We start from the raw sequence: 121896 nt of genomic DNA on the forward strand, positions 1-121896 counted from the left end.
TTCTTAGCCAGAGCTTGGTAGTTTGTGATTGTAATCCTAGCAATCGGAAACTTGCAGCAAAATGGTTGCTGTTGAATCAGAGGTTGGTCTGAGCCCCACGATTAAAAGTCTCTCAAAAGCAAAATTGCAATATCAAGATTGCAACTTAGAAATGTAGCATGTGTTAAAGAAGACACCCTGTGCTGGATCCCAGCACTGGAAAAACAGGTCTGGATAACTGAATGTCTTCTACAGTGCCATTCAGTGCAGCTAGAGGATTACATAAGACATGGTACCTGCAATGGGAGTGATGGCTGGGGTAAAGCAGCAAAAGTAAAAGATGGGGGGTCACGGGGGAGAGCTTGAACCTCAACCCTCTACTCCTTTGGCTCAAGGATCTGCTTGAAGATGAAATGTGACTTGATTCTCATTAAAGTAAAAGTATGCTTTCCCAGATGGCTTCTGTTTTGTCTGTTTTTGTTTTTGCTTGTGTCACACCAAGCTTTTGTGGGCAGTCTTCCCATACGGAGTTGGAAAGTGTCTCACCATTAGATCACATAAAAAGTAGGTCATGACTTAGGGGATTCCATTGCCCTAAACTGGAGACACTGAACATCCTCACCCCTGGAAATGGTTTGCTGTAGCAGAATGATGGGTGTAGTTGCAGCATTCATTTGTATCCACGACACGGAGTGGAGTTGGCACTATTAATGGCATCACCTATGCCCTTACCCTAATCCAGACCTTTTCAATTGGATTCCCTCCTGTGATAAGCACTGCAACTTATCTTGCTCAGACAGTTCAAATGAAATGTAGATAGTATCAAAGCTCTCAATGCAGTTGAAATATAATAGGCTCAGGCCGGGTACTCTGTTCTTGAGGGAACAGGTTATCCCAAGCCTCCTGAACTCCAATTTCAGGGGATACTTCGTCACCAGGCATATGCACAAATAAAACATACCCACATAACATCCTAAGTGGCTGCAAAGGGTCATGCATGGCCTTAAGCTTTTATGGTCGGGCAAGCCCCCCCCCCATGGTTTCCCCAATACCTGAAGGACTGCTGGTATTTGGATGGGTGCTTGGGGAGAGGGTGTTAAGAGGACAGTAGCTGATGGCAGTCCTGCCATGAGGGTTCTAAGGATTGGATTCTCATCAGGTGGTGTGCAGAGCCGTCTCACTAATGCCAACATCTTCAAGTCACTTTCCTGTTCCCTTTTACTGCAAGACTACTAATACCGCCTAAATGGCCTCCATTTCATGTAAGCAATCAACAGCCCCTGCATGTCAAGGCCTAGCAAAATACGTATACTTAGAATTCATTTCAATCTCAGCATGCACGGGGAACAATTTACAGTAATTTACACGCTTCCCTGTTAGTGAAACTTAGTTGTACTTGGTTGTGCTTATTCACTCATTTTGTAAGCTGATAAGTATTTTGAAATTATTTTTGTCATATCCACGTGAAGTTTCAGCAGGTCTGTGTGACAATAGTCTTGAAGTAAGCCACGTTTTACTTTTGTTGTACTATCAAACTATCATTCGAAAAGTAATACTTTAGATCTCTTTTAATTCGTAAAAATGTCTCTGGTGACATCTTTTAGACATTTCACCATGAACTTGATTTTACTTAGAATTCAATCGTAACCACTACTACCAAGGAAGGCCCATATGCTCTGCTACGAGCTTTGTATCACATTCTCAACTTGGGGGCACACCTATTTGCTCATAGCCATTCTATGAAGTATAGCTGTTCAACTTCATAAAGAACCAGGACTGTTCGTTTTGGTAATAAAGCCCAATACATAACAATATTCAATGGGTTAGGGAATCTACCTTACCTGAGTGTGCGCGCTTGCTTGTATGTTATGCAAGGAGACAGACTACTACATTAGCCAAGGCTGGCCTAGAACTCATGCTGCCTCTGCCTCCTAAGTGCTGAGCTTACTGGTACGTGTCACCTCGCCCAGCTCTTGGGAAAATTTTCATGAACCCTCTACTACCAAAGTAGTGCTAGGTTAGAATTAGTCGCCGTTTTCATTCCGATCCTGCCGGTCTGCTCTTCGCTAACCTCAATCAATTGGCAATTCGGACCTCACACGCAGGATGTGAGGACTAGACCGCTGCAATAGCTCACGGTCACCGGATAGGACTGGAGAACCGGGGCGCCCCCTCCCCTCGCCCGCCCCGTGCCCCACGGCGTGCTTTACCTTCTTCTCCGGCTCCTGGGGCTCCCGCGCGGCAGCCATGGGTGCCAGCCGTCAGCCCCGCCCCGCCCAGGCCCGCGACGCAGCAGCAGGCCCCGCCCACCCGCCCGCGCGGCGGCCGCCATCTTAGGGAGCCTTGCTGTGGCTGCGCCGAAGCCCTCCGCGGCCCCCTCCTTTGTTCCTGGGGCCGTCCACGGTCTTTCCAGCCCCGTAACCGGCCGTCAGGCATGAGACGACAGAGGCGGCACCCTAGAGGCGCGCCACCGGCTCCCGCCTCGCAGGCGGGGTAGCCCGAGACGCCGAGAGCCGCCAAACTTGGCTCCCCCCAGCCCCGCCTCCGCCTCAACCGCCATTTCCAACCGTTGTGCGCGTCTCCGTGCCGGGCGCCGGGCGCGCGCCGAGGGCGGGGCCGGGGCCGCGCGTGCGGCGCCGCTTTGTCCTCCGAGGGGGCGGGAGTCCGGGGTTGACGGCCCGCGCGCTGCCGGAAGTCGCCGAGCCCTGTTTCCGCAGGCCTCGTCCCCTACGTGTCCTTTGTCCTGGCTTCGGTGACCTTGGCGGCCGCCGCGTCCCCAGCCTCGGGCCCTCGCGGCGGCCGCCCCGCGCCGCAGCCCCGCGCCCCTCCCAGGCCGGCCCGCCCGCCCGCCCGTCTGTCCGTCCGCCCTCAGATCGAGGAGGTTAAAAATAGCAGCGCGCGCGCGCTCGCGTCGAGGAGACCCAGGACAAAATGGAGGCGGCGGCCGCCGGCTAAGGGACGTCCGCGCGTCGGGCTGCGCGCGTTCCCGCCGGGAGGGAGCCCGGGACTGTGTGGCCCGTCCAGCCGGCCGTAGCGACGCCGCTTTCGGCCTGAAGCCTCGGGCCCAGCCGGTGGCCGCTTGCTTTGTTTCCCTCCGCCGTCCCCGGGAACGGCCGAGCCTGTCACTGCAGAGGCAATGCCGCCCGGCAGCGTCAGCCCGGGCGATGGCGCCCTGACTCCCGTGACGGCTGCTTGCTGTCCCTCCGTGCTCGTTTACAGTTCTGAAGCTCTTTTTGTAGGAGACAACCGTTAGGACGAGTAGAAGGCTCTCGGGAACGTAAGGGAGCTGCCGTAGTGACCGTTGCGGTGCTCTGCTGAAACTCCGGGCTAGCCAGGGTTTGACTTCCTGTCTGGAAGGTAATAGTTAAGGTAGTACTATTCCATCAAGGAGAGAGGCGTCCTTGTGAATGCCTGCGTGCGCTAAAGAGGACATAGCTGGAAAAGTACCGAGGAAGTGACTTGGCCGTTTTAGTTACGACTGGGAAGCTGCTAGAGTAGACTGGCTCAGAGTCCATGTCACTTAGGTTGAATGTTCTCATGGATTCGCTGTATTACAGGGTCTTAATTTGACAAAATTGCTTACAGTTCAGTTTGTTAACAATTGAGAGTGGAAAGTAACACACTCAGCTGCCACCTCTTCCTCTCCCTGAAAGTGTAGATGAAGAAAACCAATTTCACCCCAAAGGGAATAGAGTTTCTCCTGGAGCCAACTAAGAGTGACCATGGCCCAAGAACATGGATTCAGACTGTCCCCAAACCACACTCAACAATAGTTTTCTGAGGTCTATATGGTAGCAAATGGAAACATCAGGTAGGCCTTTTATGGGCTATCTCTGGCCGTCGGCTCTCGATTTTATATGATGACATTCTTAGTCTTTGGAACTGGTGGAAACTAGTGTTCTGTTTGTACATTCCGAAAGGACAGTCACAAGGATGTGTGGCTAAACATAGAAGTGGGCGATGAATGGCTATTAAGGAGGCTAAGGATAGCCTAAGATACTTTGGCTCCAGGCCCGCAGCATTCCAGGTCTCTACTATCACAGTTAAATCAATCGGCCTTGTAGAATTTTTAACTCAGGAGGGAGGGGAATGTGGGTGTGTGGCTTTTTTCCCTTGGGAACTACAGTTCACAAAGGGAAAGAGCAGTTTGTTGTGTTTTTCCAAACTTTTCCTTTTCTTAGTTAAAAGTTACTGTACGAATACATAAATTTTCAGTCCTTTAAAATAACGTGCAGGTATGTTGGATGTGGGTATGTTGGCTCCCACCTGTATCCCATCACTCAGGTTGAGAGAATAGTGATTTCTGATTGATGTGATTTCAAAGCCAGCTACAGAGGGGGACTCTGTCTCAAGAAACAAATTGATAAATAACTCACTGGAGGGTTTTGGCAGTGTAGCTCGGTGGGAGAGTATTTGCCGACCCGAGCCTTGTTTGGAGGTTGATAGCCAGGACTGTTAATACACATACACAAATGTGAAAACCCACCATACCCTGCCAGAATACATGGGTAAAAAGTACCGCCTCCAGCCTGTTGTGAACACGGTTTACACTCGTGTCTGAATGATCGAGTGGGCCTGCCCTGTCGGTCGGCTGCACTCCACTTTCCTCCTTTGGCCATTCTTGAAGTTGTTTCCTGAAATGATGAAGTTGTGATATAGCAGAAAGCCCTTGTTTACAGAAGCAGAGTAACAGTTCAATCGGCAGGAGTTAGCCTTTAGCTCAGGGTCATAGTGTTTAGGAATTTGGGGCTGGTCCAGAGACCACTTTACCTTAGGAATTTATATGTCTGGTCCAGACACCACCAGTTTTCCAAGATAGTTTTAGTATTCTTAGGACTTAGGATTTTTTTTTTTTTTTTTTTTTTTTTTTTTTTTTTTTTTTTGGTTTTTCGAGATAGGGTTTCTCTGTGTAGCTTTGTGCCTTTCCTGGATCTTGCTCTGTAGACCAGGCTAGCCTCGAACTCACAAAGATCTGCCTGGCTCTGCCTCCCGAGTGCTGGGATTAAAGGCATGTGCCGCCGCCGCCACCAACACCACCACCACCACCACCACGACCACCACTGCCTGGTTAGGAATTTTTTGATGAGATGGCATAACTGTAGTTCAGTAGCCTACTACACTTGTGTCATGTGGGTAGTAGGAATCGAACTCAGGTCTTCAGGCTAGGCAACAAGCTGCTGCCCTGTCTCACCAATCCCCTTACTTACTCCCTTTATAAGAATCAAGTTTTCATAGCTTTTGTGCACTTACATAGAATTGGCTGTAGCTCCATGGAAGAACATGTGCTTAACATGAGTGAAGTCTTCAATGGGTCAATAGTTGTGATGGTGTTCTTAATTCACAGCTGCTCTATCCAAACTCTGTATGGCTATCTAGTTCAGTTGCTTTGCTAATCTTGTTTATGGAATTTTTCAGTTTTCAAATATTTAACTTTTCATGGGTCACATCTGCCAACGTATTCTCTCATAGTTCTTTTTAAAAACTATTTATTTACTTGCAGGTATGTGCACTTTGTGTATGTTAGTGCATGTCCCATGGTGTGCATGATGTCAGGCTTGGCAGCAAGCTCCTTTACCAGCTGAGCCATTGCATCCCCCCCCCCCCCCATATAGTTTTTTAAAAGATAGTGTTGCTAGATAGAGCACTGTGGGTTAGCAGTTATTTATTTAGAGGGCTTGAAATACATCTTCTGCTTTCTTGGATTTGAGAGTCCCTAATAAGAGATTTTTTAAAAGAGATTTATTTATTTATTATGTATACAACATTCTGCCTCCATGTAACCTTGCACACCAGAAGAGGGAACCAGATCTCATTATAGATGGTTGTGAGCCACCATGTGGTTGCCGGGAATTGAACTCAGGACCTCTGGAAGAACAGTCAAGTGCTCTTAACCTCTGAGCCATCTCTCCAGCTCCCTAATCAGAGATTTGACGGTGTGTGTTTCTGCCTTTTTAGCTGAGTCAACATGTCCCCTCCTCCTGCCCAGGTCCTCATATTGTTTCTTTGCATTGTATATTGATTGACATCTTGATGATGTGTTGTGGAGAGGTTCTTCTCTGCTCATGTTTATTTTGAGTCCTGAGTGTTCTTGTGTGTGAATGTCTATTTCTAGAGAAATAACAGACATTCACACACGAGAAATTTTGTTGGGAAATTTGTTAAAATTTTCTTGAGTAAATTCTCCATGCCTTTAGTGTATATGTGTGAGCTCCTAGCTGCAGATTCTTAGATTTGAGCCGTGTGTGTGTGTGTGTGTGTGTGTGTGTGTGTGTGTGTGAGAGAGAGAGAGAGAGAGAGAGAGAGAGAGAGAGAGCGCTCCTAGCTGTAATCTCTCTCTCCACTCTCTCTTTTGTATGTTTTTCTTGACAGCGTTTCTCTGTGTAGCCCTGGCTGTCCTGGAACTGGCTCTGTAGACCAGGCTCTCCTGGAACTGGCTCTGTAGAACAGGCTCTCCTGGAACTGGCTCTGTAGACCAGGCTCGCCTACAGAGATCTGAACTCAGAGATCTCAGTGCTGGGATTAAAGGTGTGCTCCACCACTGCTTGGCTTTTAGATTTGATGTCTTGATCATAGCCTAGAATGCTTGAACCATGTGTTCATACTCATTACCTATTTTTCCTTGTTGCTGTTGAATGCAGTATTTAATCAGCTTTGTTCTTCACCCCTGATATTCTTTCTGCTTGGTCGAGTCTATGGATTATGCCTTCCACTGTGTTTACTGTCTGTTCAGATCAACTGCCTTTTGTTTTTTGGAGACAGGGTCTCACTATGTAGTTTTGGTAGACCAGACTGACCTTGAGCTCATAGAGATTGGTGGGTTTAAAGGTGTGAGCCACCACAGACAGCTCTTCCATTCTAGTGCCCCAGTACCTTCTGTTGAAGAGGCTCTTATCTCCAGTGTGAAAAAGAGGTCGCTGAGGCTAGAGAGACGACTCAGCAGTGGAGAGCACTTGCTGATCTCAGGATCTAACACCCTCCTCTGGCCTCCACTAACACCAAAATACACATAAAGGTAATCTTAAAAAGTCAGATGACTGTAGCTGTGTGAGTTTGTTTATATGTAAGCATATGTTTGTGTAGCCAAGACAGGGTTGGCTATTCCTATAATACCAATACTCAGGAGATTGAGGCAGGAGGATTATTGAGATTGAGGCAAGCCTGGGCTACAGAGTGAGGTTTAGGCCAACCTAGGCTGTACAGGGAGTCTGTCTTCAAAAGAAGAAGAAAAAGAAAATGAAAAGAAAAGGCTTTAATGTAGATTTAAATGCAGAAGTTAAGAGGGGAATGTTTATTAGGAAAAGGATAGTTACACACACATAAGAAAAATAGGTTTGAGCAGAAAGAAGGGCATGGGCACTCAACATGGAAGTAACTGAACAAGAGCTGTGTATGATTTGGGTGACTTTTGAAGTTATATTGTCCATATCACTTAAACGATTTGAGTGAAATGTTTTGGTATGCTTATATTTATCTCAGAAACTTCTTTAGTACATGAGACCATAAAGTAGTTTATGAAGTGCACTGTAGAGATTTACAGACTGGCAAGATCAAAACATATGTCACAGAAAGTCAAAGGAATCCTGCTGTGCCCAGGTCACAAGGAGGCCAAGGCACATCATTTGCTGGAAGCAAGGTTCGTAATTCTGCTTGTGAGATTCTCAGAAAAGCACTCACAGGTGAGAAAGGCATAAGGTCATACTCTACACCTTAAGCATTGTTCATAATATTCTTACTTGAAATCTCTCTCAGAAAGGAATGCTGAGAAAATGTACATGCAGTCATCTTCATAGCAATTTTTATTAGCTATGTAGAAATCCATGGCTTTCTGCAGGCACATCTTAAACTAAATTCTGGGGTGAGGGGCTGTTTTCCTTTCCCGTGCCTCTTAATGCCATGGTGAGGTCCACATGTGGCGCCCTGAGATAGCCAGGTAAGCCAGTATCTCAATACACAAAGTATGGTGCCTGTTCTTAACTGTTGGGCCTACAGAGTGCCAGCTGTGAGGTGTGCTAGCTGTAATGGACAACAAAAGCAGTGTTATTTCAGATCTGAGCACAAGTCAGGCATGGTGGCTTATGCCTGCAATCCCAGCACTTGGGAGCCTGTAGGAAGGTCACCATACATTTGAGGCCAGCCTGGGCTACATAGCAAGATCTTGTCAGAAACAAACAAAAATCTGGATATAATAATGGGTATTTTATTTGCAAATCATTTAAAAATAATTTGCTAATCCAAGACCTATGCAAAATTACAATAATATAGTCTGTTAAAATGAAACAAGATTATTCTAAAATTAGAAACAGGAACTGTGGGGGGGGGAGTAAAACTTGAGGTAGAGAGCAGGAAGTAACATGGGTAATGCCCTGGATTGGATTCCAGAACCTAAATAAGCAGACTGATAAAGGAAAATTAGAAATTAATTTTAAAAGATAGCCTCCATTTCCAATAGCTGAAATGAATGCTATTTTAATGTGGATTAATTCTGGATACTTTTATTTCAGAAAATTCATGTAAGCTCCAAGTTGATGGAATAACTTAATGCTATACCCTCCATCTAGCTTCAGCCATCAACCTTGGGCCTATTTTATTTCATCTATCTCTGCCTTTAATTTTTTTCTTTCTCTCATGTGTATGTGAAAAAGATGTGTGTGTGTGTGTGTGTGTGTGTGTGTGTGTGGGGGGGGTTGTTTGTGATCACCTAAGTAGCCAGTGTTGGTTCAAACTTTGAGACTCTGACCCCAAGTAGTTTAGGTGTATTAAGCACAGCACAATTTGGTGAAAGGTTTACTGGTGATAATTAATCCAATCCTGTGCACACGATAAAGCCCAGAGTAAGCTAAGTAAAGATTGGATGTGATGACATTGAAACTCTGTGTAAAGCACACATGACCCCTTTTATAAAGATGGGTTCTTGAGATTGAGAAAAACAGGCTTACAATAAGGGTCTGGGGAAGCTGGTCAGTGGTGGTGCGAGCCTTTAGACTCAGCACTCAAGAAGCAGAGGGACGGATCTCTGAGAGTTCGAGGCCAGCCTGGTCTACAGAGCAAGTTCCAGGATAGCCTGGGCCACACAGAGAAACCCTGTCTCAAAAACAATAACAACCAGAGAGAGAGAGAGAGAGAGAGAGAGAGAGAGAGAGAGAGAGAGAGAGAGGGAAAGAGAGAAGAAGAAAAGAAGAAGAAGAGAAGAAGAAGAAAATAAATAGAAATTGGAAAAAAAAAAAAAAAACAAGGAAAACCAGTAAAGGCTGGGAAAGGATCCAGTGTGTCTTTGCCACACAGATAGCACAAAGGTCACCAGGGCATTAACCACATCCACTCCCAGCCTTCTGGCCAGATAACAGGTTATGCATCCCCTTCCCTTGAAGGAACACCCTGTTAACATTCCAGGTTTCCCCTAGTGCTTTTCTGTGAGCACAGAGACCTTGATGCCTCCTACATGAGTGCATGCACATGTGGAGGTCTGAGGTTTGAATGGGGAGTCTTCATGGATTGCTCCCCACCTTATTCATTGAGCAGTTGGGTAGCAATTTTCTCTGCATTGAAACATTCCATTCCGGAAGGACCAGCCTTAAGACTTGGGAAATAACCGACTCAGAAGTGTCTGGAAGTCCCCTAAGCTAACCTGATTCACAAGGCTCCTCCCTTCCCAAGGTTACGTAAGGAGCCACCTGTCAATCTGCCTGTGCATCATGCAGAACTCCAGGAGTTGTCAGCCAGCTTTCCATGATGCAGCCGTCCCTATTCCCGTAACAACCCAGAAAACTCAACGGTGATATCATTTCTCTAATGAACTTGGTGATGTCACTACTTTGGTCTACCATCAGTTCCCTATCTGGGGTGGATGGACAGGTGGTTCACACCTCTCCAGGATGGTGTCACACAGCACAGGTTCCCTCGATTGAATCTACAGCTTACTGATAGGGCCAGTTTGTCCAGCCAACTTGCTCTGGGAATCTCATCTCTACCTTCTGAGTGCTGGAATTCCAGGTGGATCAGCCACTTGTCCACCTGACATTTATGTGGGTTATGTGTGTTTTGGGTCCTGAACTGTGTCTGTGCAACAAGTGATTTAACTGCTGGAGCATCTTTCCAGTTCCCCATTTAATTTTTTGCTAAAGTATTTTTATTTTCCTTTTTCTTGTTACTGAGGGTCTCACTCAGTAGGTTATGCTGGCTTGGCACTCATTAGGGAGCCCAGACTGACCTCAGACTTGCAGCTATCCTCCTGCCTCAGCCTTCTAAGTCCTAGGGTTATAGATGTGGGCCACCATGCTCAGCTCTTGCTAGACGGTAGAAGCATTACAAATAAATAACTTCAATGGATTATCCCAACTAATACATTGCCGATACTATCAGCTAGACCAGTTTACATTTATACTTACTTGACATCTGAACAAACAATTATTTGTTAAAATCATAGCCCAGAATGTCAGGATATTTTTTTTTGATCTATGTCCTTTTTAAAAAAAGTTTTAAAAATATATTTATTAAAATTTTTTGGCTGGGCGGTGGTGGCACATGCCTGTAATCCCAGCACTCGGGAGGCAGAGGCAGGTGGATCTCTGAGTTTGAGGCCAGCCTGGTCTACAAAGGGAGTTCCAGGACAGCCTCCAAAGCTACAGAGAAACCCTGTCTTGAAAAAACAAAACAAAATTTTTTTTTTCATTTTACACATCAACCTCAGTTCCCTCTCCCTCCCCTTCTTCCGCCTCCTCAACTCCCTCCCTCTACCTCCATCCACTCCTCAGAGTGGGTAAGGCCTTCCATGGTAGTCAACAAAGTCTGATACCAAGTTGAAGGAGAGCCTAGCCCCTCCCGATTGTATCAAGGCTGAGCAAGGTATCCCACCACAGGAAATGGGCTCCAAAAAGCCAGTTCATGCACCTGGGATAAGTCCTGGTCCTGCTGCCAGTGACCCCTCAAACAGATCAAGCCACACAACTGTCATTCAGTGGGCCTAGTTTGGTCCCATGCAGGTTCCCAAGCTGTCAGTCCAGAGTCAGTGAGCTCTAACTACCACCGGTCAGCTGTCTCTGTGGGTTTCCCCATCATGATCTTGACCCCCCTTCTTACAATGGGAGAACCCAGAAGGCAGAAGTTTGCTTCTGATTTTTTTTTTTTTTTTTGAGCTGAGGATTGAACCCCAGCCCTGCACTTGCTAGGCAAGCGCTCTACCACTGAGCTAAATCCCCAACCCCGCTTCTGATGTTTTACAATCTTGCATCTAAGCTGTTAACGCCCAATATGCTGGATACACAGACAAGGATCTTCCCTTCAGGAGGGTGGAATCTCTCGGGGAATTAGCATAGGGAGGATATCAAGGTCAAGGTCAGCAAGCAATGCAGCAGTTACCCAAAATGGGAGCCAGGGCCCTATAGGTCCCCCACTTTTACTAAAAAATGAGCTTCTGTCTTAGGTTGCGTGGGACCTGTCAGGATATTTTTGTCATGCCCGTTGCCTGCCATTTCCCACTGGCCATTTATTGGAAGAAGGAAGCAGGTGATTTTCCCATATCATTTCCACTCTGGTGGGGCTGGCTGACTGGTTTTAAGTCGCTCCTTCATCTCCCTTATTCCTGTGAAGCCACAGTGCTGCACCGGAGGTGTCTCTGAATTCAAGTTTAACTGTTGGGGAGACTCAGGTGCCATGGGCTCCTTGTCCCTCCCTTTCAAAATGGGGGGTGGGCTGTAGCCTTTGAAGATCCCTAGGGCCAGCCTGACCCTCTCAGTATCTATATTCCTAACTGTTGATAACCAGCTTAAACAGTGACTTCATTTGTAGCTACCTCCATTCCTCCCAGGTTGTTTTGTTTTGTTTTGAGACAGGGTTTCCCTGTGTAGCTTTGGAGCCTTTCCTGGATCTCACTCTGTAGACCAGGCTGGCCTCGAACTCACAGAGATCCACCTGGCTCTGCCTCCCAGTGCTGGGATTAAAGGTGCCCCACCACCACCGACCGGCTTCCTCCCAGATTTCTAACTGGGGTTACTATGAAACTAGCAACTTCCAGGAACAAGCAGTGAGGCTTTGAGGTGTTGGGTGCAGGGATATATCACCATGAATGTATAAGCATGCTGTGCAAGAGCTGTTCCCTCAGCCCTTAGTTTTTGTTTGTTTTTGGTTTTTCAAGACAGGGTTTCTCTGTGTAGCTTTGGAGCCTGTCCTGGAACTCACTCTGTAGACCAGGCTGGCCTAGAACTCACAGAGATCCACCTGGCTCTGCCTCCCGAGTGCTGGGATTAAGGGTGTGTGCCACCACTGCCCAGCTAATAAAAGTAATTTTTAAGAAAAGAAAAACTGGGGCTGGAGAGATGGTTCAGAGGTTAAGAGCACCAACTGTTCTTCCAGAGGTCCTGAGTTCAATTCCCAGTCAACCACATGGTAGCTCACAACCATCTGTAATGAGACCTGGCACCCTCTTCTGTATACATAATAAATAAATCTTTAAAAAGCCAACATCTCTGATATTACATTTGATTAAAAAAAAAGAAAAGAAAAAGAAAAAAACTGCTGGGCGGTGGTGGCTCACACCTTTAATCCCAGCACTCAGGAGGCAGAGGCAGGTGGATCTCTGTGAGTTCGAGGCCAACCTGGTCTACAGAGCGAGATCCAGGACAGGCACCAAAACTGCACAGAGAAGCCCTGTCTTGAACCTCCCCCACCCCCCAAAAAATTACTTTTAATTTCCTAAGCCTTTTTCCTTACAGCCTCCATTTGTTCAATCCTGAGGTTTTGTTATGAAAGCTTATGAGATTTTGTTGTAATAATTTATTAAATAATCTATAACCCAGGCTCAGTTGGTAGAGTGCTTACGTAGCATGCAAGAGGCCATGGGTCCATCTCTAGCACCAATAAGCAGAGAATGATGGTGCCTGTCCGAAATCCCAGCACTTGAGAGTGGAGTCAAGAGATTCAGAAATCCAAGGTCATCCTCCTAGACTGCATAGTGATTTGAGGCCAGCCTGGACTACATGACACCCTTTCTTAAAAACAAACAACAGTCTATTTTGTCTTATGTCTGTCCCGTGGAGGATCAAGCCGAGGGCTGATCACATGCACTATCAACTGTAACCACAGACCCCCCCAAGTTTAAAGGAGGAGAAAGCTACAGAATTTCATTCCTTTGCTGTGTTTACATATTGGGTCCCACCTTTCAGATGAGATTTGCCAGCATCTGCACTGACTTCGGTAGATTATTATCAAAGGGTCATACATAATCTCGCCCTTTTTTGATACGCAGGAGGGATGTCAACCATTGAAAATCCCTGGTACCAGCATGAGCACAGCCGCAATGGGCAACAAATTGCGCACCCTAGTGGCCAATGTTTTTATTACCTTGTTAATTGGGAAAGAAAAACAAAACCAGTTCCAAAAACTCCACCGAGTATTTGTGTTACGAAAAGATTCTACAATTAAATGTTTTAGTGTGTGTGTGTGTGTGTGTGTGTGTGTGTGTGTGTGTGTGAGAGAGAGAGAGAGAGAGAGAGAGAGAGAGAGAGAGAGAGAGAGAGAGATAGTATTCGAGTGCCAGGGTGCTAAGGTGGAGGTCAGAGTAGATTGGACAGTTCTCTCCTTCCTCATGGTGGATCCCAAGGATAGACCTCAAGTTGTCAGGCTTGGCAGCCAGTTTGTTTACCCACTTAGGTATCCCACTGGCCCCAAACTGCAAATTTTTGTCAAGTATGTTTTTAAGTTGTGTTGTTGTTTTAAAATAAGACACAGGTACAGGTGCAGATAATTGCACAAAACCAAATGTATAGCTTAAGGGATCCTCTTAAGGAAAGCACCATTGTAATTACCACCTGGGCCAAGAAATGCGGTTTGCCAGCCTCAGTCTAAGAGGACATGTGCCCCATCCAACAAGAGGCAGGCAGCTATGCCATTGATGAATGTTCTTGAAGCTTCCAGACACTCAGAACAAGATGGCACCAGCGGCTTTGTGACCTAAGATTTTTGACTTCTGAACTGTCAGGCACGGGAGCTGGGGGTTGGGGTGTGGAGGAGGAGGAGGGCAGAGAGAACATCCCTTAAGAACCGTTGCCAAACCTCAGGCAACTCCAGAAACACCCAAGGAAATGAATGGCTAACAAGCCAGGGGGATGACAGACTTGGTGATCTCCCGCAGGTCTAAACTCCCTAGAGAGAACTTGTGAATAATGTCTGGGACTCTGGGGAGAGCTGTTCCTCGGGGCATTTATCCTGCCTGTTCTTTCCCAGGCTTCTGAGAGTCTGGGAGGTTTGGAAGAAATGAGGCTGCCTTGAGTTTGGCGAGTCTCTCTGGCAGACCTTAGACCTCACCCAGACAAGACTGCTTGCCTTGGCTAAACATTTCAGCTCTTTCCATGCGTGGAAAGAACTGGCATGATTATAAATGTGCCAACCCTTCACGATTGTCTTAGTTTTCCAAGTAGCAGAAGCAGCTGAGCCTGGGGGACCTGTGGCCTTCGGATACCATTGTTAGTTATCCGGTGTAAACTGACTATAAATCGTGCTACTGCATCTGAGTGTTCCGGATTTGCCTGGAAGACCTCGCTGAGCAGCCGCGCAGACTGGACGGGCTGAACCTCACCCGATAATATGGCCCAGTTGCAGAGCGCCTCCAAGTGGGTATGTATCTCCCAGCTGGATCTCAGTGGCCACTGAAGGCACAGCCAGAATTCAGAAGCCTCGGCGGCCTTACTTAGATGTCCCAACTTCGTCCACCTCAACTTAAATGATAAGGTCACACTAAAGATTCTGACTGTGTGGTGGTTTGCATGAGACACCTATAAGCACTTGGTCCCTGGTCGGTGGCAACGTTTAGGGAGGTGGTGTGGTCTTGCTGGAGGAAGTACATCATTGGCGGCAGGCTTTGAAAGTTCTTGGCCTTGTTCCACTTCCAGTTCACTCTCTCTGCTTCCTGCTTGAGGTTGAAGATGTGATCTCTCAGCTGCCTGAGCCAGATGCCTGCTGCCGTGCTGTCCCCACCATTGTGGATATAACCACCCCGGAGCCACCGTACAGCAAAATAAACTTTTCTGTAAGTTGCCTTGGTCATAGTGTTATCATAGCAACGGAATGGTAACTAATACCGACTGCTTTCCGGAATCCCCCAAACCCAACGACCTGCAACACCCAGCATTCAGAAAATGCTGTAACACAATGCCCAAACTCCACTTGAACTTGGAGAAATTTGCACACCACAAGTTTGGGGTTCATACTAGATGCTCCACTGCTCCTGTTAAGTCATCATGCCCAGGCCAGCTTCGGCTCCGAGAAGAATGAGGAGCTTTGAGGTATCAAGTGCAGATTCTGCAAGAGCCTATTGTCCAAGAAGTCCTTATGCAGGGTGTGGCTTCCTCTTCCTTAGGAGCAAAAGTCGGAAGGGTTACAGCTGAGGAAGCACTTGGCTACTTTTATTACTGGCTTTCCCTCAGCCTTCATCTTGCAGGTTATTAGGGAACCATCTGAGGGGAGAACTCTGTGTGTGTGTGTGTGTGTGTGTGTGTGTGTGTGTGTGTGTGTGTGTACCACAGTCTGACTCTGGGTGTTTTTCGTAATTCCTTTCTGTCTTGGTTTTTGCGATAGAGCTTCTCACTGAACCTGGAGCTCACCAGGTTGGCTAGTCTGACCCGCTACGCTAGCAAGCTCCCAGAACCTTCCTATCTCTACACCCCCAGCACTGGATAACGGGCTTGGTGCTGTTGCCTCATGTGAGGGTGGAACCCAGGTCTTCATGCTGTGTGGCAAGCACCCTACTGCCTGAGCCATCTTCTCAGCCCCTGACGTATTGGTTTCTTTAAAAAAAAAATCATAACCATTCCCGTCAGTGCTGTGCCTTAAGAGCTAAATGTCGCTAGCTCAGAGGTCCAGCCTGTAAGTTGCACCAGGATATGAAAAAAAAAAAAAAAACCACGAATGCAGTGAGGGCTAGACTTTTCTATCTGAGGGGTAAATAAGGAAACACACACGCTTTCTGATGGTAGCTTTCTCTTTTACTTCATCTTAAATAATCCTTTCTGAAAACTTCTCTTGCTCTCTCTTCTGCCTAGGTACTCATCCTCAGCTGCCTCTGCTCACACCCACACGCACACCCACACCCACACACACCCACACACACTCACACACCCACACGCACACCCACACACACTCACACACACACACACACACACACACACACACACACACTCACACCCTTTTAACAGCTAGACTCTGGGAAATTATATGTTACATTTTCAGGGTTCCACCCAGTCTTTTTTTTTTTTTGGAGCTGAGGATCGAACCCAGGGCCTTGCGCTTGCTATGCAAGCGCTCTACCACTGAGCTAAATCCGCAACCCCATTCTTATAACACATGATAAGTCACACAGTTTTTCTGAGGTTAGGGAGGTCACATTGACTGGCCAATGAGTAACACTTGGCCAAGCATGTAGACTGAATGGTTAGGGTTCCCTGACAGAGAATGACATTGAAATTCAGGACTTAACAATAACAGTTAGTTGGCTGAACCTTGAGTGGTTGGGGTACGTGCAGAAAGAGAATTACTGCAGAGGGTTATGTCTACCAAAGTTGCTTCCTTCGTGTCTGATCTGGATTCAGCAATAAACACTTGGAACTTTTGTTTGTGTATTCTCTGCAGGGGCAGCTAGTCTGTTTTGAACTTGTTCTGAAATCTAAAATTTGCCATCTTTGTGACTGAGAATACTGTTACTTTCCTGTTTCGTTATGAAATATATTCTAGTTTTTTGTTTGTTTTTTGACACAGGGTTTCTCTGGGTAGTTTTGGTGCCTGTCCTGGAACTCACTCTGTAGACCAGGCTGGCCTCGAACTCACAGAGATCCACCCTAGTGCTGGGATTAAAGGGGTGCACTTTAATTTTTATTTTTATTAATTTTTATTTTTATTAGTTTTACTCATCACAATTATACAGCTTTAACAGAAATCATCGTCCTGACCATCCACAACTATAAGTGTGCCCAATGATGGAATATTTTCATGAAATAAACACACAAGCACTGGGGAGAATACACATAATTGTTTTTAGGGAAGAAATGCGGAGGCCCATGAGAAAAATTACAGACAGGAATGTAGTTGGTGATCTTCTCTCCAGGTGTAACCAAGCCCCCACGGTCCCACAACCCACATATAAAGTAATTACTCAGATGCTTATATTATTTATAAACTGTATGGCCGTGGCAGGATTCTTGTTATCTATTTCTTTTATTTTAAATTAACCCATTTCTATTAATCTATAAGTTGCCACGTGGCTTGTGGCTTACCAGAACCTTACATCTTCCTTGTCATGGCGGTGGTTGGCAGTGTCTCTGCCACCCAGCCTTCCACTTCCCACCATTCTCCTCCTCCTTGTCCCGCCTGCCCTATCCTTCCTGCCTAGCTACTGGCCAATCAGCACTTTATTTATTTTAACCAATCAGAGCAACACATTTGACATACAGACCATTCCACAGCACTTTCTCTTTTCTTTTTTTCAAAAAGCGAGGTTTTAACTTTTATATAGTAAAATTTCAGATAACAAAACAAATTATCAAGCAAGAATTACAGTTACAGTATTAAAGAAGATATCCTATCTTTTTTATATTTGTGAGTCTAAGGTTTTATATCTAACTTATCTTTTATCATAACTGAGGAAATTATAACTATCTAGTCTTCAACCACATCAAAGACCTCAGAAGGATATAATATTATCTGAGAACCGGGAGAAGGATGCAAGCAACTTTCAGGAGTCTTGTAGGGTAGACAGAGACAGCTGGCAGCCTGGACAGTCACCTAATGTTCTTTTGTAAAGTTGGGGCATTTGTCTTCAGCCCACAGGGCTAGAGTCTCTCGGTCAGTTCTCACGGTGTCCTGTAGAATGTCTGGCAGTTTCCTCTGTGAAGCAGGAACCTGAAGGACCATTTTGTCAAGCAAAGTTTAGTGGTCACCTTTCTATGGGTCCTGCATGTCCAGTCGATCAAGAAGTCCAGGTAAGAACAGTTTCTTGCCCAAATGGCTATTTTTGCCAAGGTGAAGATAAACTCCATATAGAGTGTCTTCAATGCTCATCCTCCTCTCTGAAGTAAATTGGTGCTGCCAGGAGCAGACATGTCTCATTGTCCAGAAAGCCTAAATTTTAAAAAATATTTTAAATGCCATATTCTGTAGGTCTTTGAAGTATTTGAAGATTACCTATCTATCTGAAATATATCTATGTATACCTAGAAGACTTAACTAACATGGCTACAAGTATGATTATCATAGATGACTAATTACTAATCTATTTTTAATTATCCATTACAATTTTAAATGAGCTGTACAAACATAACACCTTAAACAAGAGTAGAAATATATACACAGTATAACAAAATTAACTTTAAGTTTGTATCAATAGACTAAAATCTATACCAGTGTAAGACATTTTAAACAAGTTGTTGCTCTTTAAAAGTAAGTTCATTAATCTCCCCTTTTAACCTATTATATCTATATCATATCCCCTTTTTATCTTTAGAAAGAGATCGCATTTATAATCAACCTGATTTAAATAAAAATATTGGCTTTTCTCTGTCCCACATCAGAGGGCTCTTCTGATTTGGGACACAAGAATCTCTTAACCTTTTCTTTTAGCAATATGTCTGGGTTTAGAGAAGGAGTGAGCCAATTCCATTTCCAAAGCCAGCTTGATAATTTTGGGAAATTGGGCGTGGTCTCTCTTACTACTTCCTGCTGGAGGGGGGCACTGTATCTTATGGGGACACAAAGAAAATTTTAGGATTATGGAGTAGTCCATGAGGGTGAACCTCTGAGCCAGTTGCTTTGAAACTGTTCTGGATGTTGGATCATTTGGGCCATTGTGTCATCGGAGACCTTTCAGGTGGTCTTGGCTGATCAAACCTGATGTATCTTATTCTGGAACAAATCCACAGCCTCTGGCTTTCTGTGGAAACAAAAGCAGAGACTCTTTTCCAAAGCAACATATTCTTATATCCAAATTTTGAAGTTAAGGTACCTTTAAAATTTACGTATTTGTTTAACTCAACAGCTTTTTCTGTAGTTAAAAATCCCAAAGACAACATAAACCAGATTCTCTGTGTAATATCCATCTTTGTAAGATTGAAACACCACTGTGGCTGCTGGCTCTGCCCACCTCAGCTTCCCAACATGGTGGCGGTACAGTTTACCGCCAGCTCTGGGTCTGGAGCCATGTGTACCATCAACTATCAGAAGCAGTTCTATCAAAGCAGCGCATAGCCCAGAAACCTTTTTTTTTTCTTTTTTTTAACTAGCAAAGGCTAAATCCACCATGCAGCAGAGTAAAGTGTCACTTGTAGACTCCTCATTCCCGCCGCACTGCAGGTCAGACGCACATGCCAGGAACCCGCCATAGTAGCTCAAACCGGCAGGCCGCCGCTAACTTGAGAGAGACAACTAGAAAGCTGTTTTTTTGTCAGGTTTTAGGTGGAAACTCTTGCCAACACGTTGGGTGCCATTTGTAGTTGGTGATCTTCTCTCCAGGTGTAACCAAGCCCCCACGGTCCCACAACCCACATATAAAATAACCACTTAGACGCTTATATTATTTATAAACTGTATGGCCGTGGCAGGATTCTTGTTATCTATTTCTTTTATTTTAAATTAACCCATTTCTATTAATCTATAAGTTGCCACGTGGCTTGTGGCTTACCAGAACCTTACATCTTCCTTGTCATGGCGGTGGCTGGCAGTGTCTCTGCCACCCAGCCTTCCACTTCCCACAATTCTCCTCCTCCTTGTCCCGCCTACCCTATCCTTCCTGTCTGGCTACTGGCCAATCAGCACTTTATTTATTTTAACCAATCAGAGCAACACATTTGACATACAGAACATCCCACAGCACAGGAACAACCAGTCATTTACAATCTTGACCCCACAGCCATGCCAGGTGAGGCTCTCCATCAGGGGGTCTGGTGGGTCGACCTGTTAAATACTAGTTGTCACCTGCTATATACTCCCTTGGCCCTTGGCAGCCCAAGGTTTAGATCTTCGGAAATTTTAGGTGAGCCTATAATTTCAAAATTATATTTAAGCTGGGGTGCTGGGACATGCCTTTAATGGGGGGGGGAGGAAGAAGGAGGAGAGAGAGAGAGAGAGAGAGAGAGAGAGAGAGAGAGAACCAGAGGTAGAGAATTGGTATAGGATTTGAAGATTCAAGATGTTGTTTTCTATACCAGGTCAATCTGAAGTTGCCTTTTAAGCTCTAGGTCCCAGAATGCTGCGTGAGGTGAGGAAGTCTAGTAGTGCTTTTCTGACTTGGTGCTCATCTGTGGCCCCACACACTGGTGCCTCAATGAGCTTTCCTAGTGACTGGCTTTGCCTTTGGAAGTTGGCGCTTTGCTGATCGGGATCCGTTCTTGGGAAGCTGGAAGGATTTAAGCTGACACTGTCCCTTTGACACTGTGATGTAGTTTATGCTACTCTAGTGTCAAGTGTTTGACATTCTCTTTAAAGTGGTTCTTCACAGCGACCCTGACAGGCCAGGAGGTTGCCAGACCCATAATGCCCTAGGAAGAGCAGCTCATCCTGCAAGCCAGCCACACACACACACTGCTTTAGAAATTTTGAAGACTCGGGTGTTGCACCTCTCTAATAATACAGTATATGTGTCTGGGTTGCTGGTAAAATAGGCTCCTTCCGCCCGGCGGTGGTGACGCACGCCTTTAATCCCAGCACTGGCGAGGCAGAGGCAGGTGGATCTCTGTGAGTTCGAGGCCAGCCTGGTCTGCCAAGCGAGCTCCAGGAAAGGCGCAAAGCTACACAGAGAAACGCTGTCTCGAAAAACCAAAAAAAAAAAGCTCTTCCAGTTTTGAAATAGCAGCAAGAAATCAGGGAAGCTGTGGCCGGGGTAAATGAAAAGCACACTGGACTAAAGCGGCTGCTGTACTAATAAATAATCAAACACACAAGAGACTTACTTTGGGGCCAGCAAGTTGGCTCAGTAGGTAGAGGCCCTTGTCACTAAGTCTGATGACCTGAGTTCAACCAACTCCTGTAAATTAGTCTCTGACCTCCACATGTGCAGCATAGCACAGATATCCACCCCCAGCCCCAGCCCGAAACACACACACACACACACACACACACACACACACACACACACACACACACACACTTCCAGGAGTTGGCTCTCTCCCATCACCTTCACACAGGTTCTAGGGACTGAACTCAGGATGTCGGGTTTGCTTGCAAACACCTTTATCTGCTGAGCCGTGTCACTGGACCCAGAACCTTTTATTTTATGCCTGTGGAGGTTGGAGGACGGCTTTCGGGGGCCAGTTCTCTTCCACCTTGTGGGTCCTGTGGTTCAAATTCAGATCACGGGGTTTGGCAGCAACCCCTCTTACCCCGTGAGCCATTTCAGCAGCCAGTCAGGACTTTCTTTCATTTGTTTATTATTCACTTTTAAGTACGTCTCTCTCACACACGCACACGTGTGCGCGCACTTCCCACAGAGGCCAGATCCTCCGGAATTAGTTATAGATGGTTGTGAGCTGCCATGTGGGTGTTGGGAATCAAACCTGGGTCCTCTGCAAAAGCAGCCGGTTGTCTTAACTGCTGAGCCATCTCTCTAGACCCCCTAGACATTTCTTTTGGTAGCATGAGTTACTTTAAAAACAAAACAAAACCACTAAAAAAAAAGTACATAAAAACGATCAGATTATTTTTCTTAAAAATTGCACATACGAGGCTGGAGAGATGGCATGGGTTGCTCTTCAAGAGGACCCAGGTTCAATTCCTAACAAGGCAGCTCACACCTGTCTATACATCCAGTTCTGGAGGATCTGGCTCCTTCACACAGACATGCATGCAGGCAAAAACAGCAGCAGCAGCAGCAGCAGCAGCAGCAGCAAAAAAAAAAAAAAAAAAAAAAAAAACCCTGCCCACGCGCTAAGCTGAAGTCGATGACTTCCTATTAAAAATCAATTTAAAAAGTGCAAGCCCGTCATTTCTATTGCTGTGGTTTAAGTGGGAATGTCTGCCACGGGCTCGGTGGAATTTGAACGCTTGCTCTCCAGTTGGTGCTGTGTGGGGAGGCTTTGGTTCGGGCCACCTTTCTGGAGTGTGTCCTGGCGGTGGCCTCTCCCTGCGCATCATTTGCTCACCCTTTGCTTGAGGTTCAATGTGCGCCAGCACATTGGCTTCCTGCTCCCTCGAACCATGCCGGTGAGGGACTCTTGTCCTTCTGGAACCTTCAGGCCAAATAAACCCTTCCAGGAGGTAAGCTGCCCTGGTTGTGGCAACAGAAAAGTACCTGAATCATCTGTTAACCCTTTTTTTTTTTTTTTAATTAAAATTTTCATGTCGGCTGGTGAGATGGCTCAGCAGGTAAAGGCCCTCCTTGCCAAGCCTGATGACCTGAGTTCAATCCCCAGGCCCCACACAGTGGAAAAAGAGACCCCAGCAAGCTGTCCTCTGATCTCCACACGTGTGTTATTTAATATTTTAATCACATAGCTCTTATTTATTCTTTGATAATTTCATACATGCAAAAGATGCATTTTGATTACGCACACCTCCAACTCCCTCCTCCCAGCCCTGCCGGGGACCCTCAGCTCATCCATGTCTCCCAAGTACCCCCAATGGGTCTCTCTCTTCTTGTCCTCTCCTTTTTAATTTTTTTAATAGTAGCCCACCGAGTCCAGTCGGGCTTGGAATGTTGACTGGTCCTTTCACCGAGTCTTGTGTGGGTCGCAGCTACAATACGTTTATAAGCACATCATCTATCTACACTATGACTGAAGAGAGCACCCCATACCACTCCAACCTGTTCTCCAGCTCTTTCACGCTTCCTGTCCCCTCGTCTGGGAGGTTTCCAAGCCTGGGGGTGCGGAGGGCGTGGGTTTGATATAGATGTCCCATTTAGGGTGAGCGCTCAATAGACTTTTTCTGAGGGGTTGGGGATTTAGCTCAGTGGTAGAGCACTCGCCTAGCAAGCACAAGGCCCTGGGTTCGATCCTCAGCTCAAAAAAAAAAAAAAAATAGACTTTTCCTGGACACTTTGACCAGTTATGAGTCTTACAGTAACTGCTGACCACTGCAGAGAGAAAGCGTCACTGGCCAAAGTTGAGGATAGCCCTAGTCTGTTATCAGGCAATTTGACAACATGGTGTTTAGTAAACAATAGCAGTAGGTTCCTTCCTAGGGCCTGGGACCTCTCTAGTCATGGGATTAAAAAAAAAAAAAAGATTTATTTTGCTTTTAATTATGTGAATGCATGCGTGTCTGACTGAATTTATGTACATGTGTGCAGGTCCAAGGAAGCAGAAGATGGGATAGGGATGCCCTGGAGCTGAATTACGGGTAGTTGTGAGCCCCTGACATGGGTGCTGAGAACTGAACCCAGGTCCTCTGCAAGTGTGCCTCTTAGCTGCTGAGCCGTCTCTCCAGCCCGGAGCCATGGGCTTTGACTGGGTTTACAACACCAGGTCTGAAGTCCTTCTGCAGAACAGTCTTCAAGTCCAAACGTCACTAGTTACCCCCATAACCTTTGCGCCACTATTGCTTGGTGGGTCACCATTGATGTCTTATCCCCCTCTGCCCCCAGTGGTCTTCGCAGAACCTTCTGGTATCATAAAAGCTAATCAGCAGGGAGGATGTTTTCAGGTCAGTCTCGGCTTGATTTCTCTAAGTCCTGCAACCCAAATCTGTTGTGTCTTCAGCCGTGGGGTCTTACCATCCAGCTCTGGTGGGTAACAGGAACAGCACCTGTGCTGCATTAGAGACCTCTGAGGTCTCACTGGCCAGTAACTCACAGGGAGGTATCCCACGCCTGAACTCAGACTTCCTTTAATAATCCATATCTTATTCTGGGGTGGGGTAGGGCATCGGGGGTGTCATTGTCTACACATGCAGGGTATTTATTTTCAAACTCTTTTTTTTTTTTCTTTAAGACAAGGTCTCTCTATGTAGCCCTGGCTATCCAGGAACTTCCTATGTAGACTAGGCTGGCCTTGAACTCACTGAGATCTTCTTGCCTCTGCCTCCAGAATGCTGGGACTAAAGGTGTACGCCACCACCTGCACCAAACTCCTATTTTTTTTTTAATTAATTTTTTTTTTTTTCAGAGCTGAGGACCGAACCCAGGGCCTTGCGCTTGCTAGGCAGGCACTCTACCACTGAGCTAAATCCCCAACCCCTCCTTCTATTTTTTTTTTTTTTTTTTTTTTGGTTTTTCGAGACAGGGTTTCTCTGTGTAGCTTTGCACCTGTCTTGGATCTCCTCGCTCTGTAGACCAGGTTGACCTTGAACTCACAGAGATTCTTCTGGCTCTGCCTCCCGAGTGCTGGGATTAAAGACGTGTGCTACCACCGCCCGGCTCTCCTATTTTTTAAGTTATATTTTAAAATTATTTTACAAAGCCGGGTGGTGGTGTCGCACGCCTTTAATCCCAGCACTCCGGGAGGCAGAGGCAGGCGGATCTCTGTGAGTTCGAGGCCAGCCTGGGCTACAGAGTGAGTTCCAGGAAAGGTGCAAAGCTACACAGAGAAACCCTGTCTCGAAAAACCAAAAAAAAAAAAAAAAATTTTTTTTTTACAAAGAAAGTCCTGGGACTCCACAGGGCTTTCACTTGGAGTTTGTTGTCTTGTTTTATTTTGTTTTGACATCGGGTCTCGCTATGTAACCCTGGCTGGCCTCAAACTCCGAGAAATCTGCCTGCCTCTACATCCCAGGGGTATAAGGACTTTTCATCCATCCTTAGCTTTTATTTGCTCACCCCACTCCTTCCTCTACTCTTTATATTATTTAACTTTATTCCAGGAAAAAAAAAAGTCTGTAAGTCACTTCTATTACAGGTGGCTCCTCGGGCTTGTCTGTTTTTGCCACCAGGTGTCGCCACAGCACACTTACCCGTGCTCCTCCCGTTGGCAAATTCCTAAAATACTAATTGTGGCAAAAAAGTTAAAAAAAAAAAAAGTTCAGTTACTCAAAAGCAAACAAATAAAAAACTTGCATTTAGTTGTATCGTGCAACCCAAAATAGCCCAAGACTACAATGAAGATTAAGAGGAAAATAAATAAAAACATTAACAGGTGAAGAGGGAGATAAAAGAAAACCAATAAAATAGGAAGCCCAGGGAGGGGTTCTCCCGGCTGCCTATTCGGTATGCCAGGAAAACGTGTAGTTTTCTTTACCACAATCCTTCTGCCAGAGGCACCATCCTGATTTTCAAATGTTATTGCTTTGAAATGTTAAGGCCAAGTGTAGTGGCAGGAGCCTTTAATCCCAACACTAAAGAGGAAGAGGCAGGAGGATCACTGTGAATTCAATCAAGGTCAGCCTGATCTACTCCATACAGAGTTCCAAGCCAGCCAGGACTACACAGTGAGATGTCATCTCAAAACAAACAAACAAACAAAGATCTCTTAGACAATGCCTGTGGATTACTAAAATGTGTTTGTTTAATTCTGAAGAGTCCTAATATAGAGGGTACAGGCAGGTTGTGTGGAGATTAAGAGAAAAAAAAATGCTTGTGTGGACAGGTCAAGGGCGGGCCGAATGAGTTTCAGGTGAGTGCAGTGCTCCAGGCTCTGGGATGGATGCTGACCTGCAGGGACTTATGGAACATCCTTGGGATCCCCGGCTATGGAAGCCATGCTGGGGCACAGGCCAGTGACAGCCTCGGCAGAGCCCGGAAGGCTGATTTGAGCCCTTCATTTGCACGGGGCCTCCAGTGAGCATCATGATAGTTGGATTCAGGCCCGGCCGCTTTGCTGTGGAGTGGTCCACAGGAGCATGGAGGACATTCAGCAAAGACCATAGTGGGGAAAGGAAAAGGTTTTTTTACTGTGAGCACGTGACTTGTGGTTTTTTTTAGCTGCTTGTCTGTGTCTCCCACTGTGTGAGCAGCATCAGGAACAGGTGAATGACTTGAGAGGGTGGATGATCTATCTACTCCAGGACGGGTCCACTGTGGGACTACTGCACCTTGATGCAAGTGTGCAAGCTTGAATCCACAACTGTGCTGGCAGCAGGACTGCAGGAGGACTCTGCCAGGTGGCTGGACTTGGCCATTTGGTTTCCTGGGAATTTGTTTAGTACTGCACCATGCAGAGGAGAGAGGCAGGTAATTTGCTCGAAGGTAAGCAGGAGAGGTAGGAGGATGCATGTGCGTGTGCGTGTGCATGTGTGTGTGTGTGTGCATGTTATGAGGCGGCAGGGATGATAACAAAAACCCCACCTCATCATCTGAGAATGGTGTCTATGTCCACTGCAATCCTTAATTTGCTCTCCAAGGCTGTCCTTCCCTAGAGATCTGCTCAGCTCACACAGCTAGCTCTCAACTGCCTGGGTGTTAGCTGAGCTGTCCCCCTGCATGATGCAAGTAGTGTTTTGCAAGTTTCTGTGTTCTTCTCGATAAACGGAGCCCTCTGTCTGTTACCAGTCTCCATCTGTTGTCTCATGTTCTCAGGGTGACACCCCTGCAGGCTGGTGCCCAACAAGCCAGTGTGGGACTTGCTGTCCTTGACTTGTGTAAGCTTGATTATCACCCTGACAGGATTTAGTTACCACAGAAACCTACCTCTGGGCATGCCTGTGAGCACACTTCCAGCAGGGTTTAGCTGAGGAGGAAGACCCACTCCGCAGCGTGGGCAGTATCAGCCGGGCAGCGGTGGTGCACGCCTTTGATCCCAGCACTTGGGAGGCAGAGGCAGGCAGATCTCTGAGTTTGAGGCCAGCCTGGTCTACAGAGTGAGATCCAGGACAGCCAGGGCTACACAGAGAAACCCTGTCTCAAAAAGTCCTCCCACCCTATCCCACTCCCCCCGCCCCCCCAAAAAAAAGAGAAAAAAGAAAGAAAAGAGTGGGCAGTATCATCCCTCGGCCTGGTATGAATAAATGAAGGAGATAAATAAAAAGAAGGCAGGTCGGCTGAGCACCAGCATTCATCTCTGCTTCCTGACTGTAGATGGAGTGTGCCCACCTACAGCAGGGCCATGGTGGACTGTGCCCTTAAACTGCCCCCAAAGCCAACCCTTCCTTCCTAAGTTCTTTTCTTCAAGTGTTTCGTCTCAGTGAGGAAAAGAGTAACCTACTTGGTATAAAGACATGTTAGCTCCTGGGAGGTTACCTAACCTCTCTTGGGTTTAGGTTCACTGGTCTGTAGAAAGAAGGATTATTTCTATCAAATTACCAAAACGTTCGAATGAGGTATTTATGAGGGGGCTTTGTAAAGTGTACAGCTCTAAAGTCTGGCATTGCTTTAACAGTGGACAGACCACAGCGGCGCAATCCCGACTGGAAGGCTCTAAATAATACATACCAGGATTCAAGCAGGCAGCCTTCCTAGCCCAGACTCCCAGAAAAACTGAGCTGGGAAGAAAGAGATAAAGAAACGACGACGTCCAAGTGCACTGCTGGCAAACCATGTGTTTTGTATTGTGCGTGTGCGGGGTGAGTGGTGGGGTGCCCATGGGCTCACACAGGCAAGAAAAGGACCGTAACTCAGCTTCCCCCGTCCGATCCTTCTGATGTGTTGGTTTGATTCACGAGCTGTGACGCACATGTTACAACCCTGACCAGCGCCTTGCTAATAATAATTCTTTTGAAAGGCGACAAAGTGAGGCTGAGAAGTTACACCGTTCTCCTCTTCAGTTTGGACTGCGGGGAGCGGGGAACACGGTCTTGCTGTGTTGCCCTGGCTGGCCTTGACCTCACCGACTTGTTTTTCCTCTCAGCATCCGGAGCGGCTCCACAGCAACTGAGTGAGGGCGGGATTCCAAAGCTTGAGAATGAGTACAGGATGGACATCAGTTCTGATAGGGAATTTACAAACCTCTAACCAAACCCGAACATCTTCCCACTGTAAAGCCAGGCAACACACCACTGTGGCAAGCTCAGGCCCTGTAATTTTGTCGCCAAGAGGTGCCAGTCAACTCTCCGCACATGTGCAAGGGTGTGGGTAGCCACTTTTTTCCCCCTCTGAGACAGGGTCTTTCGGCGAGCTCAGAGCTCAGCAAGTAGGCTACCTGGCAGGCCAGAGAGCCCCAAAGGTCACTTTTCTCTGTCTCCTCAGCTCTGTGATTACAAACACACAGCACCGTGGCTGGCCTTTAAAAACACGGGTCCTGAACACTGGTCCTCGTGCTTGCACAGAGGCTCACTGTGCTATCCCACCAGCCCCACCCCAGCTGCTTCTGTATCACACGGCAGTTGTTCAGTGGTCCCACACTCAGTACTCCTTTATGCTATTGAGAGTTAAATTATTCTACTTACTGTTTAGTACTGCTATTGAATGGGAATTAGTCACATATCTAAAAATATTTGAGGGCTAGATAGATGATTTGGTGGCGAAGAGCACATTTTGCCTTTGCAAAGGACCTGAGTTCATGTCCCAGCACACATATCAGGTGAGTCACAACAGCCTGTAATTACACTTCCAGGGGATCCGATGCCTTCTGCTAGCCTCCAAGAACAATTGCATTTATGCGCATTTACCCCACACAAACAGATATGCAGATGCACAATTTAAAAAACATGGCCCAGAGAGATGGCTTTGAGGTTAATATAGCTGGTACTGCTCTTGCAGAGGACCAGAGCTTGGTTCTCCCCACACCCAGTCCAGTGGCTCACAACCCCTTGTAACTCCAGCTTCATCAGGGCTTCTGATGCCTCTGTCTTCCACCTGCACACACATGTACACACAGAGATACATACATATACACATAATTTAAAGTCTTTGTTTTGTTTTGTTTTCAAGACACGATCTTACTATGTAGCTTTGGCTGTCCTGGAACTTGCTCTGTAGACCAGGCTAGCCTTTTGCTTCCTGAGTGCTAGGATTGAAGGCATGGGCCATTATGCCCAGCTTACAACAAATCTTCAAAAATAATAAAATAGAACAAAATATTCACAATATTTGAAGTGACTTGTCTCCTTTATGATTCTAAGTATTTTTCCCCAATGCTGGGACTGAACTAGAGTTAGTTTCCTGTGGCCTACCACTGAGCAGCTTATAGACTCCTGTGTTTATTTTTTAAATGCATATCAGAGCATTGTTCTGGCCTAGAGAGATGGCTCAGCCCTTCAAAGATTAGGCTCACAACCAAAAGTATCAAAGCATTGTTCTTAGCGGAGGTCCAGAGCTGGTATGGTGATGCACAGTTGTAGTTCCAGCTGTTCAGGAGGCTGGAGCAGGAGGGTGACTTGAGCCCAGGAGCATGGCATTATGAGGCCATCCTGTCTGAAGGCAAATAGATCCATAGACATCACCAGACTGCCAAGGAAAGCTAAGCAAGGCATCGAGATACCATCAATTTGTTCCAGTTCGTTCCAAAGCTGTGTTTCTTTGCAGGAAGTTTTTGCAACACACTGTTAATATGACTCACACATCAAAGCATTGTCAAAACACTGGAAACTCAATGGGGTGCCGTTGCTGAGAGACTAAAGCCCCATGAAATGGTTACTTCTTCTAAAACAAGGAAAGGAAGCAGAGAATGCGCATAGAAGGTTAAGATGACTTACTTGCTCTCATCAACACTTTAAAAACATTTAGGGCTAGAGACACGGCTCAGCAGCTAAGACCAGAAGCTGTTCTTGCAGAGGGCCAGAGTTCAGTTCCCAGTGAGTCACAGACTCCTGGGACTCCATCTCCAGGGAATCTGGCGCCCTCTTTTGGACTCCATGGGTACCTGAAATCACCTGCACCACCACCACCCACCACCACCACCACCACCACCAACAACAACAACAACCACCACCACCACCTCCTCCACCACCACCATCATATACATGTAATTAGAAATATAAAGTTCTTGCAATGCTGAGGATCAAACCTAGGGCTTTGTGCATTTGAGGTAAGCCTCTGTCACCTAGCTATGTCCCCTGCCCTCTCCCCACAGAAACTAGAGGGAGGGAGGGAAGCAACGCCTTCTGGAATGATCATACTCACCTCCCGATCCTCAAATGCTCGCTTGCTAAGTACTTTCTGCATGCTGACCCTCTGCTGGACATTAATGTCACACAGAGTCTTAGTCAGGGTCACTACTGCTGCGATGAAAACCCATGGCCAAACAGCTTGGGGAGGAAAGGGTTTATTTGGCTTATCCCCAAATGATTGTTCATCATCCAGGAAGTCAGGGCAGGAACGTGGAGGCAGGAGCTGATGCAGAGGCCATGGAGGGGTGCTGCTTACTGGCTTGCACCTCATGGTTTACTCAGCTTGCTTTCTTGTAGAACCCTGGACCACTGGCCCAGGGATGGCACCACCCACAATGGACTGGGCCCTCCCCATCAAGCACTGATTAAGAAAATGGCCCACAGCTTGCCTGCAACCAGATCTCATGGAGGGGTTTTCTCAGTTGAGGCTCCCCCCTCTTTGATGACTCCAGCTCGTCAAGCTAACATAAAACACCAGCCAGCACATTCAGGGTTCCTCACAAATTCACTGGCATCTCACTTTCCACGGCACCTACCAAGTTCCTTCATACTTCCCATTTAATCTCTGTGCCTTTGAAGCTGGTATTACAATAATCCCAGTTTTATGGCTGAAGAGACCAAAGGCTCAGAAAGGGAGGACTCTTGCCCTTGGCTATGGTTCTCAGAAGTCTGTGACTCACAGTCACAAAGGCTTGAAAATGCTCCCTATGAGGCCATTTCTGTGGCTTGTGTGGTGCTCTGGAGAAGGGAGGACCCCTTCCACCTGCTGCTGGGACTCCTCTAATCTGTCCCCCCACCAGTGGCATACCGATGAAGAGGTCAGGAGATGGGCATAGCCCGTGGCCTTCTGACCCTGACTCCAGCTCCTCTGAGTGGCCCAGAATCAGAAGTGATAGCGGCAGTCACCATCTGGGGATCTGGAGACACTGATGAGGTCTCATGCTTTCCTGAAAATGGCCTGCATCATAACCTCTGCAGAAAGAAAACCTTGGGACGTCCTATGAAGTTTCTGTCCTAGACCAGTGCCCACTGACACCTCAGGGTGTCACACACTTTTCTAGCCCCTGACAAAAGCGATCATCTCCTCTGAGTGCTGGAGTTTGGATTTTGAATGTCCTCCAAAGACCTGTGCATGAAAATCTTGGTCCCTAGGGTGGCCCCACTGGGAGATGGAGGAACCTTTAGGATGTGGGGTTAGCGGAAAGTCTTAGGTCACTTGGGGGCAGGGTGTCTTTGAAAGGAATTATGGGCCTGGTGTCTTGTTCTTTTCCTTTCTGGACACGAGGCCAAATAACTCTTCTTTATGCTCCCACCACAGGCCCAAAGCAACAGGACCAGTTGATTGTAGATATTATAATAATCCCAATTTTATTATAATACTTATTTATTTGGGATCTCCAAAACTATGAGCTGAAATAGACCTTTCCTCTTTGTAAGCTGATTTGTCTTGGGTGTTTTGTTACAATATAAGAACTGACTTAACTCACCTCCTCCTTTTGCTTCTCAGTTAACCTTCTAAGTGGGATTTTCATTTTCCTAAATCTTGACACCTCACCGACTATATCTGTGCTGATATTGCCTGAGTGGAGCCTGGGCAGCGTTGAGTTTCAGGGGAATTGTTTCCTTTAAAAAGGGATCCTATCACTTACATGGAAATAGGAAAGCAAATGTCCTGCTTTCCCTGTAGAAATCTAAGCTGCCAGCCTTATACTTTGTTGCAAACTTGATCCTCCCATGCTTTTTAAATTTGGATGTCTAGGAAAACGAAACCCTATTTTTTCAGCATTTTCAACAACTTCATGCTTGATAAAAGACAAAGTGTTAATGACTTAATTCACACACTGTGGAATGTTCCAGTTACAAAGTGTTAAGACTTCTACTATAAAGAAATAGAGCCTGGGGCAGGCACGTGGCTAAACTCATGGAGTGCTTGCTGGGCACACAGGTAGCCCTGGGGGGTTCAGTATCCAACTCCTTGTAAACCACCGTGGTGGTGCGCTCCTACTATATCCTAGCACTCAGGAGGTGGAGGCAGGCGGGTCATGTTAATTCAAGGTCTTGTTCAAGGTCAGTTTGGGGCTGCAGGAGACCCCAATCTCAAAATAAACAAATAAATAATTTAAAAATTCATTCGGATCGATTGCTTCCCAGAAATTCTGTACTAAACAAGGAGCACTCTGAGAAATTACACAGTTTTGTCTCTGACATGCCAGGAGAGTAGGTCATGCTTAATAGATTCTAAGACAATGTGTTTTTCTGTTCGTGCAAATGCTTTTGTAGGAATGTAATGCTAAAAATAGAGAGGAAATAACATTCATCAGGTAAAAATACAGTAATTTAGAAGGTCTTTCGGGTACTGTGCGTTCTAGGAAGGGCAATTTTCTGCTGGGCGCTGCTGTTCTGACGACCCACTACATCTTTCTGGTACAGGGATGCATTTAGCACCATAAGGCATTTTAACTCACACTGTCTCAGTGACTGACACTAGACACAGTCGTCCCTCAATACCCACGGGGATTGGTTCCAGGACCCCTCTGCATATCAGCCAGAGTCTGTGAATTTCCTAAAGTCACCTGTAAAATGGTGTCTTTTATTTGCCTACAATCTATTCAATTCTCCCATGTACTTTAAATCACTTTTGGGTTATTTATGATACCAGTAAGGTGTTCACTACCCAAATCATTATAATAATTTATTTAGGGAAGAATTTTTTTTTTAAAAGAACCCTTAAAGGGAAGGCATGGTGGTGCACACCTTTAATACCAACACTGGGGAGACAGAGACAGGCAAATCTCTGTGAGTTCAAGGCTAGCCTTGTCTACATAGTGAGTTCCTGGACAGCCAGAGAAATGTAGAGAGATCTCATATCAAAAATAAATAAATTAAAAAAACAACAACAAAAAAAGAAAAGCATTCCCAAATACGTATAATAATGACTATGGATATCCTATGCATAGGATATCTACCACCCCACCTCTAACAGTCAACAGTGTGCAGGCTGGTTTCATGTACATGTGCCTTCCCTTTCCAGACATTATAGTGTTTCATACTTAAGTTCTTCAGCATCGGTTTCAAGAAGACAATGACACAGATGGCCTGCTGGAGTCTCCAGGCAATAATCTGGGACAAGCTGAGAAACAGATATCAGAACAGCTATGGACACTCAGAGCAGCTGGGAAAAGGCCACACTCAGGGCAGCAGCAGCATTATCAGAAGGGGACGTCAGGAAAAGGGCTTTCTTCTATGCTCAGTGCTGGGCGATGGGCAATGCACAGAGCAGAAGCAGATGCCCCAGCAGTCCGAGACCCTGTATGAACTGCACACCTGGGAAACAGACCAAGTGTCATGGGACTGTATGCTGAAACCTGACCAACAAGACTGAGACACTGCATTCAGTAAGCTGAAAACCTAGTAGAAACCAAAGTACTCAAGGGAACTTTCCCAGAGACTCCAGGTAGTGTGCAGGTCATTGAGGAGTGCACAGAGCTGTGATCAGCTCGGAGGTTCTTCTGTGAAGTTCAGACATGGACTGGACCAGCATCTCTGATCTGACCACACAAAGGAAGACAGAGAGGGGAGAACAGAACTGCCCACGAGGAACTCGCAGGGATGAGACAGGCTTCTGGGGAAGAACGTCAAGACACTCAAGACTGTATCCAGCAGTCATGTCTGTGTTGGTTACTCTTCTGTGACAGGTGGATCTCTGTGAGTTCAAGGCCAGCCTGGTCTACAGAGCAAGTTCCAGGACAGCCAAGGACTACACAGAGGAACCCTGTCCCCAAAAACAAAACAAAACAAAACAAAAAACAGCAAAGAGAGGGAGAGGGAGGGAGGGAGGGAGGGAGGGAGGGAGAGAGAGAGAGAGAGAGAGAGAGAGAGAATAATATATACTGCTTTCCTTTCTCTTTCTCTTTCTTTCTTTCTTACTTTCTTACTTTCTTTCTTTCTTCTTTTTCTTCCTTCCTTCCTTCCTTCCTTCCTTCCTTCCTCTTTCTCTCTCTCTCTCTCTCTCTCTCTCTCTCTCTCTCTTTCTTTTTTGTTTTTTGAGACAGGGTTTCTCTGTGTAGCTTTGTGCCTTTCCTGGATCTCGCTCTGTAGCCCAGGCTGGCCTTGAACTCACAAAGATCCACTTGCCTCTGCTTCCCGAGTGCTGGGATTAAAGGCGGGAGCCAACACTGCCCCCTGTGACTACTTAAAGGTAATTTGCATGGGCTCCTATTGTGGGATATTTGTACACTGTGTAAAGATTGGTTCATTGCTGTGATTGGTTTTATAAAGAACTGAATGGCCAATAGCTAGGCAGGAGGTATAGGTAAGACTTCTGGGCAGAGAGAAAGGAAGTAGGAAGAGATAATTGAGGTACAGAGGAGATGCCAAGAGACATGGAGGGAATCAGACATACAGAATAAACAAAAGGTAAATAGGCTGGGTGGTGGTGGCGGTGGTGGTGGTGGCGGTGGTGGCGCACACCTTTAACCCCAGCACTCAGGAGGCAGAGCCAGGTGGATCTCTATGAGTTCAAGGCCAGCCTGGGCTACCAAGTGAGTTCCAGGAAAGGCGCAAAGCTACATAGAGAAACCCTGTCTCGAAAAACAAAACAAAACAGGTTAATTTAAATTATAAAAGCTAGTGGGGCAAGCCTAAGCTAAGGCCAAGCTTTCATAATAAGTCTCCATGTCATTTTTGGGGGGGCTGGCTGGCGGGACAGAGAAAGACTAGTTATACCTATGGTTTGGATGCAACCCACCCACCTCAATTGCAGTGTTGGCAGGTGGTGGGCCCTGATGGGAGGTCTTGAAAGGGATGGGCAACTCCAGCTTCTTCCTTATTGTCTTCGTTCGCTTTTGGACCATGGGACCACTTCCACAGTGTCTGGGGGAGCAGGTGTGCTGGAAGACACTCAAGGGGGCGACAATAGCTGGAGTAGCAGTAGGCACAGAAGTGTGTGTGTGAAGTCAGACCTCAAATTGCTTCCAGCCGTGGGGTTCTTAGCCGATCTCTGAGTTAAATCGAGACAGACTAACGGGAGAAAAACGGTTTTAATTGCATTTGTACCTGGAGTCACACAGAAACAGTGACCCCAGGAAGGGCCTGGAGGGCTGGAAGGAACAGGGTGTGGGGCTTTTGGTGGCACGTCTACCACACCTGCCTCTTTTCCGAAGGTGGGTGTATTTACAGTCTATGTTCTCACTTTGTTTTCTTCTGTTTTGGGCGGAGTCTTGCTGTGTAGCCCTGGGTGGCTGTGAGTTCCTGATTCTCCTGCCTTAGCCTCAGGAGTCGGGGATTAGAGATGTGTCTCACCATACACAGCCGCCTTTTCACTTTTTAAACCTTAAAGTGCTTTCTCTTTGCACTCTGATTTAGGTGGTGGTCATTTTGGTCATTCCAGCGGTGGGTGGGGGTGGGGAGGGTGTCTCTAGGAGGTTGCCTTCCTTAGAGAAAGTGGCCTGAGTATCAGCTTATGCCACAGAATGAGAGGTTCATGCCTCATCTCGGGCAACCAAGGCCAAGTTAAAGAGGCTTACCCGGGTAGCTGGCTCTTTCAGTTCTAAGCATTCAACGCGCCCAAGGGACAGATTTTGGGATGGCATGTTCGGAGCCCCTTCACCTATACGTGCTGTTATGCCAAGTGGATGGCTTTACCCCTCCTCTGTTTCAGTTTTCTCAGTCAATAAAAACAGGACTCGTCACCTGGGAATTGTTTCCTGTGAGGATTATGTGGTAATTTATTCACAGCACATTGACTTTTTGCCAAGCATATGCTAAATTATATATGTATTCTATAATCTATCAACAAACCATCCATAAGGCCTAAATCTGCAGGCCAGCACAGCCTGAGACCCAGGGTCCTGTCCCATGTTGCTTAGTTGAGGCAGAGTAGGACCTCAGGACCTACAAGATCCATTCTCATCATGTGTGGTCACTCCCTAAGGAAAGGGCTCCGTCACCGCACACCGCCCCCTCCCCCACTTCTTTTGGTTGACATAGGGGCTCACGATATCCCAGGCTGACCTCGAACTTCTGAGTGCTGGGATTACACACGGTGCCACTGTGCCTGGCTTTGGCACACTGACTCCTGGACCTCAGGATGCTTGGGGGGGGGGGGGGGTCTCTGGATGCTAGGGCATCCTCCAGAGCTAGGCTGGCATTGTGGAGTCACCCTCCACGTTTCCTTGGCAACCTAACCGGAGGGGCCGGCTGCAGGGCACACAGACCCCGGAAGGCTGCGGAGGGACGCGGCTCCTCGGGTGTCCTGGAGGCCAGCGCAGGGCTGCGCCAGCCGGTGACTTCCCGAATCCACGGCTGCGGGCCCGCCCATGGCGGAGGCGCGGGGACCGCGGCGCGGGGGCGTGCAGCACGAGCTGCTGGAGAAGGTGGCGCGCCTGCAGCGGGGCGCGCGGCACGCGGAGCCGGAGGCGGCGGCGCGCAGAGCGGCGGGCGACCGCGCCTCGGGCTTGGGCTTCTGGTGCTGGCGGCGGCTGTTCGCGCGCGGGGCCCGCGGGGCGCGCCGGAGGAAGGGCAAGTTCGCGCGGCCCGGCGCGGCGGCCCCGGAGCGCGGCGTGTGGGGGCCACCCGGGCTGCAGAGGCTGCTGCAGAGGCTGGCGACGTGGCGCCGCCGCTACCTGCGGCGAGGGGAGCGACCCGAGGGCCTGGAGGAGATCCCGCTGCTGGTGCTGGACCGCAAGCGGGCCGCCGCCGACTAGGGGCCGTCCCGGCTGGCCGCGCCAGCGCGCGCATGGGCCTCGGGTCCGTTAGGTTTTGTAACCGAAAGCAAGACGTGAAAATAAACCTCGCACTGTAGGAATGAAAGAACGTGGATTTGCCGGGTGTCTCTCGGGAGCTAAGCGCATCCCGGGCGCGGGAGGGAGGCATCGGCTGGGCTGAGTGCATCCGTGAAGTCGCTTGGAGCCTCCAAGCCCGTCCCTCCCTGGTCTGCGGATGTAGTGTTGCCTCCTCAACACCTCCCTGCCGCTGCCCCTGCCCCTGGGTGGTGTGGAATTGCATCGCCATCCTTGATTTCCTTTGTTTATATAATGCAGATGTTGAACAAACACTTTTTTTTTTTTTTTAGCTGAGGATCGAACCCAGGGCCTTGCGCTTGCTAGGCAAGCGCTCTACCACTGAGCTAAATCCCCAACCCCAAACACTGCTTTTTTAAGGTTTATTATTTGGGACCTTAGAGATGGCTCTGTGGGTAAACCTGGGACCCTGTGTAAAGGTGCAGAACCAACTCCACAGAGTTGTCCCCTACTGCCACATGCACAATAGTAATACTAGGTAAGAATCATTATTCTTTCACAATTTCATGTCTACACACGCACACACACACACACACACACACACACACACCCCGCACGCTTGTACGTCCACCTCACACGTCGATCCTATCCTCACCCTCCCACTCTCCGGAATCCTTTCCCTCAAGTGCCCCTCACTTCCATCTTTACAGGTTCTTAGGAGCATGGAAGCCAATATTAGAAGCAAGCCGTGGGGGAGGGGCGCTTCGGAGCGTGAGAACTGTTGTTAGAGTTGAAAGCAAGGGAGCGGCCACCTGGAGATTTCCCCGGGGCGGGATGGGGTGTGGGGTGACCTTTAGCTCCTCCTCCTCCTCCATAAAAACTTTGTGATGGCACTCTGGCCTAACACACCTGTCAGGATGAAAGTGAAATGTCACCAGTGAGTGCCCGGGGCACCTCGCAGGGACTCAGAGGTTAATAAACTGCTGGAATGGTCTTTCCTTGGCGGTTCCCATTCTCCATCCTCATCCTCACTCTTCATCATCCTCGCTGCTCCACGGTCAGGAGCCGACCCATCTAGCAAGCTGAAGACGATGTGCCTGGTGTTTCCCTCTCTGTAGAGGCTTTGGAGTTCGCCCTGCCCAAACCTGGAGAATCGATCTGGGGAGAAAAGCCTGGCAATGATCATGATGTAATTCCACATCATCCGGGGGCAGGGGCAGGGGCAGGGGCAGGGGCAGGGGCAGGGGCAGGGGCAGGGGCAGGGGCAGGGGCAGGGGCGTGTCAAGAAGACACAAATACAGCCCATCTACTGAACTTCATCGTCTCTGAGGTTCTAGGACGGGGCACCACAGTGTTGTATGAAACAGCGGTGTTCTGAGCTGAGCAGAGGCTGGCTTTCAGGGGTAAAAGGGCAAAAGCACACAGAACGTACCAGACTGTCCATTTCCAATCTACTTTCCTGTACGGTGTGGTAGGGGAAGAAAAGTGTGTAACACGGTTGTCTGTTGAAAGGGCTGAAACAGGGAAGAGGTTACAGCCGAGTCAAACAACGGAGGGGTCCTCACGCTGAGCGAGACTGGCCTGTTTGGGACGTTTTGTTAGCTCGCCAGAGAGGCATCAGCAGGCTTGCAGGCCATGGAGGATGGACTCCTCCTCATGATCAGCTTTGGACCCCACTCCCGTTTCCCCGGTTACACCAGTTTTAAGAAAGGGACGCCTGTCACAGTTGTCCTTCCTTCAAATTTAAAATACCCCAAGACAAAGGTGGGGGCACCAGGGTTTTGTTTAGGCTCCTTGAGGAAGAGCTGCTTTCTTTTGATTAAAAGGTTGGAATCTGGAGCCAGGCATGGTGGTACTTGCCTTTAATCCCAGCACTCAGGAGACAGAGACAGGTGGATCTCTGAGTTCCAGGACGGCCAGGGCTGCACAGAGAAACCCTTATCTCAAAACACTAAAGGGGGGGTGGTGGGATTAGACTCAGTTCTACCTGCGGCCAGAAGTGGAGCCATGGATTTTATTATGCCTTAAAGATCGGAGCATTGCCCATTTCCTTCTTAAACGTTATTCCAACTGGGCCTGCCAATCACACGGCCTTGGCGATCACCCCTCGGTAAAGCTGATTCATCTTAAGACATGATTAGGAGGTGGGGAGGAGGGTTAGCCCCACGCCCAGCAATTTGCTGTTACATGACTTCCAATCTCTCTGTACTATTTTTTTTTTTACACACCCTCTCTAAACTTTAACAATCCCTTTGATGTTACTGAGCGTAGTAAGGGTGTTTCCGTTTCGATCTGCCGGCCCTACGCAGGAGCTGAGTCTCAAACAACGACCTTCTGTGATTTTTCTTGTACAGGAGTGGTGACGGAGTCCTGGGCAAGAACCTGGGAGTCTGAGGATAGCAGGAAAAGCAGGAAACGGGTCAGAACGCTTGGACCAGGAACAAAGGCTCCCGGCGCCCTTTCTCTGCAGTTCTGGGATTTGAACAGTGAACTTCATTCCGAGAAGAAAACCAGTTTTTTTGGATCTTGTGCTGAACTGATTGGGCCTCAAATCCAATGATGCCTGAATTTAAAGGCTGTTCTGTAGGCCCTGTAAAACCCTCTGCATGGAGAGACTGGGTAGACCACAGGAATGCTAAACTGCTAAACCCTCACACACCATAATGGATAGCCAGCAAGACGTGCCAACTGCTTAATGCTTCCTGGACTTACTTCTTTTATAAAGAGACAAAGGAAACCGCAGTTCATTTTCTAACCTTTAATTTGAATGTAGCTGCGCCTTTGTGTTTTGACCATTCTGTGGACTCAACAGTGTTTGCCCCTCGTTAGCCTGAAGTTAGTCAGGGTTGGTCTGTATGGCGCATGCTCTCTCTTCCTCTCTCCTTCCGAGCTCCGCCCCCTTGTCGTCTCTTTGTCTAAGCACCCTGCTTGGTGCGGTGCTCGGCTTATTATATTCGGATGGTGGTTGTAGTGACTGGATGAACATCTTCAGCCTTCTCTTTTGACACAGGCGCCACACCCAGCCTAGCAGGTTTGGTGTTGCTAGGAGCCGCAGCTCAGAAGGGACAACTTTTATTAAGTTTGCTTGTCAACCGTCAGGTGTCACCCGCTAGACCCCTAGCTCAGCCGCACTGCTCACGCTGGGTGCTCTCAGTTATAATTTGGGATTGAGGACCTGGCAGTGTTCTCTTTCCCCCTTGACTAGCTCAAGGCTAGGAATTTTCCATATTTTATAATGGCAACTTTTAACTGTGACCTTCTGGGCATAAAATAGCACCATGCAGGGCTCATTTTCCTAATGCCATCTTCTTCGTAGTGGAAAACCAGACACATTTTTAATGCAACACCTCATTGTTCAGGCATTATTCTATTGATTTAAATATTCCAGAAACACATCTCATGGCCCGACAAAGTAAACCTGCTTTGGTGTGTGTGTGTGTGTGTGTGTGTGTGTGTGTGTGTGTGTGTGTGTGTGTTTGATGGCAAAAGCAACTTGGGGAGGGAAGGGTTTATTTCAGCTTACAGCTCCATATCGTAGCCCATCACTGCAGGAAGTCAGGACAGGAACTCAAGCAGGGCAGGAACCTGGAGGCAGGAGCTGATGCAGAGGCCATGGAGGGGAGCTGCTTACTGGCTTGCTCCTCATGGCTTGCTCAGCCTGCTTTCCTACAGCATCCAGGACCACCAGCCTAGGGATGGCATTGCCATAGAGAGCTGGTTCCTCCCACATCAGTCAAGAAAATGTACCAGAGGACTGTCCACAGGTCAGTCTAGTGGGGACATTTCCTCATTGAGGTTTCCTCTTTTAAAAATGACTCTAGCTTGTGCCAAGTTGACATAAAACTCTCCATGGCACGGGTTCTCACCAGACTTCAGATCCTTGTGCCTCGCTTCCCAAACAGAAACAATGAATTTACGGCCACAGTGCTGGCTAGCTTCATCTGTTAGAGTTGTTGTGTAAGCGTCTGGTTCCCCCAAGGTAACTCCTGCAGAAATGCTAGCTGTAAAAAAGAAGCCAAAGGTCCCTGAGGTAGGGTTGGCTCCTCCCTGTGTGTCTCCTGATCTCTCTCTGTACCGGGCCTCCAGGTCTCACTGCAGATAGCTTCCCCTGTCCTGACCTGAAGGGCATGGTCTGAGGGACTTACACCACGGTGACAGTGTTTGACAGATGTCTCTTCTAATACTCAAGGCAATCCCTTACCTATGAGTCCCTGAAAAACAAAAAGAACAGAGAGAAAAAGAAAGAAAGAAAGAAAGAAAGAAAGAAAGAAAGAAAGAAAGAAAGAAAGAAAGGTGATATACTTCCAACATGCAGTGGCAGAGGAAATATTCCCATTCAGAACGGGATTGGAGACACAAAAAGCTTAGGCCAAAGCGTGCAACTGGGTCCTGGGCCTGGGGGGGTGGCATCAGCTGGGCTCCAGCAGCCGTGGGCAGCCTGCTGCTACAGTTTTGATACCTCTGGCATAGGCAGTCCCTCTCTAGGATCAGCACCACTCCACGTTCACAGCTCTCCTTACCCTTCAGGAATGAGGTTTATTAGGAGAAAAGGTCTTAAGGCCAGGATCAGGCCTTGATCTGGGACAGTAGAAAGGAACAAGAAGCTGGGGGTAGGGGTGGCGCACACTTTCAATCCCAGCACCCAGGAGGCAGAGGCAGGTGGATCTCTGTGAGTTCGAGGCCAACCTGGTCTATAGAGTGAATCCAGGACAGTCAGGGCTACATAGAGAAACCCTGCAGGAATAGATCAAAACCAGCACAGAGGGAAGGAAAGGCTTCTCTTTAAGACACGGACAGACACTTCACAGAGAGTGAGACAGAGAGCCAGGAAGAGGTCAGAGGAGCCTTGGGGATCAATCCTCTGAACAAAGGAAAGAGCTGGCTTTCATACGTTTTGGGATGTTGGCAGGAAGCTTTATGCCATGTGATTTAGTCTGGGGTAGTATACCTGACAAACAGCATGGAGGAGCGAGGTATAAATTCCAATTTGCAGAATAGCTTTGAAAAAAGAATTGCTGGGTGGTGGTAGCACACACTTTTGATCCTAGTACTTTGATCCCGAGGAAAAGGCAGGCGGATCTCTCTAAGCTTGAGGCTGGGCTGATCTACAGATTGAGTTCCAGGACAACCAGAGCTATACTTGAAAAACTAAAAAAAAGAAAGTCATTTTGTGTGTACATACACATGAGAGCAGGTGTCTGCCAAGTCCAGAAGAGGGTGTTGTATCCCTGGAGCTGGAGTTACAGGCAGATGTGAACTCTCCAACATGGCTATTAGGAGCCGACCTCAAATCCTGTGCAAGGGCAGTACACACTCTTTTTGTTTATTTGTTTTCTCCAGAAAAATTTCTCTGTGAAATTTTCTCTGTCCTGGAACTCACTCTGTAGACCACCAGGCTGGCCTCAAATTCATAGAGATCCTCCTGCCTCTGCCTCCCAAGTGCTGGGATTAAAGGTGTGTGCCACCAGCGCCCAGCACAGTGAACATTCTTTGCAGCTCCCAGAACACCTTCTTAACTCTCTGTCCCAGGGTGAGAGCTGAAGGGGGTTGTGTGTGGCCTGATTTCTTCAGGCTGGGAGGTCTCGCCTCTTAAGAGTGTCTTGGCCTCTTAAAGAGGCAGACCGACGTTCTAACAAACATAGCTGTCCTCAGTGTAATGGACCTGTCTTGTACATTGTGGAGGAAACAAGAGATTCGGTTCTCTTTGAACTGAGTCGTGAAACAGGCCTGAAAATTAACATACCCGTGAGGGAGGGCAGTGAAGGCGTCCTGCTGGACTAGCTGGCTAAGAGCGAATGGCTTCTGGTAGGCATTATAGACAATTATGGAGAAGAAAGCATTTGAAATATCAGTTGACAGTACTAGAGGCTAGGAGATGTGACAGTTCACAGGACCACATCTGGGGCTGCAGCTGCATCGGAATTGCCACTTGATTAAACTTACGATAATCGACAGTCTTTCTCCAGATCCATCCATTTTCTGCACAGGCCAAACGGGAGACAGAGTGAAGCAGAGACCTGGAGACCACCACAAACCTGCATCTTTCCAGTCTCTTCCTGGCACTGGTTTCTTCAGGCCCTGCGGGGATTCCACACTGATTTCAGGTCACTATTTCCAGGGCAGAGGCAGCTTTAATGGATTCCTTTTGGCCTTTTCAATAATAATGGTCCCCACTCCCTCCACAGACAGGGGAACCAGTGTGGGGATTCTGCCAGCTCTTAAGTATATTTGTCCCAATTTTGCATCTCAGGACCGAGGAAGCCATCACCTCAGGATGAGCTCAGGGCTCCACAGTGAAAGGGATGGTGGCCCCTCAAGATCAGTACACATTCAGACACCAAATTCTCAGAACAAAGGAGATTTATTACCCCAGAGGGGCAAGCAGGGTCAGGTGATGTTGAGGGGGGGTAGAGTCCACAAAGGAGGAAGCAGCAGCAGCAGCAGCAGCAAGCAAGCAAGCAGGAGTGGGTTTTTAAGGAGAAAAGGGGTGAGTTTGTGCTAGGGTGAGTCGGTAAGTCCTGACTGGACATGTTAGCTAAATAATGAGTTTTGATTGTTGGGTGTAGATGTAACTGTCTTATTAATAGAGAGAAACACAGAGCCAATTGCAGTGTTGGGGCATCATCTTCAGCCTATAGGCTTAACGTATCTGACAGACTCATTTGTGAACTAGGATGTACACAAGGTCAACAGTTTGACCTCACATTTGGTGAGAGTAGTCCATGTACCAGAAACACCTGAATTCCACTAGTGTCATGTCATGATTCAGGATCTAAATATTAGAAATTGTTGATGTTTTATTTTATTCAGCTGTCCTTTTTTTTTTTTTTCTTTTGGCTGTGTATATGTGGCTTTTTCTTGGCATCCCGTTCTGTTGGGCCTTGGTGTTTTGTCTCAGGAATGAGTCAGTGGCCAAATAAGGGAGTGGACCCTGAGGGCTAGCTTTAAGAATGCAATCTAATGGTTTTTGGCGAGGAGAAGGGTGAAAGGCAAACCCGCCGGTGCCATGTTTGCCATGCTCGGGCCTGCTAGAGCCCTTCATTTTTTAAGTTTATAAAAAGAGATAAATGTTTAAGGTGCACTGGCATTACCATTGTTTGTATCTGTATTGAAGTCCACGCTGCGGAAAGGGCAGCAGGTTTATATTTTTGAGCCATAGTAAATGTTTGGGGGTCCAAACAATAGCATAGTGGGGAAGAAAGGGATCTGAAACAACTCGCCAGCCCCAGATGTTCCCTCAGAAGCTGCATCCTAGACAGCTCCCAAGCAACTAGCCCAAGACAGTCCATCCTCACAAAGTAATACTGCCTGTACTTTCTTTGCTTCAGATCGTCCCAACATGACTGACACAGCCAGCTCTTCCTGACCTTGACCAACAATCCAGCTCCCTTGAGTCCCAATGTCCCAATGTCAGCAGGAAGAAGCCAGAGAGAATGATGCCCACCTACCCAACACCCAGTGACCCAATAATAAAACAGATAAGTGGGGATGAAGAGCTCTAGCAGGCCCCAGCTTGGCAAACATGGCCCAGGTGGGTTTTGTCTTTTACCCATCCCCCCCTTGCTAAAACCTTTAGATTGCATTCCTAAAGCTAGCCCCCAAGGTCCACTCCCTTATTTGGCCACTGACTCATTCCTGAGACAAAACACCAAGGTCCAACAATCCAAATTCATTATTTGGCCAGCATGTCTGTACTGCCTGGTTTTGTGTGTCGACTTGACACAAGCTAGAGTCGTCAGAGGAAGGAGCCTCAGCTGAGGAAATGCCTCCATGAGATCCAGCTGTAAGACATTTTCTCATTTAGTGATCAATGGTGGAGGGCCCAGCCCATGGTGGGTGGTGCCATCCCTGGGCTGCTGGTCCTGGCTTCTATAAGAAGGTAGACTGGCCAAGCCATGGGAAGCAAGCCAGTAAGCAGCACCCCTCCATGGCCTCTGCATCAGCTCCTGCCTCTGGGATCCTGTCCTGTTTGAGTTCCTGTCCTGACTTCCATCAGTGGTGAACAGCAATGCTGAAGTATAAGCCATATAAACCCTTTCCCAACTGGCTTTTCGGCCATGGTGTTTCATCATCGCACTAGAGACCCTAACCCAGACAGTGTCCAATCAGGATTTACCAACTCACCCTAGCACAGACTTGCCCTTTTCTCCTTAAAAATCCACTCCTGCAAAAACTTCTGCTTGTTGCTGCTGCTGCAGCTTGCTGTGTGCCTTTGCAGCTCCCACCCACCCACTGTTTGCCCCTCTGGGGTAATAAATCTCCTTTGTACTGAGACCTTGGTGTCTGGGAGTGTCCTGTATAAACTCTGAGGGGGCGCCCCACCTTACACACAGTATCCTCCATGAGTTGGATTTAGGTTGAAATGCTGTTGACCTCTTAACTTCCATAAGCTCCATCTTGATTGGAAGGCCATGATGCTTTTGGAGTCCCTGGAAACCAACGTCAATGAGAGACAGAGTCTAGTAGGCTCCTAAAGATCCGATTATTTTCTTTCCTCTAACAGTCATCTTGGTAGAAGGCAGTAGCTTCTTCTTCTTTTCTCTTTTCAGTAATGTAGCAGGATCCTTTGTCAAAGGGACTTGATTTCCCCTCACTCAATGGATTTCAGGTCCATATAGGATTTGAGTCTGGTGTGGTGGTTTGAATGCTTGGTCGGTAGGAAGTGGCACTATCAGGAGGTGTGGTCTTGTTGGAGGAAGTGTGTCACTGTGGGGGTGGGCTTTGAGGTCTCATAAACTCATGTCTGGCCAGTGGGACGGTTGCTTCCACTGCCTGCAGACCAAGATGTAGGGCTCTCAGCTTCTTCTCCAGCACCATGTCTTCCTGCACGCAATGGGCTAAACCTCTGAAACTGTAAGCCAGCCCCAATTAAATGTTTTCCTTTATAAGAGTTGCTGTAGTCATGGTGTCTCTTTGCAGCAATAGAGATGTTGACTAAGACATCTGGCCAGGCAGTGTTGGCGCACACCTTTAATTTCAGTGCTTGGGAAGCATAGGTGGGCGCATCTCTGTTGTGGAATACTATTTTACTAGGCAAAGATGTGTTATATTTGTTTATGCTGCAGAATATCACTTTACCTGTGTAAAGGTGTGTTTACTTTTACTTATGCTGCATTTGTTTAATTGTGTAAAGATGTATTTTATTTGTTTCACCTTGCCTGACTAAGGCACCTGACTGATCTAATAAAGAGTTGAACAACCAGTAGCTAGGCAGAGAGAATAGGCAGGGCTGTTGGGCAGAGGGAATAAATAGGAGGAGAAATCTAGGCTCCAGAGGAGTGAGAGAAGGAGGAACACACCCTGGGCCAGAAGCCAGACAGCCCCAGCCAGAGAAGATATACAGAAGAAAGGTAATAAGCCCTAAGGCAAAAGGTAGATAATGAGAAAAGAGCTTGCAGAAAGGAGCCTAAGCTAGGCTGGGCATTCAAAACTAATAATAAGTCTCTGCATCATGATTTGGGGAGCTGGTTGGTAGTCCAAAAAGAAAAAGCCTGGTACACATCTCTATGAGTTCAAGGCCAGCCTGGTCTATGAAGTGAGTTCCAAGACAGCCAGAGCCAGGGATAGATAGTAAAATCCTGTCCCTTCCCCCCCCCCCCAAAAAAAAGGTCTCAAGTCTGGAAATTGGTTGTGGGGCCATGATGCTCCATTGCTGTGATTCATGGTGGCTTTGGTTCATTTGCTGTGGAATTTTTTTGCTTATGGATTTAGTAGGTTCCCATCCGTGTCACCTTGGGGGCACCATGATCAATCAGCCAGTGCTATAGGTCTACATGAGTCAGACCACTGTGATCACTGAGTGGCCTCTGCTGCCAGTACAGCAGGAAGTTTGCTCACCTTGGCCATCCAGAGCTGCCACTTGGCCCTGGCTACTCTGGGCTCCATGTCACTTACGTTATCTGCCTGAGCAGCTGCAGTTCCCATGGTAAGACCTGGCATACAGGCAAGAGCAATGACAGAGCTCAAGTGTGCTGGAGCCCCTCACAAGTCTTCCTTCCTGTGGGAGTGTGTTTTACCCAGAAAGTGCATTCCAGCATTACGATTTCTCTGGCCTTTGCATCCTCCCATGGTTAAGCTAAGGGATACCAGCATTTCCAGCTCATTCACAGTAGGTGTTTGGATCTATACTTCAAATATAGCTGAGCCATCACATAAAGATTATTGGCACTCTGTTTTTTTTTTTTTTTTTTTTTTTTTTGAGACAGAGTCTTTCTACATGGCCCTGCCTGCCAGGGAACTCACTCTGTAGACCAGGCTGGCCTTGAACTCACAGAGTTCCTTCTACCATTATCCCACACCCCTAAAAATCCATCCCTATGCATAGTCCCCAAAGCTTGAAAATTCTTTAGTGGTGTAGTGCACCTCTATGTGGGTCACACTGTACCTCACTTCTAGGGGCCTGTGTTAGGGTTCTCTAGAGTCACAGAACTTATGGAATGAATCTCAATCTCTCTTTCTCTCTCTCTCCATACACACACACACACACACACATGAATTTTATATATATAAATTTATTGGAACGACTTACAGGCTGCAGCCCAACAATGGCTAGCTGTGAATGGAAAGTCCAAGAATCTAGAGTTGCTCAGTCCCATGAGGTTGGGTGTCTCACTGGCCCGGTCTTCTGTATTTGCTGAATTCCAGTGAAGGAATGGATGTGCAGACAAGGCAAGGGCAAGCAGGTGAAAAACCCTTCACTCTTCCATTGTCCTTACGTAGGCTTCTGGCAGAAAGTGTGGCCCAGGTTAAAGATGTGCCTCTCTGCCTTAAGATCTGGATTAGAGGTATGTGTCATCCCACCTCAATATCTAGATAAAATCCTATGTCTTCCACCCTCAAGATCTAGATCACAAGTGTGCACTCCATTTCTGGATTGTAGTTTATTCCAGATGTTGTCAAGCTGACAACTAAGAACAGCTATCACAGGGCCTGTTTAGCCTTGAGTCTGGGTTATAAATCTAGAGGCAAAGATAGATGGGCAAGAAGGTCATTGAAGTATTATTACATATAATAATATGTATTATATATAATGCAGTATTATTCCTCCAAGCAATGGCAGGGGCTGGTTCTGCAGCAGACAGGAGCAATACTGGGGTGCGTCTGCTTCTGGGGGTGGGGACGGACATTACTTCTTCAGGTAAAGTAAACTCATCAACCACTGAGTGTTCAACATTCTTTCCCCAGTTATAGGACCCCAGTTCTCCAGATCTTCGCTTTATGTGGATACTTTGAGCCCAGACTTAACTCACTTTGTAGGTCAGCCAGCTACATGATGACGGTTTCTGACTGCTTTTCAGCAGCTTTAGTTCGTGGCTGCAGGAGAGAAGGTTCTCTTTAAGACACACTTAGAAGCCTTGCAGGCATGTCCAACCTTTTGACACTGCCACAAGATCTCACCTACGAAGTTCATCCTGGAAAATCACATTTTAAAAAAAAATCACAGAAATATCTCATGTTTTAACTAAGTTTATGGTTTTGTATTGGATTGTGTTTATAGCTATTGCTGGCTACCTGAGGTCCATGAACTGTGGTTGGTTATGTCCTCATCTGGAGCTGAGAAACTTGCCTCTCTAAGCTTATTTCCTTCATTTCTTTTAGCAATCAGCCAGCATCATTCTATTCCTTATTTTTCCCAAAAGATTATGTGGGGTCATTAAATTCCTTGCCTCTCACAAATGGTGAATCAGGAGCCAACAATGTGTTTTCTCTTGTTTTAACTCTCTATACCATGAGGAGGACTTGGGCAAGGTTGGCTGTGGCAGAATTAGGGACCCACCAACCCTGTTAGAGAAAGCCACCCTTACTATCTTTCTAGAAGGGCTGGAGAAGTGGCTCAGTGGTTAAGAGCACTGAGGACCTGGGTTCAATTCCCAGCACCCACAATTCTTTCTAGAGTCAGTCATGATGATACCTAGATGTTATAAAGTGCTATTCCCTGAGTAACACAGCCACATCTTCATCAGGTCAGCCATGCCTGCTTGCAAGAGACCACCACCCCTGGGCCTGCTGACTGTTGATGGTCCTTTAGAGAAGGAAGGGGTGGGATCATTAGGACCCCCCCCCAAAAAAAAAAAAACTCCAGCCACTCCCAGGCATTTGTATGCAATTCTGATTTTGCAGACCCTGATTGCATGGTATCTGGGGAGGTGTTAGGGTATCTAGGTTGAGGAAAGTTAACCAAGAAGGGACTCCATCTTTTCAGTTACAGGGAGACCATCATACATGCTTAAGACTTCCCAGTGGAGCTGCTTTGGGCTTCCCATGCTCCTGTAAGCAGCCTTTCACCCATGCTCTGTGAGCAAGCCCAATGAGTTCATGTGGAGCTAGCTGTACTTTATACTTGGGACAGTATAAGGAGGGTAGACGTTTACACCTCGCCAGAGAAGGATTTCTCATAAGAGTAGAGATCTCCAGTTTCCTCTGGTCTGGACTCTATCTAAAGTATCTTTTCTTATGTTCTTGAAAGGGAAGAATTCCCATTGCCAATCAAGAATTTAACTAGGGCAGGCTGGCATGCTGGCTCAGCAGGTAAAGGTGCTTGTGTGTAGGGCCTGGCAATCTGAGAATCTGAGTTCAATCCCTGGATCCCAAAAGGTGGTGGGAAGTATAGACCCCTGACAGATGTCTTCTGACCTCTTTATGCGCGCGCATACACACACACACACACACACACACACACACACACCTTTTCAAGTTTATTTAATGGTAGTAAACAAGGAAGCAAAAACATTCTCTAGCTTGATCCTGGCAGGCATGGGGGCTTACATTTCTCCTTTCTGCTAAACCATCCCCCATGCCTCCTCCAGGGTAGACACTTCCAGGAAAGGGGTATGCTCTCTTTGGATGCCCATTTACCCAGAATTCTAATTTACCCAGAATTCTAAGGTAGATGCATAGGGTGCAAGAATAGGTAGAAGGGTTTAAGTCACTCTAAAATTAAAAAACTTGATAGGGGAAAAAGCTAACAGAGTTCCATATGCTCCCCACGTTCCCCAGAGAGGAATTCCTGAAAGTTGATCTGACCTGGACTCAGCCACCACCATCCTGTTTTAGGGGCCTGAGCTGGCCCATCTAGAGTATCCACCACCACTCAGTCGTCTTTTTTTTTTTTTTTTTTTTTTGGTTTTTCGAGACAGGGTTTCTCTGTGCAGCTTTGCACCTTTCCTGGATCTCACTCTGTAGACCAGGCTGACCTCGAACTCACAAAGATCCGCCTGGCTCTGCCTCCAGAGTGAAGGCATGCCACTGCCACCTGGCCTTTTTTTTTTTTGGAGCTGAGGATTGAACCCAGGGCCTTGTGCTTGCTAGGCAAGCGCTCTACCACTGAGCTAAATCCCCAACGCTGGCCTATCTTTTTAACATCCTAATTTGGGGAACCTACTGGCCAGTCCTTCTCAGAGCTAACCTCCTGTCTACTACCAGTACCCAAATCTGTGTTAGTTCTTCAGGAGCGGGACTAGTGCAGATAGAAGATTTACTAGATCAGCTTGTACTTACTGCATGTGTAGCCCTACAGAGGTCACTTCACAATGGAGAGGGCAGCAACCTGGAGCTCGCAGCCCATGGAGCTAGATGCCTCTAGTCCCAGGCCAATGCCAGGGCCTGGAGCTCCCAGGAGAGCCGAGGATACAGTTCACGATAGGTTAAGGAGCTGGAATCTGAGTGCAGGGATTATTTGACTTCCCTCAGACCCTTGTATCTGGCTGCCTTCATCTGTTAATCTTCTCTGGAAGCATCTTCATAGACACACCCAGATCGTGTCTTCTAGGTGATTACAAAACTGGTCAAGCTGACAATTGACAGCTATGAAAGCGCCTCCCAGTGACTTGCCATTGCCTTCTTGGCCCACAGCTGGTGGTACTGTTTAGGGAGGTTCTGGCAATGTGGAGGCAGAGCCTAGCTGCCGGAAGTAATAGCTGCTGGGGTATATCTCGTTTATAAGAAAAGTAACACACTCATAAATGATCATGACCCTACACATCAAAAGTGGGAAGATAGGGTTGGGGATTTAGCTCAGTGGTAGAGCGCTTGCCTAGCAAGCGTAAGGCCCTGGGTTCGATCCTCAGTTCAAAAAGAAAAAAAAAAAAAGGAAAAAGTGGGAAGAGGTCTGCCTACACTCAGCAGACATGGGCAGTGTCACCTAACAAAGATACAAGTAACAGGAACTAAACCCCGGTGGTGGGAATATCAGAGCACATGGCAAAGCATTTACTACCTCAGGTGGCTTGGACAAAGTATGGACTTTGATGTTATGATAAACCGTATATCCTGTGGGTATGAAGTGCTTTGATCTTTCAAGCCTGTTTGTGGAAGAAAAATAGCCAGTCTTCAACTGACCTGTCAGAGAAACTTTCCAAGTCTGTGCAAGTTTTAAGACTATCTGTTGACACGTCCAACCCTGCAGCCAAGCCTGCATATGATCATGGAGGACACACGAGGTCTCAGGTTTCTCTGGAGTTAACAGATTTTTGAAAACATTTGTGTGTGTGTGTGTGTGTGTGTGTGTGAGGGATGTATGTGTGCCACAGTACGCATGTGGAGGCCAGAGGACAACTTGTGAAAATCAGTTCTGTCCCTCCGTCATGTGGGTCCAGTGGATTGAACTAAGGCTGTCAGCCTGGGCCGTAAGCACCTTTACCTGCTGAGCCATCTCACAGGCCCAACAGACACTTCTATTTTTAATTTATTCCTTAAAGCTTTGAAAGTCTAACCAGGTTCTGCTGCTCAGTCTTGAATCATAATATTGTGTCATTCTACAGAGAACAAAGCATACATTTTGAAGTTTTCTGAGACACCTCTTGCTGTGTCCTTCAGTTGGTCCCAATCTCACAATCCTGCTTTGGTCTCCCAAACCTGGGATTACAGCCATGTACACTGTGACCAGCCTGATTAGATTTTTTTAAAACTACTTTTCCAGTGTTCAGTGTTATCCTTCCCATTGGCTGTGTGGGAGGTTAGTATGATTTTCATTTGTCTGATTCCTTTAGTTATGAAAAATATTTTTAAGGCGAAGCTCTGAGAAATTTCATTACATTCTAAGAGAATAATTGGATCATGGAGTTCTGTTTGATTAGCAGATGGATAGAGGGCTGAACAGGATTTTATTTAATAAAAGTGTAATAAGAGTATATTGTTTTTCTACATCAATAGGTTTGAACACATACATTCCTAGCAGCTCCTAGAGAGAGAGAGAGAGATCCTCACAACCGCAGACATGCCTTACAGTATTCACCAAGTATTGCTCATCAGTGAGAAAGCTGGAACAGTTCAAACATCCATCCAAGGGAGAATATATAAACAGAATCATAGTGCGTTTGTACAATACAGTAGAATACAATACAGCAGGTGGAGACGAGTTAGAACTATACATATTAATATGCATGAATTATAAAAATAGAGAATTTAAAAACCATGGGATATATATGATTTCATTTATACAAAGCTCAAAAATAGGCATATGCAGGTAATAAAACCATACAGAAAAAAAACCAAAGGGACAATGTACATGAATTTCAAGATGGTGGTTCCCCTTCTGGTGGAAGGAAGAGGTAGTAATGGGGGAGGGGCCCGGACATGTTCTCCAGGCCTGTTATTTAAGCTGAGTGGTAGGTACAGAGCGTTTGTTACTCAATTTATTACCCTTTCAATTGTACATGCAATTATACACATCTCTCCCCTCTACTTTTCAGGGCTCTGCAAATACTAGGCAAGTGCTCTCCCACCTGATACACTGGGAGCTCCACTGCCAGACCTAAATTCTATTGTATACATCATTCAAAGTCAAGGTGACTTTCAAAATAGTGACTAGGACATGGAGCTGGCAAATTTTGGTTGTGGCGATGGGGAAGTTTCACTTTGTCACAGCAGGACTCCAGGGGACATTGTAGAGGAGATCCCCTGTGCTCCTTGCTGATAGGAAAGAGGGAATGTGATATTGATGCATAGGAGTAAAATAGAGACAGTCTGGAAAGCCGATGGCGGAGGACTTCTGACAAAAGTAGGGAGCACCTCCCATGGTAGCAGTGTCTCTGGAGACAAATTCTGTGAGCCTGGAGATTGGGAGATGAGAGGCCAATTGACCCGACATCTTTGTACTGAGGCATCAATGAGGGTCTCAACTGAGCTTCCAACAAGGAGAAGCTGACTTCCAAGGGACCAAGAGTAGGGCCATGGTACAGTGGTGAGTGACCACTGCTGCTTTGTGGACAGAAACCTAAGGCCAAGCCAACCCACACAGAGGCAGCTAGACTCTGGCAGAATCTATATCCCAATTGGGCTAGCCAGCCAGATAATTTTAATAAAGGGAAACTGAAGTGGCAGAGGTACCTGAGGAAGAAATGACTTAGTTGCTGGCCATAGGATTTGGTTTGGGTTTAGAGGGGAAGACATTAGTAATTGCTAGGTTTAATGCTTTGGGTTCTTGAAAAGGCCAATGACTTCTTCTTGTAGTGCAGGGGACCAGGGTAAGCCTCAAGGTAATGGTCAGAAATGCTTGGAACGAAGATTCCAGAAGTGACCAGGCATGGCTCACGCCTTTAATCCCAGCACTTGGGAGGCAGAAGCAAGTGGACCTCTGAGTTCAAAGCCAGCCTGGTCTACAAGGTTCCAAGACAGCCAGGGCTACACAGAGAAAACATGTCTTGAAAAACAAACAAACAAACAAACAAACAAATGATTCCAGAAGTGGTTTAGAACGTTCCTAGTGTTCAGGGTTAAAGTGATAGAGACTGGGACAATGACAGTGACTATTACCTGGGAATGGACGATGAAACGTGGGAGCGCAGCCTGACGGTGAACACGATTGAGGAGGGGGCTGGCAACTGGGGGTCAGGGTGCCAAGATGACAGGGGCAAACGGGATGGGCCATCTGTGGGGATGTAGTCACCAGGAATGAGGGCAGGAAAAGGCTGGAGGAAGACAGCAAAAGCAGCAGAGTGGGAAGCAGCAGGTAGCATCTGGTGAAACCGGACAGCTCAGGTTCAGTTGGCTAGAGGCTCTGCAGTGGAAAGGTCAGAAGCAGATATGGAGAACACAAAGGTTTCGAGGGCTTCTCAAGGGCCAGGGTGTGGCTGAGAGATGCTTCTTAAAACACGCCAGGTGTCACCTACTGAAGCATTTTTGCCTGCCACACTGAAGGGATAGTAAGGATGGACAGCTGGCCGATGAGGCTAGGATGGCTCATCGATGGAGGTGGCCCTTGGATAAAACAGCCCAGCCTTAGCCTATGGACTAGGGGCTTCTAGACAGTTCTTTCTAAAGTGCTCAGGTTCAAGTTTTATTTTGTGGTTACTTTTTGAGTAATTTGTATAGGTTGACTCAAACCCATCAGAAACTTGCCTGCCTCCACCTCTACTGAATTTTGTAGGGGAACCAATGACTAAGTCCTCCAATGGTTCACCTATCTAGGCTGCTGGACAGTCACTTCAACCAGGAAATCTGTGTGATTTTAGGCTAATAACCTCTCAACTGTGTTTGTGACACACAAGATGTTGTGATAAATGAAAGGTATTTAACTGACCTAAGCACATCCCCAAACTCATCAGAGGTAGAACAAAAGGATTTTGCTTTTTCTTTTGTCTTCAATCTAAGGTAGTAATTTGTCTTTTAAAAATATTTGTGGGGGCAATGCTAGGGTATTCCTGTAGTATCTGTTCACTGATGCTGGCAAAAGAGGAAGGTATGTTTCTTATACTTGCTTTGGCCAAGTCTTGCAGCCTCTGTTCACTCAGGCCATATTCCAGTTTTGGCACTGGAAAGTTCCAGCTCATATTTGAGGGGATAAGAACAGGCCACCTACGCTGAGCCCCCACCCCCAGGTGGACCAAACTACCTTCAATTTTTTTTAAATGAGTGTTTTGCCTGCATGTATGTCTGTGCACCATGTGAAGTCAAAGAGGCAGAAGAGGGCTTCAGATCCCCAGGACTAGTTACAGGAACCCAGGTTCTCTGGAGGATCAGCCAGTGCTAACTACTGAACCACCCATCCAGCTCCAAACTGCCTTTCTTAATTTGTTATTCACCTCACACGTGTATTTGGAACAGTCAAGCAAACTGCATTCAAGCTGCTTTGAGGAGTTTGGTTCAGCAACCTGGGGAACTGTGCCCAAGTTCTCCAACTCATGTAGGTTCTATGGGTAGCCTGAGATCTGAGCTACGGTCAGAAGTAGATGGAGGCTGTCCCAGCACTAAATCCACTGCCTGCCTGTGAGTTTGGGATATGATAGAAGACAAGGAGACAGCCAATGTCTTCCTCAACCTGGAGTCCCATTTCGAGTGAGTGCTCCCCAGTGTGAGGGGCCAGGGCAAGGCTTTGAAATGGCAGCCCTCAACAGCACGGGAGGGGGGCACTCTCAAGTGGGACTATGAATTCTTCCCAGCCATCAAGGCTCATCTGGTCTCTGGATATACATAGGTCCCTGAGCCAGTGGAGAGGGCTTCTAACGTTTCTTTAGTGTTCCCTTGGTTTGTTCAGGAAGGGAAATTGTTCACATTTGCTGTTTGAGTCAAGGTGTGTTGAGAGGAACTAGGCAGGTTTGAGAATGCTTAGCAGTTCTCTGTTGTGGAGTATTTGTTTAGCTAGGCAAAGATGTGTTACATTTGTGTTAATAAACTAACTTAACCTGGGTTCAGAGAGGCAGTTAGCAACTAGTTGACAGGAAGTAGCAGGGAGGTGTGGAACATGAGTTTTTTAGTTTGGGGCGGTGTGGAAGGAGAGAGGCTTCGGGGACCCCAGCAAAGACAGAAAGTTAGCCAGTTGCTACTTTCTGAGCTGGCAGGTTTTCACCATAGACTTTGAATCTGGAATTTTATTAGAACTATAGAGATTTAGGTAAAGCTGTCACTAGGGGAACAGAATTCCCCCCAGTCTACAGCCTGAGCAGCAGGGCAGCTCATGACAAAGGTAAAACAGAAGTTCTGTTTTTTATCAGAAGAAAATAAGTAGCTGTTTGCTACTAATTGACCTTTTAGAAAGTATAGGAAGTCATTAATCTTCCTTAGCACAGACTTCCAGAAAGTTAGAGCAAGGCCAATACACAGGTAAATTTAGGGGCAATTAAAAGAAAAAAAAAAAAAAAGACGACTGTTCCCTGGTGTTATTGGCATTCTTTTTGGAGGGAGTACCTTTAAGTTGTTTTAGCAGATCTGAGTCTATTAGGAAATTATGGGATGAGCCCCATTGAGTATCCCTGAGGTGAGAAGAGCCTAGTTAGAGTAGATTACTCTTTTCTGGCAGAGTGGACAAATCTTGGTAGACCATAAAAACTACTATTCACTTACTTGATAAGACTTAATTTGAGGCGAAGAGTTTAAACCAGGGGAGGAAAACATTGAACAAGGTACAAAAAGGCCAATGGAGGTGAAGGCCAAGGTTCAGGTTGGAGTACCAAGCAGAAGAGGCTAATGGAAACTAAGGAGCACAAGCATACAGGCTCCTCCTTCATTGCTGAAGGGGGTTGGGAAAGCCTTCCAGTCGGTCCACTCTGCCTCCATTCTCCAGAAATCTGTGCTGCTACTTGCTGCCTGTGCACAAGAGTAATTACATTTGAGTGAGGGAAGCTGTGACTATAAGAAAGACATGTCACAGAAGGGGCTGGCCACGTTCCTGCAGAGAAGATGGGACTCTTGGATTGTACAAACAACCCCTTCCCAGCACAAGTACAGAAGAACAGCATTGTCTCTTAGAGGTCAGAAAGAACTATAAAACATTTCTTATAAAAGTAGTTTTTAATAAATTGATGTATTTCAATGTTGTAACATGATAACCCAATAATGCTATATCAAGGTAGCAAAAGTGAAGGTTCCTGGTGTTTTATAAACACTGTGAATGACAGTACACTTGCATTCAACTTCACAAGACTTTCTCTTCAGGTCCATGAAGATTCATTGACAGCTGTCCACCTGTTGACAGTGGAGATGTGTGTGTATAGACCGAGCAGACAATGAAAGTCTAACAATGAGCTACACTCTCAAACCAGACTGATAAGAATGGGACATAATGGCAGCATGGCCAACTGCTGACAAAACTAACTTTGAAAATTAGTCATTTAAAGCAAACATAGCATACACCAAAGCTACAGAAAATATCTAATGGAGCAATAAAACAACACATGGTAAGAGCCCTGAAGCAGTGAACGTGTTTCTACCCGTCTTGTGATAGAAGCAGCCATGGAAACAGAGTTCTGCAGCTGTCCGTGGTGCCTAATCTCCACACACACACACACACACACACACACACACACACACACACACATAACACACCACAAGGCTATCAATGGACTAAACCTGGAATCCCCTGCTCTGTAAGATGCTGGTGATGGGTAAGTACGCTATTGCTGTGAGTCAGAGCAATAGTTGGCTGGAGTTCAGGCCTGGAGGTGCTCTAGAACAATCACCACCTTCTGCAGCCCCATGTAACACTTCTCAAGCTGATGCCCTCACTCAAATTTACAAATGAGTCCCAGAAGGCAGCTGTCTGATCTCTCCCGCTACTGCTCTTCCACCTACCAGTAGAAATGGTTCACTTGGTCACAACTACAGAAGCTGTATTTGACTCCATGGATCACATGGAAATTCATGACCAGAGTTTTGACTTGGGATATTTTCTTATAAGTTCTGGTTGAGAACAAGGCTGCTTTCTTCCAAGGGCAAGAAAAGCCAAATTAATTTAACCCACTCTTAACTTGCACAGTCCTCACTGAGATTTTCTTTCTCTTTCAACCTCAGATACACTAGACTGCAAGGAATCTCATGTCCAGAATTTTCAGGTAACCGGAGCAGGCACTGTTTATTTCCCAGAAGACCTTTATACCCCTTCAAACTTCAAATGCTACAGACAGACGTGAGGACAGAAAGTTACTTGTGTGTTGAACTGCTGAAATATGGGTGAGCACTGAGGAGCTGTTCCTGGCTTTTTACCCAGAATGTCTGAGGGGCCATTCCTTTGGGTCAACAGCAGATTCAAAACATTTATAACTCAATGGGCTAGAAAACACCATGATCCACATTATTAATAAATAAAAACCCCAAGTCAACTGGACCAAGCATTTCCTACTAACCTGGGCTTGAGGGCTAGGGCTCTTCTTTTAGTGAACAACCTCCTGGAGAGCATTAGTGTTTTATCCTAAGTCTCATTTTCAGACCTGAACCAAGTCAACTCTTCATAAAGACCGCATAGTCTGTCCTGCTGCATGGTTCCTGAAATACGTGCTCTGCCCCACATGGAGCAGAGTAACTTGCAACAGCTTTCTTCTCTGGAAACACAACAGTCAAACAGCACAAAGTGGCTTCCTTTTCCAGAGTTTATAACCCAAGGTTTACTTTCCCTAAAGACGGTGTGCTTACGTTAAGTGTCAATCAAAATCAGCTCATGGAAAAGTTAAAGATGTAATTTACTCAAAGATACGTATCCTCACATAGAGAAATGTTGATATTCAAATAATGAAGTATCGGAAGCTGCAGTCAGTGCCTTGGATGTTTCTATGCTGCATCCACTACTTTACATAGGACACTCACTCTTAAGGCAGAACATCGATTGTGACATGTGATGATTGGTTCTTACATCCAAGGGTCAACGAGGGCAGACTCTAGCAGACAAGTCCCTTACCAAAGAAGACTTAGCTGTAGCGACAACTTCATTCCTAAGATTATGTTATGTATGAGACACACATTTGAGAGAACATAAAAGATGAATTTAAGACACATAAATATATGATTTTTCAACAAGAGAGCAATGAAAATAGAATTTCTATTAGGAAGCGAAATTATTCTCATCATGAACTAATAAATTCCCACAAGCCATTTCTGATATGGTGTACACAAAGTATTAAATATTAAAGAATTACCTTTGGGGTGTGTGTTTCTTTAGACTCTAGTTTTCAATGTCTAGTATAAAAGGTAGCCTGACTAGTTAAAAAGCAGTTCAATGTCAGTTTGTACTGCTGCTCAGGAAGCTAGGTTAGGATACTCCCACCCGACCAAAACATCCTGTGCAGGGAGTTTAGTATGTATTAAAATAAAAATGAAGCCCCTCCCCCAACACATGTGCAAAAACACTTGTCAGTTAATAAGAGTGTCTTCCATGAAAACATCTTCATTATAGAACCGAGGCATCAAGCCAGCAGATACAAGAATACCACCCTGCTGAGGTGGGCATATTTGGGATGAAAACCAGCTGCTTCACGGGCACCTTGGGAAATGTGCTACTCAGAATAGGAAAGGGGGTAGAGAGGAACTGACCCAGGGCCCCAAACCCTTGGGCTGTGTGTGTGCTCCTTCATGTCAGGCCAGTTTGGATTCCTGTATCTGGGTGCCAAAAATGGTAACAAAACAAATACAAATCTAACACACAACTCTTAAGCAGGTGATGGGAACTAACACCATGTAGGTACTTCTTCATGTGCCTACTTTTTATGCTGTAGCTCTGGCAATTTTCAGGATGTGTACAAAGATGACCTGCCTAATTTTTGAAGATGAAGATTTTCTTCTTTCGTGGTGGCAGAAGTCCATGCAAGATTTGTAAACAGTGATACAAAATACTGTAAACGTAATTTAACAGAGCTTGTAGAAAACAGAGGAAGTGAATCCAAATTTACAAGTGGATTAAAAAAAAAAAAGAAAAGAGGGCAGCTTCATATAAAGTTTTCCCTCTACGCCAAGTGATTTTTCTTCTTCTTTTTTTTTGTTTTTGTTTTTGATTACAAATATAATCCTGAGCTGAAAAACTGGGATTTGGGGGAGAGCCATCTTTGCATACAAAATATCCAAAGGACATTTACTCTGTTTTCTTTTCTCTAGTGATATTCAACTGCCAGAGAGAGTTCTGAAGGTGTGACTTTGGAGGTGCTCATAGTTTAGTGTGACGCCCAGTTCTGGCACCAGCTGCAGCACTTGCCATGGCAGCAGAAGCGGCTGCATCCTCTGCTTCTTCCAGTTCATCCTGGAGCTCCTGGCTGACACTGGACTGCAGTGCAGCAGGAGTGAGCCACTCCTTCGGGAGACAACTCTGTAGAAAGGGGATACAGGAGCTGAAGTAGGCCAGTCGGTTGATCCAGCGAGGAATCTCTTTCCCACAAAGTATCTAAGGAAGAGAGAACTCTGGGTTAGGGAGCAGAGATTAATGCTGACTATCCTGCACAGGGGTGGGTGGCTGCAGAGAAAACACACTGCAGATCAGCTTGTGGAGCTGCTCTCCAGGCTGCTGACAAGCAGCATCCTAACTCAGGAGCCGGCACCCTTCTCGAACCCCCTTCCCTTTCTTTCGGCTGTGTATTCTTTGACAATTGTGACGTCAAGCTTTCAGTTTGGTTTCTGTCTTGGATCCTTGAGCTACTTTGCAACATGTAAAATTACTTTGAACAGTATACAGAAAAAAAAGGCTTGTTAGTACTAGATGCTATTAGACCAAGAGAAGCCTCAGGCTCTTAGAAGAGCCAGTCTTGGGTATTCCTGCCAAATCTTTTTCCAAGTTCTTTTCTACTCTCTTCCAGTTTCTACGATTCCACTTTTCCCTGGGTTGCATTCTATGCTTTTGCTTTCAACCCTGACCCATCTGTTTCAAGGACACTCAGATGGTCCAGAAAGAAGCATCCCCAAATGAAGGCTAGCTCCACGATAACCTGGCAGAGGGACTATAGTCAGCACGAGGCACGGAGGCCTGGGTAGGCTTCAGCCTGGGGACTTTAGGGGTTAGAAGTGGGTGTCAGCTGATAACCTGCTGAATTTTCTCTGCCCACTTCTCATTCTTATAATCCTTAGGACTGGGAGTCTTCTCCCTCCTATTTCAGATGTGAGAAGCAGCTCAAACCAATGCTGACTTCAACCTGTATCATCTTGGCTCTCACAAAAAACTGGGCTCAAATGAATTCACGTTTCACTGCCACTTTGAAGGTTTGCCTCTAGTCATGTTAAAGACTATGATCACATGATCTGAAACCAGTATCTTAAAATATCTGCAAATATTAGGTTAATAACTTTGGAAGAAGGTTTCGAAGTTTCTTATACCAAAGAGGTAGTTACCATTTAGAAAGCTAGCAACTGCAACACTTTCCTGTCAGGATTCAGCAGCACTCCCTAACCCCTTTTCTATCTTAGCTAAAAGGAAAATGAGGTGGCTTCACTTACGAACAGGTGTGTTCTGACCATTTTTGATTACCCAGCATCTATCACAGTGCCTAATAGTGGAGTGAGGCAGATGGGTACTTAGATATGTTTAAAGAATATTTATGTGGGCAAGATGTGGGAGACAGCTGAGCAATGAACTTATTTGATACCGTTCCCATCTGTCTACTCCTAACTGCACTAGAAAACATGCCTTGTATTTGAGTAGACCCAAGAGTTATCTGCATAGAGATTAACTACATAAGAAGTACTTATGAAAACTTAGGTTAACATGATAGCCACTGCTGCCCATTTCACACTCTCCTCAAATTTTCATTCTATTCAGCAATCTGTTCTCCTCCACATACCTTTGTGTTTCAGAGAAGCTGACTTGACCCCAGCTCTTGGGGTTGGGGAGACTGACCAATCTAAAAGTCTGTAATATCCAGCCATGTCTATTTAAGTGCAGCCTATGGCTCTTGGTTACAATGAGAGAGGCAGAGAGCTAAGGTCATGAATGGTTCACAAGTCTAAAACATCCAGTAGCTGTCTCTTTCATAAAAACTTTGCCTATTCTTGGGCTGATGTCGGATTTTTTAAAATTTCCATTTTAAAGAAAGTATTTTATGTATGAGTGTTTTACTTGCATGTACATCTGTATTCCATGTGTGTAGAAGAGGGCTTCAGACTCCTAAAACTAGAGTGTAAATTACCATGTGGGTGCTGGGAATTGAACCTGGGTCCCCAAGAAGAGCAGCTAGTGCTCTTAACTGCTAAATCATCTCTCTAACAACCTTGGGTCTATGTTTTGAAAACTCTTGAGTCAAAGTCCATTAGCAGGTTATTTAGCATTGTAACCATTTTTTTTAGGTGAAGTTGACTGTTAACAGTGAGGTAACTGTAATACTCACAAACGGGCATAGTATTTTTACTATGCCTATCCACTAAACAGTATTTGGTTTACACTGTGTGAAGGGTAACGCTGTCAACTGGACCAATGACCAAACAGATATGCCTCTGGGCAGGTCCGTGAGGGATTCTAGGTTAGATCACTGAGGTAAGGAGACATACCCTAAATGAGGACAGCACTGTTCATGGGCTGGGGTCCCAGACACTGCACAAAAAGGAGGAAGTAAACTCAGCACCAGACTTATCACTCCGTGTTGGGAACATTATTTTAAGGTGTGTTACTTTTGATTATGTTGCATTTGTTTAACACTGTGAAGTTGTGTTACTGTGCCTGTCTAGAAGACCTGATGGTCTAAAAAAGAGCTGAGCGGCCAATATTGAGGCAGGAGAAAGGATAGGTGGGGCTGGCAGGCACAAAGAATAATAGAAGGAGAAATCTGGGAGATGAGAGATCTAGGATAAAGAGGAGGAGGACATCAGGGGCCAGCCACCCAGCTACACAACCAGCTATGGAGTAAGGAGGAAATGTATACAAAAATAGAGAAAGGTAAAAGCCCACAGGCAGAAGACAGATGGGTTAATTTACAGTTAGGAAAAGCTGGCAAGAAACAAGCCAAGCTAAGGTCGGGCATTCATAAGAAATAATAAGACTCCATCTGTGTGATTTATTTGGGAGTTGAGTGGCAGTTCCCCCAAAAGAGTAAAGAGCTGAAGAGTAAAAAACAACTCTGCTTCCTACTGTAGATGAATGGAGCCATGTCTTCTCTGTCACAATGGACTTCCCTTTAACTACATGCCACAATAAACTCTCTTGTTTTATTATTATTGTTTTTTAACTTTTCTTCCCCAACTTTCTCCCTCTCTTTTAAATTTACTTATTCCTATTTTATGAGTATTGGTGTTTTGCCTGTCTATATGTCTGTTTGAGATTGTCAGATCCCCTGGACAGTTGTGAGCTGCCATGTGGGTGCTGGGAATTGAACCTGGGTCCTCTGGAATAACAGCCAGTGCTCTTAACTGCTGAGCCATCTCTCTAGTCCCTCTTGTCTTATGTTGTAAATAAAGGAATAAATTGTGTGTTGTCCATATGTATGTAAGTACACATATGCCATGTGTGTGGTTAGAGGTAATTTTCTGGAGTCAGTTCTCTCCTTCTACTATGAGTCCTGGGCATCAAACTCAAGCTGCCAGACTTTGCAGTAAGTCCCTTTACCCAGTGAGCCATCTTGCTGATCCTTAAAGCTGCCTTTGTCAGAAATTCTGTCACAGAAATAGGACAAGTAATGAATAAAAAAACCAGTACCAGGAGTGGGGCTGCTGCTCTAATAAATGACTAGATGAGCTACTGGAACTGGTTTATGGGAGGAATGCTGAAGATTTTTGGAATTTCAGGCTAGAAGAGCCCTTGAACTCTGTAAGCAAACCTTAATGGGCCATTCCTGTGAGAGCTTGGAAGAATGTTGAGAGAGATATAGATGGTGGAGTCCCAGCTTACGAGGTTTCTGAGGGGACCACAGACTCTTATCAATAACTGGGCTAGAAGCCATCCACACGATATTCTGGCAAAGGATTTGGCTGCATTTTACCCATGTCATGATCAACTTGAGTGAAGTCAAATATAGGAGTAATGGGCTAATTAGTCTGACGGGAGAAATTTCAGGGCAGGACAGCATTTAGGCTATGGTGTAGCCACTGATTTCTGCTGTCATCTAGATCTATAGTCAGAGAGACCAAAAATGAAGCAAAGACATTAAAAATGTGCAGTTTGTGCAGGAAAGAGTGTAAGCAAAGTTGTTGTTGTTGTTTTTTGAGACAGGGTTTCTCTGTATAGCTTTGGAACCTGTCCTGGAACTCACTCTGTAGACTGGGCTGGCCTTGAACTCACAGGGACCCATCTGCCTCTGCCTCCCGAGTGCTGGGATTAAAGGTCTGCGCCACCAGTGCCTGAAGAGCATGAGCAAGTTTAAAGTTGCAATTGAGGCCCTTGTTGAAAAGAGGCTATAATTATTAAAAAGAAACCTATTCAGCACTGGGACAATGGGAAAGGTGCCCTAAGGACAAGACCCTACCATCAAAGGCTCAGACTTGTGAAATTGCAAATTCATCTGACAAGAGGAAGTCTAAACCAAGAATGTAACTGAAAGGGTTCCTTGTTCCTGAGAAGCAATGCCCAGGTAAGTGTCTGCCCAGGTCGGACACACTGAAGCTGCTACACTGTGGTCCAAGGAGGCTACATCCTGAGCTGGCTGCAGAACTTGGTAGTGTCATCCACACAGAACTGGTTTCTGAGGCATAAAAGATATAAACCTGTGTGAATCTTGGAAACCTATGCTATGGTTTCAGAAAGCTGCTGAGGACAGGCAATGTATGGCAGGACTGGAGTTCCTGACAGGTCAGCCTGTGTGAAGCCGTGAAGGGTAAACCCTAGTTCGAAATGGAGACCTCTGTTAGTTGGAGATGCCAGAATCATGTCTGCCAAGGAAAGCTGCATGCACGAAATGGAACTGGCACAAGAGAGTGTATGTGCTGAGGCAACAGAGCTTGGGGAATGGTGCTATCCAAGCCCTTTAGGTCACACATGTGTCCAACAGGAGCTCCAAACGCCAATATGGAGCTATGGGATTTGGTGTTTTCCTTGTTGGTTTTTGGTCTTGCTTTGGTTTGATCATTCTTTGCTATGCCCCATTTCTTCCTTTTAAAATAGAATATTTACTTTGAGCCTCTGTATGCTGGAAGTAGGTAACTTGTTTTTATGTGAGAAGGGCTTACAGTTAAGAGATTATAGTTATACCCCTCCCACCTCGAGACAGCCCTAGCTATCCTGGAACTGGATTCATAGACCAGCCTGGCCTCAAATTCAGAGAGATCCACCTGCCTCTGCCTCCTGAGTGCTGGGATTAAAGGTATGAGCAACCACTGCCTGGCTATAGTTACACTTTCATGTTGTAATGTTGGAACTGCTAAAGACTATAGGGACTTTTGAAACTGGATTGAATATATTTTGCATTATGAAATGCTACAAGCTTCTTGGAATAAGGAGAAGTTATGACTTACAAGTGTTAAGTTTGAGTATCAACTAGACAAGGAGTGAACATATGAGAGTTAATATTGTCAACTTTATAAGACTGAAGATAAGCAAACAAATAAACCTCTGAGCATGTCTGTGAGGTATTATCTAGGTTAGGTTATTGAGGTGGGAAGACCCATCCTAAATGTGAACAGCATGACTCATGAGCAGGAGTCCTGGGCTCGTTTCTCTCTGTTTCCTGACTATGGAGGCAATGTAATCAGCAGCTCCAGGCTCCTGCTGTTGTGCCTTCCCTGCAGTGATGGACTTCCTGTACATCAAAATAAACTCTCATTTTTTCCCCCTCTTTGAGATAGGGTTTCTCTACACGGTCCTGGAACTTACTATGTAGACCAGGCTGGCCTCAAACGCACAGATACCTACTTGCCTCTGCCTCCTGAAACTCTTACTTTTTAAAGTTACTTCTGTCATAGCAGGAAATAATTAATTAATGCTTACAGAAGAATCACCTTGCTTTTAAACACAAATCTAGCAATCCTAGGAAGCTCAGTGATACACTGATGAAAATATGAAGAGGTATGTACAGGAGTATTCATTACAACACTTTGCATGACATCAGAAAGACTAGGCTAACTCAAGCACCAGCAATAAGAAACTAGTTTAATATAATACTGCCATATGAAGACTGTTTGGCTGAGAAGAGAAATGAGCACCTCTATATATCACTACAGAATGAACTCTAGGACAGAGATAGCCCTTATCTGTGATTTTACTGCTGCTAATTTCAGTTACAATCGGTCAACTTTAGTGTAAAAACACTTTTAAGAAAGACCACATCAGCTGGGTGGTGGTGGCACAGGCAGGTGGATCTCAGTGAGTTCAAGGCCAGCCTGGGCTACAACACAAGTTCCATTGACAACCAGGACTGTTACACAGTGCTGTGGGATGCAGAAATATGAAGTAGAAATTCAGCTATGACAAAGCTATACCTGGAAGAAGCCAAGGGTCCTTCCAGAGGATAAAGTCAAAACTTAAGGAGTCTTAGTAATACTGGCTTTTGAATATTAGCCATTTCCTGCTATGAATTTCCCATGTGCTATTGTAGCTTTTCCATTCCTAGAACGGTGTGTTTGATCATTCATTGGGCACAATTTCCCCTATACAGTTCAAGAATTTGGATAACATTCCTCAACTGCTAACAGCAGTCACACAGCCAGACCCCTAACTTCAGGCCTTTCTGTAATCATCATTAGCAACACCCAGCCAGGACCTTCTCTGGAGAAAAGTATCTTATCTGAGATACTTCTGACTTTCTAAGAAAAGACTGCAGATAGATAGCATCCAGACTATCAGTTAGAGAAGGCCAGGCGGATGTGCTAATTAAGCTTAACCTTCTTCTTCCAAGTGCTATCTCTAGTTCTAGATGTCCCTTTAACAATTACTCAGAACTAAAGGGCTTTTACACACCAGGTACATCAAGCTGTGACACAGGTTGCCTAGTGACCTAGCTACACTTCCCCCACCCTGCCAGAGCTAAACTGAGAAAGATATGCCTCCAAAGGAATAAAAGGCAGTTTTATTTTCACTCAGTGACTTGTAGAATCCTAACATTTTACCTAACCACTTCTAAGAATATAGTTTGAGCACATATATCCCCATTTTCAGATCTATTAACTGAATTTAGCCTTTGAATGATTCATTCCCCATTAGCCACTTCCCTTTTGGGTTGTTACTTTAGCTGACAGTTACTGCTCTTTGTGTAGATCTTGTTGTCCCTCCTTCTGACTGAGGAATTCAAGTGTGGTGACCTTGCCTTAGCCAGAGCATGGGTATATAACTGTAAACCTCAGAGACTAGAGAAGATTATACTGAGGAAGAGAAGAACGAGATGGAAGATGAGGAAGAGCTAGATGGGGAAGAAGATAGGAAAGAGTGAGTTGGAAAAGAACTAGATTAAGACAGAACTAGATGAGAGAATTAAGACAGAACTTAGAAAGAACATCAGAAAAGTGTAGATAGAATCAGGCGAGAAAGGACTACGCATGAGAGCAGAAAAGCAGCTGTGGAGAACTGACTCAGAAGAATGAAGTGAAAAAACTGAAGAGTTTCATGTGTATAGATTGATTTGATATAGTCAGAGATGACATTCTTCAGCTGGTTGCAGATTCTTCCATGGACCCTGGGAAAAGACTACTGGGGCTGGACCTCCATAGTCTTTGTTAACACAGAGAAACCCTGCCTGGGGTAAGCAGGGGAGAGAAAGGCTACATCAAGCCTTTAGCATCTGCATTTGTAAAGCAGAGGCAGAGAGCCAGGCAGTTCTCTGTGAGTTCAAAGCTAGCCTGGTCCAGGCTAACCAATCTATGTAGAGAAACTCTGCCTCAAAAAAAAAAAAAAAAAAGACTACATCTGTATAACTTTGTTACAAAATAGTGTGATGTTTTTGTTGTTAAATTTCACTGCAGGTATTTATGTGTAGTAGTTTGAATAAGAAATGTTCCTTAAAGTCTCAGGCATTTGAATACTTAGTCCTGTTGGTGGCACTGTTTGGCAAGGCTCCAGGCTCAGGAGGAAACGCGCCACTGGGGCTTAGCGCTTAAGACTTCACCGACTCCCAGTGTGTTCTTTTACCACTTGCAGTTTATGGTTCAAAGTGGGAGCTCCAGCATCCAGCTCCTGCCGTCATGTCTGCTACTTGCTGCCCGCCTCCCCCCACAATGGACTCTTACCCTCTGGAACCGTAAGCCAAGTAAGCCCTCCCTTCTAGGTTGCCTTGAACATGGTGTTTTATCACATAAATAGAAAAGTAATACATCATATATACAAAAACTATAGTATAAGTTAGGTATGGTGGCACACGCCTTTAATCCCAACATTCAGGAGGCAGCAGAGGCAAGTGAATCTCTATGAGTTCCAGGGATACCCAGAGAAAACCTGTCTGAAAAAGAACAAATACGTTATCTATTAACAAGGGCCAGGAAAATTCAAAATTCAGGTAGGCAATTAAAATATACCAAGCAAAAAGTTTCAGTAGGGTTTGTGAGTTTGAGGCCAGCCTGGTCTACACAGCGAGTTCCAGGACAAGCTCCAAAGCTACACAGAGAAACCCTGTCTCAAAACAAAACAAAAAAAGTTTCAGCAGCTAAGAAGTGCAACCCCCCACCAGTCAGGGTTTCTCTGTGTAGCCTGAGCTGTCCTTGAACTCACAGAGATCCACTCGCCTTTGCCTTCCCAGTACTGGGAATAAAGGCATGCACCACCACTGCCCAGTGCTAACAGTTTTTTAACCTTTATTTTTTTTTAAAGTTAAGAGTTTCAGTGTGTTATGGTTTGAATCTTAGACACTACCCCAAGGTTCATGTACTGAGTGTGGTTGCTAGCTTAGGCACTACTGGAAAGTACATAACTTGGAAGGGGTAGGGTCTAGTGGAAGAAGTGTGGTTGGAGTAGCAGGACTGCCCTTGAAGGGATACTCGGTACCAGCTCCTCTCTTGCTAGGATAAGCTGCTTTGCTCTTCTGTGTAGTTCCCACCAAGGCATACTGTGCACAGGCCCCAACCAATGGCAATCTACTATGAATGGAAATGTCTTTTTTTCATGTATTTGTCACGGTTATAAAATTCGAACATAAGGATACAATCAAGTGAGTGAGAGGCAATTATCTGTAGTCACTCTACCCACTATAAAATAATGAGCAGAATCACCACTTAAAACATTGCTGACTCTAAAATTGCCAACTCTAGGGGCTGGAGAGATGATGGCTCAGAGGTTAAGAGCACTGACTGCTCTTCCAGAGGTCCTGAGTTCAATTCCCAGCAGCCACATGGTAGCTCTGGAAAGATCAGCCATACAGAATACAGAAATACAGTAATTTTATGCACATGAAGAATGAGGGAAAAAATACCAGGGTTGAACATAGCGACAGAGAAAGTACACCAGGAAAGTGTTATCTGCAGAACCTTTAGGACGAAACTGGATTTACCTCTGATAAAGCTGAAGAAAAGTGATTGCAGTTTTTGTGCATCAAATGGTAGGCATTGCCTTTATACTCTTTCCCCAGCTCTTCTACAATTTTTTCTATATCGTCTTCTAGAAAGTCCGTACTCCCTAAAACAACAGCTTCTCTTAAAGAACAAAAAACAAGATAAAGCAGTTTTGATCAAGTTATTTATAATAAGCATTATTAAATGTTTGTTTATTTCCAAGTATATTGCAATAAATAAATCAGAGCTAACATATTCAGACTAAAGGCGAATGAGATATTAAGTAATTTCAATGATTTTAATTTCTATTTTGCTTTATGAAACATTTATTATTAGAGAATCAGATTCAAGCTAAAAGCACTCCTGTTATACACTCATAGCAAAGAGTTGGCCATATTTTCAATAAGGAAAAAACTCTTGGTATTAACCACTCTTGTGTTGCATTGAGACAAGCCATGAAACCTGCCAAATTTTTAAAATATATTACTCAAAACATCAAATAAAAACACTTAAATATATTTCCTGGAAATATAACAGTTATTACTCAATGAAAGGCAGAATTTTAGATATTAGCTAGTTGTAAAAGACAGTTAATTATTAGAAAATCATTTTCTCAGGCACAAATGGAGGCTTAGGGGCATCAGTGCTGAGTTATAAGAGCTATGCACTCAGAAGTAAGGAATAAAAAATCTAACAAAGGTATGGTACAGAGATACCTGCTTGGTTTAGATTTAAACCTCTGCACTGATGTTATCAACAACAGTTTCCAGATTAATCAGTTCAGTTATTTTGAATTTACAAGTGTTTCTTACATTGGGAAAAATGAAGAGATTTTTATAGTAGGTAATAATAAACAAAATTCCACCCTGTCCACTTTCCCTCTGTAATAGGGAGACTAGGCAGGAGATCATTCGGTGAGTTTCCCGAGGCAGAATGTAAGATAAACAAAGACAACTATATTTGAGAAGCAGACAGAAAACAACTTAGAGAGATCCTGAACAAAAAGCAAAGACAAGTTATTTCACACATTATTTGATTTTCCATCCTTACATAACAATTTAATTCAACTTAATTTAAAAATAAAGTGTTAGCCACTAAGCCAAAATTTACAACTATTTTAACTTTTTAGATTTTTAATCTACAGGATAAATTCTTTATACCTAAAAAAAGCTCTGACACCTACAACAGTGTAATAGAAATTCCCCTCCCTACTTACTTAAATTTAAATGTTTCTCCTAGTTCAGAAGCATTTCCTGGGGAAATTTCAAATATTCCAGAAAAAGGATAAGGATGGCCACCATAAGCAAATTCTGAAAAGATAGAAGTCCAAAGTTTTAGTATATATTGCATGAAACGTAATCAGAATGCTGAATCAGCTTTAAAACACCACAAAGATAATGCCATTTGAGTATTTTTCAGCTTATAAAGCGCCCTTTGCAAGGTCCTGTTTGGCTATTACCAGTACAGAATACCTGTCTATAAAAGCTCTGAAATGGTAACAGTCAGAGACATTCCAAAATGCTTGTGACTGCTCTGTATACTGTTCTGCACCTACTCCAACAGAATGACCAGTGCTCAAGTGATCGGTCTTTGGCACCACCACACCATGTAGCCAGCAGCTCAGGTCTTGGCCACTTTTCAAGCTTGCACGTCCCTGGAGAAACTGTCTAATGAGAGTGAGTTTTCATGGTTGTTTCTCAAGATGAGCTGTCTTGTTTGGTGTGCTTTGCCATCGTGCTCCATGCATCTACTCCCTGCCTGGAATACTCTTGATTTACACTGGCTTAGGAGTGAAAACACCACTACACCATGCATGGGGGTATATGCTGTAATCTTAGCACAGGACGCAGGTGGATCATGAGTTTTAGGGTAGACTAACTAGGCTATTCCTAATGAGTTCCAGGCATGGCTGAACTATATATAAAAACAAACCCTGTCTGAAACAAAATATCAAACCTGGAACAGTAAAATGCCAACATTAAATACACAGCCACCCTCATTTTCTTCACAACAAGTCTTGTAGCTAATAGGGCACTATAGTTATGTTCTCCTAACACATGTATTTCCACCTATATGCTCTCATCTACAACAAGAATGCAGATAACTTCAAGTCAGGAAAGAACCAGAACTTCTGGCTCCAATTCTAGCATTTCACTTAGATATTAGGTGGTAAAGTCTTAGTAGTATAAGCAATTTCAAATAAATGCTTAAGTAAGTTAGTCTTATCACTTAAGATTTACTAAATAACTAGGCATGGTAGTACATGCCTATAATCTCAGTGCTAGAGAGGCAGAGGCAGGAGATTCACTCTAAGTTTGAGGACAGCTTGGTCTACATTGTGAGTTCCAGGTCAGCCAGGGCTATGTAGCAAGACTGTCTCAAGATGCTTAAATAAATGAACATATGTGTTAAATATACAGTCTTAAGTTTTGAAACAAAGCACAGGAAAGGACAAGGCAGATGAGGTTTAGTTTTTCTATTTAAATTATATTTGCATGTATGTGTATCTAGGTGTACATGCTACCATGTACTTGTCCAGAGGCCAGAAGACAAAGGATACCCTGGAGCTCGAGTCACAGTTATTAACTCTAGTCTGCTTACATTCACACCAGAGTTGAAGTCTTAAGGAAGTACTCTTAACTACTGAGCTCCAAGATTATCTTTTCATAGATCATAGATTCTGCAGAATTTTTGTTTTGTTTTGTTTTTCGAGACAGGGTTTCTCTGTGTAGCTTTGCACCTTTCCTGGTTCTTGCTCTGTAGACCAGGCTGGCCTTGAACTCACAAAGATCCACCTGCCTCTGCCTCCCGAGTGCTGGGATCAAAGGCGTGCACCACCACCGCCTGCCTGGCAGAAATTTTTAAAAAATGATGTAGATGAGGGTGCTTAACACTTAATTTTGAAATACATTAATTGCCTTTTTATAAAAAATTTTTTATTTTTATTTTTAAGGATTTGTTTAGTTACCCTAAACTGACCTGATAAACTATGCAGCCCAGGCTAGCTTTGAACTCTTAATTCACCAGTCTCTGCTTCCTAATTTCTGAGATTACGAGTGTCCACCTCTATGCCTGTCTTAAATTTTGGTTGTCTATCTGGTCTTGAGGCAGGGTCTCATTTGTAGCCTCAAACCCACAGCCCTCTTATTTTAGCTTCCTAAGCACTGGGATACAGCCATATACCACCATGCCCCGCTTCTCTTTAGGATTCGGTAAATCACTCTATATCACATTTATGAAAATATTGTATATACTGAGATTAGATTTGGTAAGAATCATTGTTTTTTTGTTTTTTGAGATGAGTTTCTCTGTGTAGCCCTGGATGTTCTGGAACTTGCTCTGTAGACCAGGCTGGCCTTGAACTCAAGAGAACCACCTGCCTCTGCTTCCCAAGTGCTGGGACTAAAGGCTTGTGCTGCCATCATCACCTGGCTTCATACTTGGATTTTTTGTTTGTTTGTTTTGTTTTTTGAGACAGGGTTTCTCTGTAGCTTTGGATCCTGCCCTGGAACTCGCTCTGTAGCCCAGGCTGGCCTCAAACTCACAGAGATCTGCCTGCTCCTACCTCCCGAGTGCTGGGATTAAAGGTGTGTGACACCACCACCCAGCTCATACTTGGATTTTTAAAAAATTATTTATTTATATGTTATGTATGAGTGCTCTGCATGTACACCTGCATGCCAGAAGAGGGCATCAGATCCTATTATAGATGGTTGTGAGCCACCATGCTGGGAATTGAACTCAGGACTTCTGGAGCAGCCAGTGCTCTTAACCGCTGAGCCATCTCTTCAGCCCTATATGGATTTTAACCTTCTTAAGTATAAGGGAAGACACAGGTCCTTTTAGTTTTTATTTTTGTACAAGAAACAATTACAATTTCTCTGAGTTTCCATGAACATGTTTTGAATCATCTTTTTGTTTTTAAATTATTTTATGAAGGAGAGTAAAAATTGTGCAGGTAACAGATCACTGGACTAGCCTATAATAAGAATATTTGGGCTCACATTCTAGTTCTGTTAGTTATTAGCAGTATGAATGGTGACAGGTTAGAGCCTTAATTTCTTTTTATTAATAAAAATGCCACATTCTCTTACCTTACAGCATGATCATATGGTTCCAAAGTTCACAGCACTATGGAAACCATAACACACTATTCAAATTTAACCAAAAAGGAGTAACAACTTAGGCAAAAGGCCAGAGGGAACCCATAGCCTATAACCCGTCTACTGCAATACTGTAGTCCCTGACAATCTCAGCTGAAGGTCCACTTGTTTCTTGAGGTTAGCACGTGCACTCCTTTCAAGTGAAAGTAAAGCTGAAACGACAGACCTTTACAGCCACGATCAAATATGCGAAGCTGCAGCTAGAAGCAACCATGACAGACACAGACAGGGCCAGGGACATAGCCTAGCACCCGCTTAGCAAGTCGGAGCCCTTGGGTTCCATTATCAGCACCTCTTCACCCAGACACAAAGACAGCAGAAACATCATACGGAAGAACTTAAGTAAGTGAGTTTTTCCTTCAAATTAATGAACAGGTAGGTAGGTAGTTTACCCTGGGTGAATTAGAGTATTCTAGGAAGTTATAAGGACTGTCTAGCTTTCGCAAATACAGGAATTTCTGCTAAAAGGCAAGCTTCTGATTCATGCTAGATGCTACTAAAGGCAAGACTGCTTAGCATAGACTTTATTGATACCAACAAGCCTGCAAATCCAATGTTCTACTAAAACTCCCTAAGGAAACTGGTATTTCAAATTTGACACCTCCTGCCACTAGCCAAATGATTACTTTATTATGCACTTTTTCAAAGTGTAAAAGTTTCTTAGAAACTCATATATATATATACACATACATATTAGAGAAAAATAATCGTATAACAGCTTCAGAAAGGACGACTTTGGTTTTTGATATGGGTCTCACTTGTAACTCTGGCTGTCCCAGAACTCACTCTGTAAACCAGGCTGGTCTTCAACTCACAGAAATCTGCCTGCCTCTGTCTCCTGAGTACTGGGATAAAAGATATTTGCCACCAAACCTGGCTAAGAAAATATTTAGAAGACACAGTAATTAGAAAAAAAAAAAAAAAGATAATGAAATAAATGTACCCTCTTGTATTCTACCAGACATATTTCTTTCTAAGCACAGTGTAAAAGAAATGTGCGAGTTTTATTCTACTTTCTGCAATAACATATGTAAATCACTTAAAAGAAAAGGGACAAAGAAAAATATCAACATTATAGATCTGCATTTTAACTGGCAGAATCCTCAGAAAGCATACTTAAACAGTGTACACACATACCTCTGCCATACACTTCAATTCCAGAATGAAAAACTCCAATTCCAATGGATGAGGTGTATTCATTCATCCAGTACTAAGGAGAGAAAAAAACAACCTTTGAATATCCATTCATTTATAGTCTAACTCTATAGGACAGGTAGAGTACAAACCCAAATCTTCTTATTTTCCATTACAATGCTCAAACTCCACTGAGAGTAACCTAGTCTACTCTCCCACATCTAACCTGGAAGGCTTTCCTGTGTCTAGACAAATGTGTCAACTTAAGTGCAGCACACTATTTAAGGTTCAGCACATAATAAATGAAATAAAGTGAAGTCTAAATTTGGATCAGGTTGGTAGCAAACACTGACATACAAGTGCCACTAGTAATTAAAATAGCACATACGCCGGGCGGTGGTGGCGCACGCCTGTAATCCCAGCACTCGGGAGGCAGAGGCAGGCGGATCTCTGTGAGTTCGAGGCCAGCCTGGTCTACAAAGCGAGTTCAGGAAAGGCGCAAAGCTACACAGAGAAACCCTGTCTCAAAAAAAAAAAAAAGCACATACAGAGTGAATCGTGGTGACACGCCTTTCGTCCTAGCACTTGGGAGACAGAGACAGGTGGGTCTCTGAGTTCAAGACTAGCCTGGTCTACAGAGTGGGTTCCAGATTAGCCAGAGCTACACAGTGAAACCCTATCCCAAAAAACAAAACAACCAAACAAAAAGCATCATATATAGACATGCATATCTAGTTTCCTAACTATTTTTCTTCTACCCTAAATTTTTTCTTTCATACTCTAGAAGAGTTCTTTGAAAGGGGGAATACTTTATTCTTTGTCAACATTTATGGCTAAAGTCTGAAACTAGGAATAAGCAGCATGAAGCACAGGAACACTGAGAAAGGTAGGAACAACTTTCCTACAATCCGCATGAAGACACACTTCCTAGAGGTGGTCGTTGGTATATGAAATGGGTCTACAGGAACAAATGAGATTTCCTCAGTTTGGACTGGGTAGGGAGGGGAGATGAAGAGACAAATCTAAGAACGTGGAAGGGGAAAGGAGATGTATATCAGTAGTATGTATGAAACTACAGGTAATGGCTATGAAAGAGGCTAAAAGGGTGGGCTCGAGAGGCTTAAACCTAGAAAGAGGTAAATGAGTTAACAGTGCATTAAACCAATACCTAGGCAATAATTCCAAGTGTTATAAACCTATTAGACTTCTGGGTTAGACGACTGATAATCTACCTTTAATTTGTAATTATTATTTTGTGTATGTGGTGCATGTGGTATTGTGGAATATTATTTTAACTATGTAAAGATTGTTACATTTGTTTATGCTGCATTTGTTTAATGATGTAAGGATGTGTGTTTAATTATGTAAAGATATGTTGCATTTGCTTTACCTTGCCTCCCTAAGGCACCTGATTGGTGTAATAAAAAGCAGAACAAACAGCCAATAGCTAGGCAGGAGAGGATAGGCAGGGCAGGCAGGAAGAGAGAATAAAAAGAATGAGAGAAGAACAGGGAGAGAATGAGGAAGAAAGAGAGGGACATGCCTAGGGCCAGAAGCCAGGCAGCTTGCCAGTCAGACCCAAGAAGCAGTGAAAGTAACATATTGAAGGAAGAGGTAAAAGGCCCAGAGGCAAACAGGTAGATAATAAAGAGAAACAGGTTAATTTAAATTAAAGTTAAAAGAGGTAGCAAGAGGGCGGTGGTGGCGCACACCTTCAATCCCAGCACTCGGGAGGCAGAGCCAGGCGGATCTCTGTGAGTTGGAGGCCAGCCTGGGCTACAAAGCGAGTTCCAGGACAGGCACCAAAACTACTCAGAGAAACCCAGTCTCGAAAATTAAAAAAAAAAAAAAAAAAAAAAGCTAGGAAGAAATGAGCCTAGCTTCCGCTAGTGTGGCCGGTCATCTCGGCACGTCCTCACATCATGATCTTAACGTCTCTCAAATGCAGTATCTCTCCTCTCTCTCATTAATTGGATTCTTGGAGCTCAGCCTGGTGCCTGGCCGTGGATCTCTGTATGTACCTCCATCTGTCATTGGACAAAGGCTCTATGATGACAGCTAGGTTATCTGCATGAACTGTGGACTGGTGGCTGTGGAGCCCCCATGGGACTGGACTAGGCCCTCTGGATACGGAAGACGGTTTGGCTCGAACTGTCTGGGGGGCACCCAGGCAAGGGGATCGGGATCTGTCCCTCGTCTATGGGCAGGCTTCTGGAATCCGGTGCCTGTGGCGTGACACCTTACACAGCCTTGGTACAGCGGGAAGGGGCTTGGACCTGCCTAGGCTCAGTGTGCTGGGCTCTGCTGACTCCCCATGGGAGACCTCGATTTGGGGGATGTGGAAATGCAGGGTGGCTTGGAAAAGAGGGCTGGGGGGGGGAGGAGGGAGGAGGGGGGATCTGTGGATAGTATGTGGAGTGAGTAGAAAATTTCTTAATAAAGAAAAATGAAAAAAAAAAAGACAAAAATAAATTAAAAAAAAAAGAAAAGAAATGAGCCTAGCATTCATTCATGACTTTTAAGTCTCTGTATCATGATTTGGGAGATGGCTGATGGCCCAAAAGAAAAAGCCTGGTACAATGTGGTATATACCTGTTCATGTGTGTGTACATACGTGCATGCCAAGGTCAGACATCAAGTCTTTCTCAATTGCTTCTGTATTGTATTGTATTTTAACACAGGGATCTCCCACTCAACCTAGAGTTTACTGATTGGCTAGAATGGTTTGTCAGCAAGCTCTGGAGATCTGCTTGTCTCCATCTTCTTGGCACTACAATCACAGACAGACAAGATTCCTGGGTTGTTCCTTGGGTGCTGGGGATTCCAATTCAGGTCCTCATGTTGTGCAACAAACACTTTATCACCTGAGCCACCACGCTGGCTAGTTTTATGTCAACTTGACACAAGTTAGAGTCACTGCAGAGGATGGAGCGTCAATTAAGAAAATGCCTCAATAAGATCAGGCTATAGGCAAGCCTAAGTGCATTTTCTTAAATAGTGATTGATGTGGGAGTGTCCAGGCAATTGGGGGTGGTGCCATCCCTGGGCTGGTGGTCCTGGGTTTTTTAAGTAAGCAGGCTGAACAAGCTATGATGAACAAACTAGTAAGCAGCATCTACTCCCCTTCTCCCCCCACGCGCCTTTGCATCGGCTCCTGCCTCCAGGTTCCTGCCCTGTTTGAGTTCCTGCCCTGACTTCCTTCATTGATAAACTTCAATGTGGAAGCATAAGCCAAATAAATCCTTTTGTCTCCAACTTGCTTTTGGTCATGGTGTTTTTAATCACAGCAACAGAAACCCCATCAGGACAAATATTGATGGATAGTGGGGCACTGCTGACCATGTTGTGTTAGGGAGGATTGTGGAAGGACTTTGGAACTTTGGTCTAGAAGAGCCATCAACTGCTGAGAGCTCAGTGAGCTGTTCTGTAGCAGCTTTGAAGATAAGAGTGTTGAGAGCAGTGCAGATAATGGAGGCCTGGCTTGTGAGGTTTCAGACAGAAGTAAATATCTACCAGGCCATTAGTGTGAAGAATCTATGGTGTTCAGTCAGCTGGAACTGATGAACCAGCTGTGATGAACAAGAGAACAGAACTACTAAAGTCAAATCTCAGTAAAACCTGGGACAACTGATGCTCATTAGCTAGAGCTGAAAGAAAGGAAAGAAGAAATGAAATTCTTCAAGAAGATCAGGCCTGTAGGCAGGCATGTAGAGCATTTTCTTAATTAGTAATTGAAATCAATCCTAAAAATGACTTTAAGAAGATGATAGAGGCCCTTAAAGAGGAAATAAAAAACTCCCTTAAAGAGGAAATAAAAAAATCCCCTTAAAGAAATGGAAGAAAAAAAACAAACAAAAAAATTGGAAAAAAAGAAAGCCAAGAAAAAGTAATTAAACAGATGAAGGAAACAGTCCAAAGTTTGAAAACTAAAATTGAGACAATAAAGAAAACACAATCTGAGGGAATGCTGGAAATAGAAATTCTGACTAAATGAACAGGAACTACAGAAACAAGCATAACCAACGAATGCAAGAGATGGAACAGAGGATCTCTGACACTGAAGACACAATAGAGAAAATAGATTCATCAGAGAAAGAAAACATTTAAAGCCAAAAAAAGTCATAACACAAAATGTCCAAGAAATTTGGAACACCATGAAAAGACCAAACTAAGAATAATAGGGATACAAGAAGGAGAAGAATACCAACTCAAAGGTACAGAAAATATATTCAACAAAATCATAGACGAAAACTTTGCTAACCTAAAGAAAGAAATACCTATAAAAATACAAGAAGCTTGCAGAACACGGAATAGACTGGATAAAAAAAAAAAAAGTCCCCTTGCCACATAATAATCAAAACACTAAACACACAGAACAAAAAAAATATTAAGAGCCGCAAAGGAAAAAGATCAAGAAACATATTAAAGGCAGGTCCTTCAGAATAACACCAGACTTCTCAATAGAGACTATGAAAGCTAGAAGGTCCTGGACAAATGTTATGCAGACACTAAGAGACCACAGATGCCAACCCAGACTATTATACCCAGCAAAACTCTCAATCACCATAGACGGAGTAAACAAAACATTCTGTGATAAAACCAGATTTAAACAATACCCATCCACAAATCCAGCCCTACAGAAAGCACTAGAAGGAAAAATCAACCTAAGGAAGTTAAACACACCCATGGAAATTCAGGCAATAGATAATCCCATACCAACAAATACCAAAGAAGGGAAACACAACTCTCTCTCTCTCTCTCTCTCTCTCTCTCTCTCTCTCTCTCTCTCACACACACACACACACACACACACACACACACACACACACACACACTAACAGGAATTAACAATCACTGGTCATTAATATCCATCAATATCAATGGTCTCAACTCAGCTATAAAAAGACACAGGCTAAAAGAATGGATAGGAAAACAGGATGCATCCTTCTGCTGCATACTAGAAACACACCTAAACTTCAAAGACAGACACTACCTCAGAGAAAAGAGCTGGGAAAAGGCTTTCCAATCAAATGGGCTTAAGAAGCAAGCTGGTGTAGCTATCCTAATATCTAATAAAATATACTTCAAACTAAAAATCAATCAAAAGAGATTGGGATGGACATTACATATTTATCACAGGAAAAATCCACCAAGATGAAGTCTTGATTCTGAACATTTATGCCCCAAATACAAAGGCACCCACATTTGTAAAAGAAACATTACTAACGTTTAAATTAATTGCACATCAAATCCCACACACTAGTAGTGGGAGATTTCAACACACCACTCTCACCAAAAGACAGATCTACCAGACTGAAACTTAAGAAATAAAGGACCTAACAGATGTTATGATTCAAATGGACTTAACAGATATCTACAGAACATTCCACCCTAATATAAAAGAATATACCTTCTTCTTAGCACCCCATGGAACCTTCTCAAAATTTGATCACATGCTTGGTCACAAAGCAAAGCTTAACAGATACAAAAACATTGGAATATCCTCCTATATTTTATCGGACCACCATGCCTTAAAGTTAGATTTTAACAACAAAAACTATAGAAAGCCTACAATCTCATGGAAACTGAATAATGCCCACCTGAAGCACCAATGGGTCAAGGAAAAAATAAAGAAAGAAATTAAAGATTTCCTAGAATTCAATGAAAATGAAAGTACAACATATCCAAACTTATGGGACACTACGAAAGCAGTAGTAAGAGGAAAATTCATAGCTCTAAACGCACACATAAAGAAGACGGAGAAATCTCAGACCAATGACTTAACAGCACAACTGAAAGCTCTAGGGAAAAAAAAAAAAAGAAGAAGCAAAGTCACCCAGGAGGAATAGATGCCAGGAAATAATCAAATTGAGGGCTGAAATAAACTAAATAGAAACCAAGAGAATACAAAGAATCAAGAAACAAAGAGTTAGTTCTTTGAAAAGAATCAACAAGATAAGACAAACTCCTAGCCAAATTAACCAAAAGGCAAAGAGAGAGCACCCAGATTAACAAAATCAGAAATGAAAAGGGAGACATAACAACAGACAACGAGGAAATCCAGAGAACCATCAGGTCATACTTCAAAAACCTATAGTCCACAAAATCGGAAAATCTGGAAGAAATGGACAATTTTCTGGATAGATACCACATACAAGGTTAAATCAAGACCAGATAAACTATTTAAATAGACCAATAACCCCTAAAGAAATAGAAACAGTCATTAAAAGTCTCCCAACCAAAAAAAGCCCAGGAACAGATGGTTTCAGTGCAGAATCCCACCAGATTTTCAAAGAAGAACTAATCCCAATACTTTTCAAATTGTTCCACACAATAGAAACAGAAGGAACATTACCAAACTCTTTTTATGAGGCTACATTACCCTGATACCCAAACCATACAAAGATGCAACAAAGAAAGAGAATTACAGACCAATCTCCCTCATGAACATTGATGCAAAAATATTCAACAAAATATTGGCAAACCGAAACCAAGAACACATCAAAAAAAAAAAAAAATTACCCATGATGATCAAGTAGGTTTCATCCTAGGGATGAAAGGATGGTTCAACATATGAAAATCTGACAATGTAATACACCATATAAATAAACTGAAAGAAAAAAACCACATGATCATCTCATTAGATGCTGAAAAAGCCTTTGACAAAAATCCAACACCCCTTCATAATAAAGGTTTTAGAGAGACCAGGAATACAAGGAACATTCCTAAACATAATAAAGGCAATTTATAGCAAGCCAACAGCCACCATGTAATTAAATGGAGAGAAACTCAAAGCGATTCCACTAAAAACAGGAACAAGACAAGGCTGTCCACTCTCCCCATATTTATTTAATCTAGTACTTGAAGTTCTAGCTAGAGCAATAAGACAACAAAAGGAGATCAAGGGTGCTGTGGATATCACTCTGTATAAATAAAATGCTGATTGGCCAGTAGTCAGGTAGGAAGTATAGGTGGGACAAACAGAGAAGAGAATTCTGGGAAGTGGAAGGCGGAGAGGAGAGACTACCAGCCGCCGCCATGACAAGCAACATGTAAAGACATCGGTAAGCCACAAGCCATGTGGCAAAGTATGGATTAATAGAAATGGGTTAATTTAAGATAAGAGAAGTAGATAACAAAAAGCCTGCCACGGCCATACAGTTTATAAGTAATGTGTCTCTTTGTGCTTACTTGGTTGGGTCTGAGCGACTGTCGGACTGGTGGGTGAGAGAGATTTGTCCTGACTGTGGACCAGGCAGGCAAACTCTAACTACACAAGGGGATACAAACTGGAAAGGAAGAAGTCAAACTTTCAGTATTTGCAGATTATATGATAGTATACATAAGTGACCCCAAAAATTCTACCAGGGAACTCCCACAGCTGATAAACTCCTTCAGTAAAGTGGCAGGATAAAAGATCAACTCAAAAAAAAAAAAAAAATCAGTAGCCCTCTTATACACAAATGATAAAAGGGATGAGAAAGAAGTCAGAGAAACATCACCCTTTACAACAGTGACAAGTAATATAAAATACCTTGGGATAACACTAACTAAAAAGTGAAGGACCTGTTTGATATGAACTTTAAGTCTCTGAAGAAAGAAATTGAAGATATCAGAAAATGGAAGAATCTCCCATGCTCATGGATAGGTAGGATTACCATAGTAAAAATGGCAATATTACCAAAAGCAATCTACAGATTCAAAGCAATCCCCATCAAAATCCCAACACATTTTTTCACAGACTTGGAAAGAACAATACTCAACTTCATATGGAAAAACAAAAGACCCAGGATAGCTAAAAGAATCCTGTATGATAAAGCAACCTCTGGAGGCATCACCATCCCTGACCTCAAGCTCAACTATAGCGCTATAGTAATAAAAACAGCTTGGTACTGGTATAAAAACTGATATACAGACCAATGGAATCGAATTGAAGACCCTGACATTAACCCACACACATATGAACATCTGATTTTTGACAAAGAAGGCAAAACTATGGAAAAAAGAAAGTATCTTCAACAAATGATGCTTTCATAATTAGATGTCAACATGTAAAAGATTACAAATAGATCCATATCTGTCACCATACACAAAACTCAAGTCCAAGTGGATCAGAGACCTCAACATAAATCCTGTTACACTGAATTTGATAGAAGAGAAAGTAGGAAGTACCCTTAAACGTAATGGCACAGGAGATCACTTCCTAAATATAACACCAACAGCACAGACACTGAGCACAACAATTAATAAATGGGACCTCTTGAAACTGAGAAGCTTTTGTAGGGCAAGAGATACAGTCAATAAGACAAAAAGACAGCCTACAGAATGGGAAAAGACCTTCACCAACCCCACATCTGACAGAGGACTGATCTCCAAAATATATAAAGAACTCAAGAAACTAGACATCAAAATACTGAACAATCCAGATTGGGGATTTAGCTCAGTGGTAGAGTGCTTGCCTAGGCCCTGGGTTCGATCCTCAGCTCAAAAAACAAACAAACAAACAAACAAACAAACAAACAAAAACCCCAAAAAACCAAAACAAAAACACCTGAACAATCCAATTAAAAAATGGGCTAAAGAGCTAAACAGAGAATTCTCAAAAGAAGAATCTCAAGTGGCTGAAAGACATTTAAGGAAATGTTCAACATCCTTAGTCATCAGGGAAATGCAAATCAAAATGACTCTGAGATACCACCTGTGAGAATGGTATGATCAAAAACACTAATGACAGTCAATGTTGGAGAGGATACGGAGCAAAGGGAACACTCCTCCACTGTTGGTGGGAATGCAAACTTGTACAACCACTGTGAAAACAGTATGGCGGTTTCTCAGAAAATTGGGAATCGATCTACCTCAAGACCCAGCTATACCACTCTTGGGCATGCTCAATCATACCACAAAGATACATGCTTAACTATGTTCATAGCAGCATCATCTGTAATAGCCAGAACCTGGAAACAACTTAGATGCCCGTCAACTGAAGAATGGCTTAAGAAAATGTGGTACATATACACAACTCGGCAGAGAAAAACAATGACATCATGAAATTTGCAGGCAAATGGATGGAACTAGAAAATATTATCCTGAATGAACCCAGACTTGTAGTATGAATCTTAAATGGTCTTATTAATAAAATCATACCTGAGGCCAGTTATTGGGATGAATGCTGGAAGATCAGAGAAACAGAACAAGCCACAGTTTCCTCACCTCGCCAGTTCCTCAGCTGGTCTTGTTTCCTCAGACTGCAAGCTTCTGGGTCCTCATCCCAATGACTCTCAGCTGAACTGTGTTGCTCCAAAGCCTAATAGCTTAACCAGCCAAAATGCTTCTAGTTTCTGGTCTTCACGCCTTATAGATCTTTCTCTTTCTGGCGTCACTCCCTGGGATTAAAGGCGTGTTGTCACCATGCTGGCTGTATCCTTGAACACACAGAGATCCGCCTAGCTCTGCCTCCCAAGTGCTGGGATTAAAGGTGTGCACCACCACTGCCCAGCTTCTGCTATGGCTTGCTCTGATCCATTTTCTAGCCACCGTTTTTGGCTCTGTATCTAGTGGCTGTCTGTCTGTTCTCTGATCCCAGATAAATTTATTAGGGTGCACAATATTTTGGGGAACACAGTACCACCACACAGACCCAGAAGGACAAATATGGTATGTACTCACTCATAAGTGGATACTAGATATAAAGCAAAGAACAATCAGACTGCAGCCCACAGCTCCAGGGAGGCTACCTAGCAGGGGGACCCTAGGATGACTGTGGCTTATAATAAGTTTTGGTTTCAATCACTGGGCAAGCTTCAGTGACACATTTCACTATTAGGATAAGAATTTGTACTGTATCAAGCTGATAATAGAAAAAAAAAAAAAGAAATATTTGGCAACAAGCAAGGCATCTTCCTATGGTGGTTTCAATGAGAATTGCTGTTGCCCTCCCCCACCCCCCCATTGGTGGAACTACTTAAGAGGATTAGGCGGTGTCCCTTGTTATAAGAGGTGCACTGTGGGTGGGCTTTGAGGTTTCAAAAGGCTGGTGGGATTCCCACTGCTCTCTCTCTCACTGCTTCCTACTTGTGGATTAAGATGTGACTCTCAGCTACTCCAGCCAGCATGCTTCTGAAACTGTAAATCCAATTAAATGTTTCCTTTCTAAGTTGCCTTTGTCATGGTATTTTCTTTTCTTCCTTTTTATTTGGGGGGGAGGGGTTGTCAAGACAAAGTTTCTCTGTGCAGCTTTGGATCCTGTCTGTCCTGGAATTTGTTCTGTAGATCAGCCTGAAGTCTGCCTGCCTCTGCCTCCTGAGTGCTGGGATAAAGGCATGTGCCACCACTGCCCAGCTTGTCATGGTGTTTTATCACAGCAACAAAGAAAACTAGGACACTTCCCAATTAGATATCAAAAATATTCACTGCAGCTGAGAAGGTAGCTGAGTTATAGAGTCCCAGCTCATGTACAGGCCCTGTGTTTGGTTCCCAACTCTGAAAAATTAATCACAACAATACAGGATATAGCAAGAATATCCTGAAACAGATGTTTATATATACATATAAAAAGTTGCTGTTTGACAAAGGTAGTATTTAGAACCATTTATTAACAATGGCTAAATTATTAAACTAGGTTTGGTGGTGAGTGCCAGTAATCCCAGTATTTGGGAGGTTGAGGCAGAGGGTGGTGAATTTAAAATCAGAATGGGTGACACAGCAAAACCCTCTCAAAAGAGGAAAAAGGAGGGCAAGAATGTACCCATAGGGGTGGGCAGGAGACACAGGTGAGGGCAGTATGGAAGGCAATGAATGAGAAGCAAGTATAATGAAACATATGAAGATACCAGATGAAACTTATTACTTTATATGCTAATCTAACAAAACAAGAAAAAAGAAAGAAAGAAAACTCTAAAAACCAAAGAACCCCCCCCTACTCCATCTCTGTTCTTTTTCAAGACAGGTTTTCTCTGTGTAGCCCTGGCTGGCCTCAAACTCAGAGATCAGCCTACCTCTGCCTCCTGTGTGCTGGGATTAAAAGTGTGTATCTTTTATGAGGATAAATTACTAAAATGTATTGGCAAAAAAGTGACAAATAAAAATAACTTCTATGTATCCAACAATTCTAGTGTGTCTAAAGATCAGAAGCCAGGAATGGTGATGTATGCCTGTAATACTAGTAAAAAGGAGGCTGACCCTAGAGGACTACAAATTTGAGACCAGCCTAGGCTACAAAGTAAGTCTGATGTCAGCACTGGCTTATAAGACAAGACTTTGTCTTTAAAAAAATTTTTTTTAGCTGAGAAAAGTGAACTTAAGTAAAGCAAAACATCTTGGTTGAACTTATGCTTGAATTTATAGAAGGAGAAAAATCAACATATATATGATCGTTTATATATATATTATACACACACACACACATACATACACACATTTAAAAGTTTTTTAACTTTCAGTCAGTGAGCTGGCTTAGAGGGTAAAGGTGCTTGTTGCCAAGTCTTATGAGTTCACATGGCAGGAAGAAAACTGGCTCCTGCAAGCTGTCCTCTGACCACCACATGAACACCATGGCACACAGACACATGGACACAAAGACACACACAAATAAATGTAGTAGAATAATTTTGTCATTAAAGAATTGTGTATACTTAAGTAATACTGAAAGATAAGCACATAGGGAGGAAAAATGCAATAAGTATAACAAAGTTTAATATGAGATTTTGAATATCCTCTCTACTCAAATCTACTGGGTTCCCATTTTCGACAACCAGAAGTTGGAAGGTAAGAACATGAGGGGTACAATTTACTGAATAAATATAATTAGGGAAGGAGGGAGCGTACGTGCAAGCAGTAAAAACCATTTACAAAACAATTCGTAGTCAACCAACGTGAACTAATAATAAGAACCTCACTAGTAAACAGGAAAATACTTATAATCTACCCCTTTTTGACTATGACTGTCAATACTTTGTGTTAAGAAAAGGATGAGGAAGACTGCACATTTGTGATAAGTCTAGGTAGTTACTTAACTACTTTGCCTCTTGGAATCTACTCTATAGTAATACTTGTACACATTCAAAGGCATGTTCTAAAATCTTATTATTATCTATAATACCAAAAAACCTGAAATAAGAAGAGGAATGGTGTATTAAGTTAAGTTTTTTTTTTTTGGGGGGGGGTCAACTTCACACAAGCTATAGTCATCTGGGAAGAGGTAGGACCTCAACTGAGAAAATAATTCCGAAAAACTAGTCTGTGGGGGCATTTTTCAACTAAAGATTGGTGTGGGAGGGCCCAGCTCACTCTGGTTGATGTCATACCTGGCTGGTAGTACTGAGTTGTATAAGAAAGTAGGCAAGCAAGCTGTGGAAAGCAAGTCAGCAAGTGGCATTCCTCAGTAGTCTCTGCTTCAGTTCCTGCCTCCAGGTTTCTTCCTTGAATTCCTGCTCTGACATCCCTCACTGATGGACAGTTATGGAAAAGTAAGTCAGAAAAACCCTTTCCTCACTAAGTTGCTTTTTTTTTTTCATGGTTGTTTTATCAAAGCAATAGAAACCTAACTAATACAAATGGTTAAAGAACTAAAAAATCCATATTATGAATTATCACACAATTACTAAAAAGGAATGAGGTAATGACTTACATAGGATATATAGTTACAGATTGTTGCTTGTTTGCATGGCTGTCAGGGAGCTTTGATCCAACAGTTTGAATCAAAATTTAAAAAGTAATATAAAGTGAAAAGAAAAACCAAGCTATAATATCTGTAGCATGACTAACCAACTATAACAAAAGGAAGGGCTGGGGACTGAGGATGTAGTTCAGTTGGTAGAGTCTGGCATGTGCACAAAGCCCTGGGTTTAATCCCCAGCACCACTGGGCATGGTGGCATATGCATGTAGTGCCAGCAATGGTAAGCAGAGGCTGAAGAATCAGAAGAAGTTCATGGTCATCTTTGGCAACATAGTAAATTTGAAGCTATGTGAGACCCTGTCTCAAAAATAAATAAGATCCGAAATACATCAAATTGTTAGCAGTTTGGTGATGGACATAGACAGAGTAGGAATGATATTTAGAGGGATCTTCCCCCCGCCCCCCCTTTTTTTTTTTTGGTTTCTCGAGACAAGGCTTCTCTGTGTAGTTTTGGTGCCTATCCTGGATCTCGTTCTGTAGACCAGGCTGGCCTTGTACTTAGAGATCCACTTGCCTCTGCCTTCTGAGTACTGGGATTAAAGGCAGGCACCACTACCTCCAGACTTGAACATTGAGGAAACATTTTTTTTTTTCCTTTCTTTTCTTTGTTTTGGTTTTTCGAGACAGGGTTTCTCTGTGTAGCTTTGGAGCCTGTCCTGGACTAGCTCTGTAGACCAGGCTGGCCTCAAACTCAGAGAGATCCACCTGCTTCTGCCTCCCGAGTGCTGGGATTAAAGGCATGCGCCACCACCGCCCGTCGAGGAAACTCTTTAATAATGAGTTGTGCTGGTTTAAATAAGAATGGCTCTCATAGGCTCATGTAATTGAATAGTTAGTCATCAACGAGTGGCACTGCTCAAAAAGGATTAAAATGTGTGGCCTTGTCAGAGTTCACGTGGTCTTGTTGGAGGAAATGTCACTGGGGAGTGTTTTGAGTTTTTTGTGTTTTTTTTTCCCCCGAGACAGGGTTTCTCTGTGTAGCTTTGTGGCTTTCCTGGATCTTGCTCTGTAGACCAGGCTGGCCTTGAACTCACAAAGATCTGCCTGGCTCTGCCTCCCAAGTGCTGGGATTAAAGGCGTGCGCCACCACCGCCCAGCAGTTTTGAGGTTTTAAAAGCCAGGCCCAGTTTCTTTTTCTTCTTGCTGCCTGCTGATCTGAAGGTAAAACTCAGCTCCTTCTCCGGCACCATGTCTGCCTGCATGTTGCCATGCTCCTGGCCATGATGATAATGGTCTGAACCTCTGAAACTACAAGCAAGTCCCAATTGAATGCTTTCTTTATAAGAGTTGTAGTCATGGTGTCTCTTCCCAGTGATAGAACAGTAACTAAGAGTATTGAATAAAAGGATACTCTGAATCTAGAGTAATTTGTTTTTTAAAGGGAAGGAGGAAAAGCTTTAAAAAAAAAAGAGAGAGAGAGACAGTCGGGTGGTGGTGGCGCACGCCATTAATCCCAGCACTTGGAGGTAGAGGCAGGTGGATATCTGTGAGTTCGAGGCCAGCCTGGTCTACACAGCAAGTTCCAGGAAAGGTGCAAAACTGCACAGTGAAACCCTGTCTCGAAAAACAAAAAACAACAACAAAAAGCAAACAAACAAACAAAACGAAAAGAAAAGAAAGAAAGAAAGAAAGAGAGAGAGAAAGAACACTAGGCAGTGAAATGTAGGTGCTAGGCAGAATTGGCAGAACTGGGTCCTCACCACTTTGCAGCCCTCATTTGAGTTAGGCAGCAAATGGGTGATAACATCCCTGGAAGAGAGATGGATGAAAACGGATGATCACACAGTGTCAAGGTATTCCCCCTCTCCTCCCACATCCCTTTAAGTCACACAGAGAAAAGATACTTCTGCAATGGGAAAGTATGGTAAACATCACCTTACTCAAGTGACTAAACTACTGAGAGTTGGGTTAGCTGCTGTCATGTGTCATACAGTACAAAGGCTACATCGCCTTTGGGTTTTCTTGAGAATGTATTAAACAGAATAATAACAAAGAAGAATCACCTAAGTCTGGACATAGTGGCTCTATGAGGAGAGAGACCTGTTCTTTTAAATATGACAGGAAAAGGCAAACAACTGTTCTTAGGGAAACCAAATGTAATGAATGAACCCTGACTAAGACTTACATTAAAAAATATTAAAACTAAAAAGAACACTATTGGGGTAGCTGGGGGAAATATGAATATAAACTAGATTAGATAGTACTATAGTAATTAAAAATTTCCTGGGTACGATAAAGATATTGCAATTAGGTAGAATGTCTTCTTCTGATGATCTAGACAAAACAAAACAAAGGGTAGAGGGAAGGCTAGGCATGGTGGCACATAATGTAATCCTAGTACTCAGGAGACCCAGGCAGGAGGATTGGGAGAAATTCAAGACCCTGCTGAAAACAAAACAAAAAGGGGGAGGATAAGTAGGAAGCAACTAATGAGAATGATTAGTTCTTTGCTTCTTTGCAGCAAGAGATGCCTTCCTAAATTTCTCCCTATTCTCTTTTTGCTCCCTTTTCATATTAAGAAAGCAGAAACACTGTAAAGTCTCAGGATTATCTGTAGGCAGAGTTTCTCTGTGTCTTGGCAGCTGCTCCCAAATAACCATTCAGAGACTTATTATTAATCACAAATGCTTGGCCAATAGTTCAGGCTTGTTACTAGCTAACTCTTTATTTTAAATTAACCCATATTTCTCATCTACCTTTTGCCATGTGGCTGTACCTTCTTTCAACACAGCATGTTCATGTTGTTTCTCTGGGGGTCTCCCACAATTCCCGAGACTCTGCCCTTCTTCCTCCCGGCGTCCTCTGTCTGGCTGTCCTGCTTATACCTCCTGTCTAGCTACTGGCCAGTCAGCTCTTTTATTAAACCAATCAGAAGGTACCTTGGCAAAGACACATCTTCACAGTGTACAAAAAAGATTATTCCGTAACAATTATCGGCTAGTCATTTCCAGTTGAGCAACTAATTGTTTATACAGCTTGGGACCAATGCTTTGGTCCAAGTACTACTGCTATCCTTAACAACAGTACCAACAGGCTGTATTCTGGGTATAGATAGCTTCTACTTTAAAGTTACCTCTCTTCATATGCACTTCTTTCAAAATACAGAACATTTTCCAAAAAGAGATATATGTGTAGTATTCGCATCATTCAAAAAGATTTTAAGCAAGTACTAAATGAAATATTTCCATCTAATGTTCACTATTAATTATAACTTTTCTTTTAGGCAGACAATAAATAGTCTTCCAAAAGTGCTTTGTAACACATTTCCATAATGGGAATCTAAGTGTTTTATTAAAAAGGGACATAATTTTATGAAAAAGGTTATATGTAAATGGTGACTTCTGACAAGAGAGTAAGACCAGAAGGCACTTGGCCGAATGAGGTCCTTGAACTCAAAATCTTTTATTCTCTTTTTACAAATAAAAGTAATTTCTCTCATACTTATGGATTCCATGCTTAGAACTAATGTATAGTGTGGATTCTATTATTTCAGTCTAAACTTCAAGTCTTTATATTCTAGAAATAAATGGCTATGCTTTGATACATTTTTCCAGAAAATGAGAGACTCTTAAAAAGGAGAAACATTTATCACTTTAAAATCTGGTCAGAACTTTGGAATTCACAAAATGACATGTGGCCTATACAAAGCGTCCGAAGAAATGCTGAGACAACATGATGATAAACACCAGACAGCTTTCTTTGTAAGTGGTAGTTTCTTTCAAATGGGAAGTTGGACAGTCTGGTTGTTTTTGCTCAAGGTTCTAGAAAAACCACAAGTTCTATGAATGGTTTTGTTTTTTAACAAAAATATTCCTTTGGACAGAATTAAACAACTTACGTACAATTATCATTCCCAACATCTTTTTCTTTGAAGGCTTTTAATACTGTGTAAGGCACAATAATAGTGTTGCTTAAAAACTTACAGAAACAACACATAACACATTACACAACTCATATGAACAGCCCATAATAGGCAAATCTATACAAAGTAGAAAGTAGGTCACACACTGCTTATGACCACAGAGTTTGGGGTGTGAAGAGTGACTGCTGATGAGTATGAGTTTTCCGGTTATGGTAATGAAAGTTTTTTATCTTTCTCAGCATAGTAAAGACTCCACTAATTTGTAACAAATGGCACAAGAATGCATGTACAAGCACATTTTGAGACAAAGGTTTTGCTATGTAACCCAGGCTAGTTGAAACTCACAATCTTCCTCAGTCAGCCTATTGAACAGAGAGGTTACAGACGTGCTATAACACTACACTTGGCTGAGTATATTGTCTTATTAATAAAAATTATAGTTATCTGTTTTGACTAAACAAGATCTATTTTATGCATGTTGTGAATCCCTCAGTAGTAATTTTTCCAAGTATAATACAGATTTTATTCTTTTAATTGGCAATGCCATTTTTTTCCTTGTTAGCAATCTGAGAACAAAGAAATTCATGGGGAAATAAATTTCTGTTTCTTATTTTGAGATGTTATACAGTAAAACTTTATAATGAGAGGAACATCTCATCATGCAGAACTCACATACTACAACGATTCTTTAGTCAGTGACAGTCCTCATATATGATGATACCATAAGATTATAACAGTGCTGAAAAGTTCCTATTGCTTAATGACACATAATTAAAGTAACAATGCAACACTATTTATATGTTTGTGGTGATGCTGGTATAAACAAACGTATAAGCATAAACAAAATATAACATTTTATGTAAGTATAGTACATATAATTATAGTACAAAGGACTTGATAAAAAAAATGTTACTGGTTTAAGTATTACTACACTTCTTGCTGTTATTTTACAATGTACTTCTCATACTTATTAAAGGGGGAAAAAAACTCCCTGTAGAGCTAGATGCTGTGTTATGTGGACAGAAGTCTCAGCATCTCATGTTTACCTAACCTTTTATTGTATCCATACGCGACAGGTACTATGGACACTGGGTTTCAACCACAGCACCAGGCCATGGTGAGGTGAGTGGACTACATCATGTAGGTTTGTGTAAGTACACTCTAGGAAGTATGTACCTGATAACACAAATAGGTGACTGATGTCCTGCTTAATCAATACTTGCCTCCATATAGATTATGAACATGACTCTCAATGAAAATACACAAAATGCAAACTACAGAAACCCTAAAATTTTTTCTAGCAACACTGAAGGAAATAGTTCTTGAACTTCCTATTCCTAGCCAAACTTTATATAGATTACTTCTTAAATTACAGTCTGCATTTCTAATTCTAAGCTGCCTTCCAAACATGTGCTCTAGTTACAAAGAAAAAGAGGACATAAAAAAGTAGCACTTCAACAGCAGCAGGAAAATTAAGTGTGTATTCTAGTCACCACCTCTTCATACACAGCAGCAGCACATTTCAGAAGAAACTGAATTTTCATTACCAAATGAGTAAACAGATGCTTTTTCTTGGTGTGAGCATTTTCCTGAATACATTCACCACCGAAGGAGAGTTGGTCGGAGAGAGATGCCCTCCAAATATTTCTGCTTCTGTTCCGGCTTCCTAGACCTATTAATAGAGAACAGGCCTGGAAGGCTCACTCTTTACATAAATGGCAGGCTGCCTGGGAAGACAGGAATTTAATTCAAGGTCAGCACGCCTTATCAAGTCCTGTCTCTGCTATGCAGACAGTATGGATGAGGCCCAGTTTTGAGATTTAATGAGATAAGTCTCCTACAGTGATTTATCATGCTGAAGAAACTAATATCCTTTCACAGGTAAAATTTGTAACATTAGTAGTAGTGATTTCCAGTGCTTGTCTAACTTGGTGTTTAGTCCTTGTCATCATTGTTTTGGTTCTGTGTTTTGTTTTGTTTTGTTTTTTTAAATCAGTCTAGTTATGGACTCAAGGCAGGACTTGAATTCCTTGGATGCACTAGGTAGCCTCTGGAGTGTTAGGATTACAAGAATGTACCACCAGGCCCAGCTCTTTTAAATTACTTTTATCTTTTTTTTGTTTTGTTTTGTTTTTGTTTTTTTGAGACAGGGTTTCTCTGTGTTGCTCTGGCTATCCTGAAACCTGACTTTATATCAGCCTGGCCTTGAACTCAAAGATCCACCTGCCTCTGCCTCCCAAATGGTAGAGTAAAGGCACATACCAAGACTGCTTGGCTACTTTTATTATTATTATTATTTTATGCATGTGTCTCTGTGTGAATTTTTTTTCTTTTATGGCTTGTGTATGGGTGCATGGTATATGAAGAGACCAGAAGTTGTATGTTAAGATAGGAACTGTCACCGAATCTGGAACTCACAAATGTGGCTAGGCTGGTAGAGAGTGAGTTTTAGGGACCTGCCTGTCTCTGAGCCCTGACCCCCAGATCTGGGGCTACAGAGCATGCCTGGCTTTTTACATGGGTGCTGGAGATCTAAAGTCAGGTCCTCAGGCAAGCAGTGTCCTAATGGAGGCACAGCTGCCCGCCCCACCTCCTGTTTGTTTTTTAAAACAGGGTTTCCCTGTATGTGTATATGTAGCCCTGGCTGGTCTGGAACTCAAAGAGACCCACCTGGTTCTGTCTCCCCAGTGCTGGGATTAAAGGTGTACACTGCCACTGACAAGCTTCACAATTCTTCTTACCTTTACTTTTAAAGAATTATTTAACGGGTTGGGGATTTAGCTCAGTGGTAGAGCGCTTGCCTAGCAAGCGCAAGGCCCTGGGTTCGATTCTCAGCTCAAAAAAAAAATTATTTAGCTACCACCAAAACGTATTTTACATAGCATCGAGAGCAGAATCTCCCTACAAAGCTCAGAGCTTTTTAAACTTGCAATATGGAAATTCATGCTTTTGTAGAACATCAAGTATAATGTATCTGTTTAATTCCATTTTATAAACTAGAAACATTTTTTTTTCTAACAGGAAATATAAATATGCAAAAATGAAATCACAGCCAAGAACAAGCATCTATGAAAAACAAAACAAGCTGCTGAACTAGATTATGACTGGATGTTAGCAAGATTTCTGTTAATTTGGGTTGAATATGTCTTTATTAATTTTGTTGTCTAAATAGTAACAGATGCCAAAAGTTTAAACAACGTACTTAAGGGAAAAAAAATGGATTATCCAGGATATTTTATTCAAACAAAGTCTCAGAAGCTGGTTTTTTATTTGAACCAGGGGCAGGCCACCTCTGTTCCCGGAGTGTGGTCGAACCAGAGTTGAGTGGGCTAAGAACACTTGCCAAGAGTAGGATGAAGAGTTTCTTATGACACCAGGGGCCGGTCCTGCAGACAAAACCCATCACACAGAGGTGGTGCTGTACAAAGGAGGAATAGACCAGAACTCGGGGCAAATCCACTAACCGAGGCTCCACAGCCAAGTTTTTGCAATGCTGGCTTCACAATATGATCCCTCAGGAATTGTATGGGGAAAATGGCAAACATTTTAATTTGAAACTTAAAATTTCTCTAGACTCAAGGGGGCCACAATCTTTTAGTTTGGAACACAAGGGAATTTCTTCTACTGTATTTGAACTAATCAAGTTAGAAAATGTATCCAAATATTACCACTAACAGAAATAGCATAGAAGACACTGGATTCAGTGAAGATCCAGCTGTTTGGCCTTGGTTTGTTAGTGGATTTGGTAACTTTTTAAGGTACTCAATCTGTCTTTAAAAAAAAAAAAAAAAAGCTGGGCAGTGGTGGCTCACGCCTTGCACTTGGGAGGCAAAGGTAGGTGGATCTCAAGTGAGTTGAGGATGGCCTGGTCTACAGAGTAAGTTCCAGGATAGCCAGGACTATTACACAGAAAAACCATCTTGAAAAACAACAGCAACAACAAACCAATAAGAAAGAAAGAAAAAAAAAAAAGGTTAATGTGATGTTAATTCAAAATTTTGGAGCTTTGGTATAAATACTGGTTTAGTTATTTACTAATTCAAATTGGGAGATGTCTAAATTCTCTGACCCTTGATGTCCATGTGTACATGATGAGGTAATAAACAGAATCCATCTTAGAGGGCTACTGTGAGGATTAAATGAATCAACACCATGTGTTCTTAGAAGAGTGTGTGATCCCTAGTAAACACTAAGTGTCAGAAATAGCAATCTTGGCTCAAGCTTATAATACCAATACTCAGGAGAGTTTAAGGCCATTGAGGCTACAAAGCCAGTCACAAACAGGAAAAAAAAAAAAAAAAGATTAAGGAAAAAAAAGAAAAGGAATAGGGATGTACTTTCTATACTGAAAAAAAGTATCAAATGAATATATCTACTGAAGATTATGGACTATTATTTTTCAGTACACTAGGAAAGGCTGGTGTGTGTGTAAACAAGTAGATCAGTTCTAGTTATCTGCCAATTTGTGATTCTTAACAATTTTCATGATTCTTTCAGACCTGAAGTTAAATTACCAAGGGTGGTGACTCACTAAATTGAAGAGCAAACAATGTTAGAGTTAATCTGACTCTACTTTAAGACTCCTACAAGATTTATTTATATCCTGGAGAAGTATAGGGTTGAGTGCAAGGTCTCTTGAAATAAGGCTGTATTTTATAGGCTGTTTATATTTGTGAGGGCCATGAGAGAGCTAGAGAACCAAATCTCATTTTGGTACAAGATCTTTACTTCCTAATGTCTAGGGAAATGGGAAGCATACGGACAAGAGCCACTGATGTACACTGTATCTCCTCTGATACCATTTAGTCTTATTTATTCACTCACATCTAGAAAATTAAGTATCCCACAGAATTAACAAAAGGAAATATATGTAGAAAGACAATATACATTATTACTTTGGGCTCAATTTTGCTTCATTACAAAAACTGGCCTAAATACTTCTATTTATTTATTTTAAACTACTGTATAATCAAATGAATTGAGTTATTGCCCTTCATCTGACAGAGCCCTTTCATTAAACTTCACTTTAGTCAATGACCTGCCTTATCAATTTAACAAATCCTTACAGTTTGAGATCGACAATGGCAAATGCTGTTTTCCTGATCTGGAACCTGAAATACTTAATTCAGCCACTTAGGACTTGGAACCACCTTCTGTACACAACAGTGTTAAGCAATCTGGGTAAGTGTAAAGTATGGCTGTTTTCCTCCAAATCGAGAGCAAGTGTTTACATAAGATGTTGAGTGGAATGTTTGACTCATTTCCCCCCAAAAAAGAATGCTCAGTGAATAGGATGTATTTCATTTACTGAATTAAAAGCCTCAAATAAACCAGTAATAATTTATACTGTAGGCCAATTAATCACCACAGTACTGTCTCCTATAAACTGTCCTTGGTGATCAAAGCATTATTTTACAAAGTTGTTAGATAAAATCATTTTATTATATTATTTATATAGCAGTCAGTACTTAAAAGCCTTGAAGTTTAAAATTATTATATTCCTAATTATAAAGGATTAGCTAGCAACTTTTTTTGTAGTATTTTAAGTTTTTGAAAAAGTTCTATAAAATTTTTTTCTGATTTTGAGAATATATCTAAACTGAAGATGACTAGTCATTAGTGAATTCCTGAATTGTTTCACTGGGTTACACCAGCATTGTAAATAAGTACCACATAGTAGTATTCATTAAGGACATGTGATAAGGTCCTTCCTAAATATGTAGTTTTAGTTACATGTGTACATAGGGGTTATTGTATAAAATGTATTACTTAGTTGATTCCAAATAAATTTGAGAAACACTGTTCCAGAAGAGAATTCTAAATTGTACCTCAGTTTAAACTTTATTTTACATTGTTTGTGTTGTTTTGACATAGTGTCTCAACTCTGTAGCCCAGTCTAGCTCAGAATAGTAAAGATTGGCTTCAAATTCATGGGTGAGCCATAGCCTCTCAAGAATTGTGACTACAGGTATGACCCGCCATATCTAGCTGTAAAGCTTACTTTAAATGCATACCTACCTGCAGAGTTATAAAAAAAAAAAGGGCAACTTTGATTCAAGAAAATATATGCTAAGGACTGTGCTAGACAGTGAGACAGGAAGATGAATTTGATCTCTGACCATAAGAACTCATTAAGAATGTATATCAGGCCCAGCAAGGGTAGCATATGCCTATAATCCCAGCACTTGGGAGGCAGAGGCAGGAGGATCTCTGTGAGTTCGAGGCCAGCTGGGTCTACATAAACCAAGTTCCAGGACAGCCAGGGCTACAGAGAAACACTGTCTCAAAAAAACCAAAACAAACAAACAAACAAAAACAATGTAAATCAGTTACAATTTGGTGTTAACAAAAGCATAAAGGAACAATTTTTTTGAGAGGTCTTTCTAAAGTGTATCTTCACTTACTCGGTCTATGTGAAATATGTAAATTATAAACCAGGGGTGATGGCACAAGCCTTTAACCCCAGCACTCAAGAGGCAGAGGCAGGTGGGTCTCTGAGTTTGATGTAAGCCTGGTCTAGAGTTCCAGGACAGCCAGGAATACCTAGAGAAATCCTGTGTAGCCATGGCTGGCCTGGAGCTTGATATTTAGAAACCCCCATCTCAAAAAACAAGCAACCAAAAAAGAAAAAGAAAAAAAAAGAAAGAAAGGGAAACTATTGTTAGGGAAATGAGTGGCTGTCAATACAGACCACAGTTGCTAGCCTTCTGTCACACAACTTGACTTCCTAATAACTACCTTTATTGGCCCTAATTTTTCTATATGATCTTGAAATGTGTTTAACAACTTCAGAATAAGGAGGAGGTTAACTTATCACTTCTCCTGAAACATGAAATTATGGTGTCCCTTCAGGTACTACCACAAATAAAAACAAAAACTGCTATGGCCTTCTATTGCTTGAACATCACACAATGTGCTCGCTCACTCTGCTGTTAACTCAGTACAGAGAAACACTTTTAAATACTGCATCTAAATTCCTATTTGAGAAGCAGGCAAAACCAAGAAGACATCTTTTTGCAAACTAGAATTTCAAATCACATGATCCACACAACTTCCACACAATTCAGCCACACCAAGAGCTACTAGAGACAATAAACATGCTAGATCCTTCTTAATAGTTCTTTTCACATTGTTGGACAAGCTAGAAATTCTAATTACTTTCTGGTATTATGAACTTTTCTCATGCTAAGTTCCTCCTCCTTTAAAAAATATTTATTATTGTGTGTATGATTTGTAAGAGTGTACATGGAAAACAGTGTATGTGGAGACCAGAGGACAGTTTTTGGAAGTCAGTTCTCTTCCTCTGTGGGTTCTGGAGATTGAACTCAGGTTACCATGTGCACAGCACATGTAAGTGCATAGCACGCACTTTTACTGATGTCTTAGAAACCCATTTCTATTGCTGTGAAAAGACACCATGACCACGGCAAATTTTTTTTAAACATTATTTATTGATTCCTATTTTATGTGCATGATAGTGGACTTGGAATTGTAAACCACTCAAATGTTCTCCTTTATCAGAGTTGCCATGATGTCTCTTCACAGCAATAGAACCTAAGATACTGACCTGTTGTGAGAAGCTTGAAATCTATGCTGTTGCACTACTGTTTGGTACCCACAAATAAAAAATAAACAGGTCAGTTCTCACTGTTATTAGTCTTAGCAATACAGAGACAGCAGGAAAATAATAGCAAATTGAAGGCCAGGCTACGGTACACAGCAAGACCCTATCTAGAAAAAGAGAAACACTTTTTGCTGTGGGATATTCTGTATGTCAAATGTGTTGCTCTGATTGGTTAATAAATAAAACACTGATTGGCCAGTAGCCAGGCAGGAAGTCTAGGCGGGACAAGCAGAGAAGAGAATTCTGGGAAGTGGAAGGCTGAGGCAGAGAGATACTGCCAGGCGCTGCCATGACATGACAAGTGAGATGTAAGGTACCGGTAAGCCACGAGCCACGTGGCAAAGTATAGATTAATAGAAATGGGTTAATTTAAGATATAAGAACCAGATAGCTAGAAGCCTGAGCCATTAGGCCAAACAGTTTAAATAATATAAGAGTCTGTGTGTTTATTTTATAAGTGGGCTGCAGGACTGCCGGGGTTTGTCAGGAGCTGGATAGAAAAACTCCAGCTACAACTTTTCCTTTCCTTTTCTTTCTTTCTTTCTTTCTTTTTTTTTTTTTTTCCAAGACAGGGTTTCTCTCTGTAGCTTTGGTGCCTTTCCTAGACTAGCTCTGTAGACCAGGCTGGCCTCGAACTCACAGAGATCCACCTGCCTCTGCCTCCAGAGTGCTGGGATTACAGGCATGCGCCACCACCGCCCAGCTACAACTTTTATAAATAAAAGTAATAAAGTTCTGGGGAAGTTTATTTTAAAAGACCAATTTCCAGAGCTAGAGAGATGACTCTGCTGTTAAGAGCCATGGTACTGCTCTTTCAGAGGACCGCATTTCAGTTCCCAACATTGACACTGGGCAGTTCACAATCATCTGGAACTCTAGCCCCTGGGGATCTGATGCCCTCATTTAACCTCCATGGATACCTGCATGCACATGGCACTCATTCTCACATTCATTCACTCATTCTCTCTCTCTCTCTCTCACACACACACACACACACACACACACACACACACACACACACTTAAAAATAAATCAATCTTTTTGAAAAAGGAAAAATCTCCATCTTGAGATTGTGGTCCAATGCAGTGGACGATACATAAAGGTCATTGTAAATTCCTCTGCACTTCAATGGCCCTGCACTGGAAAAACATTTTAGTAGATATACTTGTTAATTGGAATGATGCAGTAGAGGGAAGAAAGTGATGAAACAGAATGACAACTATTCTGAGGGAAATGTGCTCACACTGGCAGGCTGGAAGAGAGGTGGCTCTAATGCAACACGGTCAGAAGTCTGACCATGGCATGGGCAGTCGTCACTCCATGCAACAAAAGGAAAGAGGGTAATAATAGGCCAGTGGTGGTAGAAAGAGGAGAAAACACTTCCATTTTTTAAAATCCACACTTCAGTGACATAAGCTGTGAGGTCATCTTGGAAATAAGCTGAGAATAAGGAGTAGGAAAGAGGGTATGAAATACTGTGACTGTCTTGGTGACTGGAAAAGTCGATTGACCAGAGGAATAAGGAAGCACTGCCAGATAGCATTTAAGGGCTCCTTTGGGATATGTGGTCACAATTTCTAAGTGAGATCAGTCAGAGTGGTTATGTGTTTTCCTCTAACCACATTCAGCTGCTGAGGTGTGGAGTAGATAGAGTTGTTTGAATTGGAGCAGCTAGAATGTGGCAGAGTGACTAATGGAAGGAAGACCGTGGACTCTAACCCCAGACCATGGGGGAGTATGAATGATTAAGGAACTAGCTCATGAGACTGTGGAGACCAGTAAATCAAGACCTAGGGCAGCAACATTAACTTCAACCATGGCCTAGCCAAGCTGACGAAATCAACTATCACAGAAAAACAGTTTAGGATATATGGTATCATCATTTTTTATTTTATCGTTGTTATCATTATTATTAGTTACTGTCCATCCATGAGTTAGAGAGCACTGTGGAAACTGAAGTTTAGAGAGGGAGTGTGAGAGCAGGACACCAGAGACACAGTTCTTTTTCAGTTCAAGGGATGGAATCAAGGCCTGGCACATGTTGGCCAAATGCCCTAAGCCAGTGGTTCTCAACCCGTGGATCACAACCCCTTTGGGGGCTGCATATCAGATATTTATATTATGATTTATAATAGTTGCTAAATTACAATTATGAAGTAGCAATGAAAATAACTTCATGGTTGGGGTCACCACAACATGAGGGTCGCAGCGTTAGGAAGGTGAGAACCACTGCCAAGGCACCCGTCTTAAGGGGAGAAAACATGCTGGATGAGAATATAGTTTAAGTGTTAAGGTGCTTAACGTCTGTCTTCTACCACTTCATTGTAGGCGGATTTTTCTCCTCTCTTTCTCTTTGACTTCCTTTCTGTTATTTGCTTTACTTTAACTTAAATAGGTACCACGTGGCTTTCTTTCTCCTTATAATGGCTGGTAAACAAAAATCCTTAAATGTTAGCTCTTTTATAGGCATAATCAAGGTCTTATATCTATCAATTATCTCCCTCCTCAAATTATTAAGTGTTATTACACTTAAAATTTCATTTTTTACAAACTTCTTCAGTTAGCTTTGGCCAAGTTAATATGGGAAGTATGGATTATTTCATAAATGGTTTGAAACATGTGGTACCCCACTTGGGACCAAACATAGATTATTTCTCAAATTTTTTGTGAGGATGTTCTACTCTCATTTCTGTTGCTGTGACAAATACCCTGACACGAAGCAACTTAGTAGAGGAAAGGGTTATTAGGCTTCCAATCCCAGGTTCCTGTTCATCACTGCAGGAAGCCAATGCAGGAACTCAAACTCGTCTACAGTCAAGAGCAGAGAGAAACACATGGATCACTTGCTTGCGCTCATCTAGCTTTATCTTATATAGTTAAGAACCACCAGAATAGGGAATGGTGCCACCTACAATTAACTGTATCTCCCAAATTCAACCGACAAACAAGATAAGCCCCACAGACATGTCCACAAGACAATCTGATCTAGAAAATTAATTCCTAGTTAAGGCCTCTTCTCGGGTGACTCCAGGTTATAGCAAGCTAAAAAAATTTAATTAAAACATTAAATTAAAATTAAAAAAAGCTGAGCATGGTGGCACATGCCTTTAATTCTAGCACATGGGAGGCAGAGGCAGACAGATCTCTGAGTTTGAAGACAGCCTGATCTATATAGTGAGTTCAAGAATAGCCACGGCTATGTAGAGACTCTGCCTCAAAACAAACAAACAAACAAACAAACAAATGCTATCCTGTGGATGACACGAAGCTATGTAGAGAGACTGCCCCAAAATAAATAAATAAATGAATAAATAACTCTCCTATGGATGACATGAAGCTGAAAGGTCATTGCTGTGGAATAATCCTTCTGTACATTGTGGATATGTATTATTCTCATTGGTTAATAAAAAGCTGACAGGCCAGTAGCCAGAAAGGAAATATAGGCAGGATAGCCCGACACAGAGGACTCTGGGAAGAGGAAGGGTGGAGTCAGAGGAGACACCAGCCAGCCAGCTGCCAGGGACGTGTAAAAAGTGAAATAACATTCCATGAGCCACATGGCAGAGCGTAAAATAGAAATATGGGTTAATTTAAACGTAAGAGTTAGCTAATAATAAGCCTGCATGTCAGAAGAGGGCACCAGATCTTAATACAGATGGTTGTGAGCCACCATGAGGTTGCTGGGAACCGAACTCAGGACCTCTGGAAGAGCAGCCAGTACTGTTAACCTCTGAGCCATCTCTCCAGCCCCAAATAGTTACATTTTAATGAAAAAATTTACACATATATTCAAGTATAATTTTTCCAATACCAGCAAGATTCACTTCTATCTATTGACTATTCTCTACAAAGCTGCTCAATGCTTTTTATCTTTTCTCTAATCCAAGTGATTAATATAACTTGAGAATTTAGTCAGGCCATGAAAAAGCATAAAATTAGCTTGACTTTTGTTTCTTGTAGTAACTTTTTCTTGCCTTTATAAACCATTTTAATTTTACAGTTTAAGGTAGACCAGGCTTTGACTGAGTTTTCCTAACTTTTATTTTTGCCCAGCACTTGATCCTTTTTAACTTTAACTCACTACTCAAGTGTTCCATTTTTTTAAACAGTTCTTCACCAGCTACCACTGTCCTTCTGTTAGGCAAAGGTGCTTTCTTATATTTGTAGAGTCTACCCCAATCTGACTGCTTCTCTTTGGTACTGCTTGGTTTATTTTCAAAGATCTTTGCAAGTCTACTTGAGAACATAAATCAGAAATATTCCTAAAACATATTTCTTGCTCTATATTTACTTAGAGGCAGCATGTGACTCGACCTAGGGTCCTTGCACTTGCTCATCTTTTGGAACACTTTCTCTAGATAACCACAGTGTACGCTTCTACATTTCAGGAATGTTCCTTAGGGCTCTCGATCACTCTACTTGAAACTCTAGTATAAATTACAATACACCACTCTGACTTCACTGTCCCTTTGTTTCTGGTTTGTTTTCTTCTTTAGCACTTACTGCTATTCAATATGCCATGCATTTTGCTTATTTAGTTTTACTCTAAGATGAATTAGATATAGGAGTTGGGCATTTACTTATTAAATTTTTGTATGAATTTTCTGGATAAAAATTTAAAAGAAAAAAAACCCCTACTTTTATCAATAAGGAGGAAAAAGCTTGATTAAAAAAATGTCCATTCTTCTCAAGCTTATGGTTTTAGTGAACATCCAATTAAAAAAGCAGCAAACTATATAGACTTTCTGAGCATATATTAAAAAATAATTAAAAGCTAGGATTCAGGGATCTCTACAGTTGTTTTTGCAGTATTACTAATCATAGCTAAAAAGTAGAAGTAATCATCAACAGATGACTAGAAAAACAAACTGAGGTACATAAGTACAGTGACTACTATTCAGCCTTCAAGGGGAAATGCTCACACATAAATGGACAGACACTGAGGAGGGTGTGCTGAGTAACATAAGCTGGAGACAAAAGGGCAACCCTTACAGGATGTGTTCGGTCAAAACGACAGGGCAGAGAGCACAACAGATGGTTTTTGTTTTACAGGATGAAAAGGTTCTGGAGGTTGACTGGGAAATGATGGAAGAACACTTAATATCACTAACTTCATACAGTCAAAAATGTTTAAGACAGTAAATTTTACACTGTATTTTAACACATAAAAATCTGGAAGACTGATTTTCAAAGATTAAAAATACTTGTTTATTATTATTATTATTATTATTATTTTTTTTTTTTTTATTTTTAGAAAATAAAGCCAATAAAACTTAAGTGGAATAATGAAGGGAAACTGGTCCAGCCAGATATTAATATGGAATTGCAATAATTAAAATAACATGGTAATTAAATCAGAATTAATAATTGTGTATTGGTAAAAACTCAGTTGTGTAATGATAACACCATAATTTAGCAAGGAAAGACCATTCTGGTGGAGTTTAGAGGAACAGGATTATTATGCTGCTTAGTATTTTTGTTTGTTTGTTTGTTTGTTTTGGGGGGGGTTTCAAGACAGGACTTCTCTGTAGCTTTGGAGCCTGTCCTGGAGCTCGCTCTGTAGACCAGGCTGGCCTTGAACTCACAGAGATCCACCTGCCTCTGCCTCCAGAGTGCTGGGATTACAGGTGTGTGCCACCACGCCTGGCTTATGCTGCTTAGTTTTTATTGTTAACCTAATCTACAACCTAGAGTCACCTGGGAAGAGGAAACCTGAACTTAAAAATTTCCTTAATCAGATTGGCGTGTGAGTATGTCTGGAGCATTATCTTGATTGCTAATTGATGTTGAGAGCCTCTCCCACTGTGCTCCGGAGGTACTATCCTGAGGCAGGTCTGTATAAGAAAGGCAGCTAGCTGCTCATGGGCCACAGAGTGAGCCAAAAAGTGGTCTTCCTCCACAACTTCTGCCCTGACTTCCTTCCATGATGGACTGTGACCTGGAAGTAGAAGCCAAACAAACCCTATCTTCCCCTAAGTTGCTTTCGGTCAGAGTGTTGCTATACAGAAACAGAAAAGGAGCTAATACAAATGCCAAGAGAAATGCAACTGCAGGAGCCCAGAGATCCTCCTGAGAAGGAATTAGCTGCACACTGCCTCTGTCCTGAAAACGTAACTAAAGGTGATTTAAAAGTACTTGACTAACTAGGTTGTTTGGCAGGTAAATTTCAGGATAGCATAACATCCAGGCGTTGGCCTACTTACTACTGCTCACTCCTCTTAGATGTATAGTTAGAGAAGAGAGTAGAATAATATGAGAAAGGTACCCACTGGCAAGAAAAGGACTGTGAGTTTAAAGATGCAGAAAAGGGGCCAGGAAGATGGCTATGTGGTAAATGTGCTGGGGGAAATCTGAGTCTGGTCCCATAACCCATGTAAAAATGAAAGGAGAGAACTGACTCCACAAGTTGTCCTCTGACCACCACATATGCCATGGCATGATACCATGACAGTCCCCATCATGCAACAACACACATATAATAAAAATAAAGATGCAGAAAAGACACGTGTGAAGACAGCAGCTGCAGTTGTTAGAGCCTAGTGCCTTTAAAGAGAAACCTTGTACTCTGTAATGACATAACAGGAAAGGTGTCCCTGATTATAACAATAAACCTCTGCCTATTGGAGACTATTGTGAAAAATGCAAATTCAATAGAACAGAGCCTGAACTGAAAATGAGGAAGAGGTTCCCTGATCAAAATCAAGAAAATAATTGCCTAGGAAAGTATGTTCTCAGGCTGAACTGCTAAGGTACATAGAGGCCACAGCTGTGGTAGAAGGGGACCAGAATACACCTGAAACTGGCAGAACTTGGCATCATTAAACAGTACTAGTTTTGCAGGCATGCAAAAATAAGAAAGCAACATGACTAGCATCATGGTTCCAGAAAGCCACTGAGGCCTGGCAATTGTCTGGCAGGGTTGGAGTCTTTGCAAGGTGGCCCTGAGATGACACAGTATAAAAGCTGTAAAGGTGGAGCCAGTTACAACAGATCCCCAACTGGGATGCATACCAAAGAAAGCCACATGCACTGAGTATAGCTGGCCCAAGAGAAAAGTCTTATAAGCTGCAGGCAGAAGTGGAGGGAAGAGACTACTCAAGGCTGTTAAAACCCAGATTATTTTAGTTACTTCTCCATTGTGATAAAACACCACGACCAAGGCAATTTATAGAAGAAAGTGTTGATTATGGGCTTATGGTTCCAGGGGGATAAGACTCCATCTCCATCACAGTGGAGAAGAGTGGCAGCAGGCAGGCATGGTAACAGGAGCTGCTAAGAACTCACATCTTGAACCTTAAGCTGGAAACAGAGAAAGCAAACTGGAAATGACATGTGGCTTTTGTAACTTTAAAGCTTGCACCAGGTGACATACTTCCTCCAGCAAAACCACCTTCTAATCCTACTCAAACAGTGCCTGCCATAAACTGGGAACCAAGTATTCAAATGCCTAAGATTATGGAGGGGCACCTATCCTTGAAACCACCATTCCACACCCCAGACCCTACAGGTTCACAGCCATATCATAATGCAAACTTCAAAAGTCCCCATAGTCATTTAGTCTCAACACTGCCTAAAGCCCAGTATCATCTTAGACTCTAGGCAATCTCTTAATTGTAAAATAAGAAAGCAAATTACATACTTTCAAAATATAATGGTACAGAATACACATTACTATTCCAAAAGGGAGGAATCATGACCTAGTGAGAAATACTGAACCAAAGGAAGACCAAATGAAACCCAGCAGGACAAACTCCAAACCCTGTAGCTCCATGCTTGATGTCAAAGGGCTTAGATAGATCACTTTGCCCTTCTAGATTTGCTGCTTGTAATATGGTTTCTCTCTTGGGATGGTTCCAATCCCTGCATACAGCTCTCAGAAGAGATGTCCATGGCTCTGGCTGCTCCAAAATCTTGGATCTCCAACACAACACAACTTCACTTCCACAGCTTTAAACAATGGCCTCTACGGAAGAATTGCCATATACTGCCTGGCCTCACTGACTCTCAAACTGCAGGGGAAGATTCCAGTATCCTTTCACTTATCCTTCATGACTCTAAAGGCAGTACCACATGAATGACACCACCATGTATGGCATCGATTTGGGATAGATACTTTGTCCCTTAAAACACAGAAGCTTTTGTTTATCCTTTCTAGGAGCAGAAAATGGCTTATACATTTTCCTTTCACAAGTTGGTACCCCTCTCTTCATTTCAGTGCAGATCAGGGATTAATCTCCTTATCTCTTTCATCACAAACCAAAACATTAAGTCTCCCTAGTGTTTTGGGTTTTTTTTTCCCTTTTCAAAAACTATGTTTTGTATTTCTTTTTACACAGTTGCTCTTTTTCACTGTAGATTTGCTTAAGAGTAATTACTAATACCTACATGACAAAGTCAATATTAGGCTATCTTGAATTCTTCTCTGCCAAAGAAATTGGTTCATTACTTTTAAATTTAGCCTTAGGTAAGTTCTTAGGACATGGGCAGAAAGCAGCCACATCTCCCTCATCCCCCCAAAAATAGCGCAGGAATGGTTTCTAGCCCAGTTGTTAACATTGTTCCCTTCTGAAACCTCTTGAGCTGGACCTCCACAGTCTGCATAGCTTTCTGCACTACCTTCCAGGCTCCTACTAAGATGACCTGGTAAGCCTTGCTTACAGCATTCTATGCTTATCTAGTACAATATCCTGAAGTCTTCCATATTCTATCCAGACCCTACATGGTCAAGTTCTTCACAGCACTAGCCCACCCCCGGTACCAAATTCTGTTCTGTATTAGATACTTTTCTACTGTTGTGATAGAATACTATGACCAAGGCAATTTACATAAAGAAGCGTTTATTTGGGCTTATGGTTCTAGAAAGTTAAGAATCTATCACCATCACAGGGGGAACCTTGGCAGCAGGCAGGAAGAGCTGAAAGTTTATATCTCAAACTGTAAGCAGCAAGCAAACTCAAACTGCCATGAGTCTTAAAACTCCTGAAGCCTACCTCCACTGACAAACTTCTTCCAACTAGACCACACCTCCTATACCTTCCCAAAGAACATCATCAAGTGGGGACCAAAATATGGGGGGCAGGCATCTCAATCAAACCACTACACATATGATGCCACTAAGATCTCCAGACACCCAACAGAGCTTCAGGACTGCGTGTTCGGTTTCAGTCTTTTTAGCCTGACCTTCCCTTGCTGTGTTCCCATTCTTTCCTTTTGGAAAGGGATTTTTCTATTCTGTACCACTGTTCATTGGAAGTATATAATTTGGTCTTTTATTTTGTGGGGATTCACAGAATACTCAGTCTCAGAATAGACTTTGGAATTTTTTTTGTTTTGTTTTTTAGACAGGAGTTCTCTATATAACAACAGCCTTAGCTGTCCTGTAACTCAATCTGTAGACCAGGCTGGGCTTGAACTCACAGAAATCCGCCAGCCTCTGCCTTCCAAGAGCCGATGTTAAAGGCAGGCACTACCACGCCCAGCCCGAGACTTTAGAATTTTTAACAGTATTGAAACTGTTAAAACTATGGGACATATGAAATTGAAATGAATGCATTTTGCATTAAGATGGGCATGGGCCTGTGGGGTCCAGAGGCAGAAAGTTATTACTTAAAAATATGTTTAGGTGTCATGCTGACAAAAGGTAGACTTGTAATAGTTAACCTTGATTATGAGCTTGACAGTATTTAGAATCAGCTAGGAGATACAGCTCTGGGCACATTTTTTAGGGCATTTTGAGAGAGGCTGAACTCTCAAAATGAGAGAGGGGAAGACTCTCTCTGAATTGGGCAGAATCATTCCCTGGGCTGAGCTCCTGGACCAAGTCAAAAGAAGAAAGCAAGTGGAGCACAGTATTCGTCATTCTCTACTTTCTGAAAATGAAATGTGATCAGGCACTCACATATTTGCCACTATGCCAGGGACTGTACCTTCAAACAGTGAACCAAAATAAATCCTCTCAAATTGCTTGTTAGGAATCTTCTGCAATGAGAAAAGGAACTAATACAACATCCTACACCTTTGATCACTAATATGCTTGCATCTAATTGACATCTGAGTATTTCCCTATCATAAAAGATTTCTACACTTAATTGTTTTGTATGCTTCAAATTTTCTATTTTAGTTACTAGGTGAACAGTTACTCTATGCAAAGTCAAGGAACTGCTAAGAGGGAACCCTGACTATTGGTGGGAGGGTTATAATTGTATTTTTACTGATGGTGTGGTAAGTGGAATGACTCCCCCAGATAATCACAACCTGATGCCTAGAATCTGTTAATATATAATATGGCAGAAGACTATAGATGTAATTTAAAAGTCTTTAAAAGAGTTAAGTGAATGAAATATATGTATGGGTTCCCATTTAGTGAAACGAGCCTTTAAAAGACATACCAATTTAAAGAGGGAAGAACCCAGGAGACAAAGGTATGAAGATCAGGAATTCAGGGCAAGCATGGTCACCATAAGATTCTGTCTCAAAATCAACCAACTAACCGGAACAACCAAACAACAACAAAATTACATATATGCAGGTAAAACACACAAGAAAAATTTAAAAACATTCAAAAAGTTGGGGACAGCAAGGTGGCTCAGTTGATTAAGTGCTTGCCTTGCTAGCATGAGGATCTGAGTTCAATCTCCCATACTTACGTTCTGGAAAAAAAAAAACAAAACAAAATGACCAAAAACAAAAGCCATTGGGCATGGCAGCAGCACTCTTTAATCCTAGCACTCTTGAGGCAGAGGCAGGAGGATCTCTGTGAGTTCCAGGCCAGCCTGGTCTACATAGTAAGCTCCAGGATAGCCAACACTACACAGTGAGAGACTGTCTTACCCACCCCCACCCCCTAAAAAAGCCAAGCACAATAATATTTGGGTTTTCTTGTTTCATTTTTAAAATATTTATTCATTTTTGTGTGCTCTGGAGTTTTGCTTGCATGTATATGTCTATGTAAGGGTGTTAGATCTCCTGCAAGTGAAGTTATTGACAGTTGTGAGCTGCCATGTGGGTGATGGGAATTGAACCTGGATTCTCCAGAGGAGCAACCAGTGCTCTTAATCAATAAACCATCTCTCTAGCCCCAAGTATGATAGTATTTGTAATACCTGTATAAAACAGGTAGAAACAGGTGGATCCCTGGGGCTCACTAGCCAGCCAATTAGCCAACTGGATGAGTTCTAGGCTGGTTAGAAAGCCATCAAAGAAAAAAAAAAAAAGGTGGCCAGCACCCAAGGAACACTTGAGGTTGTTTCTTCCAAATGTGCATGCATGTGGACACACAATTCAGAAAGTCAAATGTGTAACAGACACTTTAAGTTCCAAGCTAGTACCTACAAGTTGCCTACAAAGGCTAGAAAGCCAGTGATCCACTTCTTCAGGTTCAGCATAGTTCCATAGGAGCCAATTCTGAGCAATCTCTGGAGGATAAGAGGGGTAGCTCTACTAAAGTAAGGGTACAGGTAGAACCCTCCCCACATCCCACTACATCTTACTTCCACATTCTGTTATATGATGACACCAAATTTAGTGCCATGGCAGTAATTTTGCAACTCTGAGGACACAAAGACAAATGCCAGCAAGCTGAGCATAGAGAGTAGGAGGTTGCAAAATCTTAATGACATGACTGCGCTGCTGAACTATCTCAGGGGCTTTTTAATCTCTGGATTTAAGACATTATCTTTCCAATTTAAGCTGCCGATTGTCAAGTTCTGTTATTTCAGACAGATCAACCAAAACTAAGAGGTGGACCAGGCCAGGTGACCGACGGAAGGGTTTATAATAAAGAGGGATTTAGGTTTACTTCCAAGTTTTTGATTTGAGATACTGAGTAGAGTGTTGGCTATTAAAAGTGCAGAGGTGGGATTTGGTGGGTGGGGTACATAGAGGGAGAGGCACAGAAAGAAGGGATAATGTATGCTAGACATGTGTATTCAGACTGTATGGAGCTGGTTAGGTGAGGAGTGTACATGATACATGTACACATGGACGTTATTTACAAAGCTGAATCAAATCTACAGATGTATAAAGAAAGTCACACCTTATCATACTTGCTAACTTTATACCCTCTTGGAGAAGTCTGAGAAGCAGGACAAAACAATGCAGTCCTAACCAGGAGAGTTCTAAGGTGTTTCTTTCCTATTTTTCTGTTGTTGTTTTGTTTGGATCCCCCCCCCCCCCCCCCCCACAGGGTTTCTCTGTGTAGTCCTGGCTGTCCTGGAATTCACCCTGCTGACCAAGCTGGCCTCCAACTCAGAGATCCACCTGCTTCTGCCTCCAAGAGTAGGATTAAAGGTGAATGCCACCACCACCACCCAGTTTCTTTCTTTCTTTCTTTCTTTTTTTTTTTTTTTTTTGGTTTTTCGAGACAGGGTTTTTCTGTGTAGCTTTGCACCTTTCCTGGATCTCGCTCTGTAGACCAGGGCTGGCCTCGAACTCACAGAGATCTGCCTGGCTCTGCCTCCCAAGTGCTGGGATTAAAGGCGTGTGCCACCACTGCCCGGCTTTCCTATTTTTTTAAAGACTCTGAAAATACACAGGCACTATTTTTAAAAAGGAAGAAACTTGTTTCTCATATGGATTGATAAACAAACACTTGTATATTTTAATTTTTAGGAAATTCATTAGTAGCTAAGATATCCTGATGTATACAAATTCTGGATCTATGAAAAATAAAGACTATGTTAAAGTAACTATAACAGAGATTTATTCCAGTAACTGCAAGAAATCTAAATTGCTCAACTTTCTGTACATACAGGTAAATTAGGAATATATGAACAATCTATTCCCAAGTTTCAGAGAATTACTCCTGGCCACATTTTATTGGTAGTAGGTTGCCCCAAAGTATACAGAGAACTACAATTACCAAAAAGAAAGTAATAATTTAGCACAATCTTTCGAAGACTATGAGTCCTCCACAAAAATGAAGGTAACACAGGCAACAACTGTGCTCATTCTTTACATATACATGGTAGGTGTTAAAGAGGAATGATCTACAGCCCTCTAATCTAGTGAACAGGAAAACACAGTCACAGCGGAAGCAGGTGGCAAAGAGATACAAGGATACATGACAACTGATCAATGATTCCAACAGGAAAAACCAATGATTGAGTTTGGACCAGTTGATGTGCCAGGCTTATAAACAAAAGCAATTATCATCAAAGGCATCTACAAAGAACAGAAATTATAACCAAAGATAAAAGGAATTTACCCTGGGCATCAAGCAAAAAAAATCAAAAAAGAAAGCAGAATTCAGAAAAATGGGTGGAACAGAGAAAAATGTCTACCTTAATCCCCTTGGCTTTGTCCTAAAGACTGTGATTACACTGTTCCCCTTGAGGTAAACAGGTGTCTTCTGGCTCACAGAGTCCTCACAATCCTTCACTCACTCTACTATCAAGTTATGAGAGAGATTATTTCAGTTGTTTTCTTTCATGCATCCTACCTTCCAGGTTAATTGGACCCGTTCAAAGTTCCCAGTCCAGCCTGTGCCTCCCTATCCTGGACCTTTTTCATGCTGCCTGACCTCTGCCTTTGAAGATCCTACCAATGCTTCTAGTTCACCCCCTTTCTCTTTCAGCATTTCCTAACCCTACAACCACAGAACAGTCTCCTTTGGGTCCTCTTCTGCTCTTGTTAAAATAATACTATTCTGCTCTAAATTATAACTCTTCTGTGTCTTCCTTATAATATCTCAAATTCCTAAAGCAGAAAGGTAAAGATCCTATCTGTGGTTTCTACAGGGTCAAAATTAAATAAGTAATGGTAAGTTCTTGAATTAGTGATATCAGCATTCATAGACCAAAAGCCCTCAAAAGAACATATGAGGGCAAGTTTCTTAAACATTTTTATTCAAATGCTTTTCTTCCTCTTGATGAAATAAAGCAATATGTAAGAAATAATTATGGGATTCATTCAATAGAGACAATACTGAATCAAGATTGTCATCTGGAAATTCTAGATCCCACCTTTAGTCACCTAGGAAGGTCACTTACCCTTTTTTCTGTCTGCTTTTTCTACAACTATCTCTAGAATGACAGGGAAATAAATTCTTTTAAAATTACTTCATATTTTAACATCATTTAAAACAACCTTCCCCTAAAAAACATGGTTTGAATATCCCTAGCCCTTACCTCTTCGAAATTAGTAATGATTTTCCCTACTCACAGAACACATACAACATTGTCATGTGATGCATTTTCAATTTAATCTAAAAAGCAAAGTTCTATTTTACAGATTTCTTTTGGGTTCTGAAACCATGGCCACTGGTCACTGGATAATCCTAATTTATTAAAAACATATCCAGAGGGATAGTTTATAAGTCTTAATCAATTAAAAAAAATCCAAAGTCTGGTGGGCAGGAGGTACTGAAATAATAAAAGGGTGATATTAAGTCTGAAGAAAGGATTCCCATGTAATGCAACACAAAGAGTTTAAATCCAAAGAATAATTTCTTAACCAGTAGTGTAGGCTGTTAGTCATATGCTCTTCTAGAATCTCGTTGTTCAACTTTTCTCTCATGATTCCCTTTTCCTGGTCTGCTGACCCACCTCCTTCCATCTCCAGGCTTACACTGGAACTTACTAGAAGTCTCTCCTCTAGTTCGGGCAGCCCGTATGCCCTGTCAACATCGACTCCAATATACAGCACGAGGAATCCCTGTCCATCAATAGTTCCCTGTTCATTTAAAAACTCAAAAACAATACGAAGAAATAGCCTAGAGCTGTAAATCAGAGTCAAGACTCCCTACCGTTGAATTTCTTCTAAGTATTTTAAGCCAACAGAAATAATGACAGAGAATTTTTCTCATTTGTCAATGCACATACAAGAAATTTCAGGCTTTTCAGGCGAAGGTAATAATCCTTTACAAAACAAAACAACAAATAAATAAATAAGTATCCAAAGGCAAGGGAACAAACGCAAACTTGCACCTCACTGTGGCGGTCATTCTCTACACGGTGCTTCTTCTATAGGTACTGCAATTGCACGCATAGGGGAACCAGTCTTTGAACCCTAGTCTGTGTGTTTGCAGGTCTTCAAAGTTAGGTGACATAATAAACAAGGCTCCCCTTCCCTCTCTAGTGGTCACGTCATCCACCTGTTGCATCACCTGGAAAATGGTCTTCAGAACCTAGGAAAGGAGCACCCCTGCGATCTCTAAATAATTCAACGGGGCTATTTTCTCGATAAATTTTAGCTTCATTCATTTTAATGAGGCTGCCTTGGGAGGCGAGGGTGTGTTGGCTCCCGTTCACCTTAGGGGAGACTCTCTAGCATCCGCCTCGCAGCTGGGACTTTCTAGACTTGAGGGGCTTGGGAGTTGTTGGAAGACTTGAGCATCTGGAGACAGGCAAGGGGCCGCAGGAGCGGGGCAGAGAGGGGAGCCGGGCAGCTCGGAGGCCGGGTGGCGGCGGCGGGGAGGTCGCGCGGGCGACGGAAGCCTCCTCGGAGAGGGCACGGCTCACCGGCCCAGGGGTCGGGCCCACAGTCACGGGGGGCTGAGGGCTCGGAGCAGGGAGGCCAAGCCCCGGCCCTCCCTCGGGCGGGCGGACCGGGCATCTCCAGGAGGCGCGCCGGCCAGTCTGGAGATTAGAAGACAGCGCGACTGTCCCCTCCCCCCACCCTGAGAACTCAGCTGGAGGCGGGGACGCCAGGCAGGAAGCACCGGGCCGGGGGCCGGGGGCCGGGGGCCGGGGTGCGGGGGTGCCGGGGTCCCGGGGCGGCGGGCTCGGGCCGCCAGGGGCCGCACTCACCATGTCGTACACGTTGAGCACCACTAACTGGTTAGCCCCCATCCTCCTCCCCGCGGCCGCCGCCTCGTCCTCCAGCCGCTCGGTCTCCGCGGGGCGGAGGCCGCTGCCACCCCCGCGGGCGCTTCGGGCAGGGCACGAGCCGGGCACTAAGCGTCCAGCCCGGCCCGCCGCAGCCGGGGCGGAAGCATCCGGCAGCCGGGGCCGCTCCCGGGAGCCGCTGACAGAAGGCTGTGCGAGCACCGGGCCAGACCGGTGGAGAGCCCGCTCCGGCTCAGGCGCCTCCCCTCGGCCGCAGACACGTGGGGGAAGGCGGAGCCTGGGCGAGGGGCGGGCTCCAGGCACCCCGGAGGCGGGGCCCGCCCCGCGCCAGGGCTGAGCCCGCCTGCGCGCTAACTCTCTTAGGCGCCGCACCTCGAGACCTAAAATGGCGGCAGGCTGGGCGCCTCTTCACCCCGAAGGCTCGAGGTCGCGGAAAGACTACAGTTCCCAGAATGCAGTGCGGAACGCCCCGTTTCCTATTGGGCGTAGGGCAGCCTGACTACATCTCCCAGCATGCTCTAGGATTTTTTTTTTTTCCCCCCCCTTGCCTCACGTTTCCCTGGGAGACTACAGCTCCCAGCGTGCTGTTTTAAGGATCTGTCTGCGGAACCTTGACGGTTCGTCCTTGGCTGGCGGAGAAGTCGTGTACCTTCTGTCTTTCAGCGCCGGTTCTGGTGCTGGTAGCGTGAGACGTGAATCCAACGGAATGTGAAGAAGTGAAGACTAAGTTTTCCAAAGCCCTTCTTCTTTTTTTTTTTTGCAAGTGTAGGAGTGAGGAAATGAAGGAAGGTTACTGTTGAAAGGTAGGGTGTAACTAAAAAACACCCAGCTTACCTTCAATATGGAATTCACATTTCGTGTGAGTATCCTGCTCACGTGGGAAGAGCGTGGCGACTCATAGATTAGCTCAGTCCTAGGACACAGAAAGAGCTTGTGCACCCATTCAACAATTTTGTGTGTGTGTGTTCCTGCCATATGCTATGCAGTGTGGTAGACTGAGGGATGCCAGATCCTGAATTTCCCGTTTATGATTGAAATTGGACAGACAGACAGAAAGTGTGCAGGTTCCCCAAGGAAGCCATAAGAGGGCTTTGATGCAGTTTAAGTTGCTTGACCTGGGTGCTGGGAACCAAACTCAGGTCCTAAGAGCTCCACTAAGCAAATGCTCCAGCCCCTGAGGTTGGATTTTTTTTTTTTTTTTTTACATTTTTTAATTTTTTCGGTTTTTTTCGAGACAGGGTTTCTCTGTGTAGCTTTGGCACCTTTCCTGGATCTTACTCTGTAGCCCAGGCTGGCCTCGAACTCACAGAGATCCGCCTGCCTCACTCTCCGGGGTGCTGGGATTAAAGGCGTGCGCCACCACTGCCCGGAGGTTGGATTTTAAATGAAGACTTGGAAGGGTTTGGGCCAAAGAGTGACAAGAGTGTGTGCATAATTCAAGATCGCTTGAATTTCTGTGTGGAATTTTAAGAGGCAAAGGAAATGGAAACATGATGGTTAATATGCTAGACTGTAAAAGTAGCGTCTCAAATTATAAATAACCTTTGATGTTTCTCTCCACTGACTCTAGCAAGCCTTGACTTGCTTTGGTCAATGAGACATTAACAAATATAATGAGATGAAAAGCACTTTGGGTTTGAGGCTTGGCTTCTTCCTGATCTTGGGAGTCTAGCTTTACATGAACAAGTTTGGACACTGAATTTGTTGCAGGCGCTGAGGGTCGTTTCAAGAACAGGTTCCAGACTTTTGACAGATATTTGGGTAGATAATATTCTATTTAATAATATATGAAACTTTGGAGGGAGAAGCAGGTTGGGAAGAGGATAATCGAGTTATTGTTAGGTCATGTTATATTTTAAGTGCCTTTTACAGGCACTTGAGAAATTGAGTAGGTATTTGCATAAATGAAATGGAGTCATAAGCATTAAACTGACTAAAATAGACATTTAAGGAGAATTTAAAGCCTAGAGACTGGTTGGCTAGCCTAGTATTCTACTTAATATTTCCTTTGCTGTGATAACACTGGCCCAAAGCAGCTTAGGAGAAGAAAGGGTTTATGGGTCACAGTCCATCACTGAGGGAAGGCAAGGTAGGACAGGAACTTAAAGCAGAAACCTTGGAGGAACACTGCTTATGCTTGCTTAGCCTTTTCACACAGCTCAACACCACCTGCCCAGGGAATAGCACTACACATAGTGGGCAGGGCCCTCTTATATCAATCAATTAAGGCAATCAAGACAGTACCCACAGGCCAATCTGGTCAAGGGAATCCTTTAATTGGGACTCCTTTCTCATATGGCTCTAGGCTATGTCAAGTTAAAAGCTGAAGCACTAGGAAGCATAGAAAAAGGAGCAGATGGAAAGAAGTATTAAATGGGGAGGGGAATGGGAGGACAGGATCAAGGAGGGGATGTGGAGAGGGGCAACTAACATTAATGGCCTTTTGAAAAGCCATATGGAATTTACTATTGTAGAAGCTTCCTAAAATATGTACACATATGAAAGGAATTTAAATAGTCACCATAAAATGAGAGAGATAGAATGCCCCAACTAGATATCTTAAGCCACCAAGTAAAACCTCCAATGCCCAAAATGGGTTACATCTTGTTACATTGTCTGCCAAAACAGTCCTATAGACACCTTCCCCCACATCACAGTACCGCCAAAGCTATTGGCTACTCTCCATAACCTGACAGTAAGACCTTATTGCTAAAGGTCCCACTTATGCCATCAAACGTGGAGAAATCGATCTGTTGCCCAACTAGAAGCTTCACTCCTACTGACTAGCGTTCATGGTACTGGAAGGTATTTTTCATGATACCTGAGGAAAAGATAATCATCAATATCACCCAGCTACAAACCCAGTTGCTGCAACGGCATCTTGCTTGCAAAATATATGATGTAATAGTGGCACAAATGTTATAGGAGTATCCAACCTCTTTTTTCTTTTTTTCATAAATTGGGTTTAAGGCCCACTCTGTGACCTGGAACTCAAACTCAAAACTGCTGAAATGGCTAAGAACCTGCACCTAGGTAGGCCATGGGCCCCAGGAAAAACCTACTACTGTTACTTTTGCAAAGGAACACAGCAATAAAATGACTCCTGGGGTTGGGATTTAGCTCAGTGGTAGAGCACTTGCCTAGCAAGCGCAAGGCCCTGGGTTCAATCCTCAGCTCAAAAATAAATAAATAAAAAAAAAAATAAATGACTCCTAATGACATACTGCTATGTCCACAGATCAGTGCTTCACTCGACCCTCATCAAAGCTGCTCTTTGCAGTAGAGGGGACTTGCACTGACTAGTTTTGTGTGTCCATTTGACACAAGCTAGAATGAATCATCAGAGAGGAAGGAGCCTCATTTGAGGAAATGTCACCATGAGATCCAGCTGTAAAGGTATTTTCCCAATTAGTGATCAATATGGGAGGGCCCAGCCCATGGTGGGTGGTGCCATCCCAGGGCTGCTGGTCCTGGGTTCGATAAGAAAGCAAGTTGGGCAAGCCAGAGGAAAGTAAGCCAGTAAGCAGCTCCCCTCCATGGCCTCTGCATGAACTCCTGCCTCCATGTTCCTGCCCTGCTTGAGTATCTGTACTGACTTCCTGCACTTATGAACTATGATCTGAAAGTGTAAGTCAAATAAACCCTTTCTTCCCCAATATACTTTTTGGTCCTGGTGTTTCATTGCAGCAGTAAAAAAACCCTGACTCAGACAGGAATTTACCCAGAGATCCATAAATAAGCAATGTACAGAGTGAGAGATTTGGAGAACCCAGCTGTGGTGGTATTGTGTTCCCCAAAATATTGTGCACCCTAATAAATTTATCTGGGGTCAGAGAACAGACAGCCACTAAATACAGAACCAAGAATGGTGGTTAGAAAATGGGTCAGAGCAAACTATAGCAGAAGCTAGGTGGTGGTGGTGCACGCCTTTAATCCCAGCACTTGGGAGGCAGAGCCAGGTGGATCTCTGTGTGTTCAAGGATACAGCCAGCATGGTGACACACGCCTTTAATCCCAGGTAGTGGGGGCAGAAAGAGAAAGATTATATAAGGCATGAAGACCAGAAACTAGAAGCATTTAGCTAGTTAAGCATTTGGCTGGTTAAACATTCAGGCTTTGGAGCAGCACAGTTCAGCTGAGAGCCATTGGGATGAGGACACAGAAGCTTGCAGTCTGAGGAAACAATACCAGCTGAGGAAGTGGCGAGGTGAGGAAACTGGCTTGTTCTGTCTCTCTGATCTTCCAGCATTTACCCCAATAACCTGCCTCAGGTTTAATTTTATTAATAAGTACCTTTAAGATTCATGCTACACCCAGCCCTAAATTAAATATCTTTATTAAACCATTCTCCTCAAGGCTCGAGAAACAATGCAGAAGAGGAGGCAGAGGATTGTAAAAGCCAAGGAGACAGTATCACCCAGACATACATGAACTCAGACACTATGATAGCACACTACAAGACCTGTAGAAGTTCAAACCAGGTGTGATCCCACCTAGTAGCCAAGAAGGTACTAAAAACAGCAGCAGCCCCAGAAGGGGCTTAAAGACCGGTCAGACATGTGGAGGGGGAAAACTGAAGAGACGGCAATGGAGACAACTCTAAGCTCAAGGCCATGACTGGAGAGGGCCAGTTGAGTTTCATGGAGGGTATTTTAAAGATGGGACATCCTGGGGCATAGCTGTGTGTATGTGGAGGGAGATTAATTATGTAGGGATCATAAGTGGAGGGCAGAAGTGACCTTTGTTTGACAGGAGGAATGCTTCATTCAGAGTGACAGTACGGAAGGCAGAGGGCAGATGCATGCTGGCACAGAAGCTCGGAAACAGAGCGAGCAGACTGGAAAACTGAGATGTGGGAAGTGCCTGCCCCTCCTCCCCTTTCTGTCTTGTGCCCTTTCTCATTCTTCTTTTGGTTTTTGAGATAGTGTCTTGCTATGTAGATGAACCAGGCCTTGAACTTTCAGAGACTCCCCTGCCTCTGCCTCTCAAGTGCTGGTATCACCAAGGTGGGCTCCTTATGAATTTTATTTTTCTCAAATGTAAGGCGAGATTATTATAAGAAGTGTAGAAAGGGCTGGGCTGGAGAGATGGATCAGTTAAGAGCACTGGCTGCTATTCCAGGAGACCCAGGTTCAATTCCCAGCACCCACATGGCAGCTCACAACTAACTCCAGTTCCAGGAGATCTGACACCCTCACACCAATGCACATAAAATAAAGTTAAAAACTTATTTAAAAAAAAAAAAAAGGGCTGGGGCTGGAGAGATGGCCTAGTGCTTAAGAGCACTGACTGCTCTTCCAGAGGACCTGGGTTCAATTCCCAGCACCCACATGGCAGCTCATGACTGTCTGTAACTTCAGTTCCAGGGGATCCAACACCTTTACACAGGCAAAAACAACAATGCACAATAATTAAATAAATTTAAAAAAAAAGGGCTAAGAGGAGTTTCAAAATGTATTGATCTATCAGGGAAATCACCCATCATTTATTCAGCCATTGAATAAGTACCAAGTATGTTTGTGCAGCCACTATCAATAGTTCATCCAAAATAAGTCAGACGTGATTGTTTCCCTCACCAAACTTACAGTAAAACACAGGGGGAAAATACATACGTTCATTAATAACATAATTTAAATTGACGTGGACCAGCAACAGTAGGGAATAAGATGAAAACTTAGACAAGTGGTCAGCTGGAACCTCCAGCTCACTTCTGCTTGATCCAGAAAGCCCCATTTGATAGATAATTACATGTCCACACGGTTGGGCTTGCCCGGCGGACCGCCTAACTATTTCCGGTTCAGAATAGCCATCTCCGCGTCAGACTTCTCTCGGGACCGGGACTCTGTGGCTTTACGAGGTTGTGTAAAGCGCGCGCACAGCCATGTAATCTAAGCGCATGCATGCGTGGAGTACCCACAGGAGTTCCTGTACGCATGCGCAGCCCAACCTTTAAAAGGCCGGTGCCATCTTGCATGAGTCTCTCAGTCTCCCCCGCTTATCTCTCTCTCCCCCCACGTGTGTTTCACGCAGGCCTGTCACCTCTGTCCTCTTTAATAAAACTCTTCTGTGGTTTTGTCGTGTTGGGGACGTGTTCCTAGCGCCACTTAAATACACCATTCCTCTTCCCAAACCTCACCCTCCCAGAGAATCTCCAGCAAAGGGAAGGCACCAAAAAGCCCAGCTCCGCATTCTTGGACACAACAGCAGTTCCTCCCCTGAAACCCAGCTTGTGGAGGACACATCACTCCTCGCCTACAACCTATATAGGCTCCCTGCTTTAGTTTGGGTGTGTGGCTTCTGCCTCCATCGCTGGGGCTGGAGAACTCACCCGAGAGTTGCTTGGCTGAAATAAACCTGTTCTTTTACTTTTTCGATTTGGCTTGATCTGGTTTACTGCATCTGTGGAGAAACCTATGATCGGGGTATAGAAAACCTATCAAGGTGGTTTGTAGATGTGATTCTGAACGGTTTTATTAAATAAGAAACACAGAGCTAAATGCAGAGTTAAGAGAGCAGTGGCTAAGAGCTGAGACCAGCTGGGTGGGAGGCAGAGGCAGGCGGGTCTCTGTGAGTTCGAGGCCAGCCTGGGCTACCAAGTGAGTTCCAGGAAAGGCGCAAAGCTACACAGGGAAACCCTGTCTCGAAAAACCAAAAAAAAACAAAAAAAGAGAGAGAGAGCTGAGACCAAGACCGCCTTCTTACCACCTGCTGCTGCTGCCATCCTTTCCCTGAGAAAGAGAGCTACTTCCTGTGTGTCATTTTAATTGAATTTCTGTTCTGCCTTCTCATTGACTGTAAACCAAACCACATGACCTCCTTGTCACTGCCTGTCTATACAGACCTCCAGGTCTCTATGATTGGTATTGAGATTAAAAGCATGTGTCTCCACGCTGGTGGTGTCCTTGAACACACAGAGATCTGCCTGTCATGTGATCGGGGATTAAGGGCATGTGCTACCACTGCCAGACTTCTGCTAAGTGGCTTGTTATTAGCTCTGACCCCCAGGCACTTTTATTTATTAACATACAAATAAAATCACATTTCAGCACAAATAAAATATCACCATAGTGGTTGTTAATTAAGGAATGTTCTGAATATGGTGGCTCAGCCCTGTAGTCCTAGCAGGTGGGAGGCTGAGACAGGATAGTTGCCAGGGAGTTCAAGGCCTACCTGGGCTATGTAATAAGTTCCAGGCTTGTCTGGAATACAGTGTGGGCTCCTGTCTCAAAATAAAATGTTGAGTCAGGTACTGAAAGTCTAAAAAGACAAAAAGGAGTCTGGGAATGTGTTTTAGTTGGTAGAGTGCTTGAAGCCTCGTATACACAAAGCCCTGTGTTTGATCCTGAGCGCTATATAAAACTGATGTGGTAGTTTGAAAGGAAATGGCCCCAAAGGGAGTGGCACTATTAGGAGGTGTGGCCTTGTTGGAGGAAGTGTGTCACTGTGGAAACAGGCTTTGAGGTCTCCTTTGCTCAAACTTCACTCATTGTGACATTCAGGCTGCTTCCTGCAGCCTGCGTATCAACTTGTAGTGTTGTGCCCAGAATGTAACCCCCAGAGAGATCACCGAGGACAAGTGTACCAGAATGCAAAAGCAAGATTTATTCCATCCAACATACACATGCGTAGTTCAAGCTAGCAGGGAATGCCGCGAGGCAGGGAGGAGAGTTACTCTTTCTTGGGGAAGTTAGTTTTTATAGGCAAAACCCACAAAATTTCTTAGTGGGGAGGTGGTTAGAACAGGTCCATTCTTGATTGGTCCAGTTTTTCCCGGGCCTGGACTTTGTCTTATTTCAGCTTATCTGCCCTGTCAGGAGTTTTACAGTCCATCTCCGGGGTCTGGTCATGTTATCTCCAGAGAGGGGCATTTCGTGGTTTATCGGTCACCACCAGACATCCTGACTTTGTTCTTTTGAAAACACCTGACTTCACCTCTCCAGGAAGGGGGAACTGACTCAGTTCTGTTTATTTTAAGATATCTCTTCCCTCAGCTCTTTTGGGTTTTGGGGGGAACTGTGTCTGGGCCTTTGGT

The 121896-nt window shown here is 43.8% G+C and overlaps 2 protein-coding genes across 4 annotated transcripts in view; both read right to left on the reverse strand.

Moving 5' to 3' along the window:
- Window positions 1–2279, reverse strand: part of LOC118593158 (cytochrome c oxidase assembly protein COX20, mitochondrial) — a 3935-nt gene extending 1656 nt beyond the window's left edge. Inside the window, exon 1 of one of the 2 annotated variants that reach the window (XM_036202451.1) lies at window positions 2190–2270. In XM_036202451.1, the coding sequence (XP_036058344.1) occupies window positions 2190–2228 (39 nt within the window). In that variant the 5' untranslated portion in view covers window positions 2229–2270. Of the gene's footprint in view, window positions 1–2189 lie in introns of both variants that reach the window. The other variant, XM_036202452.1, reaches the window with a different exon arrangement.
- Window positions 2280–56311: 54032 nt separating this feature from the next.
- On the reverse strand, window positions 56312–114264 carry Desi2 (desumoylating isopeptidase 2). Of its 2 annotated transcripts, none has more exons than XM_036202333.1 (5): window positions 113826–114264; window positions 73922–73994; window positions 69838–69931; window positions 68621–68762; window positions 56312–59682 (listed from the first exon to the last, which is right to left on the reverse strand). In XM_036202333.1, exons 1-5 carry the CDS (start codon window positions 113865–113867, stop codon window positions 59449–59451), a joined length of 585 nt encoding a protein of 194 aa, XP_036058226.1. In that variant the 5' UTR covers window positions 113868–114264; the 3' UTR covers window positions 56312–59448. The 2 variants fall into 2 exon arrangements, with proteins under 2 accessions (XP_036058226.1, XP_036058227.1); XM_036202334.1 differs by lacking the exon at window positions 113826–114264 and adding an exon at window positions 83129–83158.
- Window positions 114265–121896: the final 7632 nt, after the last annotated feature.

The sequence above is a fragment of the Onychomys torridus genome, chromosome 11 (assembly GCF_903995425.1).
Source record: "Onychomys torridus chromosome 11, mOncTor1.1, whole genome shotgun sequence".
NCBI lineage: Eukaryota > Metazoa > Chordata > Mammalia > Rodentia > Cricetidae > Onychomys > Onychomys torridus.

What these genes read in the sequence shown, in the direction of transcription:
- Desi2 (XM_036202333.1), bottom strand. Translation starts at nt 113,867, where the DNA reads ATGGGGGCTAACCAGTTAGTGGTGCTCAACGTGTACGACATG. An exon ending in AATTGAAGTGTATGGCAGAG is followed by an intron (nt 69,932 to 73,921) that starts GTATGTGTGTAC and finishes CTATCTTTTCAG; the next exon opens with AATTTGCTTATGGTGGCCAT. An exon ending in TTTCTTCAGCTTTATCAGAG is followed by an intron (nt 59,683 to 68,620) that starts GTAAATCCAGTT and finishes TCTCTTCCTTAG; the next exon opens with ATACTTTGTGGGAAAGAGAT.